This window comes from Canis aureus, chromosome 3 (genome assembly GCF_053574225.1).
Source record: "Canis aureus isolate CA01 chromosome 3, VMU_Caureus_v.1.0, whole genome shotgun sequence".
Classification (NCBI taxonomy): domain Eukaryota; kingdom Metazoa; phylum Chordata; class Mammalia; order Carnivora; family Canidae; genus Canis; species Canis aureus.
Genome location: NC_135613.1, coordinates 18,955,759 through 19,071,072, shown reverse-complemented (window position 1 = coordinate 19,071,072; position 115,314 = coordinate 18,955,759). Strand labels below are relative to the sequence as shown.

Sequence of the window (115,314 nt, the reverse complement as noted above, 5' to 3'; positions counted from 1 at the left end):
ACGGGTATGCATCACCTGGAGGGTTCAGTACAAAACAAGTTTCTAGGCCCACTCCCAGAATTTCCAATTCAGTGCATGTGGTCAGTAGAATAAAACTCCCTAGTAATGATAATGGTACATAAATCCCTGGAACCTGCAGCCATGTAACCTTATATGGCAAAAGGGACTTTGCAGATGCAATTCAGTTAAAGATCTTGAGATAAGGAAATTATTCTGGATTATGTGTGGGCCCAGTGCCATCACAAGGGTCCTTATAAAAGGGAAGCAGAGTCAGAGAGGAGACCAAGGAAGCAGAGGTTGGAGTGATGCAGCCACAAGCAAAGGAATGCAGGAGACCTTTGGAAGCTGGAAGAAACAACAAATGAATTCTCCCCTAGAGCCTCCAGAAGGGATGTAGATTTGCTGACAACTTGATTTTAGCCCTAGAGGAGCCATTTCAGAATTCTGACATCCAGAACTATAAAATAATAAATGCATTTTGTTTTAAACTGCTAAGTTTTTCATAATTTGTTACAGGAGCCATGGGAACCTAAAATATGATTGCATTGGCTCCTGAGAATCTGCATTTCTAATCAGTTCTTGGGTGATGCTGATGCTGTGGTCCAGGAATCACTTTGAGAACTGCAGGCTTATAGTGAAACACATAGTCTTCAGTCCTCCTTCAAATTCTGGTTATACAAACCCTTTAATCTCTCAACATCTGAAGTATGCAAATGAAAGCTTTGGCCTTGACAACTGTTATCTCCAAAAGCAATGGAGAACTACCGGGCAGTTGGCATGACTAGCCATTAAAACTTTATCATATTAATACTATCATAACTATTTCTCTCACCATCTTATTATTTTCTTTTGAGGGGAAACTGCAGAGCATTGTCAGTATATCTATTTCCCTAAAATCTCCAGGACATTGGAACATAGAAAAAGAACCTACACAACCTAGGAAGGAAAGGGGCTAAAGAGAGGTTTGCGATGTCTGGACCTCTGCTTCCCTCATGTCAAACTGCTATTTTTTCTAATTCCTTTTACATCCCCTCTGTTCACCAGCTCCCCCTACTTTTACCTCCCCCTGGTAAACTTGACCCCACCTCTCTTGGTATCTGACCTTGCTCCCTTTGGCTGGCTTCTCCAGGTAATGATGCTGGGTTTTCTATTCTGGGATGCTCAGATAGAGGTAAAAGTGATGGCTACTATGGACACCAAGCCAGCAACTCACATGCTGTGGGTCTGCCAAAAGGCCTCTGGGGCCCTGCTTGAGTTGGGAGATCTCATCCTATTATCTCCAGGGCTCCAGGTAGAGGAAAGGAGAGGAGGTGCACAGAGCATTGATTACATACAGGAATTAGTACCTTGTATACAGTAGGTACAGCAGGTTATCAATTCACAGTGAAAAAAACGCCTTTTGACTGTGGTCCTGCCCAGTTCCTCCTCCTCTTTTTCCTTCTCTACCTCATTTTTCCCACCATCTCTTCCTCTTCCTCCTCTCCTGGCAGGCAGTGAGGTCCAACCTGGATTTCAATTCTAACTGCCTTTGCCAGCAATGTGACAATGCACTAACAACTTACCCTCTCTGATCCTTAATTCCTTTACCTGTTACATAGGGGTGGAGATACCTACCTTGGTTCTCTGATGAGAACTGGATGAGAGAATATCTGAAATGTATCCATGCAGAGTAGGCACTCAATTAATGCCCTTCACGGTGGTCATTTCTACCCACCAGCCTTCTCACCACCAAGTCCTATTCAACCAACAGAATTCACAGGGAACGCAAGGTAGGAAACCACAGCTTTGTCTACTTTTTTTTAAGTTTTCATTTATTTGAAAGAGAGCGATAACAAGCAGTGGGGAGGGGCAGAGAGAGAGAGAGAGAGAAGCAGACTCCCCACTGAGGAGGAAGCCTGACTCTGCAGGCTCAATCCCAGGACTGGAGCTCATGACCTGAGCTGAAAGCAGACACCCAACTGACTGAGCCACCCAGGCACCCCAGGAAACCACAACTTTAATGGGAAGTTCAAGTTTCCCTTTCATTTCAAGACTAACATTTCCCACATATTTGCCCATATGGCTTATTCTTCAGTTAGGGCTGCTTAATGAGTGCTCTGGGCATACTCCCTCTAACTTCACACAATTTTTTGCTAAAATAATCAAATATGCCAGTAGGACTAAAGGAAACAAAAAAGAGCAAACAATAAGCCAATGCCCCCGGTGCATAAAAGGCAAAGGGGCTCTTAGCAGACACGGCATGTCGGATGTCCTGGAGCACAGGGGATATATCCGTGTTGGTTTTTATATTGATTGACTTCAGATAATTCCGCTGCTGGAGGATATAATCCTTGCCATAGTCCTCCTCCACGTCAGAGCTAAGGTGGTCCAGGATGTTCTTTTCCAGCTTACTCCACATTTCACTTGTGCCTGCGATATCTGTGGTGTGAGAAGAAGGGAGGCTCAGGTACTGGGGAGGCTAGATCAGCACATCCATCCTCTACCAGGGAAGCAGGCCCCTGTGAATTGGAAAGGACAGCCGTTCCCAAATGCCTTCTTCTTTTTTTTTTTTTATGTGCCTTAAATGGTATTGAGTATATTTTTTCAACATACATACAGAAAAGTTCACACATGACTGGGTTTCCACAAACTGAAGAGCCCATGCAACCAGCTGCAGAACGAGAAGACAAACCGGCCTTGGAGCCCTCACTCCCAGCCCTCTTCCCAGGAGCCACTGTCCCAATTAACAGAAGAGATCAGTTTTGCCTGGCTTTGCACATTATGTAAATGAAATCATACATCCCGCTGTGAGAGTCATCCATATACTGTGTGGTCATTCCCACCTCTGCAGTTTTCCATTGTATAAACATGTCATAAACTATTTATCCATTATACTGTGATGGGCATCTGGGTTGTTTCCATTTGGGGACTCTTACAAATAGTGCTGCCACAATTGGGGCACCTGGGTGGCTCAGTGGTTGAGCGCCTGGCTTTGGCTTAGAGCGTGATCCCAGGGTCCTGGGATAGAGTCCCACATCAGGCTCCCCAAAGGCAGCCTGCTTCTCCCTCTGCCTGTGTCTCTGCCTCTCTCTCTATGTCTCTCATGAATAAATAAATAAAATCTCTTTTTAAAAAATAGTGCTGCCGCAAACATTCTATTACATTCATTTTCATGATTACTATATACAATATAAAAGGTAATATATACAATATAATATATATAAAAATATATACATGCATATATATGCAGATACATATATACATCTATATATAATTTTAATTGAGAAGTGAAACCTCTTCTATATATAAAATTAAATATACAATATTGACTATCATCTATTTAATAAATATAATTTAAGCAATATATAATAAGTATAATTTAAGTATACATTTAAATTTTAACATATAAATTATATGTGATTAAATATATCAACATTTAATATAGAAGCAATGATTACTTATCATATACAATTTAATTATATATATTTACCTTAAAATATAGTAGCAATGCCTGCTCATTATATAAAATAATAAGGAGATGTATATGCTTTTAAAATTAATCTGCTCCATGGTAACTTACAGTTTTGTGTGTCTTTCTATATTCTCTCCTTGTTCATACAAACATATATACACACAGAAGCCTTTGTTTAATTTTATATTACCAAGAACAAACAAAAACCAAAAAGGATCATAGTTGACATGTTTTCCAAAAATTTGCTTCTTTGTTTGCTTAGTAATAAATCACAGACCTGCCTCCGATAGTCAATGGCTACAGATTTAAACCAGAGCAGCAGAAATTTCCCATTGAACAGCTTTTAGGCAACCACTTCTCTCTGAAAGGACTTTTCAGTCATTCCCAGGCTTCAACATCTCCATTGACATTGCTATAAATAGCCCTGCACAATACATCTCTGAGATGTATATATATCTTTCAGCATTTTTTAGTCTACAGGCAGCTCCCACAATGTGGTTACCTGGTCAAAAGGCACCTGCATTTTGAATTTGAATACCTGCCAGATTACTTTCCAGAAAGAATGCAGCACCCCGAGCTCCCTCCTGCAAAGTGTGTGATTGCTCTGGGATTGCTGTGGAATGAGCCTTGGTTCACTAGTTTGGGGGATTCCAGGATATCAGGTCAGTGAGGGAGCCTAGTTGTGAAATGTAAGCCAGTGACATCCAATTATACTTGCAGAAATGCAAATAGATTTCAATTGCTCAGTTTTTTTCGTGAAGGCACAAGACCACACTTAAAGAATTGATTACCCTAACAATTGCTCTAGAGGCTTCTGGGTCCTGAACGAAATATTCCTCCATTGAACCACTGTTCCTCCAGCTACCTCTCCCTCAGTCTCTTTTCCAGGCTGAGGGATCCCTTTTCTTCTCTACTTCTTCCCTCTCTACACCCCGCATGGACTTTCTAACCACTTCTGTGGTACCCTGTGCAGAGTCTCCAAAGCTCCCTTTATCGGTGACAAAGTCACCACACTTTTCTCAACCTTCATCTGCCACTTTTGACACCCACCCATCCATCCCCTGCCACTTTGGGGCTATGCACAATGAATCTGTCAGGGTGACCTAGATCCAAACCCCATCTCTGACTCATACTACTCTATGGCTTGGGAAATTTCTTAACTTCTCTGAGACTCAGTTTTCTTCCTACTAGGTGGGAATATTATGATACCTATCTCACAGATGAGGATTCAGTGAGATTGTATATGTAAGGTGCTTAAAATCTGCTAATCATGGAATATGTTTTAGCTATTTTTCTTACAAGAACTAAAATATCTGGTATGTCTCCTTGAATGTCTTCAGAAGCTCTCCTTGTCTCCCTGAAGATTCCTACTCTTGTTCTCCCATCCTTAATCTGCCCCAGCTTTGAGCATCATTCTCCAAACTAGAGTCCTCAGCCTTCCCCTCTCTGGCCCTTTGCCTTAAAAGAGCCCATCAGAATCACCTTTAGACTGAGGGCCGCCTGGTATAAAAGAAAGAATGGAGCACTGCACCTATGGATCTGGCTTTCAGATTGCCTACAACCAAAGTGTGTCACATACCCAGACAGGGGTATGTATCACCACCCCACATTAGCATCCTTACCTGGCAAATGATGTCAATTCTTAAACCTATCCCTCAGAGCTGTGGTGAGGATTAAGACATATATGAGAAAGATGGGAGTATAAGTTGGAACTATATTTTTAAAAACAGCTTGGGATTACCCAATAAAACTGAAGATAATTAGGGGTGTCTGGGTGGCTCTGTAGTTAAGTGTCTGGCTTTGGCTCAGGTCATGATCCCAGGGTCCTGGGATTCAGTCTCACATCAGGCTCCCTGCAAGGAGCTTGCTTCTCCCTTTGCCTATGTCTCTGCCTCTCTGTGTGTGTCTCGAATGAATGAATGAATGAATGAATGAATGAATGAATATCTTTAAAAAATAATCCTGAAGATAATTAAACTCCATAATCCAGTCATTCCACTCTTGGGAATGTGTCATCAGTAAATCACCTACATGTACACCGCAGTACATGTCATGTGCCAAAGAGTCCATAGCTGAATCGCTCGTAACTGTCCCAAAGTAACCCAAATATTCCATCAATAATAGAAAAATTATAAATTAAAAAAGAAAAATAATAGAAAAATTGTGGCATGCTCACAGAATACCGTATAGCAATGGAAATGAATTAGCTATAGCTACAAACAACATAGATGAATCATGAAAACATAATGTTGAATGAGAAAAGCCAGACAGAAAAGAACACATGCAGGCTGATTTCATTCAAAGTTCAAAAGCCAGTAAAGCCAAATTCAATTGTTTGGGGATTTATGGATGGATATAACAGTGAAAAGAAAAGCAAATGAACAATTGTTTTCTTACAAAAAGTAAGAAAGTAGGTACATGTCAAGAAAGGGGAGGGCTAGGATTGGAAATGACACTGGAGCTTCTGAGTGCTCACAATGCTTTATTTTTTGGATCTGGATGTTGAGTGCATGAGTTTTTATAGTTATTGTTAAACTATGTGTATATAAGATATATTTCTCAATTTTTAAAAATGGGGGAGGGCTCCTGGCTGGCTCAGATAGTGGAGCTCATGACTCTTGATCTCAAGGTTGTAAGTTTGAGCCCCACATTGGATGTAGAAAGTATCTTAAAATTTTTAAAAATCTTTAAAAACAAACAAATAAGTACATTTAAAAAATAAACATAAAAATAAGGGGCACCTGGATGGCTCAGTAAGTAGAACATGCAATTCTTGGTCTTGCGTTTGAAAGTTTGAGCCCCACATTAGGTGTAGAGATTACTTAAAAATAAAATCATTTTTTTAAAGATTTTATTTCTTTATTTAGAAAGAGAAAGTGTGTGCGTGCATGCATGCATGAGTGGGGGAGGAGCAGAGGAAGGAGAGAACCTCAAGCTGACTTCATGCTGAGCAGGGAGTGCCATGCAGGCTTGATCTCAGGACTCTGAGATCATGATCTGAGCTGAAATCAAGAGTTGGACACTTAACTGAGTGTGCCACCCAGGCGCCCCCAAAATAAAATAAATATTAATAATAATATTAAGAACAACACAATCAGGAAATGATGTATGGAAAGTGACTAGCACTTGAGAAGATCAGGTCCCCCAAAATATCAGCTCTAACAATTTTGGGGACTCCTCAAAACTATAATTAACTGCAGGGTCGCCTTCTGGTCCAAATGGAGTCTTTTGTTCTGTGTTGGAAGTTTTCTTTGGCTGTGTCATCAAATCCTCAACCTTCCTACCAGGTTTCAAGTCAAATTCATCATTTTTGCCTTACATTACCTGTCAGCCAGCTTTCTTCTGTGCCACACCTTCTATCCCAGTGTCTCAGTCTGTCACCTTTGGTATCATCTTTGGTCCACTGTCCCATTCCATCACCTCTGCTCCACACTCCTCCCCGTCCAGGAAGTCTCTAGGTTGGAAACCTCTCTCAAAGCCTCCTCTTTCCCCCATTCCTATGCGATGGTCTAGCCTGACAACCTGAGTGGCCCTGGTTTCTTTCTCTGATTCCCTACCAGAACAACTCCTTGACTGACCCATGCTTCTCCAGGACAACTCTGTGGTACCCAGGCTGCCAAGTGCTTCAAGACAAAAGTTCAGTTTTTCTTTCAGATTTGTTGGTTTTGTTAACTTTTAGACCTCAAGGTTCTTCTAGTGTGTTAGCAAACCTTTCCAGTTTGTGGTCTTTTATTAGGCATGCTTTTTTTCTCTCTAATTTTCTTTTTCTTATTTTTTAAAAAGATTTTATTTATTTATTCATGATAGACATAGAAAGAGAGAGAGAGAGAGAGAGAAGGAGAGAGGCAGAGATACAGGCAGAGGGAGAAGCAGGCTCCATCCCAGGAACCTGACATGGGACTCGATCCCAGGACTCCAGGATCACACCCTGGGCCAAAGGCAGGTGCTAAACCGCTGAGCCACCCAGGGATCCCCCTCTTTTTCGTATTTTTTATAGGCATGCTTTTTCACATTTTCACTTAAATCACCAATTAAATGTTTGATGACTCAGAGCTAAGGACCAAGCCACAGGGGTAGTCTGCATCTGCTCAGAGTTCAGGAATTCAGAGAGGTGAGAGGAGAGGGTGGCCATCTCCTTCCAGGGTAGAAAGGGAGTGGGTTATATTTTTCAGAGAAGAGAGGATAGTGTTTGAAAAACACATGACATCAAAACTTAATTCCTTTGTGGAAGAATACAGGAGAGCAACCATATATTGAAGAAACTGGGCCCTGCTCCTTTATTCTTAAAAGAGGCGCATCCATCCCAACCCCTCTTTGGCCAAGCGCTGAGGGGTTCAGTTTAAACTCTTTCAGAACAAAAGACTCTCAGCATCCCTTTCAAGATGACACTCTTGGGCTTAGACACCTACTTGTTCTGAAGCCTCCAGGCTGGATGACAGAGACTTTAACTCCCCATTTGGAAAGCTCTTGTCTCATGACTGCTGAAAACATGGTCAGAGCCGCCTTGGATGAGCTATAGGCTGCCAGCTTTTCCATTGGGACCCCTGCTATAGAAATAACGAGAGAGAAAAAAAATCAGGTCTGATGTTTTCATTTGTTTATCCACTAAGTATTTTTTTTTTTTTAATCCACTAAGTATTTAAACAGGACCTACTACATGCCGGGAACTGGAATCAGTGGTGACTAAGGCAGACAAGGGCCTTCTGTACCCAGGTGGGTGCCTATTCTTGGTCACAACCTTGGTCTGGCTTCCTTCGCTTCTGCCTTCTATGCTGCACCATCACAGCTGATCCAATGACAAACCAAGTGTAAAGGTCAATCTATCCTGGCTTCTAAGCTAAACGTGATTCAGGCTGGGGCAGATAAAGAGGATCTGCCACAGCCTTGGACCTTCCAGTTTGGCCAACCACTATTCTGAGGTTCTGGGTGGACATATCTGGAGGAAGGGGAGGTCAGCCCAATCTAGCACCTGTAGTTGAACAAATTGGGTCTAATATTTGTCAAAACAAGGAGTAATGCACACCATAGGGAACCATGGGACTTCTTTGTATGAGGAAGTAAGAAAGGGCTTATTCTAGGAGAGCTAGTTAGGGCTGTGGAGATGCTCTTTATTGCACCTGGATCACACTTAGCTTAGAAGCTGGAAGAAACTGATCCTTAACCTGGGTCTATCATTGGACCACATGTGTAGGAGGAGTTATGGAAAGCAGAGGCAAAGGAAGCCAGAGAAGTCAAGTGACCTTAATTGGAATAACAGTCTGCAGATGTAATTAAAGGACAGATCTCAAGATGAGACCATCCTGGATCAGGATGGGCCCTGAATTCAATAATAGGTTTTCTTGTAGGAGACAGAAAAGAGGGATCCCTGGGTGGCGCAGTGGTTTAGCGCCTGCCTTTGGCCCAGGGTGCGATCCTGGAGACCTGGGATCGAATCCCACCGTCGGGCTCCTGGTGCATGGAGCCTGCTTCTCCCTCTGCCTATGTCTCTGCCTCTCTCTCTCTCTCTGTGTGACTATCATAAATAAATAAAAATTAAAAAAAAAAAGATTTAAGGAGACAGAAAAGAAGACACACAGAGAAACAGGAGAACAGACCATGTGAAGATGGAGACAGAGATGGGAGGGATGCTGCCACAAGCCAAGGAATGCTTAGAGCCCCTAGAAGCTGGGATTGTGAAAAAAGGTATTCTTTCTCTAGAGCCTTCAGAGGGAAGTGGCCCTGCCAACACATTGATTTCAGACTTCTGGCTTCCAGAAATGTGACAGAACAAATTCCTGTTGTTTTATATCATTGTAATTTGTTATGGCAGCCCTAGGAAACGAATACACATGTATTCCTGGTGTTCTTTAACTGGAAGGTAATTGAGATTGGGAAGGGCTGAAGACAGGGCTCACAGCATGCAGGGGACCTCGTGGGAACCCAGGGTGACTAGACCAACAACATTAGGGCTCTCAGCTTTGGTCAAGATTTCTCTAGTCAAAGAAGCAAACATTGGGTCAATCGCTAAACCAATTCAGATACAGCCATGCAATGGAATACAAATCAGCCATTTTAAAAAGTTCATTAAAAGGAATGCACATAAGGGGCACCTGCCTGGCTTTGTTGGTGGAGCATGCAGCTCTTGATCACGAAGTTGTGATTTTGAGCCCCATGTTGAGTTTAGAGATTACTTAAAAATAAAATTTCTTAAAAAAAAAAAAAAAAAAAAGAATAGGGACACCTGGGTGGCTCAGCAGTTGAGTGTCTGCCTTTGGCCCAGGGTGTGATCCTGGAGCCCTGGGATCGAGTCCCACATCGGACTCCCTGCATGGAGGCTGCTTCTCTCTCTGCTTATGTCTCTACCTCTGTGTGTGTGTGTGTGTGTGTGTGTGTGTGTGTGTGTCTCATGAATAAATAATATCTTTAATAAAAAGAATAAACTTGATACATACAACAGCATAAATAAGTCTCAAAGTAAGTATGGTGAATGAAAGAGCCAGACAAAAAAAGGGTATGTGCTGTATGATTCCATATATTTAAAATTTTAGAAAATGCAAACCAATCTATAGTGATATAAACAGATCAGTGGTTACCTGCAGTGGGATGGGGAAGGGTTAGAAAGGGGGACAAGGAAACTTTTGGGGATGATGGACATGTTCACTATCTTAATTATGGTGATAGTTTCCTAGTTATATACATAGGTCTAAACTTATCAAAGTGTATACTTTGAAGATTTTATTTTATTTATTTAAGAGAGACAGTGCAGGAGCTGGGGGAGGGGTAGTGGAAAAGGGGAAGAAGATTCCCTGTGGGGCATAGAGCCTGATACAGGACTCGATCCCAGGACCCCTAGATCATCACCTAAGCTGAAACCAAGAGTCAGAGGTTTAACCAAACGAGCCTTCCAGGAGCCCCACAAATTGTGTACTTTAAATATGACAGTTTATTGTATGTAAATTATATCTCAATTTTTTAAAGAAAGGGAAAGAAATAAAATAGAAAACAAAAGAAGAAAGGAAAGAGGAAAAGAAAGGAAAGGAGAAACAACCACCACCTGCCTTTTGGGACCATAGGCACATCAGGAAATGCCAAAGATGACTTCATAGGTATTTTTCTCTGCCTTAAATCCCTGAGAATATTTGCACAACTATCTGGGCATGGGTGGAGGATTTCCTGTGTTCTCTGCTCTTAACCTTTCCAGGCATCTCTGTCCTACCAGCTTTCCCAGCCTTCAGTGATTTCTCACCAAAAGCAAACATGGGTCCAGTTTCCCACAATTACTTGTCTTTGATTTTCCAACTTCAGAACTTTGAAAATTATTCCTTTCCTTTGCCAAAGTATCTTTTATTCTTCTAGTTGGGTATGTTTCATCCATGGGAGAACATCTTCCTAGTCCTGAGTTCTCTTGGCCTGAGTCCTAAGTCTATCCCAAAATTAAAGTTGTCAATGTGCTTGAGACCACAAAATATGGCTCATATCCATATCTAACATTTATTAAAGAGTGTTTATTAAGAGATACTTAAGTCATCACCTTATGGTCTGTAGAGGGTAGGACAAACCCTTATGTCTTTGATAGGCTTTCAGCTACCTCTTCCTGGACCCCATAAAACACTGAATTCATTTCTGCACACAAAGAAAGCATGACTGCAATGACCATGCTCTGGTTTCTTAAAGAACAGTCTTAGTAGAGACATTGACCATTTCTAGCCACTTAATGGAACCATGCCTTGAGTTTCATTATCTAGCCTACAATGTAATTAAAATGAAAATGAGGTGATAAAATGTAGGGATCCAAATATACACATGTACAGGTAAAATTGGGAAAATCTGAATAAAATTGGTGAATTATCATTATCAGTATGCTGCTTATAATATTGTGCTATGGTTTTGAGAAATTCAATCATTGGAGGAAACAAAGTAAAGAGTACATAAGATCTCTATTTATTCTTTCTTAAAACTTTAGATAAATCTATGATGATCTCAAATATTTCACTTAAAATAGAGCATAGAATCTTCACTGCTGTGTTCACTGCAGCATTATTTATAATGGCCAAGACATGCAAACAACCTAAAGGTCCATCAGTGGATGAATGGATAAAGGAAACTTAGCATATATATGCAATGGAATATTATTCAACCATTAAAAAGAAAGGAAATCTTGCTGTTTGTATTAACATAGATAGACCTTGAGGATCTTGAGGAAATTGAGGGCATTATACTAAGTAAGATAACAGAAAGAAAAGAAATACTTTATGAGCACACTTATGGGGAAATCTAAAAAAAAAAAAAACAAATTCATAGATACAGGGAACAGATAGGTGGTTACCAGAAGTAGAGGGTGGGGTGAAATAGGTGAAGGTGGTCAAAAAGTACAAACTTCCAGTAATAACACAGGTAAGTGGGACACCTGGGTGGCTCAGTGCTTGAGTGTCTGCCTTCAGTTCAGGTCGTGATCCTGGGGTCCTGGGATCGAGTCTTGCATCAGGCTCCCCACAGGAAGACTGCTTCTCCCTCTGCCTATGTCTCTGCCTCTCTATGTCTCTCATGAATAAATAAATAAAATCTTTGAAAAAAATAGCAGATAAGTTCCAGGGATATAACGTACAGCATAGTGACTATAGTTAATGATACTATATCGTATATTTGAAAATTGCTAAGAGTAAATCTTAAAAGTTCTCATCACAAGAAAAAAAAATGTATCTATGTGAGGTGATGGATGGTAACTAACCTTTTGTGGGCATCATTTTGCAATATATACATAGATCAGTATATTGTGTACCTTAAACTAATACAATGTTATATGTCAACTATATCTCAATAAAACTGGTGAGGGGGGATGGGGAGACCATAGGCATTGAAGAGAGACCTAAAATAATTAATGTCAATTATCATCCTTATTATTACATGATTATTAAAGCTTTGGCCTGGCTCACATAATTTCCTTTTGAGAAATACTCATCCTTACCTCCCTCTTTCTGTAGGAAGACTGTCGATCAATGGTTCTGCCTTTCTCATTGAAAGGGGTAGACTGGCCCATCACAATACTCCATCCCCTGGACTGGGAGATTGAGTTGGGGCTGAGCATGTGACCTCAACTGAGTCAGAGTCCTGATGATGGTGAAAGGGAAGGGAGATGACCTTATTGTTTATTCCTGGCTACGTAAGCATGATCACAGTAGAAAACCAGAACTCCCAGGGGTCACTTCTGCTATCACATTGGAGACAGTAAGCAAAGGGAAGCAGAGAAGCAAGAAAGGGAATGCAGAAGTTGTAAGGGAGGGGGGGGAGGTTGAGGAGGGAAACAAGGAGTGCAGGTGGGGGATTGTTATGATGATCCCTTCTTAAAACTTAGTTCCAGTCAGTTGGTGAGCTAATAAATTCCTTTTCCCTCTTCTGTTTTAGATAGTTTGAGGGTTTGACTCCGCAACTTAAAAGAAAGAGTCCTGAGGCTTAACTGATGAAATTTCAATACAGCATCTGGCAATAAACATTAAATTCTGGTTCCTGTCTTGCCTCAGATAACCAGCTGATTATTTTTGTTGTTGTTTGTGCCTCAGATAACCAGCTGATTGTTTCTTTAAAAAAAAAAAAAAAGTTTTAAATAGGCTCCACATTCAGCATGGAGCCCAACCTGGGTTTGAACTCATCACCCTGAGATCAAGAACTTGATGCTCAACTGACTGAGCTACACAGGCACCCCCAGCTGATACTTTTAAAAGTCATCTTTAGTTTTACAAAATCTTAAGAGTTCCACATCTAACTTTTTACTTTACCTGGTGAGAAAGGCCCAAGAAGTTAAAGCAACATATTCTAGTTTGCAACCCAGTTTGCAGAGTTACACCCTTCTCACTTCTCCATGATTTTACAGATGAGGGGAGTTTGGCTGGCAACCATGTCAGTTAGCAGAAGGCCATGGTGAAGAGCAGATTTTTGGGCCAAAGCTGCTTAAGTTCAAATCCCAGCTCTGTCATTGACAAGTAAAATAAATTAAAATTAGGAAAGTCATTTTATGTTTATGCACCTCTGTCTTTTCATCTGTAAATTAAAAATGATAGTATATGCATCACTGAGCTGTTTTGAAGGTCAAATATATTAATATATTAGAATAGTGCCTGACATAAAGTAATCTCCATATATGAGCTTTCTTGTGTTAGTACTACTCAAGGTTTTTACAATTTCTCAATAGCCCAAAAGACTCCATATGTTTGGTGTTTCTTAGATTAATAAGTCTACCTGTTTCAGGATTTCCCAGAGTACTTGTTTATATGGATTTCTAGGACCCACCCTAGACCTACTGAATCAGAATCTGCAACTGAAACCAACCCAAGTGATTCCCTTGAATACTAAATCTTGAACTAGAACATTAGGGGTTTGGCCCCATATTTCTGAATATGTGTGTGCTTTCATGGTGACCTCCTGCATTATGGATTATATGACAAGTGGCAAGAATTTATCATATCCCACATTACCAATCTAAACAGAAAACATGCTTTGGATCCAACAGTTAAGACACATTTGTCTTTTGTATTATAGTGAACCCTGTGAAATTGCCATTATCAGACCATCATTGACCTACAAAATGGCAGTTCTGTAAGGTTCAACTGCATAGATTCAATCTTGCTGTTAACATTTCCTGTTAGTGTCTAAGATTCCTGGGGGCATAAGATGAAGTAAGTGCAGATATCCAGGTTTTGCTGACTGAGAGCCTTACAGGATCTCAGGGCATACTCCCTTTTGACCTTTGCACCTCTTCATTACCTGTCCAGTTAGATTTGTAATTTCTTTTTTTGCTCTACTCAGGTTAAAATCCTATTGCCAGAAGGCAGCAAGGTAAGAAGAGGTTGCCAAGAACTTGGTAAGTTTATTTCCATTTCTAGGGGAAAACTTGACTTCCAAAATAGAGGGTTTATCTATTGGAACACAGGAGAACTGGTAAGGAATGTACAACCCTGGGTGTATGTGTGGGTTATAGCCTTCATGACCATCCAGAGTACTGATGTAATTCCAAGAAGGCTAAGTCTTGGGAATTTACATACTTATCCACTGGCTGACATTAAATGAAAACAGAATGCCCAGAGAGACAAATATATGCTTTGTGCTTATTGTTAAATTTTGTTTTTTCATTCTAGATCAGTGGTATATAATTCAGTAGGTACAATGGAGTCACCTTGGGAACATTAAAACACAACAAAACAAAAAACAAAAAAATTAATGCCCAGGCCATACCTTAGAGCAATGAAATTTAAAAAAAAGAAAATTTGGCAGTGGAACCTGAACATCAGTATTTAAATAAAACTCTGCAGTTAGTGTGAGAACAGTGTTTCTGAGTCAGTGTTTCTCAGACTTTGGTGAGTATCACAGCGAGTATCAGAATCACCTGGGGAGCTAATGAAGTATCCAGAGGTCAAGGTCCTTCAGGGAGGAATGAGCCTGGGGTTTTGTGATGTTCCCATATTTCCCAAGTGTTCCTGATTTACATTCGTGACCCCAAAGTTTGAGACCCTCTATTGCAGCTAATTGTTTTAGAGCAATAGGTTTCATATTCAGTAGCTAGTTGGAACTGCCTGGGGAGCTTTAAAAAAAAATCTATTCTTCCCCTCATTCCCACATGATTTAACTGGTTTGTGGCTCATCACAGGCACTAGAATTTTTAAAAGCTCCCCTAGGTGATTCTAATATGCAGACAGGATTGTTAAATACTTCTAGAGAACATTTCTGAAAATTTTCCATATATATTTCTATCCCCTGGACATGTAGATGCTAATACCAGCTTGAGATCTGAAAAAAACCTAATCTCTGTTTTGGCTGTAGAAGGCTAACATGATCTCAGAGGTTGCATAGAGACCTGGCAGTGTTTACCCTTGATCCAAGTATCACCGATGTTGGCGGTAAGATATTGTGTTCCAGGACTAGAATAAAACTTTCTAATGCTGTGCTGGAAGAAGGGAGTTTTTATAAGCTGTATAAACCTGGATCAAAATACATTCCTTTCAAATTAGTTGAATGACAGCCAGTCTCAAAAGGTTGCATATTGTATGCTTTCATTTATATAACATTCTTGAAATAAAACTATAGACATGAAGGAGAACAGATTCATGGTTGTTGGGATTGGAAATGGGCTAAGAGAATAGATGTGGCCATAAAGGGGTATCTTGGAGGATCCCTGTGATAGAATAGTTCCATGTCTCGATTGTGTTAGTAGTTACAGGAAGCCATGCATGTGATAAAGCTGCACAGAACTATGAACACACACAGTGCAGATATAACTGGTGAAATGTGAATAATTCTGTGCTCTGTAGCAATATCTATTACATGGTTTTTGATTTTTTTAATTTAAATTCAATTTATTATTGAATTATTAGTTATTATTAGTATTATTAGTTATTAGTAATAATTATTATTTTAGTAGTAGTAGTAGTATTAGTTTCAGAGGTATTATTTAGTTTCAGAGGTAGAATTAAGTGATTAACCAGTTGCATACAACGCCCAGTGCTCATTACTTCAAGTAACCCTTAATGCCCATCACTCAGTTACCCCATCCCCCTACCCACCTCCCCTCCAGCAGTCCTCAGTTTATTTCCTAAAGTTCAGAGTCTCTTATGGCTTACCTCCCTCTCTGTTTTCATCTTATGTTATTTTTCCTCCCCTTCCTTTAAGTTCATCTGTTTTGTTTCTTAAAGTCCATGAGTAAAATCATATATGGTATTTGTCTTTCTCTCACTTATTTCACTTAGCATAATACCCTCTAGTTCCATCCACATCGTTGCAAATGGCAAGATTTCATTCTTTTTGTTGGCTAAGTAATATTCATATACATATATATATAAATATATATACTTCCATAGTTTGGCCATTGTAGACATTGCTGCTAAAACATTGGGGTGCAGGTGCCCCTTTGGATCACTATGCTTGTATCCTTTGGATAAATACCTACTAGTGCAATTGCTGGATCATAGGATAGTTCTATTTTTAATTTTTTGAAGAACCTTCATAGTGTTTTCCACAGTGGCTGCACCACGTTACATAGTTTTGTTATTCTCCTATAGTTACACGAGATGTTATTAGGGGAGGTGAGGTGAAGAGTAAACAAGACTTCCTTGTACCTATCCTTGCAACTTCCTGTGAGTCTGTAATTATTTCCAAATAAAAAAGTTAAAAAATACATACTTCCTTTAAGATAGGCTTAACAAGGGATAATTGCTTAGCTTCCATATAGGCTGAGTAAAGGTCCATAAAGTCTTCCATTTGGCTGAATAAAGGTCCATAACATCTCCTAAAATTTTGATAAATAAAACAAAAAATTTAAGTTTTTGAAGTTTGGCATTGGAGGCCAAAAACTAAGGCCTGCTTATTTGAAATCTTCAAAGATGAGAAAAGCCTCATGGACAAGCTAGAGCTTTAGAAACACCTGCCAAGGCTGCAACCCAATTTAAAGTGACAATTTTCTTCTTCCCCAATGAGGAAGCAGGAGGCAAGCTGAGGACAGACCACAAGCTGACACCCCACAAAGCCCTCCCCCCAACTCCTGGGTGGGATATGTGTGACATTTCTCCAGGAAGCTCCCAGGTGTCTTAATACCTTACTAGAGGGAAAAATAACCTTAGCTTGACCCTAGCCCTGTCTCCAGTATCCCTGGAGTCTTCTTTATCAAATGAAAATTCTTTTAGAACTCCTCTTTATCTTTACTTCCCCCAACCCCAAAGTATATAATCAGTCGCTCCTCATAATCCTGGGATGCAGCTCTTTCTGCTCATAGGGTCCAGTCCCCGTGCTTTCCTAAAACCACTTTTTTTGCCCTGAAGATGTCTCAAGAATTCTTTCTTGGCTGTCTGCTCCAGACCCCAACACTACTCCAAATCATATCATATCCATGCTTCTTAACTGCAAACTTAATATCCTTACTTAGTGTAGCCACCATGACTGTAGTGTTCCACCCCTCCTCCAGAAGATTCCACAGTCCCCAACCTAGTTTGTCTGTTCAGAGAAATATTCAATGACTTTGTTCCCTGGCAAGTGATAAACTCAGCATTCATGTTGTTGATACTGTTGGTCATGGACTGAAACTGAGGAAGACTTGACATTACAAGTTTAGAGCTTTCAAAAGAACCATGTAGACCCTCTCTCTCCCTCTTCAGTGTGCTCAGACATGGACTTTTTCTGACACCCTTAGCATTAGCAATAAGTTAGTAACATTTCTTAAGGTTCTACCAGCCAAACGGCCTTGATGTCATTTGAGATCACACAGGACCTCAAAACTCTTCAGCATCATCTCATCAATACCTACCTGGAGAACCTCTCTTTTCTACCTAAAACTGGCATATGGGTATATAGTAATTGTGAGAGTCAAAATGTTTTGCAAGTAAATGCCCTATTAAGACAGCAGGGGATGGAAATAATTGTAACCTTTCAGCCTGAAGCTCTAGGATATTGTGATTTATAATAAGAGATATATATTTGGTCTTTGACCCATTTCTAGCACAAAGCTAAACCCTTTGGAATTTCCTAAGTGAGGACAGCAGCAGAGATCTTTTGCTATGCTAATGAGGTGACTGGAACTTGCCTAAAGGTGGGAACTGGTTGCCAAAGGAACCAACCTGGAGTTTGGAGGAGCAGAACTTTCTGTCCTTCCCCAAAACCCCAGCTCCTGGGAGGGGAGCTGGAGATTAAGATTAATCACCAATGGCCAAAAGATTTCATCAATTGTGTAATGAAGCCTCCCTAAACACCTAAAAGGAGGAGGTTTAGAGAGCTTCCAGACTGGTAAACACATAGATTCAGAGAGTGTGGAAGCTCCCTGGTCTTTTCCTATGCTTTATTCTATGTATCTCTTCAACTGGCTTTTGATTTATATCCTTTAATATTCTATGTAATAAACTGATAATCCAGTAAGTAACCAGTTTTCCTGAGTTCTATGAACAGCTCTAGCAAATTAATTGAACCCAAGGGGGATGGTCATTGGAACCTCTATTCTACAGCTGGTAGATCCAGAAGCACAGTTGACAAACTGGCATCTGAAATGCAGGTTGGGGGACAGTCTTGTAGGACTGAGCCCTTAACCTATAGGATCTGATGTTATCTCCAGGTAGATAATGTCAAAATTGAGTTGACTTACGGGACCCCACATGGAATTGGGGAGAAGACACATTTGAAGGGTAGCAAAAAGAAAAACCATTGGCACAAAATGGAGCCACTTACGGTAGGCCACATCACCCAACAAAGGCTTGATACCTAACCTAATTATGGTTTGAACCTCTTCCAGAAATGTAGTCTTAACTGGGTCAGTCAAGAAGTCTTCTGGTCAATGCCAATGAGGTAATCTGTCACACAAACCCTCTGCATTCCCCCACCACCACCCTCAAGGAAGATGAAGTCTTGGTAAGACTGTCTGCTTTTCCCCCTAAGGGAAAGTGAATTTAACTGAAAAAAAATCCTCTTTTGCTAATAATCTCCATGCCCCACCCTTCTTCCTATAAAAACCTTCCATTTTGTACAACTTCTTAGAGCTTGCTAGATGGGGTACTGCCTGGTTCACAAATCAGTTAATAAAGCCAATTAAGTCTTTGAAATTTTCTAAGTTGAATTTTTGTTCTTTTGTTCTTATTTGTTCACGGGGCCCCAAAGTCCCATGCCCACAGCAGCTATCTTACTCTTTAATACCTTCCTAAACCAGAACTCGGATGACCTTATTTTAGGAGAATAGAATGAAGCCTCTCAGCCAGTTTCTCCCTCCTCCAAGGTCATCTGGAGTCAACTCAAGTAACCAAGTCCATTCCTTTATTGATCTTTTCCAAGTCGAAAATACAAACCAAACCCCATGTCCCCAAGAGAGGCAGATTTGCTAATCTTCTTTAAGCATGGTTAGCAGAAGTTTGAGACTAATAGTGCCTGGTTGTTCTTCTGTAATCTGACAGTCTCTGGGGATATGATAAACTATTTAAGTATCAAAGTCAAAATCTGGGACCTGTTACTCAAAGTGTAGTTGGGAGCCAGGAGCAGCCCTGAAGCTATTAGAAGTGCAGCTAACAGGAGGGCTTAGTCCATTGGACAGCTGCTTTTGGCGGGGGTCATAATCTCAGGGTCCTGGGATCAAGCCCCATGTCAGGCTCCCTGCTTCAGTGGGAAGTCTGCCTCTCCTTCTCCCTATGTCCCTCCCCCTGTTTGTGCACTCTCTCTCTCTCTCTCAAACAAAATAAATAAAAATCTAAAAAAAAAAAAAAAGAAGAAGAAGTGCAAATCCTCAGGTCCCACTCCAGAGTTATATTGAATCAGAAATCTGGAGGTGGACACAATTTTTTTCTTATTATGGTAAAATACCTATAACATAAAATTCACCATTTAACTTTTCTAATGTATACAATTCAAATGGCATTTAGTACATTCACAATACCGTGCAACCATCATAGCTATCTAGCTCCATAACATTCTCATTGCCCCAAAAGAAAATCCTAGAACTATTAGGGGTACCTGGCTGGTGCAATTGGTTAAGCGTAGAACTCTTGGTTTCAGCCAAGGTTGTGGTCTTGGGGTCATGATCTCAGGGTCCTGAGATCAAGAGCTGGGACAAGACAGTGTCAAGTGCTCTGTCAAGCCCCATGTCAGGCTCCGTGCTCAGCGCTTGAATCTGCTTAAGTTTCTCTCTCCCTCTCTCTCTGACCCTCCGCACCCTACTTGCACACAGTGTCTCTCACTCTCAAATAAATAAATAAATCTTGAATGAAAGAAAGAAAGAAAGAAAGAAAGAAAGAAAGGAAGGAAGAAAGAAAAGAAAGAAAGAAAGAGAGAGAGAGAAAGAAAGAAAGAAAGAAAGAAAGAAAGAAAGAAAGAAAGAAAGAAAGAAAAGAACAGCAGGGGATGGAAATAATTGTAACCTTCCTCCCCTTCCTCTAAGTTCATCTGTTTTGTTTCTTAAAGTCCATGAGTAAAATCATATATGGTATTTGTCTTTCTCTCACTTATTTCACTTAGCATAATACCCTCTAGTTCCATAAAAAAAATCTGTTTTTTTCCTTTGGCCCAGGAAGGAAGGAAGGAAAGAAGGAAGGAAGGAAAAGAAGAAAACCTATAGTCATTAAGCAGCCCCTTCTCATTCCCTCTTCCCCACCCCTGACAAATGCTAATATGCTCTCCATCTCTCTGGATTTGCCTATCGTGGACACCTCATATAAATAGTGTGGAGGCCGAGAAAAATTAAGGCCATCCCACCTAAAGTTTAGCATTAGCACAAGTACAGCCATCTTAGGCCCCTGTGAATAAGAGCTGAACTTTATGGGAAAAACTGCAGAATGTCCTCAATGTCCTCGGCAGGTAATCCCATATCAGAAAGACAACAGAGCCCACACCCATGGTAGAAAGTCCCATATTAGAATGAGAACAGAGCTCAATGCCCTTGAAAGCCCCATATCAAAACGTAAACAGAACTTGAGAAATTCCTCCACTCCTTCTGAAAATCCCCTAGACCAGCCTATAAAAAAACCAGCTGTAACCCACTTCGGGGTCCAAGTCCCTGCTCCGCTGTGTCGGGTATACTTGGACCCAAGCTGGAGCTTGTAAATAAACCCTCATGTGTTTGCATCGGTGTCGGCTCCTTGGTGGTTTCTCGGATTCGCAATCTTGGGCACAAGAATAGGATCATCCGATATGTGGCTTTTTATGTCTGGCTTCTGTAACTTACTGTAATCTTTTCAAGGTTCATCCACTCTGTACCATTCATTTTTATGGATTAGTAGTATCCCATTGTATGGATAGATGATATTTTACTTATCATTTCATTAGTTGATGAACATTTGGGTTGTTTCCACCTCTCACTATTATGAATAATGAATGCTATGAACATCCGTGTACAAGTTTTTGTTTGAACACCTGTTTTCCGTTCTCTTGAGTATATACATAGGAGTTGAACTGCTGGGTCATATGGTAATTCTATGTTTAACTTATTAAGGAACTGCCAAATGTTTCCATAGAGGCTGGGCCATTTTATGCTCCCACCAGCAACTCATGTGTGTTCCAGTCTGCACACTCTTGCCATCAAGTGTCATTTCCTGGGTTTTGTTTTGTTTTGTTTTGTTTTATAGCCATCCTAGTGGGTATGAAATGCTATCTCACTGCAATACTGATTTCCTGCAGTTTTTTTTAAGTAGCCCTCCTGGTGATTCTAATGCATCTGAAATGTGAAAAAGTTGGGGACTGGGAGCATCCACTCAGGAACTAGTTTTAGAAATGCAGAATCTTAGACGATTAGGTCTACTCAGTCAAATTCTGCATTTTAATAGGCTCCCCAGGTGATGACCACACCTGTGTTGGTGTTTGGGAAGGGCTGGTGAAGGAGACGTCCCTAAATTGTTAACACTTCTAATCATCATTTAAATATACTAGAATTAGGGTCCGTGTTTTTAATGCTCCATTTGTCTAGTATATTCTTGTTGGGCAGACAGTCTGGAAAAGTGAGAAGAACACAGACAGAACTTAGAGAAAAACAGGCAAACCCAGTTTCCAGCCCTGACTCTGTCACTCACCAGCTGGATGACCCCCACTAGTGTGCTTGCTCTAGAACAAGAATTAATATCTGCGTCCTGCACACATTAGAGTTAAATGATGTTAGGCATAGGTAAGCATCTAATCCAACTCAGCACAAAGACGTTCACTCAGTCTGGTTCTACTACCTCCCCCTACCCTACACTAGCCCTGGTTATTTCATGAGAGTTTAGGGAAGCAGATCTCAGCTTCAGCCTCCTGATACATCAGTGAGCCACTGAGGAACTGGCTAAATGATTTGCCAGATGATTTCTTTAAGGCAGCCAGCTCAGCAAGAAGTTCAGGACTGATCCCACAGTTAACTTCCCTAGATTAAGTAGGACCTTGTTCGAGGCTGGGAACTCTGTGGGATACCTATAATTTACAGACTTGCAAGAATCTCTAGGGCCACTTACTTTGGTTTAAAGTCATTTTAATGAATTTTAAATAATTCAATGGGGTGGGCAACTATTACTGTCTCTCAGTAGAGAGGTTCTTTTAATTAGGGTACTTTCTATGATGCACCAGTAACTACACTTTCTAAGCACTGAACCCACAATGCATTTAAATCTTTAGCCAAGACCAGAGGTTCTCCAATATGGGCAATTTTGCACACATACACCTCCCCAGGGGATATGTGGCAGGCAACATCTAAGGATTTGTCATCACGGGGGTGGGGGTGCTACTTTCATCTACTGGGTTGAGAAAACAGTTGCTGCTAAATATCCTCCAGTATATCAGACAGCCCCACACAGAAAGGATTAGCGTCCCCCAAATATCAATACTGCTGAAGTTGAGAAACGCTGCCCTAGACTCAGGCTACATCAGCCTATCACGGAGAGATGATAAAATGGACTCTGAGAAGTAGAGTGACCTGCCTGCGATCATCCAGCTGGTAACGAAAGAGCAGGATTCAAACCACAACTGGCTCAAAATCCCCGAGGCTGGAGTTGTTTTAAATTGTTTGTTTTCAACCGTTTTTGTTCAAGCACAGCTTGCAACTGTTTACTCTGCAATTTAAGAGGAAAACTGGCCAGAAAAGGCTTTTAAACCTCTCAAACAAAGATTTTTCTACTGCCCTTTGTACAATCAATCAGAGCCACCTCCCAGTTCCTCTGAGACTTGGTTAAATATTTATCCAACTGCCTTGCAGGGATTTAGGTTAAAGAGCTATTCCATTTCTCTGAGAGGGATGATAAACATGATGACAGGGTTAAGATTCTCCCAGAGCAGGTAAGGTCTGATGTGGAAGTAGTGAACTGTTGGAGTTATCGGCCCAGGGGCTAGTATGTGGCAGGGAGCAGTAGGATGGAAGGAAACTCAGTGTCACAGTCAGGGGTGGTGGTACCAGTACATGGAGGATAGAAAGCCACAGGCACACATACAGCCAGCCTCTCCGCAGAGAGGCCCCTTAAGTCAGCCACCTGCCAGGTGTGATGCTCCCGCTTACGCATACGTCATTGCATGTGGTCTCACCATGGCCCTAGAAAGCAGCAATTCTTATACCCATCATCCTATGAGGAAACCACCACCCAGGGGCTCAGGACCTTGTTCTGGGTCACTCAGTTCCCAGTGATAAAGACAGTATCAAAACCTGGGCAGTTTGTCTCCATGTTGGCTTCCTCTTCTTTTCGAAATCTGATTCTACCTGCATAGCTACCCCGTAGCTATGGTGTCTCTCTTACTCTTTCTGTTACTTGTTCCTTTCTTCAGAGATGGGAAATGTGGAAGGGAAGGTTGTATTTAAAATGTGGTTGACTCTTCTGTGTATATCCTAGAAAATAATTTGAAGAAGCTGCATTTCTTCCCTGCCCTGATCCTGGAACTTCCCATCCATAGGAGTAGATTTAGACACAGACTACGTTGACCTTATCCCCACCTGGGAACAGGGGTGAGGCTGGAGCAAACATCCAGCAGTGGGGCTAGAGGAAGATGGTGGAGGTGACACCTTTGGGGAGATCTTTTGAGGCTCTTGGTTGTGTTTGACATGGTGGTAACACCTGAACCAGCTGAATCAGCAAGGGAGACTGTGGCTTAGTGAGACAAAATATGAAGCCAAAATTCAAATCACAGCTCTAGCTGGAGGGCTGGTCACATAACTCTCCTGAACCTCAGTTTTCATGGCTGCAAAATGGGGATACTAATACTATGCAGGGTTATTAGGATCATATATCTGATAGTACCCAACAAATGCTTCAGAACAATTTTTAATATCAGTTAGCTGTCCACTACATGCCAGGCACTGTTCTGAGTATTCCAGCATTATAGTTAGTTCTATGGGTTACAACTGTCTTGAGAGGTAGGTTCAATTACTATCCTCATTAACTCTATTTTAGAAGATTAAAAAAAAAATCAAAGTGCAAAGAGCTTAACTGACTTATTCAGGTCACAGAAAGTGATAGTAATAGCTAAGTCTCACATAGAATTTTCAGTGTACAAACTCTTGCACATGAATGTTCATTGCAGTGTTACTACAATAGTGAAAAAAAGAAACCCAATGTCCATCGACTGACGAATGGGTAAAGAAAAGGCAGTCTGTCTGTACAGTGGGAAATTACTCAGCTTTAAAAAGCAATGGAGTTCTGATATATGCTACAAAACAGATGAACTCTAAAAGGAAGACAAGAAGATTGTCCAGCCGGCAGTGGGAGAGGGATCTTAACCAGAGGAGAGGTGGCTAACAGTTGAAGACCTTGGGGAGGAGAAAAAAAGCGTCTAAAAGACTTCTCATTAAAATGAGTTTTGTGGTATAGAATATAGCCCTTTCTTCAATCTTTGCACAAAATCTTTTTTTTAATTTAAATTTTAGTTAGTTAACATACAGTGTAATATTGGTTTCAGGAGTGGAATTCAGTAATTCATCACTTGCATACAACACCCAGTGCTCATCACAACAAGTGCCCTCCTTTTTTTTTTTTTTTTAAGATTTTATTTATTTATTCATGAGAGACAGAGAAAGAGAGAGAGAGAGAGAGAGAGGCAGAGACAGGCAGGGGGAGAAGCAGGCTCCATGCAGGGAGCCTGATGTGGGACTCCATCCCCGGTGTCCAGGATCAGGCCCTGGGCTGAAGGTGGCGCTAAACCACTGAGCCACCCGGGCTGCCCAACAAGTGCCCTCCTTAATGCCTGTCACCCATCTAGTCCATCCCCCACCCACCTTCCTCCATCAACCCTCAGTCTGCTCTCAAGTGTTAAGAGTCTTTTATGGCTTGTTTCCCTCTCTTTTTTTTCTTTTCCCCTTGCCCATATGTTCATCTGTTTTGATTCTTAAATTCCACGTATGAATGAAATCCTATGGATTTGTCTCTGACTTATTTCACTTAGCATAATACACTCTAGTTTCATCCACGTTGTTGCAAATGGCAAGATTTCATTTTCTGATGGCTGAGTAATATTCCATTGTATGTATATACCCCATTGTCTTTATCCATTCATCAGTCAATGCACATTTGGGTTCTCTCCATAGTTTGGCTATTGTTGATAATGCTGCTATAAACATCGAGGTGCATATACCCCTTTGAATCTGTATTTTTGTAGCCTTTGGGTAAATAGGTGGTAGTGGAATTGCTGGATCGTAGGGTAGCTCTATTTTTAACTTTTGGAGGAAACTGCAAACTTCCACAGGGGCTACACTAGTTTTCATTCCTACCAATAGTACAAGAGGATTCCCCTTTCTCTATAGCCTCACCAACACCTGTTGTTTCTTGTGTTGTTAATTTTAGCCATTCTGACAGGTGCACAAAATCTTTAATAAAACCTATGCTAAAGATCTGAGCTAATCTGAAGTTGGCTTTGCTTTTGGGGAGAATGCAATAAGGTGCTAAGTGTTAATTCTGCACAATATGAATGGTGAGGAGAAAAGCTGTCCATGTGTTCCTGGGTTGCGTAAGTGTGTTAGGGTTTAGAGAAAGTAACATGTTTGGGATAGGAAATTAGGTACAGTTGATAACTTATTCATCAGAATTAATTACAGTTTGACATAGAGAAAGAGCCAAATTAGGATTGTAAAACATGTACTTATCACTGCAACAGGAACTGGTACCTTGCTATCTAAGCTGAATCGAATGGTAACAGTTCTCCAGGCATTTCTACCACAATATTCGAATTGAATACATTGGGCCAAATAAAGTTGAAATTAAAAAAAAAAAAGAATTGATATCTTACTAGGAAGGATATCTGTCTGGGAATTAAAACTGCCAAAAGATATCCTCCAGGAGTGCCTGGAAAGCCAGGGTCAGAGTGAGCCTTGGTATGGATAGCTGATGCTGGGTACTAGAAAGGAAGGCCAGCCCTACAGTCTCTCCCTCCACCACCACCATCGTCCCCCCAATCCCACTAATGTGAGGAAGACAAGGAGGAAAGGTAGATGTACCTCCATCCACCTTTAAAGAAGACACAGAGGTATTACTTTTCTGTTGCTGTTAACGGCAAAGTACCACAAACTTAGTGGCTTAAACAATAACAATTTCTTATCTTACAGTTCGGAAGGTCATAGGTTTCACTGAGCTGAAATCAAGGTGTCAGCAGGGCTGCATTCCTTCTGGAGTCTCTAAGGGAGAATCAGTTCCCCTGGCTTTTTATGCTTCTCAAAGCCACCTCAATTCTTTGGCTCTGGGTCCCTTCCTCCATCTTCTAATCTCTCTTTGACTCTAACCCTCTCACTTCCCTCTTAAAAGGACTCTTGTATCAGAACCATCTAGATCATGCAGGATAATCTTGGCATTTCTAGCTCTTTAACTCAATCACACTTGCAAGGCCCCCTTTTGCCAGATAAGGTCACATATTCCAGGTTTCAGGCATTAGGATGTGTATTGATTTGAGGGACCACTCACTAATACTGTCTACCAAACCAATTACCTACTCACACCAGCCTGAGACACTTTATTTGGGATTATTTGCTATGCAGCAGTGGATAACTGGAACAGATTTATCAATTCCAGCTCAGTTCCTCTTGGCTGATGCAAACATCCATGATAAAACTACCCCACTGAAATTGTTCTCATGCAGAGGATGGTAGGGGTACCAGGGTCAAGACAACCTAGTGAATTGGGTTACCATGAGCTCCTTTAGAGAACACTTATTAGTGACTGATTGCCTGTCTCTCTTTCTCCATGACCCCTACTTCAAAATGAGAAAAATACCAGGGATAAATTCCTAGATAAGCACATTTTCCAAAATTGCTATTATATTAACTTTGCCAAGAGACACGTCAAGTTGGCATTAAATTGGATGCTAATTTCTATGGATTGGTTGGTTACATATTGTCTTTTATACATGCTTGACTTTCCTGATCCTGTGTTACATTATAGCTCCTTAACACCCTGCTCAAAATCTTTTCCATTGTTTTGTAAGACTCTTGTCAGCCAAATGCTAGGGATGCCCTTATTTTGTTTTCTGCTTAATTTCTCTGCTTCTCATCACTGATGGAAACTATAAGCAACATTTAAGAATTTTGCTCCTCTCTTTTTACAAACACCTGCTCTATCAGGTACATATGCTTCCCATCTGTTCTGATTTCTTGCTACTGCTTTAACAACTTTATAAAACACCTTAGGTGGCTTCTGAGTCCTACAAATGAACTTATTTCTGGAGCTTCTTTGGGACATAAGGATTTAAAACTGGATGTGATAAGGACACCTGAATGGCTCAGTGGTTGAGCATCTGCCTTGGGCTCAGGTCATCATCCGCGGATCCTGGGATCAAGTGCCACATCGGGCTCCCTTCAGGGAGCCTGCGTCTCCTTCTGCTTATGTGTCTGCCTCCTTCTCAGTGTCTCTCATGAATAAATAAAAACAAATTCTTAAAAAAAAAAAAAAACACTGGATGTGATAGGGGAAGACTCCATACTTCTTGGTGACTGATTGGGTGGGAGAAAGGAGGGAAAGGCAGAAGGAGGAACAAATCTAAGAAAGCTCAAAGCTCTGAAATTCAACAGACAAGGAGAAGAACTGAAAGAGGAACAAGCTTTGAATTGCTGATAACAACTCTGGTTTCAGACATGTTGACTTGGCAATGATGGTAAGATGATAGAATGGAAATAGTAAGGCTCATTGTAAAGAATTTGCACATCCAATGGTGAGACTAAGAGTGAAGGTATGTGATTTATTTTAACACTCAGGTTTCCCTCCAGTGGAAATATATGAGGAGAGAGTAGTGAGTCTTTTTTTTTTTTTTTTTTTTTTTTTAGTGAGTCTTCGCTTAGAAAAAGCTATAGAGGGCACCTGGGTGGCTCAGTCGGTTGAGCACCCAACTCTTGGTTTTGGCTCAGGTCATGATCTCTGGTTGTGAGATGGGACCCTGAGTCAGCCTCTGCACTCAGTGTAGAGTCTACTTGGGACTCTTTCTCTCTCTCTTCCTCTGCCTCTCCCCTGGTTCACATTCTCATATTCTCTCTCTCTCTCTCAAATAAGTAAATAGATCTTAAAAATTGCATTAAAGGAGCACCTGGGTGGTGCAGTCAGTTGAGCATCCCATTCTTGATTTCAGTTCAGGTCATGATCTCAGGTTGTGAGATCAAGCCCTGCATTGAGCTCTGCACTCAGCATGGAGTCTGCTTGAGATTCTCTCTGCCCCTCTCCCTCTGCTCCTACCCCATTCATGCATGCAAGTATATACAATCTCTCTCTCTCTCTCTCTGAATAAATATAAAATCTAAAAAAAAAAAAGAGCTTTAGAAGACAAGTCAAAGATGTATGAATGGGTACTCTCTGTACTGTAAATTCTTCACTCCTTCATTCATTCATCCATGTTTCATTCATTCTCACACTTGGATTTCTTCATTGAGCTCCTACATGCAGAAACTAGGCCTACAGCAGGTAGTATGCATATTTGGTGATAATTAAGTAAAACCTTCTGAATGAGCTGCTCCAAGTTGAGAACAAAGAGAGAAAAGAGAAAAATTTTCTTGTCAATGTGCCAAGAAGCAGGCAATTATCAGTTGTTTCAGTAAATATTTGTTGAATGAGTGAGGCAAGGAGCATGGGAGACTTTTTCAGAAGTACCAGGCTATGCTAGGGCACTGAGAAGGGTGAGGTGTCCACAGAGGTAAAAATTCTGAAGGTGAAGTTCAGAAGAAAGATAAGGGTGAAATATTACAAATGTGTTTTCCCAGGATTTGTTGGCTTCAGCAAGGAGCAAGAAATTGGAAATACTTCAGTGTTCTCATACAAGTTAAAATATAATAATCATTGCTCTTAACCACATTAGACTTCTCTCTTTCCATTTTTTTCTTCTCCTCACTCCCTCTTTTCCTTCCTTCCTTCCTTAGGCCAACCAACAACTTAGTAACACACATTCATATAACAGTTAAGTTCAAGGAAGTTGCTGAATGAAAGCCAGAAAAGGGAATATGGTGGACAATGATAATTGCCTAGTGAACATGAGGAACATCTCCTCAAAAAACAAAGAAGTAAAATAAAACAAAATAACTAGTGGATGCCTTGTTTAAAAAAAAGAAAATCTTCTTTGGAACCAACTAATCAAACAGTGAAGAGCAGTATTCTTCTATTCAAAGGCAGGATCCTGGAGTCCAAGCCCCCACCCCCTTGGCTTCCCTTTCATCCATGCAGTGGCCTGAAAGACAATCCCATGGCCATACCCATAGCTGAGTCAGGATCAAAGAAACCCCAGTTTGAAAATGCCAGCTTAGAAAAAAAGGAAGTGATATGGTATACCTTAGCATTGTTTATAGAAAGGAGGTTGTTAAACCTTGAACTCAAGTTATTGACTATCTGTTCTTTGAAATTGAAAAAGATGAGTCATCAAATGTCACACCTGACTCAACTATCTTGAGATTGCAAAATGATGGGAAAGATCTTAGGGAAAACACTAGTGGGCCACCAACCAAGGCATAGAGCTCTGGCAGTGCCAGTGGTGAAGACACTTGCCTACTCATCTCACAGGGAACAGCAGAGTGTGCTCAGTTCAGAGTGTTGAAAACAGATTACCAGTAACTCTATAAGGGATTTCCTGTCCAAATCTAGGAAGCTTATGTTTTATGAAGATACATAAAATGCTAAATCCTCAGAAATGAATAGATGAATTAAGAAGTAACAGTTTGTACTGTGAAAGGATTTGAAAGGCAAGGTTTTATGTTATTAAGATCAATGGTAAACACACAGTTTGACTAATCCTAACCCAGTCCTGCAAGAGCAAGCCCTGTTTTCTTGTTTGGCCCACAAAGAATGCAACGAGCCACGTCTTGCATAACAGGTACCGCTCAAACTTGTGGGGAAAGGCCAACTCACCTGCCATGCTGCTGATGTTTACCAGCCTGCCCTTCGATTTCCTAAGAAGAGGCAAAAATGCCTTTGTGACCTCCACAGCCCCGAAGAAGTTCACAGCCATGCATTTTTTGTAGTCAGTCATGGGAATGAGCTCTCCGTCGGCTGGTAAGCAAATGATCCCAGCATTGTTGACCACAGCCCACAATCCTGAGGACAGAAAGGAATGGCTTTGATAACCAGTGATGCTGAAGAGCAAGAGGATTTTTAACACTTAATCAAGCTCTTTGAGATTTGGGATCTAGGCAGATCACTCAAACTCTTGGGCCTCAATTTCCTTGAATACTTAAAACTACTTTCTATAGGGGGGTTGAATAGAGAGTAAATATGAAATGTTAAGCAGTGGGTCTTTGGAGATATTTTCTTTTCCTTAAAGCACTTTCCTGGACACAGCTAGATATTTGTTGTATCTGGGGACAGATGACACAGCAAGGGGGAGAGTATAAGAGCCAATGACAGGTTTCTCCTTCAAAGGACTGTGTAGAGACAGTGTAATATCTTTAGGACCATGCAGGATGATATATGAGCCTGTCTTCCCTTTTCCCTAGAGTAGAAAAGATACCCTAATCCAGAGAAATAGGAAAACTAGAGAGGTGCCAAGTAATAAGATTGCAGAGTCCCTGAGCCCTAGTCTAAACCCCAACCAGCCTAATCCATTTGATTACATCAGAATCACCGGAGGGCTTGTACAAACAGACAACTGGGCACCACCTCCAGAGAGTCTCATTTAGGGTGTTTGGGATGGGGCCTGAGAATCTACACTTCTACCAGGTTCCCAGGTGATGTTGATGCTGCAGGTCTGGACCACACTTGGAGAACCTCTGTCCACAAGTAGTGGTTTTCAATCTTGACTGCATGTAGAATCACTTGGGGGCTTTTTAACCCCACCCCCACCTCCCAAAGCCCAGCCACATCCCACCCAATTAGATCAGAAATTCTGGGGTAGAAGACAGAAGGGACCTTGACACTGAATTTAAAAATTCCCCAGGTGATTCCAATGTACAGGCAAGCTTGGGAACCATGGCCCTAAATGGTGGGAAAGAGGTAATACAAAAACTCCAGATATTTTTCAGGTGGCAGGATCTGTAGCAGAGGTGAAGTCCTCTTTACCTGACAGAGGTGACTGAATGCCACCTGGGGTATGTTTAGTTAGGCAAACCTGAAGCAGATTCTGAGTTCCCTGAGCCTCAGGTATGGTTTAGAACAATGATTCTCAAGATGTGATCCAGAACCAGCAGCGTCAAATGGGAACTTATTAGAAATGCAAATTCTAGGAGTGGGTGGCTCAGTCAGTTAAGTATCCAACTCTTGATTTTGGGTCAGGTCATGATCTCAGGGTCATGGGACTGAGCCCCACTTTGGGCTCCGTGCTGGGCATGGAGCCTGCTTAAGATTCTCTCTCCCTCTGCCCTTCCCCTTCTCTCTTGCACGTGTGCTCTCTCACTCTCTCTCTCAAAAAAAAAAAAAAATGCAAGTTCTAGTACCCCACTTCAGACCTGTTGGATCAGAAACTGGTGATCAGAAATTGTTGCTGAAGCTCAGCATCTGTGATAGAACATGCTCTCCAAGTGACCCTGGGACACACTCCAGAGTGAGAACCTGTGGTATATACAGAAGCCGAATGAGCCTCAGTGCTAGCAGAGACACAAATGGCAGGAGGTCCAGCCTTTGATGGCATCAAAGAGGTGGGTGGGCCCCAAATTGCACAAGGACTGGACAGAGCATTGAACATCTCAGCAGGGGCCAGCATGAAACACTGATGATCGAAGATGAAATGTCTCATCCTCAAGAATTTAGATGCTACCCTGGGGAAATGAGGTGAAGCTCAAACTGAAATGGTTTTTGCCACATGGCAGAAAGAGGGCTCAAAATAGAAACAGAGTTGAGTTGTAGAAAAATTACATTTCTCACACATACCTGAGCTGGTGGTCTGACATTTACACACAGTAATGACTGGGAGCATTAAGTTAGATAATAGCCTAGCTGATAATAAGAGCTCAACAATTAGTATGAGGATGGTGATGAGTGCAGAGTGCTCACATTTCCAAGTGATGGTTTTCATTCAGTCAGCCTGATGCATACCTTTGACAGGCAACATGCAAGGCAGCAGTTTGAGGATGCACTAGAATGGAGGTCAGCAAACTTTTTCTATGAAAGGTCAAATAGTGAATATTTTAGTTGCAGGCACTACTGTTTCAAATCTGCCGGCCATTATTCTCTAAGAGCAGCCACAGTCTTCATCTGTAAATGAATGAAAATGGGAACAAAGCTCCAATAAAACTTGATTTTGGGACACTGACATTTGAATTCCATATAATTTTCACTTGTCAAAATAATATTCTTTTTCTGATTGTTTTAACTATTTAAAATCGCAAAAACCATCCTGAGCTCAAAGGCTGAACAAAAATAGATGGCAGATCTATATAATGTTCTTTAAGTGACAGTGTTAGAGAGAGAACAGATTTGTGATTGCCAGGGGTTAGGGATGGAAATATGACTCTGAAAACATAGCATGAGAGGGGCACCTGGGTGGTTCAGTCAGTTGAGCATCTGACTCTTGATTTCAGTTCAGATTGAGATCTAGGAGTCATGAGATCGATCCCCACATTGGGCTGCCCCAGGTTTGGAGCCTGCTTAGGATTCTCTCTCTCTCCCTCTCCCTCTGCCCCTCCTCCTTAGCCCCCAATGCCTGCTGGCACTCTCTCTCTTAAAAAAAAAATTATAAAATAATAAATTAAAATTAAAAATGCAGCATGAGGGAGCTTGGTGGTGGTGGAACAGTTCTGTATTTTGATTGTGGTTCTTTGCACAAAGTTACACACACACACACTTGTATGTATAGGTGGTGAAATCCAAATAAGCTCTGAGGATTATACCAATGCCAGTTTCCTGGTTTTGACATTGTATTATGGTTATGCAAGATGTTAACATTGAGGGTGACTTGGCAAAGCATGAACAGGATCTCTCTGTACATTTATTGACAACTTCCTGTGAAACCACAATTCTTTTAAAATAAAATGTTAAAAAAAAAAAAAAAGAAACAGGCCATAGTTTGCCAGCCTCTGCTTAGAATTTAAGCAGGCCAATAAGCCCATTACGCCTATGGGAACTATTAAGTTTAAAGATAATTAATGTTACTTAATTATTAAAAATATGTTAATACTTATGTAATAATATGCTGCATGGGAACATAGAGCAGGGCCAGCCATCTTACAGGATCTGGGGTTTTGTCGTTTGTCTACAGGTCCCAGAGGATTCTTTAGGACACATCCTTCTCAGTGATTTTAAACTCTTGTTTGACAGCTTTCCTTTCTGTTTGATTTGAGAGGCTGAGATTGAGAGAACTTCAAGGAAAGCAGACAGAAGGTATATTGGCAATTTGGTCTCAGAAGAGGATTGCTCTTCAGAATTCTGCCATAAAACAGCATGGACTCACACACTGGAAAGTTTTTTCACCACACCCTTACATCCCTGGTTGCTGACGTGGTATTTCCATATCTAGAACCCATTGCTTTATCATTCAGTATGGCCAATGCTACCTCTCTGAGCCTCACCAGAGGGGTCTGTATTGAATATCTCCTTGAATAAGACACCATGAAGTCACACTCATAAGAGGGATAAGCATGAACCCAACAAGAGAGAAAGCAGAGCCAAGAAACAGAGACTGAGCCCTGATGACATTTTAAGGATCCAGACATGCCCAAAGCCAACAGGTGTCCTCAAGATGTGATCAGCAGCCAGAATGGACTAGAGAGTGGTGGTTAGGAAAGGATGGAATCAGTATGGGTCATTTGCTAGGAGAGTAAGTGGCAATTGAGGTCATGGACAGATGAAGGCAATACCTCTGTCCTGCAACTTTTCCACCACTTTGCTGTGGGCGTCTTTTATCTGTTGCTGGTCGGTGATGTCCATCTGGAGCACAGAGAGGCGCTTGGAGCAGGTTCTTCGCAATTCCTCTGCTCCTGATCCCTTTTCATCCAGAACTCCCACAAATACCGTGAAGCCAAGCTCATCTAGATATTTAGACAGAGCATGACCAAATCCGGAATCGCCACCTGCAAGGGATTAAGACAATACAAAGTGGGTTCAAACTCAAGTGCCAGGAGAAATTACTTAATAAGGAAAACACTGATACTATGTATGATTGCCCATGTTTTCTGGAGAGAGTGGGACTTAAGGAAGTTTCTTTATCTGCTAAATGGGAAAATGGGCAGAGAAGCCAAAACAGACACACTTCTCTGTGTAAAAAGAAGAAAAGAGGAAGGAGAATTACTGATGATGGGACGGTCTAGGAGTGGTTGGTGGCCAAAGAACTGAGGAGGGAGAGCTAAGGTAAGACATCTACTGGAAATTTTTCTATTAATCTCTGCTGTGTCATATTTGGTGTAACCTCCATCACTCCATAAAATCTTCAGTGACTCATTCATTACAAATTAATACTTTGGAGCTGGTTTTAGGTTTTAGAAATGTAATAAAATGTTAAGTCCTGGTTCGGAGTGGACAAAAGTCATTAACAAGAAGCTTCCCAGTTCCTTCTAGGTTATGAAAGATGGTGGCTCATAGCCATCTGCACTTCTTACTTCCTTGGAACTTTTTCCCTCATGATGGCCTTCTCCCAAACCACTGAATAGAAACCAATCTTAAAAAAAAGAAGCTTGCAATAGAAACCAGATAGAAAGCCCTAAATGCATTGTTTAGTGTAAATAAGCAGATGACATAATATGTAAAATACCTCTCAGAATTTGAGATGAGAGTTTACCCAACCCAGTCTGCAGGATATTATGGACCTCGTAAAAATTGTTTTATACCAACAAGTACAAAAAATAGGTATCTGAAATTCTGAATGAAGGCAACATAGACCTAAAATCACCTGTTGAGCCATAGCAAAATAAACACGTAACAGTTAATATGTCTCTAAAGCTCTAAAGATGAGAAATCATCTTCTTTTTAAAAAAGATTTTTAAAGATGAGAGACACAGAGAGAGAGGCAGAGACATAGGCAAAGGGAGAAGGAAGCTCTCCACAAGGAGCCCAATGTGAGACTTGATCCCGAATCCCAGGATCATGCCCTGAGTCAAAGGCAGATGCTCAACCACTGAGCCACCCAGCGTCCTGAGAGAAATCATCTTCATATTGGCTGTGTCATGTGGTCTTTCCTGTAAACCTTGAGGGGTCTCTCTCTCTCTCTCTCTTTTTTTTAAGTTTATTTATTTATTTATTTATTTATTTATTTATTTATTTGAGGGTCGGGGGAGAGAGAGAGTGAGAGCACTGGGCACCGACAGGGGGAGAGGCAGAGGGAGAAACAGGCTCCCTCCTGAGTGAGAAGCTCGAAGGCACTGAGCAGAAGGCACTGAGCCACCCAGGCACCCCCAGGCGTCTCTTTTATCAGCAGCCAGGGGCTATATATAGTCAGGTATCTATCTAAGAATTGGAAAATACAGGAAATCAGAGAGCACACTGACAATCAACTCAAGGATCAGTATGTAAGTGATCAGAAAAGACATTTGACTTCCAAGCTAATAAGACCTGTCTGCAATCTGAATGGAAGTGTTACTCTTCCTAAGAAGAGGATGATCACCATCAGAAGACAAAAGGACAAACTCAACACCATAAAATCAAACAATCTGATTTAAAAATGGGCAGAGGCACTGAATAGACATATTCACAAAGAAGACATCCAGATGCCCAACAGACACATGAGAAGATGCTCAACATCGCTCATCTCCAGGGAAATGCAAATCAAAACCACAATGAGATACACCTTTCACCAGTTAAAATGGCTAAAGTCAAAATGACAAAAAAACAACAAGTATTAGCAAGGATATGGAGAATAAAGCACACTCATGCACTGTTGATGGAAATGCAAATTGGTGCAGTCACTGTGGAAACAATATAGAGGTTCCTTAAAAGATTAAAAATAAGAATATCATATGATGCAATAACCCCACTATTGGGTATTTACCCAAAGAAAGCAAAAACACTAATTCGAAAAGATACATGCATCTCTATTTTATTACAGCATCGTTTATTATAGCCAAGAAATGGAAATAACCGAAGTGTCCATCAGTAGATGAATAGATAAGGAAAATATGTTTTACACATACAGGAATATGACTCAACCGTAAAAAAGAATGAGATCATGCCATTTGAGACAACATGGTTGGACCTACAGGGTTTTATGCTAAGTGAAATAAATTGGACAAATACCAAATGATTCTATTGATAAATGAAGTCTAAAAGAGCAAATGAATAAACCAACAAAAAAACCAGAATCAGACCTGTAAATACAGAGAACAAACTGATGATTGTCAGAGAAGAGGGGGACAGGGGTTGGACAAATGGGTAAAGGGGAGATGGAGATACAGACTTCTAGTTAGGAAATGAGGAAAAGCATAGCATAAAGAATACAGTCAACAATATTGTAATAGTCATGTAACAGGACAAATAGGAGCTACATTTGTGTTGAACATCATATAGTGTATAGCTCGTCAAATCACTAAGTGGTGCACCTAAACTAATGTAACACTGTGAACTATACTCGAATAAGAAAGAGATAAAGAGAGAAAGAAAAGAAAGGTTAGAGAAACAGGCATTTACATGCATTGCTTATAAATGTGAAAGCTTAAGTCGATGCCCATTTTCAATGTGCATATCTTTTGTCCAAAAAAGTCTCACTATCTGTCCCAGAGAACAAACACATATATTCAGAGATACACTAAGTGATGTTCTTTACAGCACTGTATATAATAACAAAAGAAATGACTAACCTAAATGTCCACGAATGGGAAAATGAGGACATAAATTATGGTCCCTAGAATGGAACATGACAGCAATTTTAAAAGACGGGGTAGAACTATATAAACGAACATGGATTTTGCTCCAAGATATTTTGTGAAGCAAAATAAGTTACAGTATAACGCTCGTTAGATAGAATCCAATTTATGCCCTCCAAAAAGGGAGGGAGCTAATTCTATACCTGTCTGTGTGGGAATGTAAAAAAAAAAAAAAAAAAAAAAAATTTTGAAAGGAAAGACACCAAAATGGTAACAGTAGTTGCCCTTAGAGGGAGAGGCAGGATGGAAGGGGTCTGATTTTTAATGTCTTCCATTTTGCTATAAGAAAGTACTTATTTTTGGATAATTTCTCTTGTTTAAGATTTATTGAGAAAGAGAGAGAGAGACAGCACACACAAGCTGCGGGGAGGGAGGGGCAGAGGGAGAGAGAATCCTGAAGCAGATGCCCTTTTGAGTGGGGAGCCAAGGTGGGGCTTGATCCTAGAACCCTGAGGTCATGATATGAGCTGAAATTACCATTTAACCGACTGAACTACCCAGGCACCCCTAATTTCTCTTCTTTTCAAGATCATTCCAATTAGAATGAAGATTACCCAGCCCTGTAAGTGTAGGAAAAGGTGCAACAGAGAAGGCTACATGGCTGGTATGTTCAAACACTGCCCGAGAGAGAGTGGCAGCCTTAAGACAAAGTGTGGGCACTCCTGTTCCTTCTGTTGTAAGATTCCCCCGTAGTTTGCTCTGTTGTGGATCTGGACTGAGCGGCGCCACCGCGTCACATCCCACGTGTGGGGTCGAGCATCGCCTCTCCCGACCAGGCCGGGTCTGACACATCTCACCTGGGCCTGTCTCCTGAATGCACTAGGTCCTTATCAACATTTGGGGGAAGACTGTATATTTTTTTCATTTGGCTTTTACCAGTTTCTGGCTTTTATTCTCAATATATTTTTGCTAAACTTGTTTCACAAATTTTAAAACAAAATTTCATAGTAGGCATCCCTACTATGAAATGAAGGCATCTAGTTGCCATTGATTGCATTTAACTTCTTAAAAGTTATAGTTGACACTATGTTACATTAGTTTCAGGTGCATAATATAGTGATTCCACATGTCTATACATTATGCTGTATTCACCAACTACCATCTGTCCCCATAATAGCACTGTTATAATACCACTGACTATATCATCCTGTGCTGTTCCTTTCATCCCCGTGGACTTAGTCACTGCATAACTGGAAGAAGCTTGTACCTTCCACTCCCCTTCACCCATTTTGCCCAGCAACTAGCCCGTTCCTCTCTGGCAACTACCACTTTTCTTCTTTGCATTTTTGTATCTGTTTTTGATGTTTTGTTTATTTGTTTGTTTTGTTTTTTTAGATTCCACATATAAGTAAAATCATATGGTTTTTGTCTTTGACTACCTGATTTATTTCACTTAGCATGATACCCTCTAGGTCTATCCATGCTGTTGCAAATGGCAAGCTTTCACTCCTTTTTATGGCTGCATAATATTCCAGCATGCATGGGGGGGTGTGGATGTACCAATCTTCTTTATCCATTCTGCTATTAATGGATACTTGGGTTGCTTCCATGTGTTGGCTGCTATAAATAATGCTGATTGCATTTAATTTTTGCTCCATCTCCTTCCTCCTCATATATCCACGTGCATCTATGCTCAGGAAACTGGCCTCTGTGTATGCATGGTTCACAACCTGGGCCTGGCCAGAGGAAGAGACAGTAGCATTTGAAGCACACACAAGTATCTGGGCCATATGACAAATCTCAGCCTGTTAGCATGTTAGAATTGTGGGTCTTCTAAAATATAATAATATGCTTGTACAACGGTTTTGAGAGTCCAGTGAATGTGGCTTTGCCCTGTAGAAATAGATCTACAGCTGGGCAAATCCAACTTCTGAGTCTACAGCAGTGAGGCCAGATCCTAGACAGGAGCAAGATCATGAGACATTAGGTGCAATGTGTGCGACCCTTTTCTGGAAACCCCATATGTCACTGGTGATCAGTACTGTCTTGCAAAATTATTCTCCAAATGTCAACAGTCAAGATTTCCTTTCCCATTTTACACATGGGAAACCTGAAAAGGAGAGATACTAGTGTCATAGAGATAGTAGGAATGGACTTTGACTCTTTGCCAGAGTCTAAATCCAAGTCCATGCCTCTTCATCATCTTGGACCAGCCACCTTCTCCTTTATCTGTATAAGTAGAGAGGGGAGGTATGGGGAAGCCAACTCCAGAATGGTCCTCTTGTGGCCCAGCAAGGAAGGGTATGATTCACCTGAAAATAACTAACTTAGAACCAGATGAGAGTGAAGAGTGGATCTGGAACTGGGTTATATATGCTCTGCCAGTGAGGCCAGGTGTTGATGGAGGGCCCCTCCCACTTGTGAAGCACCATTCCTGCGCTTCTGCTTCGTGGTTGTTTGGCACAGCTAGACATATTCAGGCCATGAATTTGAAAGCTTCCAGTTCCCCTGACAGGTTTGTGTCATATCAGGAGCCAACATATTCCCTCTCTGCACAGAGAATCGTCCTGCAGTGCGGAGATGAAGCCTGGGCCCTCGGTTCCATGCAGCAAATAAACTCAGCCAGGGTATGTACAAAGGAAGGTAAGAAAGTGTCATCCACCCAAATGTCTATCAATTGATGAATGGATAAACAAAATGTAGTGTATCCATACAGTGAAATATTATTCAGACATAGAAGGGGAAAAAGTGATACACATCACAGCAATGGTGAATCTTGAAAACTTATGCTAAGTGAGAGAAGAAGGAGACACATTGATCTTGACCCCTTGTTTTCTGAGCAGAGATATTTTTGAAGGTAGTACCTTTAACCAGCTTTGTGAATCCAGGACCTAACTCTCTCTGGAGAAAGTTCCTAGGAAGAGCCTGCTATATAGTAGATACCGGCAAACCTCAGAGATATTGTGGGTTCAGTTCCAGACCACTATAATAAAGTAAACCACAATAAAGCAAGTAAAATGAACATTTTGATTTCCCAGTGCATATAAAAGTTATGTTTACACTATCCTGTAGTCTATTAAATGCAACATAGCATCATGTCTAAAATAACAATGCACATGCCTTAACTAAAAAATAACTTTATGGAGGTACCTGGTTGGTTCAGTCAGTAGAACATGGGATTCTTGATCTCAGGTTTGTGAGTTCAATACCCTTATTGGGTGTGGAGCCTGCTTAAAATAAATTAATTAATTAAAAAATACTTTATTGATAAAAAATTATAACCATAATCTGGGCTTTCAGAAAGTTATAATCTTTTTGCTGGTGGAGGGTCTTGCCTCAATATTGATGGTTGGTGACCAAGTGGGGTGGTGTGACAATCTTGTGACAATCTTGGTGGTGACCAAGTGGTTGCTGTGGCAATTTCTTAAAATAAGATAAAAATAAAGCTTGCCATATCCATGAACTCTTCCTTTTGAGAACAATTTCTCTGTTTCATGTGATGCTATTTAATAGCATTTTACACACAGTAGAACTTCTTTCAAAATTGGAGTCAATCCTCTCCAACCTGCTGCTGCTTTATCAACTCAGTTTATTTAATATTCTAAATCCTCTATTGTCATTTCAACAATCCTTACAACATCTTCATCCAGAGTAGAAAGCACTTTCCTAAGAAGCCACTTTCTTTGCTCATCCATAAGAAGTAACTCCTCACCCATTGAGAGTTTTATCATGAGATTACAGCAATGTGGTTCCATCTTCAAGCTTCATTTCTGATTCTGATTCTTCTGCTCTTTCTACCACATTTGCACTGACTTTCTCCCCTGAAGTCCTTGAATCCCTCAAGGTCATGATCTGGGTTGATATCCATATATCAAACTTCCAAACTTCCATTAATGCTGATATTTTGACCCCTTCCCATGAATTATCAATGTTCTGAATGGCATCTAGAATGGTGAATCCTTTTTGGAAGGTTTTCAACTGACTTTGCCCAGATCCATCAGAGGAATCACTACGATATCTCTAGCCTTACAAAATGTATTTCTTGGGATCCCTGGGTGGCGCAGCAGTTTGGCGCCTGCCTTTGGCCCAGGGCGCGATCCTGGAGACCCGGGATCGAATCCCACGTCAGGCTCCCGGTGCATGGAGCCTGCTTCTCCCTCTGCCTATGTCTCTGCCTCTCTCTCTCTCTCTCTCTGTATGACTATCATAAATAAAATTATTTAAAAAATGTATTTCTTAAATAATAAGGCATGAAAGTCAAAATTACTTCTTGATCCATGGACTGCAGAATGGATGCTGTGTTAGCAAGCATGAACACAACATGAATGTCATTATCCACCTCCATCAGAGCTCTTGGATGACCAGGTACACTGTCAGTGAAGTCATACTTTGAAAGGAATTTTTCTTTCCTGAGCTGTAAGTCTCAACAGTGGGCTTACAATACTTGGTAAACCATGTTGTAAACAGATGCGCTGGCATCACGCTTTTTTGTCCCATTTGTAGATCACAGGTAGTGTAGATGTAGCATAATTCTGAAGGGCTCAAGGATTTCCAGAATGGTAATTGAGCACTGGCTTCAACTTCAAGTCACCAGCTGCATTAGCCTCTAACAAGAGTCAGTCTGTTCTTTGCAGCTATGAATCCAGGTGTTGACTTCTCTCTAGCTATGACAGTCCTATTGTTGAGCAAAAATCTATTGTTCAATGCAGATGCCTTCCTTGTCTCTGTTCGAACTCTGGAGAACTTGCTGCAGCCTCTACATCATCAGCACTTGCCACTTCACCATGCACTTTTATGTTACTAAGATGGCTTCTTTCCTTAAACCTCCTGAACCAACATCTGTTAGCTTCAGACTTTTCTTCCACAGCTTCCCCATCTCTCAGCCTTCATAGAATTGAAGAGAGTTAGGACTTTGCTCTAGATTAGGCTTTGGCTTAAGGGAATGTTGTGGCTGGTTTGATCTTCTATCCAGATTTTTATTGCTTCTATCCAGATCTTTATTGCTGACCTTTCTCCATATCAGCAATAAGGCTGTTTTGCTTTAACATTTGTGTGTTCTAAAAAAAAAAATTTCTTTTTTTTTTTTAGAGATCCTTTTTTTTTAAAGATTTTATTTATTTATTTATTTATTTATTTATTTATTTATTTATTCATGAGAGACACACAGAGAGAGGCAGAGACATAGGCAGAGGGAAAAGCAGGCTCCATGCAGGGAGCCTGATTTGGAACTCGATCCCAGGACCGTGGGATCACACCCTGAGCTGAAGGCAGATGCTCAACTGCTGAGCCATGCAGGCTTCCTGCACTTTTAATTTCTTTCAAGAACTTTCCCTTTGCATTTACAACTTGACTAACTGGTGCAAGCGGCCTGGCTCAGCCTATCTTGGCTTTCAACATGCCTTTCTCACTGAGCTTGATCACTTCCAGCTTTTGACTTAGAATGAGAGATGGGGGACTCCTCCCTTCATTCGAACACTTAGAAGCCATCCTAGGATTACTTACTGGTCTAATTTCAATGCCGTTGAGTCTCAGGGGATAAGGAGGCCTGAGGACAGGGGGAGGGATCTGGAACAGACATTTAATGGAGCAGTCAGGACACACGCTCCCTTTATCAATCTTATATGGGCGCACTTCGTTGTACCCCAAATCAACAACAATAGTAACATCAAAGATCACTGATCACAGATCACCACAACAAAAAAAAATCATAATGAAAAGGTTTGAAATATTGTGAGAATTGCCAAAATGTGACACACAGACATGAAGTGAGCAGATGCTGTTGGAAAAACTACGCCAATACACTTGCTTGATACAGGGTTGCCACAAACCCTCAATTTATAAAAATTTGTAAAAATTCCAAAGCACACTAAAGCAAAGCACACTAAAAGGAGGTGTGTCTGTACTGGATTCAAACTGATTTATGAGGTGTTGAGCTCTGTCAGGCCCTATGATCCTGGAAAACAGCAATCAGAAATGCCCCTGCTCTTTGTGTTTTGGGAAACAACTTAGTGCAAAGAAGTCACCTTCCCCATGTGAGTCAGATAAGACTTATGGATGTCCCCCTCATTTACCTATGATAAGGCCAGACCCAGATCCTCCAAACTTCCATTCATCACTTCATAGATGATTAGCTGAACTGCCTGTTGCCCATGAATCATTGGAACAAAATGCTTGTTAACCAACTTTGGTACAGATTCTCTCCTTTTCCCACATCCTGGCCAACTCTCACCCTGATCCAGCAGACAGCCCCTCCTGAGAACCAGGCTAGTCTCAGGGAGAAACATTCTCTCTCCTCTGCTCTCTGGTCATGGCACTCCTGTGCATCCCAATTCTCCTCACCCAGTTTTGTCTGGACATGTTTACTCCCTCCTACTCCCAACATTCTTTTTTGGCCTAGCTCTTGAGATACTTGCAGACCTATGGTCAGAGTGTTCCCCATACTGCAACAATGCCATCTCCCTACAATAACCCTTTCAAATAAAGTCTCTCCTTACTAAATCTGTATTTGTTTTTATTCAATGGTGAATTAATGAAGCTAAAGTTCACAGGACTTTGAACTGCTTGTCCTTACCTATAAGGAAGCATAGTGTAGGGGCCTGGGTGTGAGCCTGGATCTGAGCCTGTCTCCCACTATCCCTACCTGTGCAACCCTGGTCAGTTAATTTAGACTCTGTCTGAGTCTCAGCTTCCTTATCTATCAAATGGAATTAATAAAGGTACCTATATCAGTTAATATTTGTAATGTGCTTAGCACATTACTTACCTGTTCCAAGTAATTATTATATAGATTTTTAAAAATAAAACTGTCATCCTTCCTGATTTTCAGGCCTTTACATGCACAAATTGGTAGACAGGGAATTTGTGTCTAGAGAGAATCAATCAAACATCTCGGTTAAGACCCAGGCTGTCTGAATTGGCCTCTTCCACATGTGACCCTTGGGGAGTTATGTGGAGCCATATGGGAAGGGGGGTTATGACAGTACCTCCTTCTTAGGCTGATGTTGTGAGTGTTATCAGTATTATGACTTTAACACCGACGTCAGTTTGTGACTTACAATGTTAAAAATCAGGCTGTGCTAGCCCTGGTGTCTTAAGGGTGTGGGCTATGCAGGTGTAGAGGGCCTTTGGAAAGTATATGGCTGGGGAGCCACTCCCTGTTGAAATAAGATAACCCTTCTGTACTCTGAAAACCCACAGACAAGGCTTGGGCCTTGCATGTTTACCAAGTTCCAACCACCCGTTCACATACTAACTCTAAATCCTCCCAACCACTCTGAAAGGTTAAGTCCTTTTACTGTCACCAAATACAGAGCAGAAACTGAGACAAAAACTGGTTAAGTCATACAGCTGGGACATGGTGGAGTTAGGTTGGAACCTAGGCAGTGTTCAGGATATAACATCTGGGATGTTTTCTCACAGTGCAATGTCACTTCTAATAGTAGAATGCACAAACACAAACTAAAAATCTGCTATATATTGATAAGAAGACATCATCTGAATATGTGTTTTGCTTGCACATGGTATTTTGTAGAAATCCAAACAAACACTTAGAATCAGGTGGTTTCACCTGAGAATCCAGGTCAAGGGTTTCTCTTGATGAACCAGGAGCTGGGCCAACTCCAGGCCTGCATTCCAACAAAAAAACTCCTAAGTTGAAGCTGAGGATCCCAATGGCTGCTCCCTTCCATGGGCCATACTCTCAGAGCAGGGCTCCATAGTGGGCATGTGCCACTGCCAGCATTCTTCACTAATGATATCTGCCCCACCCCTGCAGCCTTTTGAGCCCAAAACTCCTGACACACTTTGTCCCACTTACAAAGGTCATCTGGGTCAAGAGCTATTTATCTTGAAACGTACAGAAAACTAAGGAGGAAAGGACTCTCCTTTCCCTTGTTTAAGACTTAAGCAATCCACCAGATTGCCACTCTCATGTTGACATTGCCTGTTCCCTATAAAATAGATCAGGGTATGATAAAATGGTAGATAAATAAAACTTTAGTGCACTTAAGACTTCCCTGAGGGCCACTTAAGTCTCAGCTCCAAATCCAAGAAGAACAAATACTTGACAATTGTATCAATACCCATCTCCCTTGCCCATTGTGTTCTCAAAGTGTAATAACTGCTGGGTGGTGAAGCCCTGGGGAAAGTCCATTTTTTAATGGAAGTAAATTAATTTTTTTCCTGGAACATAATCTTTATGAGTGAATACTATTGTTATTCCTATCTTAAGATAGGCAACTGATGGGACGCCTGGGTAGTTCAGTGGTTAGGCATCTGCCTTCAGCTCAGGGCGTGATCCTGGGGTCCCCAGATCGAGTCACACATCGGGCTCCCTGCATGGAGTCTGCTTCTCCCTCTGCCTGTGTCTCTGCCTCTCTGTGTCTCTCATGAATAAATAAATAAAACCTTAAAAAAGAAATCTTAGGATGGAAGGCAAGGGTACTGAATGGAGGTGAGGATTGGGAGAGAAGGCATTAGTGTTGGGTGACTGCTAAGAGGGTGCTGCTAGTTAGGAATATAAGGAATTCCAGAAGGTGAAGCAATCAGTGATGGATTTAGGGTGGCAGCAGGTAGGTTCAGGAGAGTCATTAGGACTGAACGACCCAGGTATCCTCCATCCAAAAATTTTGACAACTGCCTCCACATCTTCTTTTCTGCATCTCATGACCAAAAAAAAGCCAGGTCAAATCAGCTCAGCCCACCATCATATTGCCACCAGTTGGGGATATACTTTCTCAGGTGTGGCAGATGAAGACACCATAATCATTCAAAATTTTCATATTACATTTGTTGAGGTTATGCCAATTAAGAAACAATGGACATGATTCTCAATACTGATGTCCCTGAAACTCATGCTGATGGGGATGATGTATGGTCAGCTGAAATGACCAGAATTTCAGAAATCCTTGGCCGAGTCAGAGGCCATTAGAAAGAGGTGACTTAAGTATTCAGATTAAGGTGGAAAAACTCCCTTGGCAGTGCTAGGGGACTTAGGCAAGACTTCTCAGCCCCATTTCCTCTAATGTCTTTGAAGAGATTTGCAGAGTACTTCTTTTTCTTTTTCTTTTTAAATCTACTTCGTGCCCACCTCCGCACAAAAAAGAAAATGGGAAGAGACTATCCAACAGTTGGTACCCATGACCATAAAATAAGGTGTTGTGCTGGCTTTCCCCAAATGCCACTTTTATGTTTTGACATGTCTTCCTATCTCTCTACACATTAATTCATTTGCCATGCATCATTCATTCAGGGATCACTGTGTTAGGTACCAGAAACACCACCATAAAAGAGAGACATTTCCCCACTTTCACAGAGTTTACTGCCTAGGACAGAGGTTCTCAATCCTGAGTCACACTAGAATCCCTGGGATACTCTTTAAAAAAAAATGTCAGTGCCTAGGCCCAATGCCCAGACAATCTTGTTTAGTTAGTCTGGGATGGCCAAGTACTGGCAATAGTTTCTAAAGCTCTCCAGGTGATTCTAGTGTGCGGTTAGGATTGAGAAACACTGATATGAGGCAGGGACCTCAACAGGTGGTGACTTTGTTCCCCTGGATATTGGGCAATATTTGGAGGCATTTTTGTTCATCACAACTCTGAGAGTGTTACTGGCATCTAGTGGGTAGATCCCAGGGATGCTGTTCAACATCCTATAGCACAAAGGGCTAAGTCCCCACCACAAAGTATTATCTGGCCCCAAATGGCAGTAGTGCCAAGGCTGAGATATGCTGTCCTGAGAAGAAGACAGACATTAGGTAAATCATTATAATACAGAGTGGTAAATGGTATACATAGAAAGTTCTAGGAGCTATGGGTCATAGCTTACATTTACAGGGAACTCCAAGTCCCTTCTGTAGTAAACACTTCATCAGAGAAGAATACAGGCAGGAAAGAGAAGGAGAAAGGCCACCTCCATCAGACAGGGACTCTGTTGTGCTATCTAGTTCACTAATCGATCCCCTATGCCTAAAACAGCGCTGGGCACGCTGTACTTGCTCAGTAAATATTTGCCGAATGACAAAACACCCAGCTGATTAAATGGAGGTGTCAGGCACTATCACCTTTTTTGCTCTGTATGGGTTTTCTGGACTCACTCTTCCTCCTCCTCAGCTTGCCAGCCCCCACCTGTTATCTATTTGGGCCATGGTGCCAACTTCTGTCCCTGAGCCTATCTTTCCTCTGCTTCACAGCCTCAGACATTTCCACTGACCGTAGGATAAAATTTAAGTTCAGCATTGAAGACTGCATGATCTGATCCTAATCTACATCTCCCAGTTTAGTTCCGCCTATCCTTCCGCTTGCATTCTGAATGCCACACAGAACCATATCTGGAATATCCTCTGTACTTCCTTACCCACATCGTCGATTACATTGGCCTTTCTGCCTGGAATGCTCGTTCTTTAGCCATTTCTTAAAAACTATTCCCTACCCAAAAAATAGAGAATTGTATAATGGTCTATGTACTGGTCTTCCACCTACAAGACTTATCAATATTTTATCTATTTCCTCCCCATGCACTTTTCCTCTTTTTTCCTTCATTTTAAAGTAAATTCCACCCTTAATATCATGTTATCCATCAACCTGTAAATATGTCAGTATACACAACGAACAGACATGGACTTTTCAAACCCAGTTATGTGGTCATTATTAGCCTCCTAAAATGTACAATTCTTCTTTACTGTCATCTAATACCATACCCAGGGTGTTTCAAATTTCCCTGTTTATTTCAAAAATGTCTTTTTAATGTTGGTTTGATTTAAGTTACAAACAAGTTCCACACATGACATCTGGTTTTCACATCTCTTAAGTCTCATCTATTCTACTAAATTCTATTCCCTTTTCCCATGCCATTTATTTGTTGAAGTATGGCATTCATTTGCCCTTTAGAATATCCCACATCCTAAATTTGGGGTCTTGCCTCCTTGTACTGTTGGTTAGTTTGCTCCTCTGTCCTCTGTATTTCTGGTAAAGTTAGATCTAGAGGCTTAGTTTGGCTTAGGTTCATTTATACCCCCCAGGACTGCCTTATAGGCAGCTCTGGGTGCCTCCTGTTGTACCGCCAGCAGATGCAAGGATGAGTCATATCCCACTTTTAATGATGATGATTGATCAGTGAATTCAGGTGCTGTCAAGCCTACCCTATAATTCAAAGTTCCCCATTGACCTTTCACATGAGGCTTAGCCTACATTAATGACAGCAATAATTATTGCCTCCGTTCATATTTCATTTAAGATTTAAAAAAAACAATGATTTTTCTACTTCTGTCATTTCTTTTGCATTTTTGAGCTAAAATTGTGAAGACTGACAAAAATTTTAAATTGCATTCATTAGCCTTATTATTATTGTAATTTATTATTATTTTGAACTGTCATATGTATATCAAGAATAAAGCAAATGAAATATTATGTTAATGGTAGGAGGAACCAAGATTTTCAGCATTGAAGTAGCTCATTAAAAGTCTTGTCATCTTAAATTTAAATTGAGGGGCACCTGGTGGCTCAGTTGGTTAAGCATCTGCCTTCAGCTCAGGTCATGATCCCAGAGTCCTGGGATCCAGCCCTGAGTGGGACTCTCTGCTTAGCAGAGAGTGTTTCTCCCTCTCTTTCTGCCCTGCCCCCCACTCCCACTTGTGCTCTCTCTCTTGCCCTCACTCAGTCTCTCTCAAATAAATACAACCTTTAAATTTGAACTGAAAGTATCAGTATGAATTCATTATTTTCCTCTTTCTAAACATCACATATTCCTTAGTTCTGTCCCTTCAAAAGACTTTGAAGCAATAATATTCCCCCAAGTTCATAGTATGAAGCCCTAATCCCAATGTGATGGCATCAGGAGCTGGGACCTTTGGGCAGTGATGAGGTCATGAGGCTGGAGCCTCGTGAAGGGGATTAGTGCTCTTATAAGAAGAGGCCATAAAGCTAGCTTGCTCTCTTTCTGCCAGGGGTGCGGGAGAGGATACAAGTAGAATCGGCAGCCAGCAACCCAGAAAGGGCCTTCTCAGAACCTGACTGTGCTGGCACCAGAACTGTGAGAAATCTGTTTCTATTGTTTTTTGTTTGTTTGTTTGTTTCTATCGTTTATAAGCTGCCCAGTTGATGGTATTCTGTTATAGCAATCTGATCTTAGACATCTGTGAAGATGCCAATGGCTTAACAATCAGCTCCCAAAATATCCCAACATTTAACAATTGACTCTCTGAAGCTGGTAGAAGCTGACCCCAGCAAGCTACTGGAAGCACACAGCAGCTTGAGGAAGACTGCAGTTAGTTATCAGAAACTTGAAAAGATGTAGCTCAGAGACAAAAAAGAATATTAACTATTTATTCTTTACTGGCTTATATCAGAGGTATCCAAACTAAATTCTTTCCTACCTCAGGACCTTCACACATACAATATTTCTTCATTTACTTTTTTTTTTCTTTTTTGACCTTGTTGGCACGTTCTCATCCTCCAGGCCTTTCCTTAAATGTTACCATCTCAGAGAGACCTTCTTAACTATTGTGTTTACAGTCAATGTCTCCTGGGTGCCTGGGTGTCTTAGTTGGTTAAGCAGCTGACTTTTGGTTTCAGCTCAGGTCGTGATCTCAGAGTGGTAAGATCAAGCCCTACATCAGGCTCCATGCTCAACAAGTGATTCTGCTTCTCTTTGTCTCCCTCTGACCACCCGCCCCTTCTCAAATAAAGAAATACAAATCTTTAAAAAATATACTAAAGTAGATGTCCCTTCCCTTTTGTGGTGGATGCTCCTGAGATGTACCACCCAGATTCCCTCTAAGCACTCGTCCCAGATGCTGGGACTGCTGTCGGCAGACATCCTTCAGAAGTCAGCTCCTTCACAGGGATTGTCTCAGCTACAGAGAGCCACCCTCACAAATGTGGTCCACATCCAACAATTGATCAGTGCAAGAGCACAAGGAAAGGCCTGGCCATTTCAGCCCAACCTGAAGGGAGAAATACCAAGGGATTGACCATCTTGCTTCCTCCTTCTCTTCCCACAAGTGCACATCCCAGGACACTCCTTGGGAAATATGTTGCATGCTCAACTCTGCCCAAGTCTGTTACACAGAGGAGCCAACCCCACCCTACATCTCACACCCTATTATTCTTTATCTCAGCCTTTTCATTGTCTTCTTCAATTCAAAAGTTATTGTATTTGTTGATTGAATTGCTTTTTTAAAAATTCCCTTAGTAGATGGCCATCTGGGTGGTTCAGTCAGTTAAGCATCCGACTCTTGATTTTGGCTCAGGTCATGATCTCAGCATTGTTTTTTGTTCTGTTTTGTTTAAAGATTTTATGTATTTATTCACGAGAGACATAGAGAGAGAGGCAGAGACATAGGCAGAGGGAGAAGCAGGCTCCCAGCAGGAAGCCCAATGTGGGACTCAATCCCAGGACTCCAAAATCACACGCTGAGCCAAAGGTAGACACTCAATTGCTGAGCCACACAGGCATTCCTTGATCTCAGCATTGTGAGATGGAGCCTCACACTCAGCAAAGAGTCTGCTTAAATTCTCTCTCCCTGGGATTGGTTGCCACTTTCTCCACTGTAGGAGGGCCAGACTGAGACTCCTCAGCTAGAGAATTTTTCAGAGTATATTTTACTTAGGTCGTGGTTGATATTTTTGACTCTGCCTGCTCATATAGCCACTCTGCACTGGATAAAATGACTAGAAGGAAGAATTCATCACAAAAGAAAGAACCAGGAACAACACTCTCTGCCACAGAGTTACAGAATTTGGATTTCAATATGATGTCATAAAGCCAATTCAGAAGTACAATTATAAAGCTACTGGGGGCTCTGGAAAAAAAGTGTAAAGGACTCTAGAGACTTTGTTACTGCAGAATTGAGATCTAATCAGGCCAAAATTAAAACTAGTTTAACTGAGATGCAATCCAAACTGGACGTTCTAACTACTAGGGTTAGTGAAGTGGAAGAGAGAGAGAATGACATAGAAGACAAATTGATGGAAAGGAAGGAAGCTGAGGAAAAAAGAGAAAAACAATTAAGAGCCCATGAGGAAAGGCCTAGGGAAATAAATGACAGCTTGAGAAGGAAGAATATATGTCTAATTGGGATTCCAGAAGAGACTGAGAGACAGGGGGTACCACAAAGTACATTTGAGCAAATCATAGCTTAGAACTTCCCTAATGTGGGGAAAGAAACAGGCATTCAAATCCAAAAGAGAGAATCCCCCCAAAATCAGTAAAAAAGCATTCAACACCTGGACATTTAATAGTGAAACTAGCAAATTTCAAAGATAAAGAGAAAATTCTTAAAGCAGCTTAAGACAAGAGATTCTTAACTTATATGGAGAGAAATATCAGATTAACAGCAGACCTCTCCACAGAGACCTGGCAGGCTAGAAATGTCAGGCATGATATATTCAGGATACTAAATGAGAAAAGCATGCAGCCAAGAATACTTTATCCAGCAAGGCTGTCATTCAGAATAGAAGGAGAGATAAAGAGCTTCCAGGATAGGCAGAAACTGAAAGAATATGTGACCATCAAAGCAGCTCTGCAAGAAATATTAAGGGGGACCTTGTAAAAGAAAGAAGGAGCCCAAAGAAATAATCCACAAAAACAGGGTAGGTAATACAAAACTTACAAAAATACAAAACTTACAAAAACTAAGTAGGTAATACAAAGACACTAAATTCATATCTTTTGATAGTTACTCTGATTGTGAATGGGCTAAATGATCCCATCAAGAGACATAGGATATTGGACTGGATAAAAAAGCAAGACTATATGCTTTTTTATATCTATAAAAATAATGCTGTTCTATATGCTGTCTACAAGAGACTAATTTTAGACGTAAGGACACCTCCAGCATGAAAATGAAGGGGTGGAGAACCATTTACCATTCATATGGTCCCCAAAAGAAAGCTGGGGTAGCAATCCTCATATCAGATAAATTAAAGTTTATACCAAAGACTGTAGTGAGAGATGAAGAGGGACACCATATCATTCTTAAAGGGTCTATCCAACAAGAAGACCTAACAATCATGAATATTTATGCCTGTAATGTGGGAGCTGCCATGTTCATCAATCAATTAATAACCAAAGTAAAGAGATACTTAGATAATAATACACTAATAGTAGGAGACTTCAACACGGCACTTTCAGTAAACGACAGATTTTCTAAGCAGAACATCACCAAAGAAACAAGAGCCTTAAATGATACACTGGACCAAATAGATTTCACAGATAAATACACAACATTCCATCCAAATGCAACTGAATACACATTCTTCTCAAGTGCGCATGGAACTTGTGCACTTGACCAAATGCTGGGTCACAAATCAAGTCTCAACCAATACCAAAAGATTGGGATTGTCCCCTGCATATTTTCAGACCACTATGCTTTGAAACTAGAATTCAATCACAAGAAGAAATTTGGAAGAAACTCAAACACATGGAGGTTGAAGAGCATCCTACTAAAAGATAAAGGGGCCAACCAGAAAATTAGAGATGAATTAAAAAGATTCATGGAAACTAATGAAAAAGAAGATACAAACATTCAAAACCTTTGGATACAGCAAAAGCAGTCCTAAGAGGGAAATACATCGCAATATAAGCCTCCCTCAAAAAATTGGAAAAAACTCAAATACACAAGCTAACCTTGCACTTTAAGGATTTGGAGAAAGCACAGCAAGTAAAGCCTACACCAAGCAGAAGAGAGGTAATAAAGATTCTAGCAGAACTCAATGAAATAGAGACCAGAAGAACTGTAGAACAGATCAACAAAACCAGGAGTTCGTTCTTTGAAAGAATTAATAAGATAGATAAACCCCTAGCCAGCCTTATTAAAAAGAAAAGAGGAAACACTGAAATTAATAAAATCACAAATGAAAGAGGAGAGATCACATCCAATACCAAGGAAATAAAAACGATTTTAAAAACGTATTATGAGCAGCGATATGCCAACAAATTAGGCAATCTAGAAGAAATGGATGCATTTCTGGAAAACCACAAATTAAACTGGAACAGGAAGAAATAGAAAAGCTGAATAGGCAAATAACCAGGGAGGAAATTGAAGCAGTCATCAAAAACCTCCCCAAACACAAAAGTCCAGGGCCATTTGGCTTCCCAGAGGAATTCTATCAAACGTTTAAAGAAGAAACAATACTTATTTTACTAAAGCTGTTTTGAAAGATAGAAAGTGAAGGAATACTTCCAAACTCGTTTTATGAGGCCAGCATTACCTTGATTCCAAAGCCAGACAAAGACCCCACCAAAAAGGAAAATTATAGACCAATATCTCTGATGAACACAGATGCAAAAATTCTCACCAAGGTACTAGCCCATAGGATGCAACAGTACATTAAGAGGATTATTCACCATGACCAAGTGGAATTTATCCCAAGATGCAAGCTGGTTCAACACTCATAAAACAATCAATGTGATAGATCATATCAACAAGAGAAAAAACAAGAACCACATGATCCTCTCAATAGATGCAGAGAAAGCATTTGACAAAATACAGCATCCATTCCTGATTAAAACTCTTCAAAGTGTACGGATAGAGGGAACATTCCTCAATATCCTAAAAGCCATTTATGAAAAGCCCACAGCGAATATCATTCTCAATGAGGAAAAACTGGGAGCCTTTCCCCTAAGATCAGGAACAAGACAGGGATGTCCACTCTCACCACTGCTATTCAACATAGTACTAGAAGTCCTAGCCTCAGCAATCAGACAACAAAAAGAAATAAAAGGCATTCAAATGGGCAAAGAAGTCAAACTCTCCCTCTTCGCAGATGATGTGATACTGTACCTAGAAAACCCAAAAGACTCCACACCAAGATTGCTAGAACTCATACAGCAATTCGGTAGCGTGGCAGGATACAAAATCAATGCCCAGAAATCAGTGGCATTTCTATACACTAACAATGAGACTGAAGAAAGAGAAATTAAGGAATCAATCCCATTTACAATTACACCCAAAAGCATGAGATACCTAAGAATAAACCTAACCAAAGGGGTAAAGGATCTATACCGTAAAAACTACATAACACTTCTGAAAGTAATTGAGGAAGATGCAAAGAGATGGAAAAACATCCCATGCTCATGGATTGGAAGAATAAATATCGTGAAAATGTCTATGCTACCCAGGGCAATTTACACGTTCAGTGCAATCCCTGTCAAAATACAATGGACTTTCTTCACAGAGTTGGAACAAATCATCTTAACATTTGTATGGAATCTAAAAAGACCCCGAATAGTCAGAGGAATATTGAAAAAGAAAACTAATGCCAGGAGCATCACAATGCTGGATTTCAAGTTGTACTACAAAGCTGTGATCATCAAGACAGTGTGATACTGGCACAAAAACAGACACACAGATCAATGCAACAGAATAGAGAACCCAGAAATGGGCCCTCAGCTCTGTGTTCAACTAATATTTGACAAATCAGGAAAGACTATCCACTGGAAAAAGGACAGTCTCTTCAATAAATGGTGCTGGGAAAATTGGACAGCCACGTGCAGAAGAATGAAACTAGACCATTTTCTTACACCATACACAAAAATAAACTCAAAATGGATGAAAGATCTAAATGTGAGACAAAAATCCATCACTATCCTAGAGGAGAACACAGGCAACACCCTTTTTGAACTTGGCCACAGCAACTTCTTGCAAAATACATCTATGAAGGCAAGGGAAACAAAAGCAAAAATGAACAGTTGGGAGTTAATTATTAGGATAAAAAACTTCTGCACAGCAAAAGAAACAGTCAACAAAACTAAAAGACAACCTACAGAATGGGAGAAGATATTTGCAAATAACATTAGATAAAGGGCTAGTATCCGAGATCTATAAAGAACTTATTAAAGTCAACACCCAAGAAACAAAAAATCCAATCATGAAATGGGCAGAAGACGTGAACAGAAATTTCACCAAAGAAGACATAGACATGGCCAACAAGCACATGAGAAAATGCTCCGCCTCACTTGCCATCAGGGAAATACAAATCAAAACCACAATGAGATACCACCTCACACCAGTGAGAATGGGGAAAATTAACAAGACAGGAAACAAATGTTGGAGAGGACATGGAGAAAGGGGAACCCTCTTGCATTGTTGGTGGGAATGTGAACTGGTACAGCCACTCTGGAAAGCAGTATAGAGATTCCTCAAGAAGTTAAAAATAGATCTGCCCTATGACCCAGCAATTGCACTACTGGGGATTTACCCCAAAGATACAGATGCAGTGAAACGCCGGGACATCTGCACCCCAATGTTCATAGAAGCAACGTCCACAATAGCCAAACTGTGGAAGGAGCCATGATGTCCTTCGACAGATGAATGGATAAAGAAGATGTGGTTTATGTATACAATGGAATATTACTCAGCCATCAGAAAGGACGAATACCTACCATTTGCTTCGATGTGGATGGAACTGGAGGGTATTATGCTGAGTGAAATAAGTCAGAGAAGGACAATCATCATATGGCTTCACTCATACAGGGAATATAAGAAATAGTGAAAGGTATTATAAGGGAAAGGAGGGGAACTGAGTAGGAAAAATTAGAGATGGAGACAAACCATGAGAGACTCCTAACTCTGGGAAACAAAGGGTTGCAGAAGGGGAAGTGGGCAGGGGCTTGGGTAACTGGGTGATGGGCACTGAGGAGGGCACTTGAACTTAAAAGAAAAAAATGAAAATAAAGAAATAAAAATTCTCTTTCCCTTCCTTATGCCCCTCCCCCCCAAAAAATAAGTAAATAAAAAAATTTTTAATTCCCTTAGGAGAATATAAAGTGATGATTTATGCACAGAAACTGTTCTTATATCCCTATACTATCACAGTGGTCAACATGTAATAGGTATTTAATGATTTTTTAAAAAATAAATTCTCCAAGAATAGCCAATGATGAAAGGGCTGATGGGCCACAAACAGACCAGAACTCTCCTCCCCAAATTCAGATCCATTTTTAAGGACCATTTTCATCCATTCATTTTTTAACATACAGCTAACTTATTAAAGGTTTCTCAAATTTTATATTCACAAATGAAATTAGAGTACACAAATGACTCAAACATAGCATTTTATTGAGATCTGGTTGAAAAATATGTCTTGCCTCTAGGGCATATAGGAACCAATAAGAAGCAATGAATGGAATAGGTGGGCCCTAAGGAATTTTGCAACATTTAAGGCAACAGGGTCCCAAAGGTTTGAGAGCCTTATGTTTATATTTATTATCAGGGTGCCTGGGTGGCTCAGTTGGTTAAGAGTGTAACTCTTGGTATCAGCTCAGGTCTTATCTCAGGGTCAAGAGTTCAAGCCCTGCATTGGGCTCCATGTTGAGCATGGAGCCTACTTAAAAAAAAAAAAAAAAAAAAAAAGGCAAAAAAAAAAAGCCTACTACTATCTCATTTCATGCCTCAGATCTCAAGGTAAAGTAAGTCTTTTTCTTTTTTTTTGTAAGTCTTATTTTTTAAAAAATATTTTAATTTTTGAAGTACCTGGCCAGCTCAGTCAGTGGAGTATGTGACTCTTGATCTCAGGGTTGTAGAATTTGAGCCCCAGGTTAGGGGTAGAGATTATTTAAATAAAATAAAATAAAATCTTTACTGTAGAGAGTTCCCATATACCCCACATACAGTTTCCCCTATTACCAATATCTTGTATTAGCATGTGACATTTTCTACAATTAATGAATCATTATAGATACAACACCATTAACTAAATCCCATCTTTATTCAATTTCCTTACTTTTTACTCAATGTCCTTTTTCTGTTGCAGGACATTCCATTTAGTGATCAGATCTCCTAGGGTTCCTCTTGGCCGTGGAAGTTTCTCAGCATTTTTGGGTTTTTTGTTTGTTTTGTTTTGGGGATCTTTGATGGTTTTAAAGTGTATTGTAAGATGGTTTTCAGGTATATTGTAAGATCCTCCTCTCCTGGAATTTGTCTGATGTTTTTCATATAATTAGACTGCAGTTATGGGTTGGACGAGATGACAGAGATAAAATACAATTCATCACATTATATGAAGAGTATATAGTACCAGAATGACTCAATGACTGTTGATGTTACCCTGGATCACCTGGGTGAAGCAATGTTGGCAGGTTTCTCTCCTGTAAAGCTATTGTCTTTTCCCCTTCTGTACCATACTTTGGGAAGCAAGTCTCTGCATAGTTCACACTGAAGGCAACAGGAGTTATCTTTCCTTCTTTTATTTTTTTAATTTTTTTAATTTTTTTTTAATTTTTTTTTTTTATGATAGTCACAGAGAGAGAGAGAGAGAGAGAGAGGGGCAGAGACACAGGCAGAGGGAGAAGCAGGCTCCATGCACCGAGAGCCCGATGTGGGATTCGATCCCGGGTCTCCAGGATCGCGCCCTGGGCCAAAGGCAGGCACTAACCCGCTGCGCCACCCAGGGATCCCCTCTTTCCTTCTTTTAGAATGAAGTATCTACATGAATTATTCCACATGGGAGATTTATCTTTTCTCCCTCATTTATTCATTTATTCCATCATTTATTTATGTCACCATGGACTCATGGATATTCATTTTATACTTGGGGTTATAATCTAATATCATTTTATTGCTCATATTGTTCCAGCTTTGGCCATCTGGAGTTCTTTCAGTCAGTTCCTGTAGAAGTATATCTTTTTATTCCTATTTCAAAGATGAGGAAAAGAACACCTGGGTGGCTCAGTGGTTAAGTGTCTGCCTTTGGCTTTGGGCATGATCCCAGGGTCCTGGGATGGAGTCCTGCATCGGGCTTCCATGGGGAGCCTACTTTATCTTCTGCCTCTGTCTCTGCCTCTCTCTCTCTGTGTCTCTCATGACTAAATAAATAAAATCTTAAAAAAAAAAGATGAGGAAACAAAGCTTCAAAGAATGTAATGCTTCCACCATCACTCAACAAACAAGAATAGAGGTGCAATGAGAATCATAAGATCCTCCAACACATGTTTTTGGTTTGGTTTTGGCTTTGGTTTTGGTCACCTATTTATCATGTTTCACCTGAATATAGTCAATCTTTAAAAATCAACAACTAGTGTATATTTCACCTGACTGGAGTTATTTAAGACAATAGCAGTGTTGAGATTATTAATGCTCTGTGTACATTATTGGGGAAGTTTCTTAGGTATTGCTTTGCTTGACTTTTTATAGTGTACACCTTGATGAATTTTCACAGAGTGAATCCCCTCAAGCAACCAGCACTCAGATCAGGAAACAGATCATTACCAGCTCACCTAAACCATCTCTGTGCCCTCTTCCAGTCATCCCCTACCCCCAAGGTTGCCACTATCCTGACTTCTAAAGCATAGATCAATTGTGCCTGATTTTAACTTTAAATAAAAGGAACCATAGATTAGTCCCTTTTGAGGATGGATTCTTTTACTCATTCTCCTGTTTCCATGTGGTTTGGTTAGGGGAATCTTTTTTCTTTTTTAAGGTTCCAGCTATATATTTCACAAGAAAGGTTACAAGCAAAGTTATACTTGTAAAAACATGTTAAGCAACTACATAAAAAAATACCACTCTGCCACATAAAAAATAAATTTACTTAAGAGGAACATAACACAAAGAAGGGGAAACTACCTAGAGCTGTAGCTAAATTGCCCCATTATCCTGAGGTGACTTAGTTCCTCCTCCCTGTAATTATCTAAAATTTCATCTACAAAGGGCTGCCTTAATAATGTCTCCCTGGGTCTTTTTTGCAGGAAAGGTGTTTCCTGACTGACAGGATGACATTCGTGCCAATATATAGCCCAAATCTCATCTGGCCACTTCTAACATGTCATGGTACAAGACACTACCTGCCAAATTTGACTAAAATGCCACACAGAAATCTGAAAGATCCCTGATTTACAACAGGGGTGGCAAAACTTTGATGCCTCTGCCACCACACCCTTCTAATGCCACCATGGACATTGTTAATTCAAAGCACTCTCTCCTTTAGAACGCACTCACCCTAACACCCCTAACCGAGCAGAGATGGCACAAGAGAGAAAACCTATGTGCCACCCCTGCCCACATACAAAACATTATGTTAATTTCTAGGTGGATCCAGGTTTCATTGCATTTTTTTCCAGTTGGGCTCAGGTGTCTCATCTCTACTCCATCCTTATCACAGCTCTCCCTTACTCATGAAGCTACTCTGACTCCTGCTTGTCTGATAGGTAGTGGATGAATTACCTAGCTTGGATTTCAACAATAACTGGATTTGTTCACACCCAACTAAGCCCAACTTCCAGACCTGCTTTTATTCTAGTTCAGCTGGTTTCTTCACCATCTCAGTTATACTCTGCTTTTTTCATCCTGTGTGTTCCTCTTATGCTTCTCATAGTCACACATTCATGCATTAATTCATTCTTTCAACATATATTTATTAAGTGCCTGCTACGTGCTACACAGTCTTTTAGATCATGAGGTACAGCAGGACATAAAACCATCCAAGTCTCCATCTTGTGAGGCTTACATTATAGAGGAAGATGTGGTACATCCAAAAAACAAACAAATGCATTTGGAGTCAATGGTGATGAATGTTAGAAAGCAGAATGGTGACTGGGGAGGGAAATGTTATGTTCTTTAGAAAGTCAGGGAAGGCAATGAGCAGGAGCAAATAGCCCAGGGGATAGTTGAGCAAATAGCCCAGGGAAGGCTGCACCAGGCACAGGGGAGGGGCAGGGCAGGGATGAAGCCTCTCCAACAGGGTCATAATGTTGGAGGAGGATAAAGGAAGCCATTTTGGCCAGAGCAGAGTAAGAAAAAAGACAATAGTAGAAGGTAAATCAGAGCAGTAGTTCAAAGTCAGTTCATATGGGGCCTTTAAGCCAAGGACTTTCAAAGGAGGTGATTTTGTCCCCCAGGGGACATCTAATGATATCTGGAGACATTTTTGGTCAGAGCTGAGTGGTGCTACTGGTGTCTAATGCATTGAGTCTAAGGATGCTGCTTACCATCCTACAACACATAGGACAGCGCCATAACAAGGAAGCACCCAGCCCCACTGTCAACAGTTGCAAGATTGAGAAACCTTAGTCTAAGGTTAAGACTATGGCTTTTATTCTAAGTGTGATGAGATGTCATTAGAAAATTTGAACAAAGGAGTGATATGAACTCACTAAAATTTTAAAGGATCACTTTAGATACTGAGGTAAACCATACCTCGAATAATAAGAATGATATAAAACAGTGATACCATTTATTGAGCATTAATATTTGAGATACTGTGCTATACACTTTATCTAAAACATTGTGGTATTTTTCTCCATGGTTCCTACCACTGCCTGACATTGTATTTACATGGTGGCCAATTAATTTCTAAATATTTGTTTCCCCCAGTAGAATGCGCAAGAACTTTGTGAGGTGATGTGTTGAACCTCCAGTTCCAGGACAGTACACTGGGCACTCTGCATCTGTTGAGTGAATAAATGGCTTGTAGGGTCAATTTGTTCATCCCCATTACACAGACAAAAGAACTGAGTTTCAGTGTTTGTTGCCTGAACCACAGCTGTGAGCAAAACTGCATCTTATGGCTATCCTGCCATAAGACTGGCTGGCTTGAACAACAGAAATCCATCCTCCCACAGTTCTGGAGGCCAGAAATCAGAGACCATGGTGGCAGCAGGGTCACGTACTGGTGACATCTATCTTGCTGGCCTCACAATGTCCTCATATGCCAGAGAGAGAGAAAGAGAAAGAGAGTGAGGGTGAGACAGAAGCCCTTCAGTGTCTCTTCTAATAAGGACAGTGATCCTATCATTAGGGCCTCACCCTCATGACCTCATCTAAACCTAATTACCTCTCAAAGGCCTCACCTCCAAATGCCATCTCATTGGGAGTTAAGGCTTCAACAAATGAATTTGGGGGGAACACAATTCAGTCTACAGTATCATCCTCACAAAATTTTCCATCCAGTGTGGAATATAGACAGTAATATATGCCCAATGTAAAAAAGAAAATCATGAATTGTGGTAAACACTACAAGGAACAATGGAAAGGAAAAGAGTGTTGTGACCGATGATGATGAAAGAGTCAGAAAGGAGGCAAATCATGGAAGACTTCCATAAGGAAGTGACATACAAATAAATCATGGAAAATTTAGTACCATGAAAAATACCTCATTAAGAACTTTCATACTGATTACGTGTTGAAATAATAGATTGGGTATATTTTGTTGTATAAAATACACTATTAAAATATTACCTTTTAAAAAAAATACCTCATTAAGAACTTTCATACTGATTACGTGTTGAAATAATATATTGGGTATATTGTGTTGTATAAAATACACTATTAAAATATTTCCTTTTTTTTTTTTTACTTTTTAAAATGTGACTACTAGAAAAATGTAAATTACTTATATGGCTTGCATTGTGTTACTATTGGACAGCACTGCCATATACTATTTCCTTCCTGCTAACAACACCAGTGTAGAAGGAAAGAGTGATTTCCCCAAAGAGGCAAGACAGGGTGGGAATAGAAACCAACACGGTGGGGGAGGTTGGGAAGTCAAGTTGGCAGAATTACTGACATTTTAAGAATAGGTAGTCTGCTAATGGTTATGGGTTTCTTTTAGGGGCAATGAAAATTTGGAATTAGTGGTGATAGTTGCATAACGTTATGAATATACTAAAAACCATTGAAGTGTATACTTTAAAGGGTGAATTTCATGGCATGTGAATTACAGCTCAGTAAAAAGTAAAATAAAAAAAGAATAGGGCAGTCTAATAGTTACTGCATCTGCTGTAACAGAAGACCTTTGTATTTTCTGGAAAGCTTCTACTTTTAGCTGATCTCTGTGTGTGTGTGTGTGTGTGTGTGTGTGTGTGTGTGTGTGTGTTTGTTTGTTGAGGGTAATTAAGGAAAAAGGACTAGTATATGTTTTGGCTGAAAGCAAGGAAAGAACCAGAAATCGCCTTCACTAAAAGTCAGAGTCAGAAGTGAGTTAGAGGAAAATGAGCTTGGGAATTTTTTTAAAGATTTTATTTATTTACTTGAGAGAGAGAGAGAGAGAGAGAGAGAATGCATGAGCAGGGGGGAAGGCCAGAAGGAGAGAGAGGAGCAGACTCCCTGCTGAGCAGGGAGTCCCCTGAGATCATGACCTGAGTCAAAGGCAAATGCCCAACCGACTGAACCACCCAGGCGCTCCTGAGTTTGGGATTTTGCAAGTGCCAGAGGACCTCTCACAGGGTATATGATAGGGATTCAAGAAGACCATATATAGAGATTAATGAAGCAGAGTGATTTTCCTTGATATCTGAGTCACTTTTATTATTAGGGACAACTGTTTAATTAAATCAAAATGCAAACTTCTATCTATGATTATATGTTCTAGGTTAGAACCTCCCTTGTGTAATGCAAAAGGGATACTCTGCCCATACCCAATGGGCAGAGTATCCCTTTGGGGTATCCCTATGGGTCTCTCCATGTCTAGAAGGAACCTGAGGTAAGCTTCCTCTCCAGGGGAAGCAGCACACACAGTCAAGAATTCTCTGTGCAGTCTCAGAGTTGATTTAGAACTTCTTCAGAAGCCAGCTCCAACCAAAGTGTCTCACTCATTAATTCACTCAGCTTCTCTCTGCCCCACATTGGGCTTGGTACTGGGGCTTGAATGATGACCAAGAGGGACCCAGTTCCAGCCCTCAAGGGGCTTACAGTCTAGTGAGGGACTCAGAATTCATGACTGGCACTACAAACTTTTCCCAACCTTGTTAAATATCTTGTTGGTTATACTGGTAATTGTCTTAGTTGACAATCTCTGCCTTTTTTTTTTTTTTAACTCAGGAGAATGAAAAATGATATCAATGACCTCTTACCTCCTCTGTAGACTCCACACAAAGAGTATGTTCATTTTCACCTATGGAATGTGTGCCTCTTCCATATCTCCCCTGCTGTTATTTATTTATTTATTTATTTATTTATTTATTTATTTATTTATTTATTTATTTTGGGGTTTGGCTTCTTTTCTCTACAGTCTGAGTACACACCCTGATTCTGCTGACTTCTGTACCTCTGCTCTTAGGAAAATGAGTTCTTAGAAAGAGCCTTCAATCAAGGAGTGATGACAATGAAGCACTGACTGAACTCTGAGAACTAGAGGTCATGACCAAGGTCTTTCATTTAGTAAATGTTTATTTGATGAGGAAATGACAGTAGAATGAACATTTCTTAGAAGTTTAGTGGACAGCTGTTGTTTTTCCTGATGCATCAGTCAGGATCCCTAGATCAAGGACACAGCATAGCAGGTAATGGCAAGAAAATTCAATAAAGGGTGTGAGAGGAGTTAGAGTACCCCTGGGCAGTGAAAAGTCAGGGTACCCTTTTCTAGGCCTGCAGGAGCAAGGGGAGGAGTTACTGGGAAGGGAGTTACTGGAATTTAGAAAGTGTAAACAGTGACCTACAGGCGAGGGATATGAGCAGCCCACAGTGACCCTGCAGGGAGGGTGCCAATGATCTGACTTCACACTTCCTCCTTCCTACAACCTCTGTCCCATGCTCTCCATTGGCTGGAGTTGACCTCCAGATTGAGAGCAGAGAGGGGAAGATGAATGGGGAAGGGAGGGTACAGTATGGATTCACCCACAACTGACAAATCAGCTCATCTCCCATTCCCTCTCCTGGTAATGGGACCTTGTGTTGGTTTGGGAGAATGTTATATGTTAATTGTGTCCCCTCCATTCCCAAAAGACATATTGAAGTCCCAATCCCTACTCAGTGTGTGATCTTATTTGGGGATGGGGTAGTTAACAGAGGGATTCTGTAAGTATAAGGTCATTGTGACGTCAGATGGGCCCTTAATCCTATACAACTGGTGTTCTTAGAAGAAGACAGACATCTAGATGCAGACATGAAGGGAAGGAGGCCATACAAAGACAGAGGCAGAAATTGGAGTAATGCTGCCACAAGCCGGGGATCACTGGGGGCTGCCAGAAGCTGGAAGAAGCAAGGAAGTATCCTCTTCTAGAGACTTAAATAGAGAGAAGCCTTGCTGACATCTTGATTTTAGAGTTCTGGCTTCAGAACTAGGAAACAATTTAAAACAACTGTTCTGTTTGTGGTCCTTTGTTACAGCAGCCCCAGGACACTACAGAGGGTGCTACCCCTTCTCTACCACATGTGTTCTTGGTTGGACAGCCCTACCCTACCCAGACTAGGGGAAAGGATGCTTTTCCCCTGGAATGTGGATTTTGAGCATGAAAATAGAGGGATGGACAAGACCTAGATTCAGATCCCTGCTTTGCCTAGTGGAAGTGGGATGAGCCAGCCCCAAGGATATGCATACCCCGGAGCTAGCCTCCTCTAGAAGTTTTCTGAGCAGATAGGACACCTAGAAGGGCTACCTCCTGAGAGAGCTAGTGCTATGAGCAAACTGGAACTCATTGTCAACTCCACTCATGAGAGCTCTTTGCTACATCCATTTTAAAGATGTGAAGATTAGCTTTTCTGGCCAAAGCCTAGAGAAGAAGGAGGAAATAGTAGCTTCCCAGTTTTCTGCAAGAAGCCAGAATGCCCACCTGAACATGGACCTACAACAAAGAGGGCTGCAGCCTCCCCAGCACCATGATCCACCAAAGAGGGACTTGGGATTGGTCATTTGCCCTAGGGATGAGCCCCACAAGAACCATCTCTGCAGACCGGCTGTGACACTGTGATTAAAGCACAGATACAACTTGACTCCTGGTTATACTCTGCGGTGGTCCCTGGCTGAGCACTTACAGTATGCTTAGGCACTGTGGGTACAGTGTTGATTCCCATCCTTGATGATGGTGAGCTCTAATGGAGACTTGCACCAGCAGCCAAGGGCATAGGAAAAAGCATAAAAATCACCTGGGATCTGGAAAGGAGCCAGAGAGACTATACAGCTGATCAGATGCTCAAGGATGGCACCCCCATTTTGCAGATGACTATACTGAGATGTTAACCCAGAACACGTAGAGTCAGGGAGCCAGAACTCACTGGCTCCAAAGTCCATGCTTTTTTTGTCATGCTAGATCATCCTCCACTCTGGAGAGGAGGCACTTGCATGTCCAGCAGTACCAGCTTGCTTATTCATGCATGTATCTGTTCAGTGCATGTTTACTGAGTATGTACTGTGTGCATCTGTATTAGATGCTGGTGTACAGATGCTGGTTAAATAAATAGTCAAGGTAGTCTAGTGGGGGGGAGTGCAGACACTGATATTTCCTAGAGAAATAAATGTATATTTTGTTTTAAGATGAGAAAAGTGCTATGAAAGTAGCAAATAAAATATGGGGATTGAGAATACCAGCTGGAGACTTAAAGCCTGGACACCAGGGAACATCTCCTCGAGAGTGTAATTTTTACACCAGTAGTGTTTCAACTGGCCAGCAATATTGCCCCCATGGGACATTAGGTAATGTTTGGAGACATTTTTGGTTGTCACAGTCAGGCAGTAAGATGCTACTAGCTTCTAATTAGTAGAGGCCATGGATGCTTCTAAACATTCTACAATGCACAGGACAGTCCCAACAAAAAAGAATTTTCTGGCCTAAAATGTCAATGGTGCCAAGACTGAGAAACCCTGATTTAGACTAACACATGAAAATGAAGAAGCCAGCCCTGTTAAGGAGCTCCCCACCCAAGCATTGCAGGTGAGAGGAACAGCAAAGGCTGTAATGCCAGCAAAAGCTTGGTGTTTCAAGCAAATGAGTACAGGAGAGGGAAGTCAGATGAGAGAGGCCAGATCATGTAGAATTTTAGGTTTTTTATTCTTTACAGTGGGGAAAGCCTTTGATGGGTCTTAAGTCAGGGAGGAGCACTCTGGCAACTCTGCCGAGAACGGGTTGGAGGGGGAAGAGTGGAATCCCAAAGCCCAGGAGCAGACCAGGAAGAAATGCCAGCAGTTTGGACTAGCACGGAACTCTTGGAAAAGGAGAGCAGTGGGTTTTTGGAGATGCATTCTGAAAGTACCAGCTACAGTGCTAGGATTGAATTGGATATGGAGAGAGAAGGAGAAGAAACAGGGATTAACAATGACACTTGGAAAGTCTGGTCTCACCAACATGAAGTAGGAGGGGGCCCCAGATGAGGAGGTCAGTTTCAGACACTCAGTGGAATTGGGTACGTAAAGTGTTAGAAGAAGTGTTCATAGAACACTTTGAGCTGTGGTTCATCCTCAACATGGGGCTATACTCTAGCTTCACCTGGGATGCAGGTGCTCTAAAAAAAAACCAGTGCTCAAGACACACACCTTAGATCAGGTAAACTTGAGCTCTGGGAGCTGGTGCCCAAACATCAGTGTGCTTTAAAGGTGCTTCTAATAATGCACAGTGATGACTGACATCCACCAGACTCCCAAGGTGGAGGAGTTCTCTGTGTGCACGGCAGCCCACAGTGGGCTGAGGAGCCTCACCTTTGTGCATTACCAAAGAAACACTCTCTATTTTGTGTCTATTTAAAATTCTCTCTCTGCTGCTTCAGTGGTTGTCTGAAGTCTATCTGTCAAAACAACGAACTGCTCATAATCTTGGGTGTTCTTCTGTTACCTGTGGTTCCAGAACTTTTGTTCTGTGACTCTCTTGTTTATAGCAATGTCAGCCTCCTGGCAAAGTCCCAGGGCTGTTCATCTTTTCTGTCCCTTTGGGGATAGAATATATGCAGTTTCCTTTATGAATTTTCTTTCCAAGTAACTCCCAGCACCCTCTGCCACTGTGTACTCAAACCAGAAGAAAATACATTCAGCTCTGGTCTATTCTGCAAATGCCAGGCCAGTCCCCATTTCCTTTTATTATTATTGGGCACCTATCATGGGACTTGCTCTGTGCCTAGTACTTGGGAATCTCATGATCAATGAAAATGAAATGGCCCCTGATCTAGGGAACTCACACTGTAGGACAGGATGTTTCGACTCAGCAGCATTGACACCTGAGATCAAACAGTTCTTTGTGGTGGACTGACCTGTGCATTGTATGCTGTACGGATTTCCACCCACTAGATGCCAATAGCATGTTCTCATGCCTCTGAGTTATGACAACCAAAATATCTTCAGACAATGCTAATATGTCCCCTGAGAAGAAACATTTCTCAGTCAAGACTTGTTTTAGGAGGAAGGAGGTTTTTAAATTTTTTACTAACAAAAAGGGATTTATTCAGGAATAGCACAGAATTGCAATCTGGGACAAGATAGCTATAGCAAAACCAAAAGCAAGCCCCTAGGGGGAAGAAGATATTAAACAAACACTCATAAAGGTTGATAAAGGTGATGAAAGGGCCATCAATAGGAGAGCTCTAATTTAACTTGATTGGAATAAAGAGATAAGAGCCCAACGTGGAGACTACCTGTTCCAGCCCAGGAAATAACTGGGATTATTTCCACCGTGATGCACCCTCTGATTGCTTTATTGTCTTTTGTCTCCTCCAGTTTCCTGAGTAGCAGTCACTGATTGTGTACTATGCAGCCAGGTGCCATATTAAGCATTTGGCATGCCTTATTTCACTTTATTCTCATAACTACCCTATAACCATAACTGGCATCACAAACTACTGAAGATTCGCGGTGTAAGTAAACTGCCTTTTTAACCAATAGTTTTGCATTTTCATCTTGTAAAACAACTAGAATAAAAGCTGAGATACTCATGGCTTCTACTTTTTCTTTATCCCTTGGATGACAGCTTCCTACTTTATTTTCCACTGTCATTGTCTTCTTCACTGAGTCCTTCCCTCCAAAATCACTCCCCCAAATTTCTCCATCCCCCACATTTCTTCTTTTGATCTTACTATACCCTAAAGCTAATGTCCCATCCTGCTTCTTGCATTTTCCACCAGTGTTGTCAAAATTCCAGGGTTGCCCATTAACACTATCTCCCCACCATCTTTGCATTGGGGCTCTCTCTCAGACACCTTACTAAAGCAATTCTCTCCAATTAGTGCTTCCTGGGGCACTGAATCCAGAGTTATCTTGTCATCTCATTCAATCTGTCCTTCATATTGAATGTTCTTTATCACTCTTTTCCTTGGAAACTTTCTCTTCCTTGGAACCCTATAATATTATACGCCTACCTTCCACCTCCTATCCTGTAAATTCAGGTGGATTCCACTGCTCACTTCCTCCACTGTCCTAAACTCTATACTTTTCTCTCACATGTCATTTTAGCTTCTGGAGTTTCATTTATCCCACCTATGTGGAAGATGAACCTAATGGTATCTCCAGACTTGGGCTCATTCTTGGATTTTAAGCCTCATTTCTCCAAATCCATCTGGATGTCTCCAGCTGGATAGAACCTTGGTATCTCAAATTTAACATTCTCAAACAAAAGCCTTTATATTTTCTTCAAAGTCAGCATGTCCTCCTCAGTCTCTCAAAATCTATTATTTCTTAGTTGTGAGAATCATTCGCAGACCCTCGGAATTATTCTCTACATTCATTTATTCATGAATTCATTTCTTGAGCCTGTTGTGGGCACCATGCTTTACACATTGCTGCCCTCATGGAGGACATACTGTCTGTTAGTGAGGCTTTGATGAAGGTTACAGGAGGGAAAGTATGTAGTGGATCTTTTCTCTTCTTCTCTAGCTAGATCCAATGACCCAGTAAGTTGTCTGGTTCTCCCACCATATTTAATTCACTACTTGTTCAAAACCATGGCCTCTGCCCCAGCCTCCTGGGTGGTCCTCTCTCCTCTTACTCTACCCATTTCTCTGGACTCTCACATATTGTATTGCCTTGTAATGTCCTGGTTTCTTCCTACCTCTCCCACTTACTAGAAGTTTATTCCATGTAATGAATGCATGCTATTTGTCATGTATTCCCAGTACCTAGCACAGAATGCTCAATAATCATTCATGAAATAACGAGTGAATGGATTCTAATTCCCCTTCCACATTACCAAAAACTTCATACAGCTCAACAATACACAAAGTAGGTTTGAAGTAATAACTGGAAGGTAGCCAAGTGACAGCCCCTGGGCACAGCTGCGATTATTTGGAGAATGGTGACTGACTCCGTGAGAAATGAGAAGGTGTCTTGCACAGGACACTAATGGCTTCTCATTGGACACAAATAGCCCTGCTATGGAGAGCAACCCCAGGGAAGTCCCTGGTTGTTCAATCCTTAGGGTTGTCTGGAGCTGCCAAGGCAAGGTGACAGAGTCCTCCTTTTATTGCTGAAAGCCAGCTTTACCATAAGACCCTGGGTCTGGATGTGAAAGCCAGAAACTGCTTGGGGCAGCTTAGCAGAAATACTTGGCAGTCTCCGACCCTTTCCCTCAGGGGGCACACCTGTCATTCCCGTCTGCACTGTTTGTGCCACCCCTTGAACTCTAGCACTGCTGCTGACATATTTTATGTTATCTGACCTTAGTTATGTGCTCTCTTGAAAGCCTCAGTTTCTTCATCTCTGAATGGGATTAGCAATAGAAATGATCTCATTAATCCCTCAAGTATGGTTGTTCTAGAATACCCCTATTGGGCATGTTGTCAATATTCTATTTTTTGCATACTTAAATGTTTTCATATGTTTAAAAATGATCTGGTAAGGTGTCTGTAAGAATTAAATGCAATTAGGTATGGAAATGCTAATCTCAGCGCCTGACACATAGAAGCCTCCAATAAAAGATAGCTCTTAGTAGTACAGTAAAACCATTATCCATGCCTTCAAAGTCTGCAGTGCCATCAGTACCTTATCTATTGGTTCATTTGTTTTATGCCTGCCTCCACTAGAGTTAAGCTTCATGAGGGCAAAAACCTTGTCTATCTCGTGTATCCATCATATCTCAAGTGTACACAGTAGACAATCAACACGTGGTTAATTAAACATGAACTGGGTCAATGCCTGTGAAAAGGGCAGTGGTAGGGCACATCTGTTGCTATTGATGCAGACCACCAGTCATTCCAGTTGTATAAATCAGGCATTGATTATTATGATCCAGACCACAGCCACAAAGACCCGAATCATGGTGTCCTGGTGGTTGGCTCTGGCTTTGAAGGAACAGATTCAAATAACAATAAACTCTGGATTGTCAAGAACAGTCGGGGTCCAGAATGGAGCTGAAATGGCTACATAAAAATGACCAAAGGCCAGAACAACCGATTGCTCTGCAATTGCCAGAGCAGCCAGCTATCCACTGTGTGAGCTGATGGACCACGTTATTGGACAACTCAAGGGTAGCATATCTGGAGGAATTTTCTCTTGAAACTGACCAAATCCTGATTGTGTAAGATGAGACACTTGAATCAGTTGAGGATCCAAGATGTGACTTGAATTCTGTGACATTTTTATAAGGGTAAAACATTACCACTACTTTAATTACTGTTAGAAAAGATTTAGAATGCTGAAGACTCATTACTTAATTCTATGACTTTTGAATTTTCATTTTTTCAAAGGATACATTAAACTTTACCTTTTAAAATAAATTTTAATTCATTAGGTAAAAAACAAAACAAAATAAAAAACATGAACCATGTAAACCAGCAGCTGTGTCTCCTGCCACAGCTCAGATTGGTTTCATACACTCATCCCTCAGCACCACCACCCCCATCACAGCTTGAGCACAAATGGAGACTCAGAAGAAAAGGTGGCCGCTGAACATTTTACCCAAAGCAAGATCTTCATAACTCAGTGCCCTCAAAAGACTCTTTCTCCAATAGAAAAACTTAAAAGACACCTCAGAGGAAAGGGTTAAGACTGAAAAGAATCAAGGGAGAAAATTCAAAAGGCCAGAGTGGTTACCCAAGGAACACTTAGATTAGGCCAGACCTTACAGGGTGAGAGCACCAGGTAGATATGGCACAGGAAGAAGGGTCTCCATGCATGAGAAGCCTTACCTATAGGAAAAGCATCTGTAAGGCAGGCCGGGTGGCTCAGCGGTTTAGCGCCGCCTTCCACCCGGGGCCTGAGGACCCAGGATCCAGTCCCATGTCAGGCTCCCTGCATGGAGCCTGTTTCTCCCTCTGCCTATGTCTCTGCCTCTCTCTCTCTCTCACCCTGTGTGTGTGTGTGTGTCTCTCATGAATAGATAAATAAAATCTTAAAAAAGAAAGAAAGGAAAAGAAAAGAAAAGAGAGAAGAGAAGAGAAGAGAAAGAAGAGAAAAGAAAAGAAAAAAGAAAAGAAAAGAAAAGAAAGAAAAAAGAAAAGAAAAGAAAGAAAAGAAAAGAAAAGAAAAGAAAAGAAAAGAAAAGAAAAGAAAGAAGGAAAGGCATTTGTAGGCAAAAACCCAGATTAGACAGGCCTGCAAAAGTCAGCTAATCACAAAAAGAGGACTAACTAGTCAATGAATTGTCATAATACAAATGAACAAAGGAGCAGGGCACCACTGAATGGGGCAGTGAGCTGACATTCATGAATAGTATGGAAGATAGAACTACCAAACTCCTCCTTTTTTGTATGTCTCCTTTGCCAAGAGGATTATTAGACAGGACATGATGAGGAAAAGGGAAAACTCATTATATTTCGTGAAGCATATACTATGTGCCATGCAGCATACATATATCATGATCTTATTTAATCCTGAGAAGAATCCAATGCAATCAGGATTCCACCTTTTATATGAGGAAAATTAATGTCAAAGGGGTGAAGTAGCTTGTTCAAGAGCCCAGAGCCAGTGAGTAGTCTAATGCTTTCATTTGGATGTGGTACATCTTAAGAGTGAAGTTTGTATGTGTATTACTCTTTTTTTTTTTTTTTAAAGATTTAGTTCTTTATTTGAGATAGAGCATGCACAGGCAGGAGTGAGGGAGAGGCAGAGAGAGAATCTCAAGCAGACTCTCACTGAGTGCAGAGCCCAGCACAGGGCTCCATCTCATGACCCATGAGATCATTACCTAAGGTGAAACCAAGAATTGGACACCCAACCAACTGAGCCACCCAGTTACCTGTGTGTATATGTTTCTGTGGGGGGGGGGGGTGGAGGGGAGGAGACTGTGGGCAAACAGCTCACCCTTGACCTCATTTAAGTTTGTAGTCACACTTCCTTGGACCTCTGTCACACAAGCTGCAATTTTGAGACAGTATCCTCCATCCAGAGAGCTGGTTTTCAGAGCCTAATGTAAGGGGGGCACTTCTTCTCCACTTCCTATGCCCCCTTCAATATGGCAGGATATCTATCAGCGTGACACTCCTGGCCCTTCTCTGTGTCCTGTCTCTCCTCCCCTGAGGAAGTAGAGCAAAGTATCTATCAGAACAGAACAAGAATATTTCAGTTGATGCAAAGATCTCTTCTTTCTCTAGCAGAAGAGCCAAAAGGACAATTCAGAACAATTCACAAACTCACCACTTCAGAGCAATCAGGACTGAGAAGTAGACCAGAGAGCTCAAGAGGCCAGGTTGTCATGTGGAAGCTTTCTCCTCTTCCTCGGGATCTCCTAGCTGGCAAAAATGTCAGTGCTATTGGGCTGGGAAGGCATAGCCATTCGGCCCAAGTCCTTCCTTATGTGAGGCTTGAGACTTTTCAAAGCCCTGTCTTGCACCATGAACCCCACACATCCAAGACACTTTCTCCAGTGCTTCTGTTGGAAATAAAGCTGATGTCTCCATCCCCACCTGCCTTGCTTCTCTATCTCAATCAGTTCAGAACACAGCAAGGGAGAAGAGATTGTCATGGATTGACCTCACCAAACAAAGCAACATCCGATGAAGAACCTCGCACTCATTCTGATTTCATTTTACTTCATTAGCTCTAGTCTGGTTTGTGTTGTTCATACCAAGATGGAATATGATGTTAAGTCTGAGTCAACATCTCAAAGGAATGTCAAGAAACTGGAAATGGTCCAGAGAAGACTGAGTAGAGTAATGAAAGTTCTGGAAACCCAGCCATGGGGGGAATGGTAAAAAGGAATAAGAAAATTTAGTTCAAAGCAGATTTGGCCATGATATGACACAGTTCATATCTTTCAAGGGCTCTCATGCAAGAGTGCTTTAATTAGATTATGTGATTCCCACAGGCAGAACTAAATGCATTGTTCCAAGGAGGCATATTTTGGCTCATTAGAAGGAAGATATTTACAACTATTACCATTATATAGGAGTAGAATGCTTTTCCTGAAAAGGTAGTGAGCTTTCCATCACTGTGGCTATTCAAACAACTGCACTGGATGAAAGGGATAATCCTGAAGAGAACACTGGGAGATGATTGGTTCTGTAAACCCCACAGTGGCAGAGTGGAATGCTTTTCCCCTCACTACTTCTCCCCTCCCCAATATCATAACTGACCTGTAATGAGGGGAGTAGGCCAGGGGAAACCCCTTGCATGTAGCCAAACCCAAGCTGGGCAACAGGATGCAGTGAAACCCCAACCCCTACACTGTTTTCCTATTATGATATTCCCCTAAGATGACTTACTGGTTTACTATCTGTGTGTGAACACACAGTTTTGTGGCTTATCCTAAAGCTTCTTCTCAAACCCTAAGTGAGAAAAGGTGTGCGTGTTGGGAGGGGGGTATCTGAGGGAGTGATTTCCTCTGTCTCATATTCCAGGGCCTGTTACAATCATGCTCACTCTTTCTTCTCTTTTCAGAGTTGGAGGGCTCTTTTAGCAACCTCATCCTCTATCTGATCAGCACCCTCAGACAGCTCTGTTTGGCTCAGGATGAGAATCACCACCTACAGATGGCCCTTTATGTGTGCTATTTGATTCCATCCCGACAATAATCTCAGTGAGATCAGTCTTATGATTAGCTCCATTGTACAGATAAAGAAACTGAAGTTCAGAGGTTAATTTATTTGTCCTAGGTCAGAAAGCTAGTGAATGGTGAGGCATGAGTTGGTAGCCAGATAGGTCTATGTCTTAAGTGTGTAGTCTTAACCACTGCACCCTCCTTCCTATCCCAAATGACAGTGACCAGACCTGCAATTAGATGCACATATGTTTTGGTTTTCTTTCTAATTTAATCATCTTCTTTTTTTTTTTTCTTAAGAGAGGGAAAGGGGGAGGGGGAGGGGCAGAAGGAGATACAGAGAGAATCCTAAGCAGGCTTTACACCCAGCTTAGAGTCTGATGTGGGGCTCAATCTTATGACCCTGAGAGCATGACTTGAGCCAAAATTAAGAGCCAGAGGCTTAACCAACTGAGCCACCCAGGCACCCCTCTAGTCACCCTCTTAATGATGCCTAGGTTTGATTTGACTCTGTAGGCCTCAGGACCTCAGTAAACACAAGTCTTTAGAAAATAGGATTCAATGAAAACCAGTTCCTTCCCAGTGTTTCAGGTGATCTATCAGATAGTTTGACCCATAAAATTAGAATCTGGGTTCTATTCAATCTAAGACCATGTTGGGCACTTACTCAAATTAAAATGCCCCTGATCCAGGACCTTGAGTCCTCTGCACACAAAGTTCTTAATGGCTTCTGTTCTTGAATTTCAGAATTGTTTTTCAGTGAACACATATCTTTCCAATGTCTGGATTATGGTGTGAAGTCGATGGAAGCTGGTATTTCTGAGCACAGAGGAAGAATCTTGTGATGTGGAGGAGTCAGGGAGTGCCAGAGTATTGCATGTAGTGAATCCTGTATTAAAAAGGAGAGACACCACTTTGTGATGATGATAGGTGGGATGGACGTCCCAGGGGTCACTGGATCATACAGGCTGGACTGGTTCCCCTCACTCTACTCCATCACTGCTCCACTCCACTCCATCACTTTGCCCCCATCTTGTCCTCTTGAGGGCCTGGATTTACTGATTTCCCTCATTCCAGGTCATCTGCTTATCTCTGTTTGATCACATACAACAGAACTAGCTACCCACTAACTGGATGCCAGTGGCCTTGCCTCAGAACCTTTTCCCATACCATGTCCTAGTACATACATGCTGACACCCTATGATCTAATCTAATTCTGGACTCAGAGAGCCTAGCATCAAACACCAAAGTCAAGAAGGTGGGGGATGGGGCAAAGGAATAGTACCTAGAAAGGGTTCAACTTTAGGGCATAAATAGGAGATTCCAAAGTCTGCAGGGTAATTAAGGTTAAGATACTGACATAAACAAATGGACAAGGTGCCTATGACCTTGAGGGTATAGGCAAAGATAATTTGATCATTTTTTTTATCATTTTTTGAGATAATAACTTATTTGTACCACGAACCCTCTGAAAACTTCAGGTTTTACCTCCCTGGCAACTCTTGACTTATATCAAAAGGTAGGACTTTTTTTTTTTTTTCTTAAAGTACAGTGGCTGGGACGCCTGGGTGGCTCAGCGGTTGAGCACCTGCCTTTGGCCCAGGGCATGATTCTGGAGTCCCAGGATCGAGTCTCACATCGGGCTCCCTGCATGGAGCCTGCTTCTCTCTCTGCCTGTGTCTCTGCCTCTCTCTGTGTCTCTCATGAATAAATAAATAAAATCTTTGAAAAAAGAAATAAAGTACAGTGGCTTAGATAGCTTACAACTTTTGAATAGCTACTAGATATCCACTACTTTCCCAGAAATTTGGGGAGTAGAGAAGTAGTATATAATATGATCTCTATTGTCAAGAACATTTGCACATAAGACATTCAGATTTCATAGGGAAATAGAAGGATTTTAATGGGGAAGTGTGGACTGGTTAGCTTTATTCTAGAAAAGCATTATTCAGGCTGCAGGATGAGGATGGAGAAATGAGAGGCAGTGAAAATGACTAAGACACTATTACAAGAGTCCACTGAGAAGTTTGAACACAGAGAGTGGCAGTGAAACAAAAAGGAAGGGAAAAATTCAAAAAGCAGGGAAAGGTCACTGAGTTATGAATAAAAGACTGGTTGGACGAAGTAGAAAGAGGAAAGAGTCAAGGAGAACTCTCCAGTTTCTGATTTGGGTGGATCAATGGAAAGATTCAAAGGTGGCTGTGAATTCTTGACTTAGGCAGATGGTGGATGATGATAGCACCATCAACAGAGTAGGGAGTATTGGGCTGATGGCAGGATTTCAGGGACAGTTTCGAGTGCAGTCAGGAACAGGTGGACTCTTGTATATTTAGGAGGAGATAGGAAGGAGTAGGTATGTACCACAGAGTGCAGGAAACAAATCTGGGCAGAACAAGACTAATCATAACCCAAATACAGGTGGCAAAGGAAGCCATCCATGGAAACTACAAGAGAGTATGAGGTTGGAAATGCAGGGAACTTGGGGGTAGGGGGTGCTGGCATATGGGAGGCTAGGCCAAGGAAGATGACCTCATGAAGAAATCATCAGTAAGGGAGGATGTGGTGACATAAAGAAGTGCAAGCAGGGATGGGAAAGAGGTAGAAGAGAGAGAGTTGGGAGAAAGGTGAGAACCAGAAAAGTTAAGAAAAAGGAAAAGGATCAGAGGAGAACATGATAAGTTTGTTTTAGAATATGCCAGATTTAAAGTTCTAGCTTAAAATCCTGGGAATGTGAGCCAGAAGGTCTCATATGGAGACTGTTGAGATCACAGGAGCAAGTGGGACCTCCATGGTAGAGAGTGGAGTGGGAGAAAACAGACAGGGAGAGTCGTAGGGGCCTCTTATGGGAGAGATAGGAAGTGGAGCTTGGAGGAGTCTGGGGACAGAGCAGGAGAGAGAAGCATGGAATGCAGTGTCCTAGAAGGCAAAGGAGGCCATGTCAAGAAGGAGAATACGGTCAGCAGTGCTGGAGTGGAAGCCAAGTTCTGGTGACTAGGACATCAGCGTCCAACTTTTTCCCTTGGGAAAGCAGTTTCAATAGCCTGATCAGTGCCAGGGGATGTTCTGTTTGCACCACATCCTGGGTAGACAGGTGCATACTTAGAACCAAGTCATCACAAAGGTCTGTCCAGAACAAGCCAACAATTAAGTCACCGTAGAACAATGGAGCCTTCAGAGCTTGGCCGTGCTATTCTGTCCTTTCTACACGAGTGACCCTAGCAAAAGGAACCAGTAGAGATAAGTACCGAAGCCAGTGGGCAGATTGGGACAATACTACTGTATCTAACCAATAACCACAAAGAGGGGGGAGGACGTTACACCAGCTTGCTTTGTTCACTTAAGGCTCATTCACCTATTAGCACTGTATTAGTTCTAGTGGGCTCAGAGACCGAGAAGGAGGACATGGCTATAAAAGAGACCTGGCTCCTGCCTTCAATCAGCTTACAATACATTTGGGGGGGATTTTCATTCCTCAGTCAAAACACTCCATCTAGGTAGGGACATCTGGGTGGCTTAGAGGTTGAGCATCTGCCTTTGGCTCAGGGTGATCCTGGGAGTTCCAGGATGGAGTCCGGCATCAGGATCCCTGCGGGGAGCCTGCTTCTCCCTCTGCCTATGTCTCTCATGAATAAATAAATAAAATCTTAAAAAAAAAACAAAACAAAACACTCCATCTAGAATGCCTAACAATATCGCGATTCCAACTTCTACAACATACCTGGGTTAGCAATACCTTTTTAGGCATCTTTGTAGAAGGCTAAGGTAAAGCTTAAACTGAATGATAGAACAGGATATATGCTCATATTTTTTTTAAATGAAATAGACTGGATTATAGGCTCACTGCAGACCATATTGATTCCTTACTATATACTTCATCTTTAAAAAGGATTTTATTTATTTCAGAAAGAGAGAGCATATGCACACATACACACAAGCATAAGCAAAGGGAGGGGCGGAAGGAGAAGCTCCATGATCAGCAGGGAGCCTGATGCTGGGCATGATTCCTTACTATATACTTCAAAGACCTCTTCCCTTGCAGCATTAACCATAACTATGTGGCTCATGTTCCTCCAGGTTTCTTCCCTAAGCTTCACCAAGGTTTCGTTCTGTATTTCCAACTGCCAATGACTTTCCACTTGTGCTGCCCCCTGCCCTCAAAATCAAACCTGAAGTCAATTCACCATGTGGCATCTCTGAAATCATTATCCTTTCCAAACATCCCTATCTGTCTCCATGGTCCCTTCATTTTATCTTCTATCATCTGGATCTCTTGCATCCAATCAATTGCTAAGTTCCGCATCAAGCAGAGTTTTATGAACAGAATAGATCTTCAACATTTACTTGCTGATTAAATGAACACATTTTATAGCCTAGACAGTGTGGCTAGTTAGTAACACTGTTAATGACAATGGTTAAGAGCATGGCTTTGGATGGCAGGTGAGTCTGATCTGGTTTTAGCCCACCTCTGCTACTTAGTAGCTCAATGACTTTGGACACATTCAGAAAATGTAAGTTATTAGGGTTGTAAGGATCAAATATAAAATGTAAAACTCTGAGCACAGAGATATTATTTCTTCATCCCATGGCCCACTGTCAATATTTAACTATTTTAGTAATCTAATGTTAAATCCAAAGGAGCCCAAATCCCAAGAGGATGCCAATAGTATTAACTTTTAGAACCTTAATTAGACTACTTAATAAGTCCCATAAGGGGTCACTATCCAACTAGGACCCTTTGTTTGAAGCCTAAATAAGGACTTCCACATTCTTCCAAATTTTGTCCAACCCCCATTTTACGCTGTTTTGAAAATTCCAATTAAAAATTATCCAATTCAACAAGTTTTAATGAGTAGTAGTTGTTTATGTAGTAGTTGCTGAACCAATTATTAGCCTGGAAAACCTTCCAATTTTCCCTCTAGAAAGCTACTTTTTAATTCCTAATGAGGTTCCTCTTTTGTCAAGCTTTCCATAGCCTCCAGCACTACAGCCTCGCCCACCCCTGGGCTCTAGGCACTCGGGAATCCTGAAGGCACCTTTGTTCCAATGCACAGCCACACTTAGGTATGGCCACGCCTCTCCCAGCAGACTGTGAAGCCCTCAAGGTGTGTCCAGCACCCAGTGGATGCTGAATTAAGGTAGGTGGGAAAGATGGAGTCCCCTGCATGAAAGGCCTGAGGGCAGAAAATCAAAGTTACCTTTGCGATTTCCACCTAGGTCAAAGGGTAGGCTGAGAAGGTTAATGCACCACCTCAGAGGAGGAGGAGAAACCAGTGGTCAAAGGTCAAGGGAAACTGGGAACTTTGATCCACTCACTTGATAACATAGCAATTGCGGTCTTTACTTTTCTTCCCCCAGAACACCACATATACTGAGCACTCAATAAATAGTTGTTGTATAAACACATGAATATTTCTTCTCTCCGTTTCTTGGTCAGATTTTTCTTTTTATGTTCTTTCTGTTCTACCAAGCCCCACTCTTCAACCTTTCCCCTTATCACCTAATGCATAAAATCACCTCCCTCCCTCCTTCTTTCCCTTCCCTCGGTCTCATCCACGAATGCCATTATGAGAGAGAAAGAGGGAGAGACAGAGAGAGAGAGAGAGAGTACTGTCACTCCCAGTCTATAGAGGAGAAAGCACAAGTTCAAAAGCCCAAAGCTGGATACCAATGGTCGGTCACACAGCTACTAAGAGGTATGTAACAGGTAATGTCATATTGCCTTGGCCATTTTTGTGTGCTCCACTCCATGGAGTACTCCACTCTTAGCAGCCAGTACCTGGGACTTTGTCTAGGGCTGCCCCAGGACACCAGAGCTCACTTTGCCAGTGGCCGTGGGAAGTCACAAGTGCTGGGAGTTTAAGCCTTCCCTCCTCCCCACCACCGAGGCAGGGTGACAGCCCTTACTTAACCAATGACTAATAGGTGTGAGGGCATTGGGACTACAGCTCCCTGGCCCCCAATGGGGAGAGCTCTCATATGTGACCCCCACTGCCTCCAGATCAGCCCAGGAGAGTAAGTCAACCTGACTCTCAGACAGCTTCCCTTGAGGCTGCACCCCAGCTAGGCTGGCTCCCCTGCCCTGCCCATTTCCCTAATCCGGAACCAATGTCCCTTGGAAAGGTTCCTAATAAATCCCTTTCCCACACACCCTCATCTCAAGCCCTGCTTCTGGAGAATGCAGCCAAGGGCAAGCTAAATGCAGGATTCAAACCCAAGCCTGTTAGACTTCAACATTTTCTCCACTGTATTGTGTTTGAAATGCTATTGCAATCATATGGGCCTGCTCTTCACTACTTTCACATTTAAAAAATTGAATGGCTACTGTAGCTTCAGGTGCCTTGAAGACAAACATGGCATTTCAAAAGCTCTATGCTTGCGTATTTCTTCTTACTACTATTATATGTCTCTGAGACAAAAGAACTTTGACTATTTTAGCAAAATGAAATAACTGACTCAAAGAAAAAGGTTATTTTTTTGAACTTGTCTTTGTAATTGTCCTATCCTGGGTTCCTAATTAAATAGGCACTAAAATGGACTTCATCCTTTTAACATGATCTCTTCTTAAAATGTTTTCATTATAAAAGGAATTGAAGGAATTTTAGGGGAGAAAACAAATCCGGATGCTGGAATACAGCCATTCACAATTTCCCTAAGGGTTTTCCTATCCCTGTGACATAGGTACAGTCTTTTTTTTTTTTAATTAAAGATTTTTTTTTTTATTTATTCATTTGAGACAGAGACAGAGAAAGAGCATGAGCAGGGGGAGAGGCAGAGGCAGAGGGAGAGGCAGACTCCCTGCTGAGCCAGGAGCCTGACACAGGGCTTGATATTAGGACCCTGAGATCAGGACCTGAGCTGAAGGCAGATGCTTAACCATCTGAGCCACCCAGGTGCCCTGACCTGGATACAGTCTTATTCAAACACCTGGATCCCCTGGGTCTCCCATAGCCCAATTTTCCATTTTGTGACACAGTCACGTGGTTGTCATCTTTAATGCTTGTCCATTGTTACACCAGAGGGATAGGCCATTACCTGTCACCATTTTTATTGCTCTTGATATTTCATTATTGTAATGATGGCACTGAATAAATTTGTCAATATGCCATTTTGTTTTGTGTCTACCCTTTTTCCATATTTCAGATTATTTCTTTAAAAGAAGTTTCCAAATCTTGAATGTCAGTTAAAGGAATAAAATGCAAGGCTTTTGATGAGACACTGTGACACGTCTTCCTTCCCCCACCACCTAACCACACTAAAATGCATAGCGATTTATAACATAGGCCAACCTGAAACAAAGATTATTATTTCAAGTCATGGTGACTTCTTTAATGAGTTCTGGTCTGACTAGATGAATTCATTTTAAATTTCTCCATTTAGTACAAAGGTCTTGACACCGTCTCTAGAATTATACTGAACCTGTGGCATTCCTCATGAAAATGACAAAGAACCCTAAGGAGACATTTCAGTTGCCCTTAAATGGGTACAGCTCCTTTCTTAATTCTAAGCTTTCTCATTGCTAAGCATTTCATGGAGAGATTAGTTACTGGACTTGAGTCTCTAATTGAATCAGTACTTTTACACACAACAAAACACCGATCTGGACATTTCAATGGCTAATGTAGGCTAACTGACTTGGGTGTGTATTTTGTGCATTTCTGCATGCCTGCATCTTCAAAAGCAGAGGATGAAGCACATTGAGAAGATAAATAAGCAAGAGAGAATTCCTGTTTTCTCAGTCACCTTGAAGTTTACCAGAGTTTACCCCAAGATTTAGTATTTTTACTTATTAGCCTGAGAAGTACCACTCCCTGAAATTTATTTTCCAGGACTATTTAGACCTCCAAGAGATTGTGTCCCATTCTCATCAAGCACAGTATGGCTGGTTTTGTTTTGTTTTGTTTTGAACATGCTTAATTATTTTGTTGTCTTTTGCGCAAGTAGGAAAGCACAATAAATAAAGACTTGGAATTATTCTGAAGACCATGGGTACTTGTTATGACACATAGAACAGAGGATTTTAGACTGCTAGGACTGCTTTTCACTTAGCCCACCATAAGAATTCTAGTGAAAAAGTGGAAAACCCACCCAGTCTTCTAGATGCGTGCCTCCAGACTATACTAGACATCCATGTAGAGAAACATCCTATTGATCAACTGTATTTTCTACCTTGGAACTGTTTGGTGTATTTCTTTTCCCCCATTGAAGAAGCTGGTTTTCCATAGCATTCCAAAACTCCCAACAAGTGCCAATTTGCACTTTATCTTAAAAGAGAATTTCATTATTGGGTTAACGTAAAAGGCAAAATGTACAAGTCATGTGACGGCCCACTTATCAGTGAAACAAGAAGAGCCCTGATTTGCTTCCATCCACACCCCAAGTTTGCTTTCATACTAGGGGGTCACAGCCTTGGGTCAGCATGTGGGCAAATACTTCTGCAGCAGATGCCTCATCTTGGCAGGACTTTCTTTCTGAGTTAGGATATCGATGGGTAACCCTAAGTAAAGCCCCATCCAAGCTCAAACTTCACAACCAAACAAACCAGTTTTACAACACAGAGGAATTTAATTTGGCTTCACACTTGCAGTGGAAAAAGAAACACAAAGAAAGAAAAATGCTGGCAGCTGAGCTAACAAGCAACTGCCTCCTGGACATACTGCCAGCTTGATCCAATTAAGAAACATTAAGAACCTAATGACAGATTTGAAGACAAAAGGTTGAGATGAGGCACATTTTCTTGATAGCAGCCAGGCAGATTGCAAAATTTCCAACCAGGGTAAGAGTCCCTTCGATATTTAAAAAATACAGCAAAGTACAAAGAGAGGCAAACTTTGCAAACTTTCTTGCACATCTAAGGAGTAAGACCCCAAGCCTAGAACACAGCCAAGCATTAATCTCTGAGCAAAATTCTGTTTAAGCCTTAAAAAAAAGCTATGAGGCTTTCCTGAGTACAACAAAACACGTGAAATACCAGAGTTTTACTTATTCATGTTTATCCTGGGAAATGAACAAAATTGTAATTTAGGTGCACTTCACCTTCTGTCCCCTCCTACCACCAGCGTCTTCAAGTTCATCTCGTGAAAAAAAGCAAACCAAAACACTGTAGTGAAAGACACGTGGGGATGTGCCTTCATTTACTCCATGCCAAGATTTTATCTTTAAACCCGATTTGAAAAAAGTCCTGCGAAGGCCAAGCAAGTGCCAGATCCTGCCCTGAGTGAGAATTGCCCAGCCGTGCACTTACCTGTGATGAGCACCGCCTTTTGATCCACAGGTAACAACTCTTGACCAGACAAGTAAGTGTAGGTGAGGACACAGGACAGGAAGAAGAGGATCAAGCCCCAGGAGAGGGACAGGCTGAACAGCAGGTAAGCCCCTCCCCAGAGGCCCGCCAGGCAGACCACCTTTCTCCTCATCTGCCCTGGGATCTTTCTGAGATTGCCAAGAGCTAGTCCTCCCAGCACTACGGTGACAGCCAGGCAGAGCCACACCGTCTCCGAGAAGGTACTCATTCTCAGAGACGTGCTGCACCTTTGTGTGCTCAGGACCGGCGAGGCAAGTGGGCAAAGGCTGTCTGGAGGCAGCCCGGTTATATGAACAGAGAGACGAGGAGGGAGGGGGAGAAAGCAGCACCGGCCCACTTCAAATGAGCGTGGATTAAGCACACTCATACAAGCACATATTTCCTGATGGGTCATTGAAACCAGTGAGCAGTTTCATATAAATACCAGAGCACTTCATATTCAATAGCTCCCCTGACGCCACCTGCACACATGACACATACACATACTCACTCACAACAGACACACACACATTATTCTTTCATGACCTCTGGTGAGAAAACTAGTTGGGTAATAATTGACAGACTCCATCCTGAACAGTGAAGCAAAAAACCTTTGTCCCATAGGAAATGTCTTCTTTAGGAGCCTGGGAGATAACTGTCAATCAAGTTCTTTCTTGGATTGGGGGCAAGGGAGGGGGCAGGAGGAGGTGCATGCGTGTGTGTAAATACAGGCAACCAGTGACGTCCAGAAGATCTGGAAGGGGAGGGCCATCTGATTTTGTTTGTGTCTGCACGCCATCTCCCACCTGCGTCGGGCTGAAGTGTTGGATGGAGATTCTATATCCCTATAGAATACAGAGGAAGAGAGTCTTGGCAGATGGAAAGTGTTCTGGTCTTGCCAGAAGGGAGGCATGCCAGGCAGAGATAAGAGCAATGATAATGCAATTATAATGGTCAATATCTACTCGGGCTCATTTGTGTCAGGGGCCACATTTTGCTACTTATTCAGTCATTCTCTTTATTGAGACCCTATTCTCTGCCATGCTCTTCTCCAGGCATTGGCACTCAGCAGTCAATACGCTCAGTCTCTTGAATCCAGTATCTTTATGAGGGAGGTTCTACCTTTATAGTGATTTTACAAGAGAGGACACTGAGGCACAAAGAGGTCAAGAGATTTGCTCAAGGCACCTGGCTGGCTCAGTCGGTGAAGCGTCTGTCTTTGGCTCAGGTCATGATCTCAGGGTCCTGGGATGGAGTCCCACCCACATGAGGCTCCCTGCTCAGCGGAGAGTCTGCTTCTCCCTCTGCCTGTCCCCTGCTTGTATTCTCTTTTTGTCTCTCAAATAAATGAGTAAAATATTTTTTAAAAGAGAGAGAGAGAGAGATGCCTGGGTGGCTCAGTGGTTGAGCGTCTGCCTTTGGCTCAGAGTGTGATCCTGGGGTTCTGGGATCGAGTCCCACATTGGGCTCCCTGCAGGGAGCCTGCTTCTCCCTCTGCCTATGTCTCTGCCTCTCTCTCTGTGTCTTTCATGAATAAATAAATAAAATCTTGGAAAATTAAAAAAAAGAGAGAGAGAGACTTGCTCAAGATCACACAGTAGTGGAGTCAAGCAGCCTTGTTTCAATGGCTCTGAGCCACTCTACAGCCTGCTTTAGACAAAAAAATAAAACACAGTCAGTATGTAATGTGCTAGTCCTCCCCTGCATTAGCCTTGTTTGAACCTCATGAAACACTTCAAGGTGGATTACTATGCTCATTTACAGAGAGGAAAACTGTGGCTGGGAGAGGGTATGAGGGCACAGGGTACATCCCTTATGAAAGAGCAGTGGATCCTGGCCATGCCCACGACCCACTGGCTCAGAAGTCCATAGTCTGGAGCCTTGACATCTTATTGACCACCAGTGACAACACTGACAGCCCTAGAGATCACCGCCTCTGGGCTTAGGACACATTTTATCTGTGCTGGGTACCTCGCTGGGAGGCACCAGCGTTCTGATAAAGGCTAGGTGTTGGTGTAGCTGGAGAGACAAGAAAAGCCTCATTTGGAGGTCAGATTACTGGTATTCAAATCTCACCTGAGTCATGCCACTTAACTAACTAGGAAGTCATGTGTCTCGAATGTCCCTTGACCCCCTTCTCAGCTGTAAAATAATAAAAATACCAAGGTAAAGCACCTAGCTCATCCTGCCTGGCACACTAGGAGTCTCATAAATTCTGGCAATTCATGCTTTTTCTTTTTTTAAGATTTTATTTATTTATTAGAGAGAGAGAGAGAGAGAGAGAGAGAGAGCAGGGGGAGGAGCAGAGGGAGAGCAAGAAAGAATCCTCAAGCAGCCTCCCCACTGAGTGGGGGGAACTTGATGAGGGGCTTGATCCCAGGACCCTGAGATCATGACCTGAGCCGAAATCAAGAGTCAGATACTTATCTGACTGAACCACCCAGGCGCCCAATTCGTGCTTTTTAGATAAGTAAGGAAGAACTTCAGGAGTAGAATAAAGTCCCCAATGGAATATATACTTGTCCCCAAATATGGCTGAAGTTAGCATGGGCTGAGAGGCCAAGAGGAGGCCAAGGACTCCAGTTACGGATGGGATGGGGAAGGCAGGAATTTGGAGGAAATGTTCCCTGCAGTCTATCTTACATGAAGGTAGAGAGAATTTTGGACAGGGAGTTGGGGAAATAATCTCTGACCTCAGATGAGCATTGGCTCCTCTGCCATTGGCCAGTACAGTTCTGAAGGCTGCCCTCCTGGGCTCCGGGCTATCTCCAGGCCCAAGGGAGCCCAGGTGGGAAGCGATGATCTGTTTATGTTACCATATGGTGGAACTGTATAGGGTGACAACAGAGCCCTTACAGGGGTCTTGTGTGGGGCAGTAGCACCTCTTGTCTACCCTCCCAAACACATGGACACCTGAGGTGGGGGGATGTTGCTGGCTCCAGGCCAGGAAGCATCAGGATGAGGATTTGGAATTCCCTTGGTGGACCTGAGATCTCCATCCTTACGTACACCCCATTCCCTCCCGTGGGCTGTGTTCACACCCATCCCAGGTGAGGGGACCTCTACTGGGCCTCATGGCCTCACCATCCCAGAAGGATTGAGTCAGGATGGCTCTGGTATCATATAGCTTTCTAGGTGAGGGTGCAGGATAAGTTATACAACTCTTTGCTGTGGGCCTTGGCACTTTCCTAGTGGCTCCCACACTGGGACTGGGACCAAATACCTTTGTGGGTTTCCTGATGCGTGCATCACACCACGAAAATGGAGCAAATCTTCTCCTGGTGGCAGCCCACTTGACTTCTCAGCTACTCAGTCCTGGGGCTCCCTAGGAGAAGGGAAAAAACTTCTACAACATGGAAGTCTAAGTAAGGATGCTTCTTGCCCTTTAACGGGTCAGGGAGTGCACAAATAATAAGATGGTGAGTTGTAAAGCCTCATGGAACTGAGTTCAAATCCTGACTCTGCCACTTACTAGCCCTTCCTGTGGCTCCACTTCCTCTTCTAAAGAAAGGGAACCCAGCCCCTAGGGTTTGGGTTTTTTTTTTTTTTTTTTTTAGATTTATTTATTTATTTGAGAGAGTGCACCAGTGAGGGGAGGGGAGGAGCAGAGGCAGAGGGAGACAATCCCAAGCAGACTCTGTGCTGAGCATGGAGCCTGAAGTGGGGATTGATCTCATAACCCTGAGATCATGACCTGAGTCAAAACTAAGAGATGAACACTCAACCAACTGAGCCACCCACATAGCCAGGTGCCTGGCACTGACAGGAGGGCAGCAGCTCCTCACTGTTGGGAACACACTTTGCCTCTTAGCCCTTTTCTCCTGGGCAGAGGGAAAGGTTCTCACCAGTCCCAAAGTCATATATTCATTTCTTCATTCAGTTTACCACATAGCTCTTCCCTTTGGACATCTACTTCCATGCCACTTCTCACCACCCAGCCTGAATCTCTCTCATCTCCCCCATATTCACCCCTTCCTTATAGTTAGGTCCATTCATAAATTCTGAACACAGTTTATTTTTAAGACTGTTCTGTCTTCACTACAAGACCATGAATTTCATGAGGGCAAGAATCGTATTGGGGTTTTTTTTTTTTTTTTAATTCACTGTGCACCAGATGCCTAGCCTAGTGCTTGTCACATTGCATGTACATAATCAACATCTGTTGAATGTGTAAAGGAAAGAGCAAATCTTTACTGAGTGCCTTCTAGGTGGCAGATTCTGAACCAGTCATGGGGGAATTCAGCAGTAAATAATATGAACCCAGTTCTGACCTTGGGGAGTAGCTGCCATAGGAGCAGAGACTAGTAGAGCTGGATGGTGGGGAAAAGGAAGGCTTTTTACCAACTAGGAACACAGATGGAGTTGCAGAATTTTCCAGTGAGAACTGTCCCAACCTCTTCTGACCCCTGAATGATGACCTTAAGGTCCTGGTCTGAGGGCTATTCTGCCTCTGACTGAGGACTTCCTCCAACTGGCTGAGCTGATAGTATCTCTTCTCTTATTCGTCTCCTTAAGGAGCTGTATTAGAGCTGTCCTTAAGGCCATCCTTGCTTGAAAGTGTCCCATTTTTTGCAAGCTTGTTCTTAGCTTCCCCAGGGGAAGGAGCCAATTGGATCAAGTCATCCTCGCTAATGATGCCAACAGGTCAACGTGCTCTACTTCCTTCTGCTGGCAGAGGTGCCTTCCAAAAGGCACTCTGAAGACAAGATATCTTACCCAAAAGAGAGGATTTCCTAATCCGGGCCAAAAACACAAAACAACAAAAAACATTGCTGAGAATCCTAGAATGAACACTTTCTTAGAACAAGTGGCCCTTGAGTTTAGAAAGGAATTTGAAGTAACTTCCCATTGGATTCTCTCTGTAACAACTCCACCAAGTGGTCATCTTGTCTATTGTCAGTACACCTCAAAGCCTTTGAAGGCTGATATTCCAGTTGAGGACATTATTAGAAAGTTCTCCTCTAGACCAGGTTTGATCATGCAATCTGTCCTTTCTTTGCCACTTGGAGTCACATAGACCACATCTAGTCCTTACTTCTTTCAGATATTTGAAAACTGATCTCTTCCTTCTCCTGGTGGAGAGTCCTCAAGTCTCTTAACTGCCCCTTATAGACCTCATAATATGACTCATCTGGCACAGAGTGTCTGAAGCAGCCTCATTGTTAAGAGTTCAAACACTTAAAAAATCATGTTGTTGTAGTAACTGAAGAACATATCATGATGGTGAGCATGGAATGTTAATGGAGTTTCACCAACTAGGGAATGACCATGTGTTGATATCACTGTAACCCAAACTTCAAGGTATGGACAGGGTGGGAAAGGTAATAACAGGTCATCTCATGGACATGAGGGCCGTATTGCTGGTAACACAAGTTTTTTGATCTTCACCCTTTCAGATGATAACTAATGTTTTGCGTGTTGATTTGTAATTGTGTATGTATTTTATATCTCATTCTCTATTTCACACAGTGGTAGGGGAAAACACCAGGAGAAGACAACCAGAAGTTGAGGCTGGATCAAGTCTTTGTTGTGTCATTGACATGTGTGGGGTGAAGATGTCTAAATTCCACAATTATCATTAGTTCCAAAAAGGTCTCATATCTTATGAGTTGTATAGGATTTCAAGGATCCTTAGCAGCCTGGTCTTTCTCAGAATGGGATCCAATTAATTTTTCCCTGAAAGGTTGGACCTAGAACGGGGCACAGTATTTTCACTACAGTGTGAACAGTGCATAATAGCAAGATTATCACCTCCCCTAGCCCTGAAGCTACGTGTTTATTCATATGTCCAGAGACTCATTTGCTCTTTAGACAATTGATTATTTTTGAGTTGACTGTCACTGTGTTTGTGGCTTCCTTCTGAAGAGCACAGCATGGAGACAGGAAAACAGTAATCTCACACTGGAGAAATCTGACAAACACAACCTCAACCAGGTAATCAAGGTCAACATGGACAGTGATCAGTCATGTGATAAAAATGTCCCCTTTATCATTGCAGAACATTCTACAAAAGATCTGATCAGAACTGTCAAGGTTATCTAAAATAAGGAACTTTTGAGAAATGGTCACAGTCAAGACATCCCTTAGGAGCCATGAGCAGTAAATGTAATGTGGGATCTTGGATGAAACTCTGGAGCCAAACAAGGACATAGGGTAAAAACTAAGGAAATCTGGAGAAACTATGTACTTTAGTTGATAAGGATATATCAGTATTGGTTCATTAGTTGTGACAAATGCCCAACAGTAATGGAAGATGTTTTGAGTATGGGAAAGTGGGTGTGGGTATACAGGAACTCCATACTGTCTTCAAATTTTTCTGTAAGCCTAAAACTATCCTATAATCAAAAGTTTGGTTAAATATATAACAATAGGTAAGTATGATAAATGTTCATATTTTTATAATAATATAATTTAATGCTTATGTATATACCTCTATATGGATATATTATAAGTATATTTATTTATATTATAATAAATAATAAATATAGCTATAAAAATTTATCTAAGTAGCCTTTTCATTTTAGAATAGATTTACAAAAACTTATGAAGATAGTACAATGTTATTTATACATATACATATGTAGCAATATATATAGTAATATATATTATTATATATTATATAAAAACATAATTATATAATTTATATATAATTACATGTATAACTATATATATATATATATATTTACTAAGGAATGAAAAAATTATAATACCCCTTGATTAACAAGAAGAACATTGTCAGCAACCCCCAGGAACCCCTCTCATGCTATCTCCCAATTACTATCCTTTCTCTCTTCAAAAGTAACTACTATTCTAACTTTTAACAGCGTAATTTAGTTTTGCCTGTTTTTTAAACTTTATGTAAATAGAATCACATAATATTAATATTAGCTGTGTCACTTGACAACATATAGATTCATCCGTGTTGTATGGATGACTAATTTTCATTGCAAAAAGCAAGGACTGGCAAATTACAGCTGACAGGACAAATCTGGTCTGTTAACATGTTTTGATAAACGAAGTTTTATTGGAATTCAGCCATGCTCATTTATTTACTTATTTCTGTGTCTGCTTTCCTGCTACAATGGCAAAGTTGAATAGTTGGGAAACAAATCATAAGACCTGCAAAGCCAAAAATAGCTACTATCTTGTTTACATAAACAATTTGCCAACCTCTGCTGTAAGGCATTTGGTTGCATAAATATGCCTCTGTTTCTTTCTCCATTGTATTAATAGAAAAAATGAGTTTTTCACTTTGCTAGCTATCATGAATAGTTGCTGCTATAAATATTCTTTTTTTAAAGATTTTATTTATTTATCAAAGAGAGAGCATGCAGGTGTATGCACATGCACAAGCTGGGTGAGAGGGGCAGAGGGAGAGGGAAAGAGAATCTCAAGCAGACTTCATTCTGAGCACAGAGGACTCAACCTCACCCCTGAGGACTCAATCTCACCCCTGAGATCATGATCTGAGCCGAAATCAAGAATCAGATGCCCAGCCGACTGAGCCATCCAGGTGCCCCTGCTGTAAGTATTTTTATAAACGTCTCTTGAAACACATGTGTATCCTTTGCCGTTGGGTACATTCAATGGAGTGGAACTATGGAATCCATGGCATATGCACGAATTCAGCTTGGTGCCATATTTTTCCCCAAAAAATGATTAAACCAATCCCAACTAAACTATGAGAATTCCAGTTGTTCCACGTCCTTCCTCAAGTTTGGTATTGTCAGGCTTCTTAATTTTAACTATTCTGATAGGTCTGTGGTTGGATCTAATTGAGTTTTAAATTTCTTTTCTCTGATGACTAATAATTTTGAAAACCTTTTCATATGTTGATTGTTCATGTGATATTCTCTTTGTGAAATGCTTTATAAATTTTTTTCTGACTTCTTTAGATGTATGATTTTTTTTTTAATTTTATTTATTTATGATAGTCACAGAGAGAGAGAGAGAGAGAGGCAGAGACACAGGCAGAGGGAGAAGCAGGCTCCATGCACCGGGAGCCTGATGTGGGATTCGATCCCAGGTCTCCAGGATCGCGCCCTGGGCCAAAGGCAGGCGCCAAACCACTGCGCCACCCAGGGATCCCCTAGATGTATGATTTTTTAAACCCTTTTTCTTTTTCTTAAAAAAAAGATTTTATTTATTTATTTGAGAGCGAGAGGAAGAATAAGAGAGAAAATGAGAGAGCACCAGTGGGAGAGAGGCAGAGGAAAAACAGGTTTCCTGCCAAGTGGGAACCCCAACGGGGGGCTCAATCCCATGACCTGAGCTGAAGGCAGACTCTTTTTTTTTTTTAATTTTTATTTATTTATGATAGTCACAGAGAGACAGAGAGAGAGAGGCAGAGACATAGGCAGAGGGAGAAGCAGGCTCCATGCACCGGGAGCCCGATGTGGGATTCGATCCTGGGTCTCCAGGATCGCGCCCTGGGCCAAAGGCAGGCGCCAAACCGCTGCGCCACCCAGGGATCCCTGAAGGCAGACTCTTAACCAACTGAGCCACCCAGGTGCCCCTAAAGCTTTTTTTCTTTTTAAACTATACACATTTCAAGGCTATACAATATTTTTAAGTATGTCTGAGCTGCACTCCCGATGTTTGGTATGTACCATTTTAATTATTGTGCAATGAAAAATGTTTTATAATTTCTACTAGAATTTGTTCTTTGTTACATGGGTTATTTAGAAATATATTTTATAAATTTATATGGGAAATTTTAGTGATATCTTATTGCACTTTCTAGCTTAACTTTACTCGTGTTGAAAAGCATATTATATGTAATTTCAGTCCTCTGAAATATCTTGAGCCTTGCTCTGTGGCCCGTCACATAGTGGATTTCTATAAACATTCACATGTGCTTAGAAAGAATGTATATTCCGTGGTTGGTTCTGGTCCATGCATATCATTTAGATCTTTTCCATCCCTCTAGTTTCATTTGTGCTAGATTCTTGCATTTCAGATATGTCTCTTCAAAACACCAGATACTACGGTACTTTTTTTTGGTATAACAATCTTGTCTTTTAAGCAAACAATTTAGTTCATTTACATTTCATGTAAGAATTGATGTGTTTATCAATCCTTAAATCTATCATTTTACTTTTTACCTTTTATTAGTCTTTTTTTTTTTTTTTTTTTTTTTATTAGTCTTTTTTAAAGATTTTACTTATTTATTCATGAGAAACATACAGAGAGAGGCAGAGACATAGAGGGAGAAGCAGGCTCCCTGTGGAGAGCCTGACATGGGACTCGGATCCTAGGTGCCCAGGATCATGACCTGAGCCCAAGGCAGATGCTCAACCACTGAGCCCTTGGTACATCATGCTTGGACCTTTGAAACATATGCACACCATCCCCACCATCCTGAATTATATGCTATAGTCATCACAAATTTTTATTATGAGATATGTCAAATCTCACAGATTGTTCTTAATATTTGCTTTATGCAGTCATCATTCATTAAAATTTTCCAAATAGTTACCCTTTTGTGGCTTCTCATTCCTTCCTATGTCTCCATGCTTGCCCTTGAGATCATTTTTCTTTAGTATTTCTTTTTTAAAAAGATTTATTTATTTATTTGAGAGAGAGAGTTAAGTTCAGGGAGGGGCAGAGGGAAGGAGAAACTTTAGCAGACTCCTCACTGAGCTTGGAGCTCAATGCGGGGTTTGATCTCACAACCCTAAGATCATAAACTGGATCATGAACTGAACTAAAATTGAGTCAGACGCTTAACCAACTGTACTACCCAAGGGCTCCTTTCTTTAGTATTTCTTTAGTGTGGGTGCTAGTGATAAAATTTCTATTTTTGTTTTTCTGAAAATGTCTTCATTTCACCATTTTTGAAGGATATTTTCACTTCAAGGGCATAGAATTTCAAGTTGGCAGTTGTTTTCTTTCAGCAATTTGACGCCTTTGAGAAGATATGTTTTATATTTTATCTGGCTCTATTGGATAAGCTCTCAGCAAGAGAGTTGATCCTAATTATCTTCTCTGCCATTACCAGAAGCAAAGTTCCTAAGTCTTTTTTATACCATCTGGTAAGGCTCAGCTCTCCCTATCCTTACAAGACATTTTATTTGTATCAAAATGAAAACCCTGTTAAATTTCATGTTTTTAAGATTGGGTCCACTATGCCCTCCTCCTAGGACACATCATGGGAAAATCTAAGTGAAAGTTCATAGCTTTCTAAGTTTTGAAGCAAGGCATTTCATAAGGTGTTCTTTCTTTTTTTTTTAATAATAAATTTATTTTTTATTGGTGTTCAATTTGCCAACATACAGAATAACACCCAGTGCTCATCCCGTCAAGTGCCCCCCTCAGTGGCCGTCAACTGTTCACCCCCACCCCCCCGCCCTCCTCCCCTTCCACCACCCCTAGTTTGTTTCCCAGAGTTAGGAGTCTTTATGTTCTTTCATCTACCACATATTTACAAAGTTCCTACTAAGTGCCAGGTGCTGTTCTAGGTACTGAGAATCCAACAGTGAGTAAAATAATTTGGTTCCTGCCCTCACAAAGAAGCTTAAATTCTAATTAGGGAGAGAGACCAGTAAATAGACAATTATAATACAGGTATGAGGATGTACCTCTTGAAATCTTAATCATCTGCCATTTCTCTATCATGCCAACAATGATAGCAGAAATGACCTTGTCAAATCCCTTGCTGAAATTCAAAATCTGTCTTTACTCATTCCACTAATCAGTAGAGTAATTCTAATCTGACACATCTACTTATTGGTCAGCCATGTTAGGTCCTAGCAACTGTCCATTCCTCTTCTAAGATTACCCAAACCACTCTTTTTCTAAGAGCCATGAAAGGAATCAGATTCCCCTCTGTCCCATGGTTTTCAGAAGACATTTTCTTTCTCTTTTGGAAAAAGACAAAAATTGGGAGTGTAGGGCTTTCAGAGCTCAGAAGCACTTCTCAGAGTAATTAGTCTATGAATATGCTCATGACATCAAAGGTGTTGATAAAAACCCAAATCTGGATTTTAGCACTATAGAGAAAGCTATCCTACCTTTAAGTTTAGAACTGTCTTACATTTTTTAGTTTCTATGCTGGAAAATTCTTCCTGCGTAATCTTCTTACAAATCTTTGATGTGATTCTGGCTGATAATTTCTTGGGACTGCAACTAAATAATTGGACTGCAACTAAATAATAAAATTGCCTAGATCAGTACTTCCCAATTTTTTGTACTTCATAACCAGTGCAATCTTTTTTTTAAAAGGAGAGAGATACACATTGAGACTCCACTATTTAACTTTGCCAAGTGAGAATGCATTTAAAAACCAACTATCAACAGTCTACAAAAGAAAAGGTATTTTAGGGCAGCCCAGGTGGCTCAGTGGTTTAGCGTCGCCTTCAGACCAGGGCCAGATCCCGGGGACCCGGGACCAAGTCCCACGTCGGGCTCCCTGCATGGAGCCTTCTTCTCCCTCTGCCTGTGTCTCTGCCTCTCTCTCTGGTTTCTTCTCTCATGAATAAATAAATAAAATCTAAAAAAAAAAAGAAAGAAAGAAAAGAAAAGAAAAAAGAAAGAAAGAAAGAAAGAAAGAAAGAAAGAAAGAAAGAAAGAAAGAAAGAAAGAAAGAAAGGTATTTTAACACACCACAAAAAAATGGACACGGTCTCACAATGAAATGTGATCTCTTATACTGAATAAATTTAACTTTATGAGAAATGTTCAATGTTGTCCTCATTTTTCAGAGAGTACCCCAGACGGTAAAAGTTTTGTCACTAACTGACAGCAGGCAGTGGATTGCCATTTGAGAACCGAAGCGAGAAAGCTATAGGACCCTGCTCTTAAGACAACAACAATAGAACATCATACTCATGAGATTTGGGGAATAAGTTCTAGATTCTGTGAACAGGAGGTGGTAGCATTCTAAATCCTGATATTTTTATCTGTGCCTTTGTTCTTGGGCTCATTTCTTTCTCTTCTGGGCACTAACCACAGCAAAGAGCAAAGCAGCATCAAGAATAGAAAAGTCGAACGCCAGTTAATCTACACGCCTTAACCCATTGTCCTTGTCTTCCATACATTGTGTATCAAAGCAATAACATTAGTAGAGGGCGAGCTTGAAAGATCCCTGAGTTCTATTTTGACATTGTGTATCAAAACAAAAACATTAGTAAAGAACCAGATTAAAAAATCTCTGAGTAAAAAAAAAAAAAAAAAAAAAAAATCTCTGAGTTCTAGTTAGATTTACCCACTTGTTTACTGACAAGGGCTCTCCACCTATACAGCTCTATTTCTCATGAATACATTAAGGATTCAACATGGATAAAAATATTTCTGCTCATGTTTCCAAATTTCTCTCTTATTCTCCCTTAAATGCCTCGAAATTAGTCACATCCTCTGTGTTCATTTCCTTTCCTCCCTCTTGGGAAGGGCCAGAGTGTGAAAATTCCACCCTGAATCGAAGGGGATAATGGCACAAATGACCACTCTCACTAGGCTGAATGGTTTCAGCCAGCTTCTTCCTGCAGCAGAAATAAGGCCATGTATCTCCTTCCATGTCGGTCAGCCAAACCCAAGCAACCATTCTATCAAGGCACCGATGATAATACAACTTCTGGAAGCAATTCTTAAATGTGCTCTAGAGACAATAACCACTTTTCACTGGCCCATGGTGAGGTGATGGTCATCAGTGAGCACATCTTCTGAGTTTTCTTAAGACTGAATTCATTCAATTTCAAGGATTATCTTCAGAGACTAGAGCCTTCCTCTCTTTTTGGCATTAAAATATCTTTTGGTGAATGAAATGGTGGTGATAGGCTATCACAGTTTAGTTGTTGTTTCTTTTTGGATGCCCTTACTTGGCAAAATTAAAAACTAGCAAGCCTACATGTCTCCCCAGATTTTGGTCTGAAATCTTACCAGGGTTCAAAATTCAAAAACATGGGAGCCCCATTAACAGACAATATGGTAGCTTTGAGTTAGCTGAGTTCAGGGTGGAAATTCAGCTCTGCTATTTACTCAACTATGTGAACTGCCCTCTCTGCTCTGAGCCACAGTCTCTCACCGACAGTGGGATAATAATTCGTACCTCATATTGGTTATAAAGGTAATCTATGTAAAAGTCCTGGGATATCAGAGTTTTCAATGGCAGCCATTATCACAAGAATCTTTTGGGTCTTGACAAGAACTCCTTTCTTTCAGTTTCTGTCCTTTCTTCTTGGGACTTGCAAATTGAGAAATACGGGCTGAAGGCAACCAATGCACAATTTGGCGTGGCTTCTCTCATATAGTCATGGCTCCCAGGCTGAAGGTTCACAGAAGGAAACAGACTTGCATCTGTATCTCCAGAAGGGAGATTAAATCTAGGATGAGTCTATTAGAAAGACAACATTTCAAAATTTGGGAGCACAGCTGAATACCAAAAGTAAATTATGCCATAAGCCAGATGTTCCAGGAACTTCTTTTCCATTTTTTTCCTTTTGCCTGAAGGGAAAGTTTTAGTTCATAAAGAAAACAATGAGCAGAAATTGCTATCGCAAAATTGTTCATGGTTATTTAAAATGAGCCCGTTTGAAAATAATCAAAGATGTGCACAATGATTTATAGAGGAAGTTGTTCATTTCAGTGTTATTTATCATATGTAAAACACAGAAGCATCCTAAATGGCTAACCATAAAGGATTTGTTATATAAATTACGGTACTTTCATTTGATGGACTGCTATACAGCCATTAAAAATCATGTTGTTAAAGAATATTTAATGACTTGAGAAAATGTTTGCAATATTTTTTGAGCAAGGAGAGCAGGTTACAAAGTAGAATCTATAGTATGATCACATTTTATGTCCCTATAACACAGATATCAGCTGGAACATCTCAGTCGAGATCCAGATAAGACTGGCTCGAATTCCCAAGCCTGTGGCCTGGGGTCATAAAAGCCTTGCCTGGATTTCTTTGAGATCCTAGGGACCTACTCTCTCCTAGTTCCTTTTGCTTCTTGTCAGTCACTCCTCTCTACCATTCTGAACTCAGTGTGAAACTCAACTTCTCTTTTCTGTTTGCAAAACAAAATATATAACAGTAAAATCAACTGTAGCAAAGTACCTCCTAGTTTGAATGACCCAGGAGAGAGGGAAGAGTGGAAGAATCATGTACCTGACTGTAGTGGGATGAATAGTGGCTCCAAAGAGATATGTCCATGTGCCAGCTATATGAACCCGTGAATGTGACATTATTTGGGGAGGAAAAAGGGTCTTTACCAATGCAATTAAGTTAAGGATTTTTTTTTTTTATGGTGCAAAAGTTAATGTTTAGATTTAACCAGCTAGACTCAGTTTAGATGATCCCAATTTTGTTGGCAACTTCCAAAGCCTCATAGTCAGGAGCCAGTTGAACATATGCCTCCTCCTCTCCTTCGGGCCTGATCAGGGTGTGACCTCGGTGACCTCAGTGTCTTAGAGCTTCACAGCCTGTTTGATCCAGTGTTTGTTAGCCTTGACGTCCACCATGAACATAAGTGTGCTGTTGCCTTATATGTTGTCCCTGACTTGGGAGTCAGGGAGTACTTAATAATGGCATAGTGGTCAAGCTTGTTTCTCCTGCAGTTGTTCTTTTGAGGATATTCGAGCTGCTTTCAGAGATGCAGTGTCTCGGGCCATAGGAGGGCAAGTGACCTGTGGATCTTGTGTGTGTGGCAACTGTGGAGGCCTTTCAGCACTGCTTTCTTGGTCTTCAAAGCCTTTGCTTTGGCTGCTGGCTCTACTTCAGGATAAACCCACTACCTGACCACTCCACCGCTTTTAACCCAGTCCAAGGCACCACCCGTCACCTCCCGCCTGGACTGCAGCAAGAGCTTCCTATAGGTCTCTCTGATTCCACTCTTGTCTCCTTACAGTTCCACCCTCCACCCAACACCAGAAAAATCATTGTATAACCTCAATCCTGTCATGTCACCCATCTGCTGCAAACGGTACCAAAGGCTCCCCATCTCACCCAGAGTAAATGCTAAAGTCCCCGTGGATGACTCCAAGGCTAGATGTTTTGTCCCATGTAGCTCTTGGACCACATCTCTGATTTCCATTTCCTCTATCTCCCCATTCACTCCATTTCAGTCACAAGGGCCTTCTTGCCATGCCTCAAACATACAGGCACACTCCTGCCTTGGAGCCTTGCTCCACCTTCTCCCTCTGCCTGGAATGCTCTTGTCTACTTCCCTCCTCCTGTATATCCTTGCTCAAAGGTCTCCTGCTCAGTGTACCCTGCCCCCACTGCCTTTCCCCTTAACGTGCTCTACGTTTTCCCATGAAAATAATCTAAGCAACAAATACACGGCAACAACAACAAATTCTACAATGGATCAATCTCTTTATCAAAAGCAAAATAGTTGTCAGGAGGGTGCTGATATATTTATTTTAAATGAAGTATGAGGGGCACCTGGGTGTCTCAGTCAGTTAAACACTTGCCTTTGGCTCAGGTCATGATCTTGGCGTCCTGGGATTGAGTCCCGAGTTGGGCTCCCTGCTCAGCAGGAAGTCTGCTTCTCCCTCTGCCACTCCCTCCCACTCATGCTCTCATTTTCTCTCTCTCTCTCTCTCTCAAATAAATAAATAGTCTTTTTAAAAATTAAATATGAAATTGGTTTTTTCCCTAACAGTTAATGATTAAATATCAGTGGGGGCATATACCTCAAAAACAAAAACAAAAACAACTCAAATACTTTGACTTGGCTGATTGATTTGGCAAGGTGGAATGGCTTTGCCAATTATATGATGAACATCTTCCATAAGTTGAATGAGGTAAATCGGTTACAAAGTTGTTGTAAAGTATATTTAGGACAAATTTGGTAAGACATATTTGGTCAAAGTAGTTTGACCAAAATATGTTGCTGACAATACTGAATTTGTATTGAAATTAACTGTTTTGATTTATCCAACTCTGAGTACACCTGGTTAAACAAGATGCCTCTGAGTTAAAGAACAGCGGCCACCTCAGAGACCCTCCCCACTGATAGGCAGGAGCCTCTCCTTGCTCTCTCTCTCTTCCACAGTCCATGGGGTCTGTGTGGTGCCCTGGCATTGCCCCATTTCATATCCTACTCTCTTACTTGGGGCTCCTGCTCAGCCTTGCCTAACTTCACAGGACTCGAGAGATTGGTGTTTTTAGACCCTGGGAGGGGAAGAAGGGAGCCCGCGGCCCGTTCTTAGGATGGATTGTCTCTAAGACATATTCACATTCTGAAGGTGGCCGAGATTAACTCGCTGACACTCTGGGAGTGTTACTCTTGTTAGGAAGCCATCAGGAAAATAGGAAGCAGAAGGAAAGAGAAAATGAGTCTGAGACACTTTGCAAGGCAAAAGGAAACGGATATAAGAATGAAGGAAAAGAAGTGGGTGTCAAAAGAACCCAGCCAATGCCAGGTGTTGCTGGACATAAGGCACATACCTCTGGCCATGAGGTTCAGATAGGTGGGTGTCCCCATAAATACCTCCCAGGGACAAGATCATATATGTCTGGGAGTCCCTCATGCAGGGTTAAGAGTTGAAACCAAGAGAACTAAAGAGTTCTTTGAGGAAAAGGATGTCGAAGAAAGGAAAGCTGGAGGTTGAATCCTGGGTTTTACCTTGTTACAAGCTGGGAAGAAAGTACAAAGGAGGCAAAGAAAGAAGCTGGAGAGGATGGGATGAAGGAGGAGGAGAAGGAAGAAACAAGGAAGAGCACACATGGGGGCGGGTTAGTCAAAAGACAAGAGGTTCCACAGGAAAAGGGGGAAGGGATACTGTCAGAGACGGAAACTCAAATACGAGGCAGCTAGCAAGGAAAGGTTCTTTGCAAAAAGGAAAATCTAAACAAATGGTAAATTTTAATTTCTCTTGCATAACTGAATCCCTAATGAAACATCTGTGCAAGAATTGCATTTAGGATCATATAATGAACTCCTGGCGCTCACAGGACTGCCTTTAGTTTTAGGGATGCAGCTGAATAGGATACACGTTGCTCTTTCAAGAAACAGCACCTGAATGTTCCTTACAAATGGGGAGGGAGAAATAAAAGGAATTTCATATTCTGTCCTGTGCATACCTATTCACATTATATTGTACTGCCGTGCTCTCTGAGGGAGGAACACCTTTGGGTATGCTGTGAGTTAGGTAAACACCCACTAAATATTGATGCCTGCATAATTAGAATGACTAAAATAATCCTGGCATAAAATTACCCTCGCAGTTAGGAGAGAGACAAAATGAAGTAATTTGATCATGAAAATTAATACAAGTTGACTCTCAGTTTTCAATGCAGCTAATTGGAAACCATTTATTATTCAAACCCCACTTTTGCTCTTGGTTTGTATTCTTTTCTCCTTGCCCTGAGAAAGAGGAAGGTAGGAACAGTCTCGGGGGGCAAAGCTGTCATATTGGGAAGGTGGGAAGGAGAATTATGCTTATTTCCCAAAGGCAGTGGCTCCTCAGCAATTACCTGTATTGATTTTATCACCCATGACATGCTTTTGTGGGCATGTCCAGGAGGATTGGCCATTCTGTCCTCTCCTACTCAAATGACATTGCAATTGCAATGAGGCAGACATTATTGTAGATATAATTTTTTAAAATAAGTTTCATTGAGATATAGGATTCACATATCATAAAATTCACACATGGAAACGGTGATTTACAAATCAGTGGTTGTTAGTGCTCACAGAGTGGTACAGTCATCACCATATTTCATCATGGTAGAGAGAAACCCCATACCCATCAGCACTCACTTCCCACTGCACCCCAAACCTCCCCACTACTGGCAACCACCAATCTGCTCTCTATCTCATGGATCTGTCCATTCTGGACGTTTCATATAAATGGAATCATGAAGTGAGTGGCCTTTCGTGACTAGCTTCTGAAATTAACTAATGAAAACATGAGCATGATGTTTTTTATGTTCATCCATGTTGTAGCATATTCAGTATAGACAGCCCCTGACCGAAGACTTAGGACGGTTCGACTTCTGATTTTTCAACTTTGCCACGGTGAGAAAGCAGTGTGCCTTCGGTAGAAACTGCACTTCAAATTTAGAATTTGGAATTTGGACCTTTTCCCCAGGCTAGCCATATTTAGAATGATCCTCTCTCATGATGCTGGGCAGCAGCAGCAAGCCAAAGCTCCGAGTCAACCACACAGATCACAAACAACTGAGCCATTTACAACCATTTTGTACCCACACAAGCATTCTGTTTTTCACCCTCCATACAGTATTTGATAAATTATACAAGATACTCAACACTCTACACAAAATAGGCTTTGCATTAGCTGATTTTGCCCAACTGTAGGATGATGGAAATATTCTGAGCACATTTAAGGTAGGCTAGGCTAAGCTATGATATTCCTGTAGGTTAGGTGATTAAATGCATTTTTTACTTATGATATTTTCAACCTACGATGGCTTTATCAGGACATAATCCCACTGTCTGTGGGGAAGGTCTGTACTTGGTTGCTTTTTACAGCTGAATAATACTCTGTTTCTATGGATTATCACATTTTAAAAAATATTTTATTTATTTATTCATGAGAGACACAGGGAGAGGGAGAAAGAGAGAGGCAGAGACATAGGCAGAGGGAGAAGCAGGCTCCATGCAGGGAGCCTGATGGGCCGAAGGCAGGCGCCAAACCGCTGAGCCACCCAAGGATCCCCAGATTATCACATTTTATTTATCCATTTGCCCATTTCATTGATGGACATTTGGATTGTTTCTTCTTTGGAACTGTTATGAATAATGCAGATGTGAACATTCCTGTACACATTTTGCACATGTAGTCTTGAAGGTGATCTATAATATGAACAGCTCCCATTGCCCAGGAGGGGTCTGTGGGTCCCATCAGTTTAGGACTCCTCTGTCCAGAGTCAGCATTCAAATTCCCACAGCTCTCACTAGCTCTGTTTCTTACTTCCTTGCTATACCTCCTCTAAGTATAAAGACTAGAAAGGTGGGGCGCCTGGGTGGCTCAGTGGTTGAGCATCTGCCTTCAGCTCAGGGTGTGATCCCAGGGTCCTGGGATGGAGTCCCGCTTCGAACTCCCCGCAGGGAGCCTGCTTCTCCCTCTGCCTATGTCTCTGTGTCTCTCATGAGTAAATAAAAACTTAAAAAAACAAAACTAGAAAGCTAAGTTATTCATTACTTCATGTTCACTACTATACTGCAGGTGACACATTAGTTCCGACACCTCCTAGCTGACCTTTACACGTGCTGTTTGAAAACTGCCAGCCCTGAAAGTGTGGCCTCCTAGAGAAATTATCTCGAGGGGCAGGAGGAGGCCTTCAAAGTGTATCAGGATAGTTTTTCAGAATCTTCAGTTCCCTGAAACCACAGCAGAGTAGGATGCAGAACCGTATCTTCTTTTCCTTCCAGCACAGACATAGCCAGTACTTCTTCACTCCTCAGACATATCACTCAATCCTGACTGTACACTTTTGCCCTGTTATTTCTTCCACCAAAATGTACCCTTCTTCTCTTCTTGGGCCAGCTCCTACTCTGTCATTCCTCAGGGCTCATGTCATAAGCCACTTCCTTGGTAGACACTTCAGGAGCTGTGCCCATGAAAATCACCGGGATTGGAGAGAAACCCCACTCCTCAGCAACCTCAATATGGAGCATCCTTAAAAGGCGCAGCTTTATAGGATTCTGGTGAGTAGCAGATGCAAGCGGGGTCCCACTGCCATCCCCTCACATCTACTGGAACTGGAAAAAAGAAGGAAAATCAGGGACACGGGAAAACATATGGACACACATAAATGTGGAAACTCAAGGGATAGAGTTAAAAAAAAAAACATGCCGACTGAATATTCTGGAGTCTTATGGAGCCTCATCGACCATCCATCCACCCATCACCCGCAATCCATCCATCCATCCATCCATCCATCCATCCATCCAAGCCAACACTGAGCCCCCCATTTATCAGGCCCTGTGTTCAGCATCGTGGGTACGCCGAGATGGAGGCAGAAGCCTAAAAGCAGATATTGGAAGTGGGAACAGCGGTAGATGTGACCGTGAGGCTGGAAGCGGGCGGGCGCGTCGGGGGCCTTCCTGGGGCGAAGTCCAGCCCCAGGGAAGGTGGACCACCAGCCCTCACATCATAGAGACGCCGAGCCCTCCGGGCTTCCTAGAGAGGCCGGAAGTGGCTCCACGAGGCCGGGGGCGGGGCCGGGTCGGTGCGGGGGCGGGGCCGGGGGCGGGGCCGGGGCGGGGGCGGGGGCGGGGCCGGGGCGGGGGGCGGAGCCGGGGCGGGGGGCGGAGCCTCCCGGCCGCTCACGGTCCACAGCCGCTGCAATCTTCCGCGCTGAGTGGGCCGGGGGCAGAGCCAGGGGCGGGGCCGCCCGGCCGGTCACGGGGGCGGGGGGGCCGAGGGCGGGGCCGGGGGCGGGACCGGGCCGGTGCGGGGGCGGGGCCGGGGCCGGGGCCTCTTGGCCGCTCACGGTCCGCAGCTGTGAGTGGGCCGGGGCGGGGCCGGGGGCGGGGCCGGGGCGGGGTCTCCCGGCCGCTCACGGTCCGCGGCGGCTGCCGTCTTCCGCGCTGTGAGTGGGCCGGGGCCGGGGCCGGGGCCGGGGCTAAAGGCCGGGGCCGGGAGGGCGGCGGCTGCCCCGGGGGGAGCGGCTGTGGGCGCCCCTGTCCCCAGCGCGCGGCGGCGGCGGCAGGTGGGACGGGGGCGGGCGGGGCGACGCCCATCCTGGCGGCGGGGCTGCCGGGCCGTGGCCGCAACGTCACGAGGCCCCGGACACCTGCCGCGCGGTCGCGGGGGAGCGGGTGGGCGGCGTGCGTGGCTTCTCTTATTTCTTGTTTTTTAAAACAGACCTCAAGCTCAGGAGTTTTGTCGGGTTTTGTTTTTTGGGTTTTTTTTTTTAAGATTTTACTTATTCATGAGAGACACACAGAGAGAGGCAGAGACACAGGCAGAGGGAGAAGCAGGCTCCAGGCAGGGAGCCCGATGCGGGACTGGATCCCAGGACCCCGGGGTCACGCCCTGGGCCGGAGGCAGCCGCTAACCACTGAGCAGCCCAGGCCCCCCGCCCCCCCCCCCCCGGGTTTCCAGCAGGCATCTGCATCTACCTAGACTTGATCATTGGGTTTCATCTCACGGTTCCTGGAAGTATGACCTCCCCTTACCACCGACAAACGATTCCGGTTTCTCATTTAAAGTGGGAATGTGAGGTTCCCACTGAAAAGGAATGTATTTTTTGCAGAAAGTTAAACAGATTCAAACAAAATAGGATAGGTGAGTGATAATAGCAAAGAGACCAGGTGTGTGTGGCAGAAATTGTGCAGGTGATAAGGAAACACTGCATTGTCCCAATCCCGGGGTCGGGGGCGGGAACCTGCAAGGCAAAGAGCCCAGGCTGGGGGGCAGTTGGATCCGCCTCCATCAGCCTCCTTCAGCTTGGGGCTCTGGGTCTCAGCTCAGGTCTGATCTCAGGGCGGTGAGATGGAGCCTGGAGTGGGCTCTGGCCCTCCCCGCCAAGCTCGGGGCTCTCTCTCTCTCTCTCACTGAAATAAATCCATAAATAAATAAAGAGAGAGGGAGATAAATAAATAATTAGCTAGCTAGCCAGCCAGCCCAGGCTGGGGAGTGATGCACACCTGTCTTCAAGCCCAGAGTCTAGCTCAGCCACTTATAACCTATTATTTGTGAGCCAGTTCTGCAGGGAGGTGGGAGGAGTTTAAGATATCTTTTCCTTCCAGGTTCATTGAGATAATTGACATAACACTGTAGTTTTAAGGTGTTCAATGTGATGATTTGTTATGCTGTGAAACAATAATCAGAATAAGATCTGTTAAAATCCCAGGCATCTCACATAATTAGTGTGTGTGTGTGTGTGTGTGTGTGTGTGTGTGTGTTGAGAGCTCTAAAGATCTACTCTTGGCAACTTTCAAGTATGTAATACGATATTGTTGACTGTAGTCACAAATACTGCTGTATATAAGATCCCCAGAACTCATTGTCTTTTATTACTGGAAGCATGTAATTTGCTTTGACAGTCATCTCATTTCTTCTAATCCCCGGCCCCCAGTAACCAGGATGCTACCCCCTGGAGTATATCGACTTTCCACCTAATGCTGTGTCCTCAGCTAATCTTCTCCAATGTGTTTGGCCTTTTAGGGTTCTATACCTCACATCCCTTTCACCTGTATCAGGATTACTCCCCTTATCATCTTTAATAACTTCATCTGTATTGCCCTGACTACTTTATATTAAACACAAATAATTTTCAGAGCATGCATGGAATTTGAACAGCACCATTTCTAAACCCTCTAGCCTCAGTGTGTTTTCCTGATCTCAATACACTAAGTACACAGTTACCTTTTGCCTCTAGATAGTACTTGGGCAATAAGTTAAAACACACCACCACAGGGTTAAACCCACTTAGAGCTGTTTTTCTCTTCCTTGAAGCAAATAGGGTAAAATTTAATTTTTCTGAAAGCAGTCTTCAATTCTCCCATCTTCTCTGGACTCCAGCGGCACCTAGATTTGTATATTGCATTATAATACCAGAGGGTTAGTAGCGCCATCATCTTGAACTCACGGGATGAAGGAACCGTGTGCGTAATCTAAGGTTCTTATTACTGATCCTTGGCATTTAATTAGGTCTTTGTAAGTCTGAAGTACCCATAGTCATTTTTATGAGTTTTCTCATAACTTCCTGTGAGATGTCAACTTTATTACCCTCACTTTATCTTAGTATTATCAAGAGGTCAGACGGATTTAAATTTCATTTTTTCTTGTTTGTAATTAAGGTTCCGTTTTCTGGATCATGTACTTAACTTTAACCTATATCTACTAGAATGACGGCTCAGGTCAGATGTAACCCTTCACCCTCCACCCAGAGGAAAGCAATTACTAAGCCGGGTTTTGAAAGAGCCTTTAAGAGCCGGGGTTTTGAAAGAGCCTTAAAGTGATTATAAACGCTGGTCTGAGTGCCCAGCCCCAGAAGACATCAGATGGCAACTAATTAATTAAACAGAAGCCATAAAGTGTGTAAAGATCATGCAGCTGGTTAAGAAAAACTGTATACTCTTCTCCCGTCTGTCTTGGTGTTCTTGGGGGTTCCTTGCAGTTTTCTGAGAAATGTGTTTACTGCATTTTCTTCTGTGTTTATTGATGTAGGAAGCCAGGAAGGGAGGCGGAGGCTCCGGGTGGTCATGGTAATGGCTGGTAACCTGTGAAGGTTTTTACCCACCTGGTGGATAGGCTTCTTTTCCTTACTGTTTCTCCTGCTAAATCATTACTTTTTCCGAATGTATTGCCACCTTTCTCGGCTGACCCTCCCGATCAGGTCAGTTATACAAGTTCTAGCTTCAGATCATTGTGGAATTAGTTGGAAGATAATGAGGAGTAGCATGAATAGGCCTGGCAGGTACTCTGAAGCGTTCATAATTTGAACTCGTACTTTCCCAGCATGACTAATGTGCACGTGAGCCATCTCTGACCTGTGGTCCTGTGACTACACTGGAATGTGCGGTTTTAAAAACAAAGAATAAATAGAGATTAGGAAGACTTTCTGTTGAAATTTTCTTAATTGGACTCTGAGGCCTGGTCCATTTTCTGAATCCCTTAGAGTGGAATTCTTGTGGAGATACTAAGACTGTTTTAAACTTCGTTATCTGGCATCATGTTCATCAAAATGGAACATCTATTCACCAAATGGAACGTTTCTAAAACCCTTGTGTGCCTTTTCAGTTACTGACTGCACGCTCCTTAGACTTCACCTGGGTGCTGCCCACTAAGGTCTCACTTGCTCACGAGCTCCTGTCCTGTTTTCAGCTCAACACCCTGGCATTTCCTCCTCGCAGATAAGCCTATAGCCCAGCCCCATCACCCCTTACCCAGACTCTTGGCTGTTTAAAGGCTTACCCTCCTCCAGGCAAAGCTTGACCCTTAACCAGGACCAAAGGACCATACCTGTTCAGTACACTTCCAGAGGCTTTCAGCCATCTGCAGAATGGAGTTCCCCATCAGGAACTCCTTGGTGTCTCCAAGCTGACCCCAGGCCATCTTTCCCACCTGAATCACCAGCAATATGTTGTGGTTTCTGTGTGTGTGTGTGTGTGTGTGTGTGTGTGTGTGTGTGTGTGGTGGCTTCTATTTGCATCCCAGCCATAGTGGACTTACCATATTAATTGCTCAGTACAGCCTTCTTGTTGCTGTTCCATTCATTAGTGATGTTCTTCAGCCTGTGGTAACCCTCTGCCTCATCTCAGCCCCCCTAAATCTTCCTGTCATCCCAGTTCAGCTATAGGCTTGTCCCTCAGTGAAGTCTTCTCTGATAGGCCCTATAGAATCCGTTTCTCTTGCCTGTCTCTTGCCTCTCTTCCACGGCACCTTGCTTACACCAACAGGTAACAGTAATCTTGTTTTCTCCTTTTTTGCTTGGTGGTTTAAATATTTGCAGAAGGCTCTCTGTCATGAGTTCCAGAAAGCAGGAATTCTGTCTCATTTAGCTTTGTGTTGTTTTTATCCCATAACCCAGAATTTCTTAGGAGATAGGTTAAATGAAAATAGCAGTGTTGGTTGGCATGTAGACTCTTTTTTTTTTTTTTTCATGTAGACTCTTAGACACTGTAGGGCTCTGCATTATTTGTGCCCATCATAATTTTACTAAACTGGATGTATTTCACAGTGTTAAAAATTGACCAGAATTTCAACAAATATTTGTTGAGCATCTGCCACGTTCCAGGTTCTGGTACAGACACACCAGGGGAAAAGGCAGAATGTTTCATTTCTCATGGAACTTACATTCTTTTGGAAAGAGAGAAAAAAAAGTAGATAATTTTAGGTCGTGAAATGCTCCATGAAGAAACAAAGCAGTATTGGGATGCCTGGGTGGCTCAGTGGTAAAACATCTTCCTTCAGCTCAGGTCGTGATCTGGGGGTCCTGTGACTGAGTTCCACATCAGGCTCCCCACAGGAAGCCTGCTTCTCTCTCTGCCTCTGTCTCTGCCTCTCTCTGTGTGTCTCATGAATGAATGAATGAATGAATGAATAAAATCTTTTTTTTTTTTTTTAAAGCAGTGTTTAAGGTAAGGGGATCTCTTTTAGGGCGATCAGAGAAGCATCTCTGAGCAAGTGACATTCAAACGGACCTAAATATTGAGAAGGAGGCATCCAGGCAAAGATCTGATGGAACAGCATTTCTCACTAAGATGAAACAAGATGTGCATAGGCCTCAAGTCACAAATGGGGTTGGCATCTCTATGGAAGGAAAGCCCAGTGTTTGGAGGGTAGCGTATCAGTGGCGAGAGAGCACAAGATGACGTGAGGGAGAGAGATTGACCACGTCATGGAGGTGAAGGGAAGAAGTCTGGGTTGAAGGCTCAGTGACTGACAGCCATTGTGTTTGGAAACAGACTCTGTAGCCACCACACCAACTGACTTCTGCATGAGGGACTGGTTAGCTCTCTTGGCCACTGATATACTTAGTACACTTATCCAGAATAACGTGTCAAGCTTTTTGCAACTCTGTACTTCTGAGAGGTGTAGTCACAGTGTGTGGAAATGTAATAGAACCATCAGTCCCCTGACTCGAGCTTGAAGGAAAGGAAATATGAGAAATGGCATCATGGAGTGCCTATCACGTCAGCCGTTTTGCTGGGTTTTCATAAGCCTGTGAGCCTATTAGTGCCCCTTTTTTGATGCAGCAATAGGCTCAGAGGGGTCAGTAACAGTGTTGCATACTTCTTTCTTACAGGTCCAGTGATCTTTTGACTGCCACATATGGAGGCCCAAAAATCTCCAAAGGAAACTGTCCTCATTACAGGAGGAGGTGGCTATTTTGGTTTCCGGTCAGTGCATGGATAAAACACGTCCTTGGAATTATTTTACTGGTCGTTGTTGGAAAAAAATAAACCTTTCAACTCTAACATAATACAGTATAGACTTCTACTTTTTTGAATAGTGTTAAACCAGAAGTGAACTAGGTTGCCCAATGCTCAGATGCTGAAATTTAGAACTACAGATGTATTCCACTTTAAGAAAAATTCTTTTGAGGGTATTAAATTAGATAACTGACATCACCAAAAACATTTAAAAATAATAGTTATTCTTTTGCAGCTCTTATCATTCATAAACATTCCAAAGAATGGGTAGTGGTTTCTAAAATGGGGAAAAATGGAACACGTAGATGCCATCATCTTAAAAGATAAAGTGTAATTTATCTCACTGTGTAATTCAGTGTAGATGTGTGGATCCTCAGTTTTGAATATTTGCGTACTTACCTACATAAGTAAGAGTTGCTCCAGTGAACATGTCAAGTGAGGGACTCAGGATAAGCCCAGAAGACTTGGGTCAGCCCAACATCGATTGGTAAATTATTTTATGCATTTTTCCTCAATTTGATCTAATATAATCTTTCTCATTTCAGCCTGGGCTGTGCTCTGAACCAGAAAGGATTCCACGTGATTCTGTTTGATATCAGCAGCCCCACTCATTCTATTCCAGAAGGAATCGAGTTCATCCGTGGAGACATTCGCCACCTCTCTGATGTGGAGAAAGCCTTCCAGGATGCAGATGTCACGTGTGTGTTCCATATTGCCTCTTACGGCATGTCAGGGCGGGAGCAACTGAATCGAAGCCTGATAGAAGAAGTCAATGTCGGGGGCACAGACAACATCCTCCAGGTTTGCAGGAGGAGAGGGGTGCCAAGATTAGTTTATACTAGTACTTTCAATGTCATCTTTGGAGGTCAAGTCATCAGAAATGGAGATGAATCTCTGCCTTACCTACCTCTTCACCTCCATCCCGATCACTACTCTCGGACGAAATCTATTGCAGAGAAGAAGGTGCTGGAGGCCAGTGGTACCACCCTGCTGAGAAGTGATGGTGTCTTAAGAACCTGTGCTCTGAGACCAGCTGGCATATATGGGCCTGGAGAGCAAAGGCACCTTCCCAGGATAGTGAGCTACATTGAGAGGGGTCTGTTCAAGTTTGTGTATGGGGATCCTAGGAGCCTGGTGGAATTTGTCCACGTGGATAACTTGGTACAGGCTCACATTCTGGCCTCCGAGGCTCTGAAAGCTGACAAAGGTCACATTGCCTCTGGGCAACCCTACTTCATCTCAGATGGCAGACCTGTGAACAACTTTGAGTTCTTCCGGCCTTTGGTTGAGGGCCTGGGCTACACATTCCCGTCTGTCCGCGTGCCGTTGACCCTCATCTACTGCTTTGCTTTCCTAACAGAAATGGTTCACTTCATTTTAGGGCGACTCTATAATTTCCAGCCCTTCCTCACCCGCACAGAAGTTTACAAAACTGGCGTCACCCATTACTTCAGCCTAGACAAGGCCAAGAAAGAGCTAGGTTATGAGGCTCAGCCATTTGACCTCCAGGATGTAGTCGATTGGTTTAAAGCGCATGGTCATGGCAGAAGTTCTGGGAATCGTGACTCCGAATGTCTTGTTTGGGATGGGCTGATGGTCTTTCTCTTGGCCATGGCAGTTCTCACATGGCTGCCTCCTTCTGCGGTTCTGTCACTATGAGGGAACTAGAAATAAGGAGCTGATCACACTTGCTGAGATGGTTTTCAAGAAATACAGGTTTAAAATCACTATATAGGGGCACCTGGGCGGCTCAGTTGGTGAAGCATCTGCCTTTGGCTCGGGTCATGATCCTGGAGTCCCGGGATCGAGTCCCGTATGGGGCTCCCAGCTCAGTAGGGAGTCTGCTGCTTCCTCTCCTCCCCACTTGTGCTCTCTCTCTTGCTATCTCTGGTGCTATCTCTGTCTCTCTCAAATAAGATCTTCAAAAAAATAAAATTTCTATCTAGATCTAAATATATCTATATATAGATTTCAAATAGAAATAGATACGTGGTAGCGAGTTTTGGCTCTTCAAATTGCTACTTAAGAATAGATTCTTGGATTAAGTCTTCATTTCTTACCTTCTTGCACTAATCCTGAGGGGAGAAAAAAAGAAGCAAAGACAAGTTTGAAATGTAGTTTCTTGGTATCCTTATCCTTTAGATAAGTACAGTAGAAGTCATATTGGTGCCACAGAGCCAGAATGAGGAAGATTGGAAATGTCTTGAATTTCTCTGAGCCAAAGATGTACTTATTTCTGTTCCCTACACTCTGCATCCACTTAAAATAGACTAAAATGTGCACTGACGCGGGAATGGCAAAACACTAACAGGCTTGAGTATGTGTGAAAGAAACCAAATTGGGTCAGATCCCTGCAGACCAACCCTCTGAGGAGATGGTGGCTGTTGAGAGGCATTAACTAGTCATTCCTGTAGGGTTTAGGAATGAGTTTTTACCCTTTATAACATCAGGGCGTTGCACCCATGTGACCACATGGTAATGTTTGATTTTTAAGCAAACAGAACTTTGTCTTACCTCATAGGATTCTTTTGAGGATTAAATTCGACAAGGCATATAAAGTGCCCCTTAACACAAGCAAGCCGTTGTTTCTGTTAATGTCATTGCTATACATTCCTTTTTTTTTTTTTTTTTTTTTTTTTTTTTTATCTTTTCTGTTACATTTACTATATGGAGCAAACCAGTGATCACAATTTACTCAAAATATGAAAGAATTTCTGTAGTTTTTAAAAGTGTAGAGACAAAAGCTAGTCTTTTCAAATAAACTAAAAAAGAGAAAAATCAAGGAAAATTTGTCTCTTAAGAGAGAAAAGCCCTGCAGATACACAGAACTATCCATTTATTGGTGTTCAATTTACTAACATACAGAATAACACCCAGTGCCCGTCACCCATTCACTCCCACCCCCCGCCCTCCTCCCCTTCTACCACCCCTAGTTCGTTTCCCAGAGTTAGCAGTCTTTATGTTCTGTCTCCCTTTCTGATATTTCCCACACATTTCTTCTCCCTTATAAGGGTTTTCTTCCTCAGGGTGGTTCTGTTCAGAGGGTGCTGTTGCCACCAACCTTTCAGGAATGTCTTTGTGGTAAGCTCTCAGAGTTTGTAACAAGCATGTTTGAATATACTCAGTGTGTGTAAGGTTCTGGTCTCTGAGCAGAGATGGAAGTTTAGGAAACAACTACAAATCTGATTAAGGAAGATGATCAAGCTAATGATGCCATATGGAATTTAAAAGTGAAACCTAACTCTCAACTAATAGAGTGGCTTTCTTCTGGGAAGACGTTGGGTTCTCTGAAGGCAACTTCCAGTGAGGAATGTTTTGAATAATGGTGTTACTGTGTAGCCACCCTGGAGGACTGCTGTGGACAGCATCCAAATTGCACTGTTGCACAGAAACCAAAGGGAAATGAAGAGAATCTTTATCCAGTCCATGATTTCGGCTTCAGAAAAGATGGTATTGGGACGCCTGGGTTGCTCAGCAGTTGAACGCCTGCCTTCGGCCCAGGGCGTGATCCTGGAGTCCTAGGATCGAGTCCCACATCAGGCTCCCTGCATGGAGCCTGCTTCTCCCTCTGCCTGTGTCTCTGCCTCTCTCTCTCTCTCTCTCTCTCTCTGTCTCAGGAATAAATAAATAAAATCTTTAAAAAAAAAAAACAGTATCAAAGCATAAGGCAGATAGATTGCTGTGGAAGGTTACATTAGAGTCGTGTTGAGATTACTTGTAGGAAAAGGAAGCTAGATGAATACTCCCTGCCTGGTAAGTGCTGTCTGGATGTTTTGGAAATAATGCTCAACCTGATACGAGAAGACCTGCAACCATGAATGAAATATTGTGTAGCCTTAATCTAGTAACTGAAGCCTCTTACTTTCCTCATTTCCTCATGGGAATGACTTGTATTTGCCTTTTCTACAAACCCACCCATCTCACAGCATTTGTTGTATCAAATAAGATGTCATGAAAGCACTTTTAATCTATAAATCGCAAAATAGGTGATGGTAGCGATCACTTCTGATGAAATGTTTTTGGAGTCTTTTCTATCTCAAGAAGGTTTGTGGGGGCGGGGGTTAGGGGGTGCGGGGCAGAGGAAGAGGGAGAGAGATAATTCCAAGCAGGCTCCACGCCCAGCGCAGAGCCCAATGTGAGGCTCGATCTCACGAATTTAAGATTGTGACCTGATTTGAAATCAAGAGTTGGATGCTTAACTGACTGAGCCACCCACGCACCCCTATCTTAAGAAGCTTTTGCTTTAGTCTGGAGTTAACTTGTATGAGCACCTATGGCATATCCAATAGGACAGGTGCTACAGGTTCCTCCGTCCTCTGCAATTTACAGCCTGCTAATGACATGGTGTGTCCACACAAGAAGGTCAGTGATAGAGTGGGTGAGTTCAGTAAAACATTCATGCACTGTCATTGAGAGGCATCGCAGACTTTCAAAACATGTTTTTAATGAAGTCCTTTAAAAGAATAAATACTCCTTAATTTTCTTATACCAAGAACACTGAGTATAGTGAGGCATTTGGCTCTGCCACAGCATTTGACACCATTGCCCACTCTCTCCTTGAGACACAGTTCATTTACTCTTCATTAACTCACTTTTGGTCTTTCTCCTTGTATTAATTATCTCTTGTATTACCTCAAGACCTACTACAAATTACCCTAAGATGTATCATCTTAATGAATCACCCCAAGACATGTCATCTTAAAACAACAAACATTACCTCCTGGTTTTTATGGGTCAGGTATTTGGGTGCCACTTAACTGGGTTGGTTTTGCCTAGGGTCCCTCATGAGGGTCATCTCATGATATCTGGCACTGCGGTCATCTGGAGGCCTGACTGAAGGTGAAGGATCCATCTCCAGGATGGTTCATCTACCTGACTGTTGGCTCAGTTCCTCACCATGTAGGCATCTCCATTGGACTGCTTGAATGTCTTCATGACATAGTAGCTGGTTTCCCCCAGACCAAGCGATCCAAAGAGCATGGTGGAAGATGCAATGTCTTTCAAGACTTATCCCCAAAGGTCAAATACTGTCACCCCACAACATATTGTTTACACAAGTCAGTCCTATTTGGTGTGGGAAGGAAGTACCTGAAGATGTGAGTACCAGAAGTGGGAGATGTTGGGGGCCATCTTGGAGGCTGGGCTCTCAGTTTCATCCTTTGAGTCATAAAAGGTAGCCCATATTTACAGCTACATAGTTTTCTCAGCCAGAAGAATTTGGGAGCTCCAAGGGCCTCTTTACATTTTGTCATGTATTCCTTTCGGTCCAAGCTGACAGTGCTACTGCAAGCATAGTTATTTTGAACACTATGTGTCTCCCAGGAATCTTATTCCAGCTCCTCTATTAGGCAAAAGCCACACCCACACATCTCTTTGAGATAGTCCTTCTCTACCTTGGGCTTCTGCTGAAAGACAATACCCTTAAGATTCTTAAAAGCTTTATTATTTAGACAACTTTTTTAGGTCTCTCTGAAGTCTTAAGAGGCTTTATGGCCACAACCCCGATCATGTACTGTCATTTCCACAATACCACATTGGCTACAATACTGGTTAGCCCTGTTCCATATGGGAGGAGACTACTCAGGACATAAAGACCAGGGGGTAGGGAATCTCTGGAAGCCACGTTGGAACCGGCTACCACATTCCTATGTCTCATCAGTTTCCTTATCCTCACCCTCACTCCAGTCCTAAGTGATGGATTTCTTCAGTGCTCAATATTAGACCCTCTTCTAATACCGTTGTGTCTTTGAACCCCTGATTTTGTCCAAGGCCCTGGCTTTCATTTCCATCTCTGTTCCAAACACATAAGAGTTCCAGCCCAAGCCATTCTGAGGGCCAGACCCATCTATCCAAGCTCCTTGGTATCTCCACCTTCTCAGTCAACATATCCATCATGGAATTCACAATCCCTCCAAATTCTTACAGGGTTTTTTTCTTCAGTAAAATGTCACCAGTACCCATTGAATTTCTTATGCCAGAAATCCGGAATAATCTTTGATCCCTGCATCCCCTTGACACACTCAACCCCCCCTTGAAGCTCATTGATTTCAACTTCTCCTCATGCCTCAAAGTTGTCCAATGAACAGGTGTCCCCTCTCTCTCCTAGACTCCAATGATATCCTCTTCTCTCTTCCACCTTCATCCCCTCCTGCCTTCCTTTTTTTTAATAATAAATTTATTTTTTATTGGTGTTTAATTTACCAACATACAGAATAACACCCAGTGCTCATCCCGTCAAGTGCCCCCCTCAGTGCCTGTCACCCACTCACCCCCACCCCCTGCCCTCCTCCCCTTCTACCACCCCTAGTTCGTTTCCCAGAGTTAGGAGTCTTTATGTTCTGTCTCCCTTTCTGATATTTCCCACACATTTCTCCTCCCTTCCCTTATATTCCCTTTCACTATTATTTATATTCCCCAAATGAATGAGAACATATAATGTTTGTCCTTCTCCGATTGACTTCCTTCAATCCATTCTCCACGTGCCAGGCAAAGTGATGCTATAAAGATGCAAATGCATGTCACTTCCCTGCTCAACACTGTCCTCAGGTGTAGGCTGAAAATCCTTACTGTGAGTTCAAGGTAGGCCTTGTCTGATTTGGCCCCTGTCTACTGCTTCAAGATCACGGCATACTCCTCTGCCCGAACTGCACCAACTTCTTGCTGGTTCCTGGCTTCCAAGCTTCTCACAACCCTC

General features: G+C 41.9%; 2 protein-coding genes across 11 annotated transcripts; one reads left to right on the top strand and one right to left on the bottom strand.

The window, feature by feature from the left end:
• Positions 1-1,784: 1,784 nt before the first annotated feature.
• HSD17B2 (hydroxysteroid 17-beta dehydrogenase 2) lies at positions 1,785-83,374 on the bottom strand. Of its 4 annotated transcripts, none has more exons than XM_077890986.1 (5): positions 82,780-83,368; positions 34,065-34,277; positions 30,187-30,372; positions 7,861-7,995; positions 1,785-2,418 (listed from the first exon to the last, which is right to left on the bottom strand). In XM_077890986.1, the coding sequence occupies exons 1-5, from the start codon at positions 83,231-83,233 to the stop codon at positions 2,075-2,077; spliced, it is 1,332 nt and encodes a 443-aa protein (XP_077747112.1). In that variant the 5' UTR covers positions 83,234-83,368; the 3' UTR covers positions 1,785-2,074. The 4 variants fall into 4 exon arrangements, with proteins under 4 accessions (XP_077747112.1, XP_077747111.1, XP_077747114.1 ...); XM_077890985.1 differs by having other exon boundaries at positions 7,861-7,998; positions 82,780-83,354; XM_077890988.1 differs by lacking the exon at positions 7,861-7,995 and having other exon boundaries at positions 82,780-83,374.
• Positions 83,375-88,753: 5,379 nt separating this feature from the next.
• Positions 88,754-111,271, top strand: SDR42E1 (short chain dehydrogenase/reductase family 42E, member 1). Of its 7 annotated transcripts, none has more exons than XM_077890981.1 (4): positions 88,754-88,971; positions 90,235-90,342; positions 108,494-108,587; positions 109,166-111,271. In XM_077890981.1, exons 3-4 carry the CDS (start codon positions 108,520-108,522, stop codon positions 110,277-110,279), a joined length of 1,182 nt encoding a protein of 393 aa, XP_077747107.1. In that variant the 5' UTR covers positions 88,754-88,971; positions 90,235-90,342; positions 108,494-108,519; the 3' UTR covers positions 110,280-111,271. The 7 variants fall into 7 exon arrangements, with proteins under 7 accessions (XP_077747107.1, XP_077747106.1, XP_077747105.1 ...); XM_077890980.1 differs by having other exon boundaries at positions 90,140-90,342; XM_077890979.1 differs by lacking the exon at positions 88,754-88,971 and having other exon boundaries at positions 90,028-90,342.
• Positions 111,272-115,314: the final 4,043 nt, after the last annotated feature.

Bases quoted from the DNA above. Each gene is read 5' to 3' on its own strand.
- HSD17B2 (XM_077890985.1), bottom strand. From the start codon at position 83,233: ATGACCCATCAGGAAATATGTGCTTGTATGAGTGTGCTTAATCCACGC. The intron at 30,373-34,064 runs GTATTGCCTTCA...TTCTGTCCTCAG, and splicing joins GGAAAAGTTGCAGGACAGAG to GATTGTGGGCTGTGGTCAAC. The intron at 2,419-7,860 runs GTAGGTGTCTAA...CTCACACCACAG, and splicing joins GCCTGGAGGCTTCAGAACAA to ATATCGCAGGCACAAGTGAA.
- SDR42E1 (XM_077890981.1), top strand. From the start codon at position 108,520: ATGGAGGCCCAAAAATCTCCAAAGGAAACTGTCCTCATTACAGGAGGA. The intron at 108,588-109,165 runs GTCAGTGCATGG...TTCTCATTTCAG, and splicing joins GGTGGCTATTTTGGTTTCCG to CCTGGGCTGTGCTCTGAACC.